This window comes from Notamacropus eugenii, chromosome 2, assembly GCF_028372415.1.
Source record: "Notamacropus eugenii isolate mMacEug1 chromosome 2, mMacEug1.pri_v2, whole genome shotgun sequence".
Lineage (NCBI taxonomy): Eukaryota > Metazoa > Chordata > Mammalia > Diprotodontia > Macropodidae > Notamacropus > Notamacropus eugenii.
This window is the reverse complement of record NC_092873.1, coordinates 184,985,998-185,130,176: the sequence shown is the minus strand read 5'-3', so window position 1 is coordinate 185,130,176 and position 144,179 is coordinate 184,985,998. Positions and strand designations below refer to the sequence as shown.

At 39.0% G+C, this 144,179-nt stretch overlaps 1 long non-coding RNA gene across 1 annotated transcript; it reads left to right on the top strand.

The window, feature by feature from the left end:
* Positions 1–43,021: 43,021 nt before the first annotated feature.
* Positions 43,022–73,781, top strand: LOC140526597 (uncharacterized). The gene is made up of 3 exons (XR_011974439.1): positions 43,022–43,242; positions 55,854–56,040; positions 72,434–73,781. It is a non-coding gene; the product is annotated as an uncharacterized lncRNA (long non-coding RNA).
* The last annotated feature ends 70,398 nt before the right edge of the window (positions 73,782–144,179 follow it).

Below are 144,179 nucleotides of genomic sequence, written 5' to 3'. Positions count from 1 at the left end.
TTCCTCATCAGAAATGAGAGAGTTGGCCTCCGCGGTCCCTTCAACCCCTCAATTCATGATCTATGATCTTTTCTCTATGGCTGCCTTCCCTCTGTACTGTTCATTTTGTATGTACTTAATTATGTAAAAGTTGTCTCCTCTATGTAAATTACTTGAGAGCAATAAGTAGTTTTGCTTTTTGTTTGAATCTCCATCACTCGGACCAGTGCCGGCACATAGGAAAACTTTAAATGCTTATTAATTGGTTTTGATGTCTCCCTAGATGTCTCTTAAGAATAGATATGAACGTATGAGATAATGGATGTAAAGTGATTTGCAGGCTTTAAACCATGAGTATTAAATGTGGTATTATTGTTGTGTTGTTAGGAGAAAAACAGTGGATTGGTTCCCTTTTTTTCAACCCTAACTATGTCCCCATTCTACTTGCTACTTCTGGCTTTGGTAAAGTTGGGAAAATGGGGAGAAAAAAGAGGAAGGAAAGAGAAGGAGGGAGACAGGGAGTAAAGAAGGAGGAGGGATGGGGGGAAAGAGAAGGTATATTCTCACTGTAACTTAAAGACCATTGGTATTCTTCGAACAAGGAGTCCAACAATGGCTAGATTAATGGAGTAATAGATTCAAATATTAATCTTAAAATGTGATTCATGCCTTTTCTCCATGCCTTTTTGGTTCTGAATATTAGACATTTCTGTGTTTTTCTTTCCTATTAGCCCCACAAATATCAGAGCAACACAAGGATTATACTTCAGTTTTAATGCCTCAGTAGGATAATGGCTAACGAAGTACTGCTTCCTTTAAAACCCTTTATTTTCATGGAACAAAAAAATTCTGAAAAATTTCCTTTTAATTGGACCTTTGCCTAATATGTTCTTGCTAGACACAGAAGCGAATTTCCTAGAAAGGTGTGAAAATACTTTATTAAAATCAGTTTTCTATTTTACCACAATTCATAGGAGACAGTGGTTGTGGTAAGGGATATTGTCAATGTTTTATTGTAACTTAAGGCAATGATATAATTATCTTAAGTTAAAGACTGGATGCTGTGTCATACTTTTTAACCCATCTCCTTCTGTTTCTGCACTATCTCTTCGAAAAAGATTCACATAAACTCACTCCTGAGTCTTTTTTTTTTTTTTAATAAGGAAATCAGGAATAAGTGACATGCCCAGGGTCACACAGCTAGTAAGTATTAACTGTCTGAGGTTAGATTTGAACTCAGGTCTTCCCAACTCCAAGGCTCTTGCTCTATCCACTGCACCCCTCCCTTCTGGGTCTTAGTCACATATAATCCCATAGCCTCCAGTGTTCAGGTCACAGTGTATGTGTATATTCATAATTCATTCACTGATCTTTCTTTTCCTCATGAGTCTTGTTAGATCTAATTATGTTGGAAATGTTGTTGTCTGCTATGGCACAAGGTATGCCAGGACAGAGGACATATAATAAGAGCAATGGCTAGCATTTATATAGCACTTTGAGATTTGCAAAGCAATTTGTAAATAACATTTCATTTGATGTTGAGATGTCCAGAGTTCCTTCACTCAGTGACCATGTAGCTTGGTGTAGAGACTATAATATTCTACTTGGACTTGAAATCCTACTCCTGGTATTATGATCATAGGAAATCATGTAACCTCTCAGAACCTCAGGTATCCTATCTGCAAAATGGGAATAATACTGTCTGCAGTACTTACCTTAGAAGGTTGTTTGTTAGTTGGATGAGAACCGTGATTTCCTTAGTGTAGGGATCTCCCATTGAGGGAACTCCTACCCATGCAGATAAATACTTGCTATGTCATTTATAGTCTTAGTTCCCTGGGAGCTCCTGCAAAGTTAGGGGACTTGCTTAGAGTTGTGCAACACTTATCAGGTCTTTCTGACTCTCAGACCTGCTCACTATCTATTGACCTTTCTACAGAACTGTTGTGAAGCTCAAATGAAATGTAAGTGCTTTGCAAGCCTTTAAATTCATGCTATATAAATGTTGGTGATGATGATGATGATGTATGGTTGCCTGGCATGCTGACTAGATTATACTCCTCAAGTTCAATTTGACTCTTCTAAAAAGGGTACTCTTCACAATAAATTTAAATTAGAAAGACTGTGAAGAATATATTTTCTTAAAGAAAGGATCTGAAGACAAGATGGCTTCACGGAACTTGGAGAAGGAGGTGATTAATTTAATGATGCAGGGACCAATTTAAAGGGGAAGTAAAGGAAAAAGGGAGGCAGGATGAGTCAGTGACAGAAGCAGGATGACAATACAGAGGTTTTCTGACTCCTAGTCCTGTGCTCAGGCCACTTACATCTCATGTGTTCCACTCAGTGTCTCTTCCTCAAAGCAGTACCTGAGGACTGTCTAGGTTTTTGTTTTATACATTATAAAATCACAGAGTTTCAAGTTGGGAAGGATTTTGGTAAAGTATGTAGTCTAAGTCCTTGTTTTACAGATGCTGACACTCAATTTCAGGATGCTTGAATCAGGCAACGTGATTAACAATTTAGAGATGAAAAGGATCCTTTGAGGTCATCTAGTCTTAATCCCTCATTTCACAGATGAGAAAACTGAGGTCCAGAGAATTAAAGTCACTTGTTCAAGTTTACTTTAATGGAAAATTTGAAATATAGAATGGTTTTCAATAAAAATGTAGCTTTCTTACATGTTGAGTAATAGACTAATTAACATATTGCCAAGTAGAATTCCTTAGTGTACTCATTTTAACAAATAGATGAGTAAAATCTAATTATTTGTAAGTCAGTATTTCTAGAGTACTTGAACATTTAATCATGTGTTTTAAACATTATTATACAATCTTACTTACTCAATTAATACCTCAAGAGAGATCATAAACACCTTTAGGGTATGAATCCTATTTTATACTTCTCAGTATGTTCTAGACACATAAGCAAATGATTTCCACCAGTGCCTTTCATGACACATAACACATCCTCAGTAAGTAAATACTCTTGGTGCATTAAGTGATTAGACTTTGAATTGTTAATGAAGTTATACTGTATGACAGAAATGACCTTAATTTTTTTGCCCTACACATGGAAATATTTCGCATCTTTAAGTTAAATATTTAATAAATTAAATAGACATATGTATGGAATAATTTTACATGCATACATATTTGTGTCTAAGAGTCATTTTGAGGGCAGGAGAAAGGGAAGAAAAAATTGCATGATAATTTTGTTGTATGTTTGAGAGGAATAGCAAGTGTGCAATAGATTTTCAGTTTCATATACAATCACCTTTTTTATTGTGCTTTCTTATGGAAATGTTTGTTTTACCCCATAAATCAAAAATAAAAAAAATTTAGATAATCATTTAAAAAATAAGTTACATATCTGACACTGAAACACTCCTGCTAACACAATGTTTTCTGAAATCAAAAGGTATTCTGAGTTAATTAGAAAAAGCGTTGTCTTATAAAGATGTCTTACATTTGCATTATTGAAGGTATGTTAAAATGTTGCCTGTGTAGTCCTTTCTGGAAAGGGGTGAGGGGAGAGATACATTTGGAGAAGAGGAAGGAGCAAAACTGACTCTGATGGGTGAATTCCTAAACTACCTTTAGAAAACAGGAGAGCAAACACAGAAAGAACTACAACGCTGTCTCTCTCTCTCTCTCTCTCTCTCTCTCTCTGAATCTCTGTGTCTTCCTCTCTGTCTCTGTGTTTCTCCGTATCACATAGTCTGGTGTTCTTAGAAGTAAGGCCAGCAAAATCTCAGACTTGGCTTTTCTGTCTCTGTCTTGTGTTGGAAACATTTTGTGTCAGCACTCTTAGTTTTCATTAATTGTAAAAGTTCCTCTTTTTGCAGATGGACATCTATGTTCCTTGCCTTGTAAAAATGATCCCAGGTTTGAGCTGAAGCTACATATACAGACCCATTTATATATGAAATCAAGAAACAGGCCTTATCATCTGTATTATGGGAATATACATTTAATGATCTGTTTAAAGAAAGGACAGTCTCCTTTTGAGAGAAGAACCCTGATAAACTATTAGCGGTAGAAACAATGATGTGGTAAAGATCTGATTTCATAAGAAGAGACAGCCAGGAAGTCAATCCATTTATAAACGAAATGATCACTTTCTGTTTTTATTAAGGTGAAAACAAACTTTTCTTTGGAAATTAAGTCCTTTATGAGGTGCATACTTCATTTTGAATTTTTGTGGAAATGGAAGAAGAAAGATGCCCCTTCCTTAACTCTAAACCACTGGGTTACTAAACCTTGAGAACCTGATATTTGCAGCCAGTTGGCAGAAGTACATTTTAGGATCTCAGCTGGAGATCCTGTATGTAAGGATTTCAGCTGGACTTCTCAAGGGGTAGATTTCAGGCCTAGATCAGCTCTCTCTTCATTTGTCAATTCTGGATTTCACCATAAGTCCATGAACATCATCATCCTGCAAGATTATATCAATGCTGGAACTCATGACTTGTCAATACCCTCTTTCCCTCAAGCTCCTCTCTCTCTCTTGTCTGGAAGAAGACAGAGATCCACTTAAGGAAGGTGTTCAGGTCAGCCACCTCCTCATTTCCTACCCAGCTGCACTCCTCAGGACTTCACAATGCCCCTCTTTCTTTAAGAATTTAAAAAATGTGTCATCTCCCCCCATTAGATTGTGGGTTCTTTGAGGGCAGGGACTACATTTTGCCTTTTTTTTTTTTGTATTCCTAGAGCTTAGCATAGTGCCTGGAATCTAGTAGACATTTAATATGGAGAAAGATATGACAAACCACTCCAGTATCTTTGCCAAGAAAACCCCAAATGGGGTTATGAAGAGCTGTACATAATTGAAACAACTGAACAACAAGGCATTAATAAATTAATTATAAAATATATAAATATTTTATAAATATAAAATAAATTAATAAATGTTTATTGATTCATTTCTTACTTTCTGCTCTTCCTTACAAGATTTGGGAGATGCTCCCCTTTGCTCTTCCTCTCCTGGATATAGCTCCCTAAGATGGTGCTGAAAGACAGCTGAGGTTTATATGCGTCCAGCTTAACCCTATAGTGATGGACATTGTTGGCTTCTACAAGAAACTGGCATGGGCCATGCAGAAGCCAGGATCAACTTTTGGGTTAAATTAATACACGTGTTTCCTCTTTGGCCTGTAAAGATGATGATTCTGACCTTTGGGCAGTAGTAGTTTAACACACTTAGAATAGTTTTTCTAGTAGTGGTAATGGAATTATTCTCATCCATCTTCTATTTCTCATTTTTTCCCATTTATGAGTGAGTAATGGTTGCATTGTTTTTATCTTTAGTTTTCAAAGACGGCCATGGCACCAAGATGGCAACATGACTTGCAGTTGACTTTGATTTGAATGACGGAGGGCTGTGCAAGGTCACCAACTATGCCATCTGAGTCTAGTGCCTTGATATTCATCAGGATGACTGGAGATGGCCCAGGATGCAAAGTGTGACTCTGGCCACTTTAGGCTAAGGTTTTACCATATTCTCACATTGAGTGAGATACACCCATTCAGTGAATAGGCCTCTTCAAGTAGTTACTCAAGGGATGGTTCCTTTTAATAATAAAAAAATCAAACTGGGAGGGGAAGACCTTAAGGGTTCCTGGGTAAAAGAGAAACAGTTACTATTTAGTATTTACAGTTATGATTAATGACTTTGGGAAGTGGCCGGAACTAAGATTCCTATCTGTGTCTATATCAGTGCAGTCCCTATGGAATCAACAGTAGAATCCAGCTTGGGACCTTGGCCCAGTCAGTACCAATTTAATTCATGGAGTTAACTTTGCTAGCAAGAGATACTTTGTACTAAATGTAGAAATAGCAATAATTCCAATGGACTTATCAATGCCTTCCTAAGAGAATTTTTTTTTTATTCAGAATGTTTCAAGAACTCTCACTGAAATCTTAGACAGTTTATGGGTGGAAGTTACTTCTGACCACCTCAAGTGCTGAGGTTAATTCTTTTTTTAAAAAGTCTATTTTAACCAAAGGAAATCCTGTTACAGCCCCAGTAAAGCTGGCAACAACCCTGGACATGCAGTCCTCTCAGGACTGCTATGAGGATACAGGCTCTCTTTAATCTCAGAATAAAAATATTTGATGTTTACAAGGTGTATTAGTGTAATTGGAATGTGTCTGCCTGTCTGCCTGCCTTCCTTCCATAGTGGGACATCCTAATTAAAGAGCATCTTGTTCATGTGGCTGCCTGTTTGGGCCTCCACAACCTCCCACAAAGCAGTTGTTGTGGGACCCTTCCCCTGCTCTTCTGAGAAGCCTGAGTAGAGCCAAAACAAAGGGGTTTCCAGCCTAGGTTTTTCTAAGGGTTTGAGAGGACTGATGGGGGAGAGAGGAAAAATGGGAACAGAGAAAATAAAATCTATGGAGTGCACAGAAGTTCTGTGGGAGTGCAGGTAGGTGCTACGAACTTGTACTCCCTTAAATATTTTGTTTCTGGGACAATGAGGAGGAATAGGAAAATAGCCTAGTCACCGAGGTTTGGGGAATCATCTCCACCTCCCCACTCTCCCCTACCTTACATATCCAATCAGTTCCCAAGTTGTGTTAAGTCTAACTCTGTGTTGAAACTCACTTCTGTCTCCTCTCCACTCACAAAAGCTACCAACAAGGTTCAGGCTCTTATTACTGCTTTCCTGAACTGATGTAATGGCTTCCTAATTGGTATTACTGCCTCAATAATCAACCTTCTCCAAAATATCCTCCATTCATCTGCCAAAATGATTTTCTTAAAGCAGAAGTTGGACTATGTCACCTGTCTCCTCAAAAAATTCCAGTGATTCCCCATTACTTCTAGGATCAAATACAAAATCCTCCTTTAGGCTTTTAAGGTCCTTGACAACCTGCTCCAACTTCCCTTTCCAGTCATTACAAATGACCTTCCTTGGTCTATTTTTGCAACTGATCTTGCTTTTCCTCACACAAAACCCTCAATTTCCCATCTCTGAGCCTTTGTGCAGATTGATACCCAGCCCTGGCAGGTGCTCCCACCTCACCTTTACTTCTTAGAATCTCTTGTTTCCTTCAAAACTCTGCTGGAGTGCCATCTATTATATGTAAGCTTTCCTGATCCCCCCAGCTGCTACTACCTTCCCTATCCAAATTACTTTTTATTTGCTTTATTTAAATATGTTGTCTCTCCCCATAGAATATAGGATCTATGAGTGTAGTGACTGTTGCTTGGTTTTGTATCTCTGATGCCTAGCAGTGACTGCCACATAACTGGTGCTTAATAAATGTTTGTTGATTGATACCAGATCAAATTTATTTTAAAAATAGTCAATAATCAAAAACATAGTGGAATCTTGTACTCTTTTTATCATTTAATCAATTATGGTCCCTATTCTTAGTGCCAACTTCCTATAGTCAAAAGGTTTTTAAGGTTAATACCAGATCTATTTAAATTATAGATTGTTGGTAGGGGAACATCCAAGGTCAAGTCTAAAATTAAGCTATTAGGCTTAGGACTTCAGACCAACAGCAATAAGTTAGGGTCCTTTAATTCTTAGTAATAGTGTGGAGACAATTACATCAAGGGCTTATGAAATTAGCAAACATAGTTATTATTTGTGTCTCAGTTGATTAATGTTAAAAAAAAAATCCATTTGTGGCCTATATTGTAAATGCTTTAAAAGAAATATTACCTGACCAAAAGTTGGAATTGTGTTATATGATATGAACTGTGTTAAAAATGAAAAATAAAAAAAATCAATTATGAAACTGCAAAGATATAATCTATTGCAGAATAGTATTTGTGAAAACCTGCCCATTCACTTCTTAATAATATCTTCTTCTTCACTTCTTCACTTCACTTCTTCTAATATCAAGAATGTCTTAAATAAGTGTGTAGATTATTACAATAAAAATCTTGTAGAGATGGAAAAGTCAATATATCCACTGGTAGTTGCTGATATTTTCTTATTCAGCTTTTAATAATAGGGTAATTATGCCTGAAATTTTTTTTTACAAGCCTTTGATAGCCTCCCCTCTTTTAGATACTTTGGAAACCTGTCATTGAAAGATAAAAGAGTTTATTATGGAAAGCTTTATAGAGCCTTTACATTTTTTTTCTTGTATCTTCATTAAATGCCCTTACAATTTATCTGGGTCTATAAATTTTTCTTGACCTCTGCTGCTTCTTGCTGTTTTATGAAGTCAAATGATTTATGATCTTTTACCGTCCTTCTCTATTTTCTAAACTAGCTTGTTTTCTAAACTGGCGCTGTCCTTAGATGTCATTTCTTTCCCTTTAGAAAGGAGATCAAGCGTTTGCTGGATGATGATAGTGATGATGTGTGTGTGTGTGTGTGTGTGTGTGTGTGTGTGTGTGTGCATGCACGTGCATGTGCATATGTATAACCACTATGAAGATGACTAAATTAAAATTGACTAAACTTCCTTAGAAAATGCCTACGTCTATTTCTATTCTTTAATCATTTTCCCATTTTGGGAGGATCAGCAGTTTGTTTAAATAGAGTAAGCTGGAATTTCTTCAGTTTCATGCCACATCTTTTATTTATTTATCTGCTTATCTGTCTATTTATTTATTTGTGAGGCAAAGGGTCACATAACTAGTGTCAAGTGTCTGAGGCCAGATTTGAACTCAGGTCCTCCTGACTCCTGGGTTGTTGCTCTATCCACTTTGCTACTTATCTTCCCTCCATATCTTCTTTTAATTTATATTTTTCTCCTAATATGGTATTCATTTTGATTTTTGCTCCAGGAAAGCATCCTCTGTGGTCACCTATAGCTCCAAGGTTCTAACTTGCCCCTGCCCAGAAGCTCTTCTTAGTTGTCCCCAACTCCTAGTCACACACAACTGCCAAATAACCATGGGACAGCTCCATCTAAGGATAAATCCTTGTGGAAAAGCCCACTTGAACTCATTCCTCGATGCTTAACATACTTCCGCTCCCTTGTACTTACCCCATCCTAGTGTTCTGAAGCCCTAGCTACCATCGTTCAAACTCATTCTTCATTCCCTACTGACTACTCCCTTAATTTTATCCTCCTCAACCCAATTCCACCAACCTTTCACTTTAAAGCCACCCAATCCTTCCACTGTGCTCTCTGAAATGCCTACTCTATAGGTAACAAACTGGATTTAATTTTAAACCTTTACCTTTCTTGCTTTCTCTATATTCTTACACTCACTGAGAGTTCTGATGACACAACTTCTCTAGCTCTCCTTTCCAGGACTGGTTGCATTTTAATTCACCCCCTTATTCATTTATTGTGATTGGTGAGGTGGATTATTTGTTGTTCCCTTTTGCTACTTGTAGCCTCTCCCTCTGGCACCATTGCTTTGTATAATTACTACATCTTTGAAATTCATTTAATCCATTTTTATTACCCTCAAGATTCTGGTAGCTGTTGTCTGCAGAACTCTAGTATATTCTTCTTCCTTCCTCAAAGATTTCAGCAATTTGATCATAGTCTGTTTCCATTTCCTAGCTCCTGCCCTCCTACTATGGGACTTCAACATATATATATTGATACTCCCAGAAATGTCTTAACCTTTCATTTCCTCAACTTTCTTATTTCCCTTGACCTTCTCCTCTACTCTACCATAGCTACACACAGAGATGGTCAGACACTTGATCTTGACATCACCCACAAATGCACCACTTCCACGTTCATGAACTCTGAAATTCCTTTGTTTACTCATAATCTATTGTCATTGTACCTCTTCCCAAGTCTTGCAACTTTAAACCGCACTCTTTGTCCTTATGAAGATTCACAATCCTTTTATGTCTCAGTTCTTTTTCAGGACAACACCTCTGTACCAGCTACAACCTCTTCCCTTTCTGGACTTGACCCCTTGATAAATGAGTTCAACTCTACACTCTTTTCCCTTGAGTACCTTTCCCCTTTATCCTAAGGAAGATCTTGTCCTTCCAAAGCCTCATCCTGGATCTGTCCATCTGCTGTCTTTATCTCTTGCTCACATGCTGCTGAAAGAAGCTGTAGAAAATCACAAAACTGTGCTGACTGGGTCCACTACAAGTTTGTTACATAAATTCAACTGGTCCCTCACTGTGGAAAGACAATCTGTTTACAGCTCTTTAATTGATTTTCTATTCCACTTACCACAGTGGCTTTTCCAAGCCTTTTCATTCCTCTTCAAAACTCCCATTGCTACCCTCTTCCCTTCACCTGAGATCCTTGCTTCATAATTCAGAAGAGAGTAAGAGAAAAAGAAGTGAAGGTGCTTATTGCAGAAGGGCTTCTCAAGTTTAGCTACAAAAGGGAAAAGAGATATGGGATGATAACTAATGATAATGGTCGGATCAAGTGAAGATTTTTTGAGGAAAGAGAAAACCTGGACATGTTTGTAGGCAGAAGGGAAGCAGCCAGTAGCAACTATATCTTCCATCCATATTTCATGTGAAAAAATTGGCCCTTTTCCTTGCCGAGGCAAATCCTTCTACCTGCACAATTTATCCCTTTCCATCCTGTCTTTCTCCAGCAGATTGCCACCTCTATCACCTCCTTGCACTTACCTTTAATCTCTCCCTAACTGTATTCCTACTGCCAACAAATATGTCCATGTCTCCCACTTCCTTAAAAATCTCTCACTTGATCAGTCCATTCCCACTAGGATCAGTCTATACTTCTTCTCCCTTTTGTGGCTAAACTCTTTGAGAAGCCCTTCTCCAATAGGCACCTCTGCTTCCTTTACTCTTATTCTCATCTTAACTCTTCAGAATCTGCCTTGTGATCTCATCCTTCAACTAAAGCTATTCTCTCCAAAGTTAACAATGATCTCTTAACTGCCAAATGGACTTTTTTCAGTCCTCATCTTTCTTGACCTCCCTTTAGCCTTTTCCATTCTTACCCACCTTCTTCTCCTTGGCAGTCTCTCTCCTCTAAGTTTTCATGACATTACTCTTCCCTGGTCTTTTCTGATCCTTCCCTTTTAGTCTTCTTGCTGGAACTTCACCTGGGACATACCCACTAACTATCTCCAGAGACTTTGTCCTAGGCGCTCTTCTGTCTCTTTCTATACTACTTCACATGTTCTCATCAGATACCATGGCTCCAATGATTATTTCTGTATAGATATTTCTCATATCTGTCCTAACTGCTCTCCTGACCTCCAGTCTCATGTCTCCAATTACCTAATCTCAAACTGAATGTCCCATAGACATCTTAAACTCAACATGTTCAAACTGAAATCATTATCTTTCTCCCCAACCTTTCCTCTTCTTTTTTCAAAAATTTTATGTAAAATGCCATTTTCATTAGGAATCTTCACTAGTAATATTTATCTATAATTTTTCTCTTTGCTTTGTCCTTTCCTGGTAGTGTTATGATCACATTTGTCTCTTTTTTAAAAAAATATTTTTTCCTAATTACATGTAAAAACAATTTTTGACATTAATTTTTTTAAAATTTTGAGTTCCAAATTTTTTCACTTCTTCCTTCCTCTCCATATTCCCTGAGATGGCAAGCAATCTGATATAGGTTATCCACATGCAATCATATAAAACATTTCCCTATTAGTCATTTTGTGTAAGCAAACTCAAACAAAAGGATCTGTCCCCTTCTTAACTTCCCTCTTACAGCAGAAGACATCACCACCCTCCCAGTCATCAGGTTCCAAGCAAGATGTCTTCCTCAACCCCTCACTCTTTCTCATGCCCAATATCCAATCAGTTGTCAAATTCTGCCATTTTGATTCTTTTTTTAAACATTTCTTGCATAGTTCTTTCTGACACTGGAATCACCTTGGTACAGACCTTCATCACCTCACACTTGGACTACTTCAGTAGCCTATTGGTTGCTTTCCCTGCCTCAAGTCTCTTCTCATTTCAATCCATCCTTCACTCAACTGTCAAATTGAACTTCTTAAATTCCAGATCTGATCATATCATCCCACCTATTCATTAAACTTCCTATTTCCGATAGGATTAAGAATAAAATCCCCTGACTTTCAAAGTATTTCCTAAAATGTCAGTCTTTTTGTACCCTACTTCCTTCACATACTTGGTGACCCAGTGATACTGGCCTTCTTGCTCTTCCTTGCACTAGACACTGCATCTCCAGACTCTGAATGTTTTCACTGGTTGTCCTCAAGGTTGGTAATGCTCTCCTTTCCCATCTCTGCCTCTTAACTTCCCTGGCTTTCCTCAACTCTCAACTAAAATCTCATCTTCTACAAGAAACCTTTTTCAGCCTTAATCTTAGTGCCTTCCCCTAGAAACCACCTCCAAGTTAACCTGTATATATTTTATTACTGCTACATGTTATCTCCCTCATTACACTGTGAGCTTCTTAAGAGCAGGAGCTGTTTCTTGCCTTTTTTTGTATATCCAGCACTTATAGTTCCTAGCAGGTGCTAGTTGACTGAGTGAGATAGGTAGCATAATGGATAAAGTACTAGACTTACAGTCAGGGATATCTGAGTCTGAATTCAATATGGTGCTTATTAGTTTGTGACTCTGGGAAAGTAATTTAATTATTCTGGGCTTCAATTTCATTTGTAAAAGGAGGGGATTGGATTTGATGACCTCTAGGGTCCCTTTGAGTTCTAAATGTATGATCCTGTAAGTTGAGTCTGTCTATACACATATGGTTGATTCAGAAGTAATTACCATGTCATTAACAAGTGATATTTTCTGAAATGTAATTAATCTAATTTTTTGTTATATTATCCAGTGCTTGCCCTGTCTAGTGACTTCCATTCTCTTCCAGATGAGAGTATTAACAGTATATTTGTTAGAAGTTGTTTGCTCAGATCCATCAGAAGTTCTACCTTCCAGTAGATCAGAGGGGACTTCCCTACGCATCAACTATCTACATAGGCATGTTATATTCAAAGCCCCACAGGGCAAGTGCTCACATGGTGGTCAGACGAAGTGATACAAGGACATGCTCAAGATCCCTCTTAAGAACTCTGGAATTGATTTTGTGGTATAGGAGACACTGGACCCCTTAGCATGGCATGCCCACATCAAAGAAGGTGTTGTGTTCTATGAGCAAAGCAGAATTGAAAGTAGCTCAAAAGAAATTCCAGATGCAAAAACTTAAGAGAATCCACCCCAAATATTCACACGGAGTATTTGTGTCCAAGATGTGGTAGGGCATTCCAAGTTTGTAAATGGTCTGATCAGCCACAGTCAGACACACTGAAATTTGACTCTAGCATAGTGATGTCATTTTGGCCCTCTTTGAGAATGAAGGACAACAACCAATCAATTCATAGTCTAATTATCTTTGGTTTCTCTTCTTTCGTAGTGTTTAACTGTGTTTTCCAATATCTTCTTCACAGTCCTATCCTATGTCCAAATTTGCAGTGATTTAATTTGAAGAATCTTATCCAATTCTTCATAAAATGTTTTTTACCTCCTCACTTTCTATAAGAGATATTGGTACATGAACTGCATTACTTTTATGGTGGTCTCTGTACAAATGCATATCATGATCACTTCAAGACAGAATGAATATGTATCCTATGAAGTGGTACCTATTGTTGCATTTGAATATGTGATAAAGTCAACCTGTTCATTTATTTGTCTCTCTAAGGATAATCTATGGCACATTTTTTGAATTAACTGCAATTTTCTTTGGTCATTTGCTTTCATTTATAGGAAGAATGTCAGTACTATGCATTTTCCTTCAGTAGTATGTCTACTGGTTGGCCACTGGACAATCATCTCACCTTTACATTTCCCAGATTTCTAGGTGGTCCCAAAACTTTGTGATTAATGGTATCTTTTTTTTATTTTTATTTTTTAACATTCACTTCCATAAGATTTTGAGTTCCAAATCTTCTCCCTATCTCTCCTGTCCCCCTACCCCAACACAGCATGTAATTTGATATAAGCTCTACATATTCATATTAAACCTGCTTTCATATTAGTCATATTGTGAAGAAGAATTAGAACCAATGGAAGAAATCATGAGAAAGCAGAAACAAGCAAAAGAGAGGAGAGAGAGAGCAAATAATACACTTTGATCTGCATTCAGACTACATAATTCTTTTTCTGGATGTGGATAGAGTTTTCCATCATGAGTCTTTTGGAGTTGTCTTAGATCTTTGCATTGCTGAGAAGAGGTAAGTCTATCAAAGGTAGTCATTGCACAGTGTGGTTGTTACTGTTACAGCGTTCTCCTGGTTTTGTTCATTTCACTCAGCATCAGTTCATATTAGTTTTCCCAGGTTTTTCTGAACTATGCCTGCTCATCATTCTTTTAGCACAATAGTATTCCATTACATTCATACACTACAACTTGTTTAGCCATTCCCCAAATGATAGGCATCCCCTCAATTTCCAATTCTTTGCTATCACAACAAGAGTTGCTATAAATATGTTTGTACATGTGAGTCCTTTTCCCATTTTTATACTCTCTTTGGCATACAGTCCTAGAAGTGGTATTGCTGGGTCAAAGGGTATGTACATTTTTATAGTTCTTTCGGCATAGTTCATGCTCTACAGAATGACTGGTTCAGTTCACAACTCAACTGACAATGCATTAGTGATCCAATTTCCCCACATCTTCTCCAGAATTTATCATTTTCCTGTTTTGTCATGTTAGCCGATCTGGTAGTTATGATGTGGTAACGCAGAGTTGTTTTGATTTGCATTTCTCTAATCAATAGTGATTTAGAATATTTTTTCATATGACTGTAGATAACTTTAATTTCTTCCTATGAAAATTGACTATTCATATCTTTTGATCATATATTAGTAGGGGAGTGACTTGCATTCTTATAAATTTGACTCAGTTCTTTATGTATTTTAGAAACGAGGCTTTTATCAGAGACACTGGTTATAAAAATTCTTTCCCAACGTTTTGCTTCCCTTCTAATCTTGGTGGCCTTGGCTTTGTTTGTGCAAAAACTTTTCAATTTGATATAGTCAGAATTATCCATTTTGCATTTCATAATGTTCTCTATCTCTTGTTTGGTCATGAATCCTTCCATTCTCCATAAATCTGTCAGATACACTATTCCTTGCTCTCCTAGTTTGCTTATGATATCAGCCTTTATATCTAAATCATGTACCCATTTTGACTTTATTTTGGTAGATGGTATAAAATGTTGGTCTATGCCTAGTTTCTGTTATGCTATTTTCCACTTTTCCCAGCATTTTTTGTCAAATAATGAGTTCTTATCCTAGAAGCTGGAGTCTTTGAGTTTATCAAACAGTACATTATTCTAGTCATTGACTACTGTGTCTTGTATACCTTCTTTTGATTTTTACTAACTTAAAATCTATGAAGATAATGTCAGGGGGAAAAAAGCATATTACTTCTCAGTACTAAAACATTTCTTTTCATATGGAAATTAAAGAGGAGAATGTCTGTATTTTTAACTTATAATTAATATAGCCTAGGAAATAAGAGCAACTTTCAAGTATCCAGAAATTTTACCAGGATGCCATCCCTTTTTCTTTCTGTGTGTGTGCTATTGCTGCCATCTCCTCTATTTTGTTCCCTCTTCAAATCATACCAAGTGAAGTATAATGCATGATATGTTTTAGTTTTCAAAAAATATTGTTCATCAAAATGATGTGGCAAGAAGCTGTTGGTAATACTAAACTATGGGGTGTCTCAGTGCCTAGGTTTATTACCAGCAGAAAATTCAGGGATAATGTGTCTTCACTGTTAAAAATTCCCCATAAGTAAAAAAAGTCAAAAATCATTAACCAGACAGAATCAAATCATGCAATTGATTGCCCAATACTTAAGTATGCTTATGGCTTTTGTGGCCATAGACATGTGATCTCCTTTTTTAATTTAGTATTGGTTTCTATTCCTTAAAAAATATATATTTCTTGAGGTGTTACTGTTTTGATGTTTGGGACATGATCAGGGAAAAACTAAACTTTCCATGAAAGAAATTAGATTAAAATAAATCTTTAAATATACTATGTACTTAAACATACCCAAATAAAGATTTATTCACTTGACTTTTCTCCCCCTACAAAATAACTCTGAATTTTCTGATACTTCCCTTTAGAAGCTGCTTAACTTGAGCCTTTAAAAATGTTACAACACCATCATCCTTGTTCCCTCCACAAAATTGTGCTTTGCACGCAAATATCCTTTGATGTCAACAGGAGCTTGGGAACTCTGGGTATGCTATTGATAGACAATGGTGGGTGGCAGCTAAGAATAAACAGAGCTGAGTGAAATTTGGACTATTCTAATTTTCTAATAAAGTTTGCATCTTGTGTTTTGTGACAAGCTGACTTGTTTTCCTTTGTGGCCAGAAAAAAGGATAGACACAGATCTCAGGAGAATATAAAATTCTTCCCTCATGTTTGATTGACCAAGGACTTCCTAAAGTTTAAAGAAAGGTAAAAATATTAGGCAATTAAAATTAAAAAGGCATTGCTTGCTGATCTAGATTTAGTGGTACTGCCATATTCTATTAGCTGAGCCAACTAGGTGTTACAGTGGATGAAAAACAGGCCAAATATCTCCTCTAACACTTGCTTAGTTGTGTGACTTTGGGCAAGTCTCTTAACCTCTTTCAACCTGTTTCCTCATCTGTAAAATGGGGATAATGATAGAACCTACCTCCCTAGATTATTGTGGATCAAAAGATAATGTTTGTTAAACACTTTGCAAACATTAGATGCCGTGATGATGATGATGATGATAAAGGAAAGATCTCATTTAGCCCCTTTTCTCATGTTTTTAAAAATACATTTATTTTTCTCCAATTACATGTAGAAACAATTTTAAACATTTATTGTTTTTTAAGTTTAGATTTTCAAATTTTATCCTCTTTTTCCCCTCCCCCCACCTGAGATAGTAAGCAATTGGGTATATGTTATACATGTACAATTATATAAAACGTTTCCATATTAGTTCTTTTATGCAAGAAAACTTAGAAAGAAAGGAAGGAAAGAATTAAAAAAGAAAGAAAGAGAGAGAAAGAAGAAAAAGTGAAGAATAGTGTGCTTCAGTCTGTATTCAGATGCCATTTTTAATCATGAGTCCTGGAATTGTCCTGGATCATTGGATTGCTGAGAATAGCTAAGTCGTAGCTGTTCATCATACAAGATTTCTGCTTTCCTGGTTCTGCTCACTTCCCTCTGTATCAGTTCATGTAAGTTCTTTCCAGGTTTTTCTAAAATTATCCTGCTTGTCATTTCTTATAGCACAATAATATTCCATTACAATCATATACCATAATTTGTTTGGCCATTCCCCACCCTTTTCTCATGTTATTTCATCAGTCCTTCATAAGATCACAGGTTCAAATCTGGAATGACCTCAGAAGCCATAGATTCCAATTCCCTTGTCTTACAGATGAGAAACATAAGGCCCAAAGAAATTAAATGACTTGCCTAATGTCCCATGGGTAGTAAGTGTCAAGGAATGGATTTGAATCCAGTTCCTCTGACTCCAGAACCACTGCTAGAAGAAAGCATATTCCTTCATAATTAGGTGCATCTTTATCCTCAGACCTATTTAGTAGAATTTCAGTACTTCAAAAGATCTGTGATTTCCTCCTTTTAGAAGATCCCTCTACTGATGCTGATGGAAATATGCCCATACCTTCTTATTGGGCACTCTTCCTGTTTTCCTAAAACAGAACAAAACAAAAACAAACCAAAAAAAAAATAAAAGAAAAAAAGGAAGAAAGAAAATAAAAACAAAATGTTGCAATCTGGAGCTTAATTTCCTGGTAATAATCTTAATGAACTTTGTTGGGGGTGTAAGCTCAGTTCCATGTGGACAGTCTCGGGCGGGTAAAGGTGAGGACTTCTAAACCTTAGAGTTCTCATGAGGCCCCCCAGGGAACAGCAGGGAATTGAGGTGTGAGACCGGGCTATCTCGTGCATTTCCGCCTCTTCCCGTGAGAAAAGTGCTGGGAGAGAGCATCCCCGCCCTCGAGATTGGCCCAGATCTGAGCACACCTATTGTTATCTAACAGGCACAGTATTCAGGTGCAAACTATGCGGCAGGAGAGCTTAAGTAGGGTCAGGAAAGCCTGAAGGCTCTTAGCACTGAGGGACCCTTACAGGACAGAAGGCCCCTCTTCCCTCTCTCCCCACTTCCACTTCTGCTTTCATTCTCTTACTGTAAGATCTTTGCCTCCTTGGGAGATTTCTCTCTCTCCTAAGGAAGAGTTCCCCCTGCACATGTAACCAAGACCCTGAATAAAGTCTAACCCTTGTTCGACTCTGGAAAGTCTCTTCTCTCATACGTTTATCCGGTTTGGCCAGCCTAAGACCTGCGATAGGTAAGGTAAGACTTGGGTAGCCCTCAGGCCTCTAGGCCTGGCAGTTGGCGCATCCAAACAGGGACAGGCGCAGATATCCTGGGTGGTTGGGACACCCGGAAGGGGCTGTGAAAGACGCAAGTCCCAAATCCTAGATTCGGAAGGAGAGAAAGAGTGAGTAGCTTCCCACACCCATGGGAAAAGGGCAGGGATGGGGAATCAATTGCCAGTAATAAAGCCAGAGGAACAGGAGGTCTGGGCTAAGATACTTTACAGGGAATGCAGGGAGGCGGGGGTCACTATAGAGTTAAACGACCCCCGAGAATTTTGTAAAAGGATTTGGAAGGTCTCTCCCTAGCTAGAGCAGACCGGAATATCAAGAGAAAGCTGGGGAGCGGTCGGAGAACAAATGACCGCTTATGAACAACAATGCCCCGGGGAGCTGGAGGATTTAGATTTCCTGATATTCGGTGTGATTAAAAGCCTTTTGGAAGGCCCGGAGAGACCAGGGCGGGATTGGAATGAGAGTGGAAGCGGAGAGAGGGGAGGGGAGAACCCTGGCAAGCAGAAAATTAAGGAATGTAGAGAAAAAATAGGTTTGGAGCTCCATCTAGCAGATGGGAAAGGCGAGGCAGGAGAGCATCCCCGCCCTCGAGATTCGCCCAGATCTGAGCACACCTATTGTTATCTAACAGGCACCGTATTCAGGTGCAAACTATGTGGCAGGAGAGCTTAAGTCGGGTCAGGAAAGCCTGAAGGCTCTTAGCGCTGAGAGGCCCTTAGAGGACAGAAGGCCCTTCTTCCTTCTCTCCTCTCTTCTTTCTTCCCTCTCCCCTCTCTCCCCACTTCCACTTCTGCTTTCATTCTCTTACTGTAAGATCTTTGCATCCTTGGGAGATTTCTCTCTCTCCTAAGGAAGAGTTCCCCCTACACATGTAACCAAGACCCTGAATAAAGCCTAACCCTTGTTCGACTCTGGAAAGTCTCTTCTCTCATATGTTTATCCGGTTTGGCCAGCCTAAGACCTGCGATAGGTAAGGTAAGATTCGGGTAGCCCTCAGGCTTCTAGGCCTGGCAGAACTTAACCAGAAATCCATCTACTTCTGGTGATAACATTATGATCAAGAATCAAAAATCACCATGATGTCAGAAGAATCATAATTGTAACAAGTGTTAACAGATAAGTAGCCTCGGTGCTACACTGGTAATTCTCTAAGGAGAAAAAGAGCTAGAAGATGGTTCTTAACATAAAGAGATCTTTTGTGGAAGACTAAGAAAGAAATAAACAAAAACAGTAAAACTAGTAGCTGACATTTATTTAGGGCTTAAAGGTTTGCAAAGTATGAGAAAAGAAGATGAAGAAGTAAAGGAAAAGAAGAAGAACAAGAAGAGGAAAAAAGAAAAAGAAAAAAGGAGAAAGAGGAGAAGAAGAAGAAAGAGGAGAAGGAGAAGAAGAAAAAGTAGAAGAAGAAGAAGAAAGGAGAAGGAGGAGGAGGAAGAAGAAGAGAGAGAGAGAGAGAGAGAGAGTTTTATTTCAGACTCACGCCTGAAGCTCATGTATTTGGCAAGTATTAGATATTAGAGATGGACTTCATACCATTAGGCGATGTAGTAGATAGAGAACTTGGCCTAAAGTCAGGAAGACCTGAGTTCAAATTTGACCTCAGACACTCATTACTGTGTGATTGTCACAAATCACTTAACTGTTGTAAGCCTCGGTTTCCTCATTTGCAAAATGATAGTGCCTACCTCCCAGGGTTGTTATGAAGATAAAATGAGATAATATTTATAAAACATTTTGAAAACCCTAAAGTGCTAACTGCTAGCTATTAAAAAGTGAAATGTTCCCATGAAAACTATCAGAACAGTAAGTGAGTAACAAATGTGTGTGTTTAGTTGTTTCAGTCATGTCCAACTCTTCGTGACCCCGCCTGGGATTTTCTTGACTGATGTACCATGGAAAAAGTGGTTGGCCATTTCCTTCTCTAGCTCATTTTACAGGTGAAGAAACTGAGGTAAACAGATTGCCCAGAGTCACACAGCTAGTAAGTGTCTGAGACCAAATTTGAACTCAGGTGTTCCTGAATAAATTAATTTTGGACTTCATGGCTTATTTCTCTTAGGATTACATTATAAACTGTATATTCCATGTGCATCTTTTATACTTAAAATGTATTTTTCTTGAGGACACATATCTTTACAGGAAATTTGAGGAGGGAGAGAGAGTTAATAGAAAAGAAGGGGCAGAGTAGGAAATAGGGAAGACTTCAGAAAGGAGGTTGCATAGGAGACTGAACCTTAGAGAGAGATGGAAGATTCTAGGGAGATAAGAAGAAAGTATATTAGAGGCATGGCAGAAGGCTTTTGGTCTGATTGTAGGGGGTGGAACGTTAAATTAAGAAGCAGCTGTGGGTCCAGATTGGTTGGAATATGGAGTGCATGAAAGTCAGTAAGGTGAAAGAAGGTTGGGAAGGGAGGTTGGAATAAACTTGTTGCGAGTCAACATCCTTGAGACAATAGGGAACCTTCATTACAGCAAAACGCAATAAACAATAGAAGGTAAAAGGACAGCTGCAGGAGGAGTTCAGAAAAGTAACTGATCAACAGGAGTGAAATAGTCAGGGATTTTGAAAGATGAAGGGAAGGAGGAAAGTCATTTGAGACAATGTCAGACAACCACATAAGCCAAGGCCTAGAAGTAGGAAGAAGTAGGGTATATTTATACTTGTAGAACAAGGAGGAGACTGACTTGAATCTAGAGAAATCGTATCTTCCAACCAAATTCAAATTTGCATGAGTTATTCATTTGTGGAAGAATAAACAACGTCTGACTTTAGAAATAGTTTTACAAATATGATTTCATGACTTCTCATTCATCTGCCCATAGCATCTTCATTTCATCATTTATGCATGGACTTTATGTCCATCCCTGAACGTAAATGACGGGAATCTTTCTTGAAAGAAATATTCTTAAATTTTATAAATTGATCATCTTGTTGGTGGTGAATGATCAAATTTAGTGTAATTTATCATGCAATTTAATAACATAATCATTACCAAAGTAGTATTATAAAAATATAATGTTTCAGGTTTAAAAAATTTCATTGTTGTACCAAGAAAAGTCAGAGTGACCAGAAACTTGTTGCCTCCTTCAAGTAAGCCATTTGGTAGTAAAAGTACCAAAAAAAAAGTATGAGAAATGCAGAAGTTGTAAAGGGAACTGGACAATTTATTTTTGGACTATCAACCAGACACACTTTTCTTCACTGGCAAAGCCCCAGCTAAACATTACTTTTCTAAAGAAACTATTATCATAAGAAAATCATCATTTCCAAATGTTCTCAGATGCATCTCTCAGGTATTTAGGAAATAACATAAAATCAACCCTTCTTTATTTTGGAACAGGAGATTATCAGAGAGAATCAGGGTAGCCTAAGGAGCTACCGGCCTACTAGTTCAATTGGCATTTTATCCCTCCTATATCAAAGAAACTGTAATACCAGAACTAGGCTGCAATCCTGTCTCTCTCTCTGTCTCTGTCTCTGTCTCTCTGTCTGTCTCTCTGTCTGTCTGTCTGTCTATCTGTCTCTCTCAGCATTAGAGTGATAATAATAGTAACATCCATCTCAATGGATAATTCTCTCTAACTCCTCATCTGCTAATTGATGACTTCTGGGAATGCTTTAATAGAAGACAAGAACCTGAAGTAATATAAAACCTTTCTGGTAAGAACTCCCTACTCCCACTCCTCACTTACTTTGATGTCAAAGGTCTAACTTAGATTTTGGAGTGCATCTTCCGTAAAGATCAAAAACTAATTAAAGATGTTAAGATGAAAGATACTGAGAGAACAGCAGGGTGGCACAATGTTAAAAGTTCAGAATTTGGAGTCAGAAGCCATGGGTTCCAATCCTGGCTCTACTCCTTACTGACATAGATTAATTTTCCTACCATCTCAGCTCAATAGCTCATTCAGCTCTAGTCACCTTGTGTTTCCCTCCTTCCTTCCCTACTCTTGTTTTATTACAATCCTAAAAATGCTAATATTGCCCTAGGGAGTTAGGGGGGATTATCCCTGGAATCTAACTTTCATTCAGGCTCTGGCTCTCCCAGCATGGGTTACTAGTCTTTGCCTAGTACCCCAGATGTATTCTGATTTTAGACCCTCCTGGAATATGTACTCTAAGATCTCAAACATACCCTCAAATTTCTCCAAGGCTCTATGTCAGAATTTATGCCCACTTTCATACACATACTTATACACATACATGCACACCCCCATCGCACTCCAAAGAACATTTTGCCCAGTCATGATAACCAACCACTTGTCAACCCTTGGTTCTTCCCTAACTCCAGTCTTGTTTCTGCAAGGATGACTGATTTGACAAATTGCTTAGCCTAAGCATTGGCTCTCTGTCTTCCTGAGTTTCATCCTGAATATACTCTGTCACAGACATTAGGAACGAACTCCCAACCACCTTTCTTCTATTGATTATCAGCATCAGAAGAATATCCTGAGGTTCTCTTTATCTCTTATATTGCAGAGGTAATCAAGGTCTTTTCAGTTTGGGCATCAGCCCCGACTTTACCTGTGTGACCCTGATAGGGTAGGTTCCTCTTCCTTTCTTGGTCTTAGTTTTCTAACCTGTAAAGATAGAAGATTAGATTTTTTTGATCACTGAAGTCTTTGAAGTTCTAAATATTATGATTCTAGGACAGGGAAGCTGACCTCAGCAAAGAGGTCTTATCCTCTTAGGGTCTCAGTTTCCTCTTTCTGTTTCTGTAATCCTATATAAAGACTCTATCCTGGCCTCCTGATGGACTGATTCTAAGAAGGAAATTTAACCTACGTATATAAGACCCTTTGTTACTGTTTGTGAGAGATAGAGTCTTCTAGCCACAAAATCCTAGATATATTTCTCCTACCCTTCTTGACCTCTGTTTAACAAACATGGCTGTCCTGTATTTCTGATCCCACTTCCTGTTTGCTATGTCTACTTCCCCCATATCCTCATCTTTGTGTTTCTTAACCTGAACCTGCCTCCTAGTAATTATCCTGCCTTGATAAATGACATCTTTTGGCTGCCTTCTGACAATAACTTATGGGACAGTGAAGAGAACTGGTTAAAAAGGATGCTTTCAGAGACATGCGTGAGTGCCAAAGGCATTTAAAAGCAGGTTTCTTGTGGGTATGGGAATGGGGTCGAGGTACTGCTTGGGTCCTCCTTTCAATTGTACATTGACCTTGGTTCTTCATTTTTGTACTTTGCTTGGATATTTAAAGAGGGCTGTTTATGACTGCAATATCTCATTCCCAGGTACTCTACTCTGTCTCTGAAAAATGGAGCATTAGCTCCATAACTTGTTCTGAGGGATAAGCTGGGTACATGAACACCTACCAGTTTTAGCCCATTTCAGCCTACAAATCAGGTTTTTGCTAAAAACCAAGCAGTTTTGAATCTAAAAAGGTAAAAACTAAGAATCATTAAGTTACTAGAATTCTTTCTTGAGGGTCTTCCTGTGGAAGTAGGATAATAAATTTTTTCTCTTTTAGGACTGTCTAATTCTCCTCTCATGAAAGTAAAGGAGAAGTTGGTTGGTATTGCGATAATTTCCAATTGGCTCACCAGGATGGAACTTGATTAAATCCTGTTTGGCTGACCCCTCCAGTTGACAGAGTAAAAACCTATCTGTTGTTCCAACAAAGATCTCATGCCTCTCTGGGACTCCAACAAGATTAAGAAACAGGAAGCAGCACATCCAGTCCAACTAAATGACCACGTGGTAGGTTTGTGTTTTTTTCTGATAGAGTTTTTAAGTATTCAGAGCTAGTTAAAAAGAATCTTCTTTAATTAATTCATTCAGCAAACACTGAAAAGGTAGATAGAGTTCATTGCATGATACTGGGCATGAATACATGATATGTGAGTGTATCATGATTTGGTCTCTGCCCTCAAGGAGCTCCCAGTACAAAATGGGAAGAAAAGATGTATACATAGAACATTATAAATGTAACAAATGAGGAGTACAAAGAACTAAAAGAGATCTTGGTGTGTGCAAAGACCTTTGGATTTGGAATTTGAGTCCTTGGGTTCCAAATCTGGCTCTATGACTTGTCTCTTGTGTGACTTCTGACCAGGCATAATTTCCTTATCTGGATATAAAGCAGCTTATTATTAGCCATATATAGAGATGGCAGAAATATGGTGAGGCAAGGGAAAAATGATTTCACCCCTTTGCCTTAGTTTTGTTCCTATGTTTGCCTGTTTTCCATTCATTTGCATGGGAGACAGAAAGTATCTTAGGGCTAAGAAAATAGGGACCTCCAAACCCAGAGAGCCCTTGGCAGTTTTCTGGTAAGATAGCCTCCAAACTGATTCCAGTTGGGTGTAGTTTGGCAATCAGAAAGTAAGCAAAGACCTACAAGAAAGTAAAGAGTAAGTAACTAAAGAGTTGCTTAAGAGTAACTTACTTTAGTAACTTAAGAGTAAGTTACTAAAGAGTAAGTAAAGAGTAAAACTTCCAACCAGTATGCTATCCTTATTGATCAAAAAGTTGCAGTTAAAAAGACAAGTCATAAAGTACTAGTTAGCTGGGAGTGTCATTGTGTTTTAAGGAACTTGTCACCTGAAATGAAGGATCTCTTTCCGTAGAGGATGGCCCCATTGAATCAAGATTTGGAGAAAAAGACAAAGCTTTCTCTCTCTTCTAAACCATCTTTTTTCTTTTAAATAATAGTAATTTCCTGATGTTCTTTCCTCTTCTAATTTCCCAATGAACCTTCCTTTGTAATGAAGAAATACAATTAAGTAAAACCAACAAACAGCATGCTCATGTCTAACAAGATACATCCCTACTTCTCCATTACCAGGAACGAGTTATGTTTCATCACCTGTTCTCCAGGATCAATATTGGTGATTGTAACTAACATGCCTCTTAATATTTTTTTTTTTATTATTCTGTAGTCATTATGTGATGCATGAAATGGATAAAAAACTAGACTTGGAGTCAGGAAGACCTGAGTTCAAGCCTTGTCCATCATACTTACTGACCATATATGATCCTGAGCAAGCCATATAACATTTCTGTGCCCCAGACAACTTGATAGTTGTTTGATCTCCATTGGTAGAGGGGATATTCTTACCTAGAATTCCCTGTATTCCTGAAAATCACAGGTCTGTACAAAACAGCAACAAACTAAATCAAACCACCACTACTGACCAAAACTTACTGTGTACATTTTTCTCCTTTGTGTGAATCAGCTCATACAAGCCTTACCTTTTTTTAAAAATTAAACGTCTATATATTTGTTCTTGCTTATAGTGACCAAGGATTCATTATTTTGTAGAGGTGAATACATGTAGCCAACAGGACATTTGCTGTTGGAATTGCCCATAAGAGCCACCAAAAAGAATGACAGAGTGGATTAATTGTTTCCAACCAGTATGGAGGGCAAAGGGAATTTTTCAGTGACCTCTCAAAAGTGAACTATGTCTCTGTTTCTACCAGTGCTAAATAACAGCTCAACATGCACAGATTACAGGTTGGTTTGTCTCCTAGAGAAGAAAGTGAAAGATGAAAATGCAACCCTTGTGTCAGGATGTACTTTCTGACTTGAGTACCTGACTTTTCTTAAAATCCCATCTAGGGATACTTGAGGAACATAAGTTTCTGGCTCATTTTACTACTCCCAAAAGTGTTATCAGCACCCCTGCAATCATTCACAAGATATGAAGCATAGAAAAGTTTTCTTTACTCAGGAAAAAGAAAGGATGTATAACTTAGTCCCTAGTCAAAACATGGAATGAGGGGATTAGAACAGCAAGTGGTAGTGGGAATGGGGTGAACCACACTGACTCCATCATGTGACTCAACGCTGGAGCTGGCTCAGTTCCCTTTCTTTTCAATTATTGGTCTAGTCCAATTTCTGTCTTGGGAGAAAATCTTATTGCATTGTTCCTGCACATCTAAGAAGCTGTTCCACCTCTACCTACTGCTTAGAGATCCTTAACTAAGGACCCAGGTTATGCTGAATAGAGACCTGATCAGATCTGAAGACTGATGCAAGGGAATTTTCGTACATTGGTACATTTCAAGCAACCTATACATTTTATCTGAAAACTGGCATCATATTGGCCAATCAATTATTGTTTCCATGTTCCTTTGAATGAATATAGACACTTAGGGGAGTGGGGCACCTCTCTTTCTGATTTCAGGGAATTTCACCAATTTGCTCTCCCCCTCCCAAATTGGAATGTTCCTAATCTTTCCTCTAATTGGAAGTCAGATTACCTGATTTGTTATCCTGGCTAATTGCTTTCTTTTAAGTAACTGCTCTTTATTTGTTCAATTGTTTTTAATGTACAAAATTCTGTCTCCTCTTGTTTTTGGGGTCCAATGCCAATCTGAGGAAGGCTGATTATTTACAAAAGAAAATAATTTCAGTAAGAGAATTCATGGCCTTTCACGTCTATATACCAATTTACTAAGAATGGGCAACAAATATGATAAACCAGAAAGCCTAATGCAAACATTTAAATTCATCTTTTATAAACAACACTGACACTTGGTAGGATGAAACTCATGACTGGAATGTGGCTCCAGAAGGATACATTTCATATGTAAATGGAACAGAATAGATAAAAGGAGATGGAATGGGTGAATTAGTACTGTATATTGAGAAGACACACTGGTAAGAAAATCTAGGAACTCTAGTGGGGATCCATAGTCAAGAGCATTTGTATGAAGATAAACTGAGAAAGAAATGGAAGTATTATTGTCATGGAAAAGTAGGCTATAATGACTAGGTAGTACAGTAGACAGAGCACTGGACCTGGAGTCAGGAATCCAGGCCTCCAACATTTACTAGCTGTGTGACCCTGTGCAAGTCATTGAAATGTCTTTTTGTCCCAGTTTCCTCACCTGCGAAATGGGAATAAAAATAACACCTTCCTTTCAGGATTGTTGTGAGGATCAAATGAAATATTGGTAAAGTGCCTTACAAAATGTTAAGTAAATACTTGTTTTTACTACTACTACTACTACTACTACTACTACTACTACTACTACTACTACTACTACTACTACTACTACTACCACCAGTACTACTATTACTGCTACTACTACTGCTACTACAATTTCAGTAGGAGGAAATGTGTTAAGAGAGAACTCATTAAAGAGACCAATGTGGGTCTGATGTGAATATATCAACCATTTAGATTTTTTAATGACATATATAGTAGATTGAAGAAAGGGCAGGTGATGGAGGATAAATGCAAATCCTGTAGAAATGATGTCAATTCAGTCAATTAACTTATCCTGACAAGTCATGAAGGTGCCATTCTTAAAGTTAAATGTTTCATAGGGATGATATAAGGGAATATCTACACTCCTCTGAAGAAATAGCTAAAGCTGACAATGAATTCAAAGGATAAAAATGTGGGAGCAAGAGGAAGACCACAGAAGTGACTGTTCTTTTCCTTAAGGTAGGATTATAATAATGGATGATGGAGAGAATGTCTATTCAATTATTTTTTCCTATGTTTTCTCTGTTAAGGAGAATAATTTTTGAACTGGGACACATAGAACAAAAATAGTTAAGAGAGTGTTGAAATTCAAGAGGAGCTATTAAGTAAGAACCTAGCTGCCATTAACGAGTTTACATCACCAGGTCTGAACAATCTATATTCCAGAGTACTGAAAGAATGGACAGATATGGTTACTTGGCCACCAACCCTGTTCATTGAAAAGCTGTAGAAAATGGGAGAGGCGCCACAGACCTGGAGAAGGCTAACTTCCTGATTTAAAAAAAAAAAAAAAAGAGAATAGAGGGTGAATTACACAAATTATAGACTGGTGAGGTTGACTTCAATCCCGGGACAAAAGTGGTGATCTCTTAGCATTTAGAAGGGAAAGAATGCCCACTTTCGGTTCCTCAACAGTAGGACATTCTGCACTAACTTCTTTCCTTTTCATGATAGGATTATTTAGTTCAGAATGCTATAAACACAACATAACTTGAATTCAGCAAAGTCATCGACAAAAGGTCTCATCCTATTCTTAGGTAAAAGGGGGAGGAGGGATGAGAATTCAGAAATGGTTCAATGACTGGATCATCTAATGGGTTCCATTGGAGAGAGATCTCTATTCAAGTGATTCAGGGAGATGTCTTTGCCCCTATGATGAATCATAGCAAAACTGAAGTCATTACATTTCATGTGCTGTTTCTCTCTCTCTCTCTCTCTCTCTCTCTCTCTCTCTCTCTCTCTCTCTCTCTCTCTCTCTCTCTCTCCAACCATCTAGCTCAATGCCTTGCACATTGTAGGTGCTTATTAGATGTTGATTTGATTGAATTGAATTGCCATCACTCTTTATGTGGTTGATACCTGATTGATCAATTAAGATAGATGTAACAAAGAAAGGAAAGAACCAAGCATTTATTAAGCACCTACTATTTGTCTAATGACTAAATAGTAATTGTTTCTCTTTTTACCCAGGAACCCTGAGGGTCTTCTCCTCCCAGTTTTTGATTAAAGGGCCCACCCCTTCAGTAACTACTTAAAGAAGCCTATTCATTGAATGGGTGTGTCTCACTCAAAGTGGGAATGTTTCTCAGCCTGAAAAGGCCAGGGTCTCACACTGCATCCTGGGTCATCTCCAGTCATCCTGATGAATGTCAGGCCACTGGACCCCAATAGCTCAGGAGAAGAAAGTAAGGCTGATGACCTTGCACAGCCCTCCCTCACTCACATCAAAGTTAGCTGCAAATCATGTCATCATCTTGATGTCATGGTCCTCTTCGAGAATGAAGGACGAACACAATAACAACAACTGTATGTCAGGCACTGTGCGAAGCACTTTGCAAATATTAGCTCATCTGATCCTCACAACAACCTGGGAAGTAGGTGCAATTATTAGCTCCATTTTACAAGTTAAGAAAACGGAGGCAGGCAGGAGTTTTGCAATGTGCCAAATGTTATACGGCTGGTAAATGTCTGAGGTCAGATTTGAACCCAGGTTTTTTTTTTTACTCCACTCCACTGTGCCACCTGATGGACCTGGGGTTTGGATCAGATGATGTCTAACGCTTCTTCTTACACTGAGCATCTGACTTTGGATTCCTGTTTACGGGGCTTGAAGGAGCACACAGGAGAACATTACCAGTCAGGCTACTCCCTCATGTGCGGTGAATGAAGTTTTCCCTGGCTTTGCACTTCAGTCTGATGCCATAGTTCCTCTCACTGAGGTCTTTGGGCCCCAAACCAAACCAGGGCATTTTCAGGCTTATTGGTTGAAATGCCTGACAAAAATAAAGAAGGAGCCTATATCAGATTGCATGCCATCTTGGGGAGGGAGGAAGGAAGGCAGAGGGAAAAATCTCACAATCTTATAAAAGTGAATGTTGAAAACTAAAAATTAATAAATAAAATAAAGATGGAAGTTCACATAGAATAGTACTTTAAGGCATAATTTCTTTCCTCGTGATAACCCCATGAAAATTTTTTCCCACAGATATTATCACCCCCATTTTACAGATGAGGAAATAGAAGCTGAGAGAGATTAAGAAATTTGTTCAAGGTCACACGACCAGCTAGTGTCAGAGCTGGGACTGAACTCAGAAAAACAGAGCCTTTGGGAAAGTTCCCCTTGGACTCTATTACTTCAACAAGGGTAGATGGGCATAGAGATGCCAAAATCACTTTCAAACCAGAGCTAAGATACCCTAAGGTCATCTACTTGATTGGGTGGGAACTGTGGTGTGTGTGGGTAGGATCTCCCTCAGGTGAGTCTTGTTGGTATTTCATCTTTGATTTCTTTTTTTAGGAAGAAACTAGATATTGGCTAATGCCAGAGCCCTGAGAGATCCAGCTAAAACACATAGGGAATACATGCATGGGATATAGAAATTTCCATAAAAGGGCAGAATGAGTTGGTATTCCTAAGCAGTCTGTCACAAATGAGCCTTCTGGGTCCCAGAGAGGTCCATAGGGTCTACGTGCATTTTGCTTTGTTTGTTTTTTGGACTGACACCAATTCTCCCATGGCTGGTAAATGACTATGAGACAGTACCAAGAGAGGAGTTCCTCAAATGGTTTTGAACACAGTGCTGATTTTGAATTATAAATTTCATTTGAGGCATAAATCCTGGTACATTTGTAAAAGGAAAACGGCATCAGTCAGATTCGTTACTTTACAGTTAAGGATCATATTAAATCCTTTAAAATATCTGATAAAAAGAAAAACAGTTTTCTAATGAGGGCTGCAATTCACGTGCAGGACTTGTGTCTCAATTGGAAAGAATTTTGATTTTGTTGATTCAGGATCAAACTCATCACTGTGTGCCTTTGAGTTTGGCCCTCATTCAAACTAAAGCTCTGAGGCTTTTTGACATTAAGAAACAATGTGATGATGGCTCCAAGGATGGAAAATTCTGTACAAGCAAGAGTTGGTTCATGTAATTTTTTTCAAGGAAGGCATGCCTTGTATAACATCAAGATATAAGGTGAAGCCACTAGTACTGATGAGACAGCAGCTCAAGAAAGCAGAAAAACTTTCTGCTTTCAGACACAGAAAGACCCAAAATTTGACTTTTAATGCTTATGCTGACTGTAGAGAAATGTCATTTAAATTTGTATGAGAAAAAGAAAGAAGCAAAATATATTCTTGACTTTTTCTCTAAAAAGTCATAGAATAAGCTCTGTCTCCTAAAAAAATCTCAGAATCACAGAATCTTAGAAATGAAAGGCATCCCAATCTAACCTATCCTTGAAGAGGAATCCTTTCTACAGTAAGTATCCCTGATTAGTGATTAGCTAGCCTTTTTAGGAAGAACTCCAGCAATGGTGAATCCATTCCCTTCTGATGTAGTGAATTTGAATCTGAATCCCAAAGATGTATGTAAAAAATGCCACTCATGACTTATGAACTTTCTAGTTTGTTGCATAAACTGTTGCCCAGCACTCTCAAATTCTGGTTTAAAACAAACTAGTTTTGATTCTGCAGAGATTATTTCCTCCAAATCATATATCTGATTCATTTTGCCCTTATCAAACATTTCCTTTGGGGATCTCAGATTATATCTCATGCCTAGGTCTACCCAGATATTTGTAAAAAGATTCCCATTTCCCATGAAAGCACTCAAGGTAACAAGATAACCTTTAGTTCAGCTCACATGAAATGTAAATTAACATGAAGCACTCCTAGTTGCCCATAAACAGTTGATGCCCCTCTCACTCTCTGGTTTTGTTTTCAGTCAGTTGATAAACATTTAGTAAGCAGCTATGTGCCAGGCACCATTCTAAATATTGGGGATACAAAAAGAGACAAAAATCAGTTCCTGTTCTCAAGATGCTCACAGTCTAAGGGGGGAGGTGTCATGCAAACAGCTATGTACAAGCAAACTGTATTTAGGACAAATTGGAAATAATTGCCCCAAGAATGTACTGTATAAAGACCTCTGTCCTTGCAGTATTGTGATATGGAATTGAACTCCACTGAAAAGAACTGAATTCTGGGTTTCTAGAGTCCCACACCTTCCTAATAACCCCTGGTAGCAGTAGAGGGTAAATTCCAGATCTGGGATCCTTTGTATTATGCTTTCTTTTCCTACACTTGCAAGGCCCGGTGCTGGATTTTTCACTTAAGATCTTCTTGACACTCATTCAGAAGGGTTGGCTTTTGGGAGCCCTCAACACTTGGTCACATTATTCCCTTCTCCATCCATTGTTGCCATCTCTCAGCAGAAGAAGTTATGCCACTGCTTCCCCACGTTTGGGGCCCAGGAACTCTTTCTGGGGTTGTCCTGCTACTTCCTTCTCCAGCCACATGGATTGGGCCATGCGTAATTACAAAGTGCTTCTCCCTGCCCCTCTAGATAGTCGTTCACATTTCCAGAGTTAAGGGAGATGCACAGGCTTCTTTTGCTTCCCCCTCTGTTTCCCTTCCAATCCTCAACCACCTAGGTCTGCTTTTAGCTCTTCTGTAGTTGTGTGCGTGTGTGCATGTGTGTGTGTATGTGTGTGTGTGGGGAAGTAGGGGAAGAAAGGGCTGACTCTTCAATAAAGAGTTCCTCTTATAGGCATAGCACAAAGGATTCTACAATAGGATCTGAGGCCAACCAAGGCTATTCTATGGAGCGTATGTATACCTCTACAAGTTTTATCTTAAATACTCAGCATCATCTACTGTCAATACTTCCTTTAAATGGTCTCTCTTCTATTTTTAAAGTTTCCAATTGTCTTATCTTTTGTTACGTTTAATACATTTTCTGTTATGTTTACACTTCAAGCCACTCCTAATCCTTTTGGAAGAAATTGGGTTTTAAACCTTAAAGAATGATTGGAAGGCATTTAGACCTCTGATTCCATTTATATCTCAGGGTAATTTCCTCTACTGATACAGATCAGCAACTTGCCTGGAATGGTCTTAGAAAGATTCTACAGTATGGAGCATAGAAAGAGTGTTGTTGCATAGGGCCGGGTTTTGGTTCCTGATTCTGCTAACTTAATTCTTTTGTGACCTTTGACGAGGGATTTGGCATCTCAATATCTCAGTTTATTCATCTGTAATATGGCAATGGGAGACCAGACAATCTTTATGTTCTCTCCAGATTCTATATCTATTTAGTGTAGATATCCTGTACTAGTAGGATATCTATCTGTATAGGTTAAGTCACTTGCCAGTCTTTGCACAACATTAGGTAGGGGTAGGACTTGGCCCAGCAGGGCTTTTTGACTCCAAAGACTAGCCCTCTACTACACCATACTGCCTAATGAAATTTTTCAAAAAATAAATTTTTAAATAATATTTTATTTTCCCCCAATCACACAAAAACCAGTTTTTATCATTCTTTTAAAAAAAGTTTTGATTTTCAAATTGTATCCTCCCCTCCTTCCTCTCCCCTTTCCCTGAAATGGTAAGCCATCTGATATAAGTTGTATATGTGCAATTATGTAAAACATTCCTATATGAGTAATTTTGCAGAAGAAAACTTGAACCAAGAAAGAAAGAAATAAAAGAAGGAAGAAAGGAAGGAAGGAATAGAAAAAAAAAGAAATACTGTGCTTTGTCTGTATTCAGATGCCATCAATTCTTTCACTGGAGGCAGATAGCATTTTTCATTGTGAGTCCTTTGTAATATCTTGGATCACATTCACAGTTGATCATCTTACAATAGTGCTACTACTGTGTACAGTGTTCTCCTGGCTCTGCTCACTACACTCTGCATCAGCTCATGTGAGACTGTCCAGATTTTTCTGAAATCATCCTAGTCATCATTTCTTATAGCACAATAATATTCCACTATAATCATATATCACAATTTGTTCAACTGTTCCCCAACTGATGGGCATCTCCTTAATTTCCAATTCTTACTCCCCAGAAAGAGATGCTATAAATAGTTTTGTGCAAATGGGTCCTTTTTCCTTTTTAAAAAATCTCTTTGGGATCTAGACCTAGCCAGGCTGTTGCTGGATCAAAGGGTATGCACAGTTTTATAGTCCTTTGGGTCTAGTTCCAAATGGTTCTCCGGAATGGCTGGATCAGTTCACAACTACACCAACAGTGCAAACTGATGAAAAATTTAAAGAATTTTAAATAACTAAAGGGAGCTTGTCTCTGGAGGAAGGCACACAAGGAAGTAGCAGACAAAAAGCTACAATGCTCTGATTACATTGAAGAAGCCAGAGAAAGTAGGACAAACCCAAATGAGGAAAGAGAAGCTGGCACAGAAATCAGGGGTAGAAGAGAAGTCTTCTAGTTCCTTGAAGTCAGGGACTGTTTCATTTTTTTTTCTTTATATCTCATGTCCTAGCACAATGCTTAGTCCATAAAAGACACTTAATAGATACTTGTTGCTTGATTATATCACCTACAGAAGATCAAGATAGGTTCAAATGAGATAATACATGAGGTTTGCCAACCTCAAAATGGCGTATAAATGTAGGCATTATTAAGACAGAGAAAATAAATTCGTAGATGTAATTTAGTACAAGCTCCTTCTTATACAGATGAGGAAACAGGATCAGAGAGGGAAAACAGTTTGCCCCAGGTACACAGGTAGCAAGCTGGCAGATTTGAACTGAAGTCTGGACTCCCAAGGTCCAGTTCTTTCCACTGTACTAACCTGCCACCCTCAGGGATGCTAGTTCCAAATATTTCAAAGGGCTTAAATTCAGAAGTTTTTTTCTTTTTCTTTTGGCTTATCCCATCTCTTCTTGGTTTAGTTTGTGTTGCAAAGTTCAGTTACCAAAGATCACAAGAGACTTTCTTCTTGTCATTAGACTGTTTTCACTTAAAATTTGGGATAACTTTCAGATGAAAGTGATTTAGAACAACCAGAGGAGGTGATGTGAATAGGTCTTTTTAATCTCTTAAGGTTTCCCAGTGTGCACTTTTAAGTCTCTTAAAGATAAGAAAATGAACAAACCCATCTCCATAATCACCCTGGTATGACTGGCATCTCTTTAAGTTCCACAGACACCCCTGGATAGATTGTGAACTTGGCCACAGCAACATAAATCAGACCATTCCAGACTTTGTCAGGTGCAGAGTAATTGCCAGTTTGTGGGGCCAGATTTGCATGTGAGTATTCAATAGCACCCACAGTGTGCATCCCAACTGATTAAAAAAAAAATTAAACTCAATATGCAGTTATCCCTTCCACACTGCAACTTTCCCCATTGTGGTTTTAACTTATCATGGGTTGGTATAAGATATTAACTCAGAATCTTGGGGGAGTTTTATGGAAGCCATGGATGACATGTGAAGTTTAGTAGATAACACAGGAAAAGTTTAGGAACCCAGGAATGCATTAAATATATGTGTAGTGTTATATAATATCAGCATATTTCATCTCTTAACACTTTAATAATTCAGACTTTTGTGGTACAAAGGAAGGGCCAAAGTTTTCTGTGGATTTTCCAGATGGTTGGGTGCCATGCCCCTAACCCCTGCTATGTGGAAAGGATAACTGTGGTAATATTAAGAATACGTAGGTCTTTCAGGAGGAGAGCTTTTTGTACGTAAAATCCTGATGGGCAATGTGTGTGGTTCAGAGAGAGGCAACAGTATCATGGAAAGAAGTGAGGAAGAGGCAGAGTGGTGCTGGGGGTAGAAAGCCAGCCTGAGAGTGACGGAGACTTGTTGCATCTCTAACCACATGTTGACTATGTAGCCCTCTGCACGTCCTTCAAGTTTTCAATTATCCCAGACATCTCTCTCTAACTGTATAAGTTGCAGAGTAGGTGCTCATTTGCATCAATAGAACAAGTCTCCCCCTCCCTCAATTTCTTATACAATGAAATCATAGGTCCGACAAGACCAGGAGTTAGAAGATCTGATGCAGTGTGATGTTGGGTGAGTTTCTTAATCTTTTAAATTTTTTTAATTTAAATTTTATTTAAATCATTTTTTTCTCTCCTTCTTACCTCCTCTTCCCCATTGCACAAAAAAGAAAAATGAAGCCCTTGAAACAAATGTTCACAGTATTGCTTCATCTCTTTGAGACTCAGTTTCCTCATCTGTAAAACCTGAATTATTAGAAGATCAAAGCTCTGATAAGCATAGTGACAACTATTTTACATAGTTGGGAAAAAATGTTTCTAAATGATTGATATGCCCTGCAAAGGTCACAAAGCCAGCCAGTGACAGAGAATGGATTAGAATTTGGTCCTTGTAACTTCGGTCCTGACATTTAAATATGAAAAGGGAGTTTTCCAGATTTTATTTAAAATTTGGTGCCATGTCGCCTAATAATTATAGCTTGGAAAACAATACTTAGGTGGACATAATGGAGGAAACCAATGGGTCTAACTCAGGGTGGCATGGTAAGATCTGTAGACTCAAGGGAAAGATCTCACCATCAGATCTAGAGTGCCTTAAAGACTATTTTCTACAGCTCCTTTCCTTTCCCTTATTTTACTAATGAGGAACTGGAACCTAAAGAGTTTGAGTGACTTCTTCAAGGTCACACCTGTTACATATAACAAAGCTGAGATTTCAATCCAGTTCCTCTTGATTCCAAATGATTTTGGAATCCATATGTTTTTCACTGTACATACTTTCTCTTTATTATTTTCCCTGGTTGGCTTGCCAGAGAAACATCTCCAAATATACTCAATACTCATGCCAGAGGTGCTAGTACTGCTTATTATCCCATCCTTTTTAGAGGTCTAGGACAAATACTGCTTCCTTCTGGCTCTCCGCCAGCCAATTATCTAGTATGGTTGCCATTTCCCATCAATCTTTTCCCTCTTCGGTCTCTAATACTCTCCTCCATCTTCTTTTTAATATCCCAACCTTGATCTGCTAAGTAAAATAGGTGCACTGCAAGGAATCCCATGTTCATTAATTTTCCTGAAAAGGGCAACGTCCAGGGGCTGAGTTAACAGCGTCCTCCTCTCTGATAACCAGGGACCACACACAGACCCAGGGACTGGGAGACTGTCACACATAATTCAAGCAACTAAGAAAGCCCGGGGCAAAGAACAAGTGGGGGAAGGTAGAGAAGGAAACTCGCTGTGTCAGGTATTCTCAGTTCTAGTATAGGTAGGAAAGTTTCTTTATTCTTTGTGTGTGTGTGTGTGTGTGTGTGTGTGTGTGTGTGTGTGTGTGTGTGTGTGTGTGTGATTCCTCATTTGACCCTCCTGTATTCAGTCAAGCTCCATATACATCTGTGCCAGCCATTTCCCCATATCTCCCTGCTTCTTATATTGCTCACCCACAATTCAGATCTTGGAGCCAGCATCACTTCCCTTCCCCAATGTGGAACCAAGTCAGCTTTAAATGATCATAGAATCATAGAATTGGCTGCTAGAAGGAAACTCAGAGATTTTTAAGTCCAAGCCTTTCATTTTATAGATGAGGGAATGGAAGCTGGGAAAAGTTAAGTAATTTGTCCATTAATGTCTAAGGCAGGATTCAAACTCAGGTCTTCCTGCTTCCAGATTGATTCAGCACTGTCCATTGAGCCACTTAGCTACCCTTAGTTGTACCCTTTTGTGGTACAACTGATAATGAAAAAACAATCCATCTTAAAATGGAGGTTGTTGCTTACCAAGACCTGACACCTGCAATGCAGAGAGATAAGGGCTTAGGAAGTGGGGGTGAGAAGGGGAGAAAACCTCAAATAGACTTCTTATCTGTATCATCGGACACAAGGAAGTTCATCTGTTTTGGCCAAACTGGAAGATTGATGATGTTGGTATCTGAAGAAGGAATGATAAGAACTAAAGCAGAGGACTTACGGGTCTAGAGAGTCTTGAGATGGACATCAGGCTTTTCCCCATCTCCCTTTCATGTGTTTGGCTCTTGGCCATTCAGGGTTGCCTGTGAAGACGCTAGCACATCACATAGACATACGACTCTCCCAGTTTTTATTTGTGGAGCAAGAACTGCCCATGGAAATGTCTGCTTCAAATTTGGGTGGTAGCATGCTCTGATTATTGCAAAAGGAGGTCTCCGCTTATTGTTTGTAAGAGTGGCGACTCACTAGGCTGGTTGGCCATGCCAGAACTCGTAATAACTTGCCTGAGATGGAGAATGAAATGGATCAAAATATATACTCTTTGTCTCTTTCCTTCTCTCTGTCTCTCCTTTCTCTCTCTCCCCTCTCCCTTTCTCCCTCAATCTCTCCTTTCTCTTTGTTGTTCTCTCTGTCTCTCTCTCCCCTACCCCCCCTTTCTGAATCTCTCTGTTTTTGTCTTTTGGCTTACTTTCTCTCTTTTTTCTCTCTTCCCTCCCTTCCTCCCTCCCTCCCACTCTCTGTCTCTGTCTGTCTCCCCCCCCCCTCTCTTATTTTATTTTTGTGTTTGTTATGGCTCAGAAGGACAGACCTCCTGCTAACCAATTCAGAAAGGTCTAAAGGAGTTTTCTCTGGGAGTGTCAGTCAGCCTGGTCTTTTCTATAGTGTTATATCTGCCGAAAGGCTGTTTCTGATTTGGGGGTGTTGCTCTTTGCCATCTGTCCCAGCCTACAGCTGCTGGAGTTTTATTTTGTGCTGCAAAACCTATTACTATTGTTGGTTCATCATTACATAATGTTTTATTTATATTCACAAAAACTTAATACCAACTAGAGCTTTTTCTTTTTCTTTTTTGGTTTTGAATAGAGTACAGATTTTCCTAGTGATCAACAGACAAATGGAAACTGGGAGGCTTCCCAGCTGGGAGACTCCACCAGTGGGAATGCCATTTTACCTTCAAAGAAGATGACACATACCATATACATCAATTGAATTAAAACTCCATTAAGCTCCTCTGCCTTAAGATATAGAGCCACTCAAAGATAAGTGATGTTGAAAGCTTCAAGAAGGACTGGGAAGTAGATCTTAGAGAAATGAGAGAAACATTGTTTTTCTGAGTTGTCATGTGTACTTAGGAGGTGTTGCAGGGGGTAAAGCCCCAGTGAGTTGTAAACTTTTCCTTGTGTAATCTCTCCTACTGAGCCCCAGAGCCTCTTAGAAATTGTTGTGTATCAGCCATTTGGAGTTAGTGAAACCTGTTCCTAATGCACTCACTCCCTTGTAAGCAGTAAATCATGAATAAATACAGTGATTTCAGGGGGATGGCTTCTGAAATGCAGGTTGCTAGGGTTATTCACCTCATGTCCTCCTGTCAAACTGAGGACTGTGGACAGGCAGGGGAAACTTTTTTTTTCTAAAAATAGTCTTTTTTAAAAAATTAACATCTTCTGTTTTAACCTATCCTAACCCAAATTTCCCTCTGTAGCTCTCCCTTTTCCCAGGGGACTAGGCTTTATAACAAAGATTTATTTTTTACAGAAAGGAGAAAGAAGAGCAACAATAGAGAATTCAGCAGAATATCCATATTTGAAAAAAAAAAAACCTGATGTGTCCAATGTTTCACACCTGTGGAACCTCTACCCCTTGCAAAGGAGTTGGGGGAGACATCTATTATCTCTTCTTTTGGATCTAAGTTGTTTCTTGGTAATTTTGCAACATTCATTTTGGATTATTCTATGGTGGTCATTTTTTATTTTTCTATTTACATTATTGTGGTCCTTGAGTATATTATTTTCCTGGCTATACTTGCTTTTCTTTGTATCAGTTCATATCATCCCTTCAATATGCCTACATTTTTTCATCATTTTCATTATTTCTTATAGCACAGTAATATTCCAATACATTCCTATAAAATGATTTAAAAAAAAGAAAGACATTCAGGAAGGGGGAACTTCCTGTCATTTGTAAGAGCTTCAAAACTGATATTGTAGTCAGAGTACCTGAGTTCAAATTCTGCCTCTGATGCTTACTACCTGTATGACTTTGGGCAAGTTACTTCACCTCCCTTTCTCAGTTTCCTCATATGAAAAATGAGGGAGTTTGTTGGGATTGGAAGCTCAATTCTGTGTGGACGGTCTCGGGCGGGTAAAAGTGGGACTTCTAAATCTTAGAGTCTTACGAGGCCCTCCATGACGTGATGGGTGGAGTCTCCCTGCCCTCGAGATTGTCCCGGATTGGAGCACACCTAGTTACCTAACAGCACGGTATTGAGATGCAAACTGTGCGGCTGAAGGTTAAGTAGGATTGAGGAAGCCTGAAAGCTCTCTTAGCACGTGTGGAGCCAAGAGGACAGTAGGCTCCGCTTCTCTTCTCTTCTCTCTCCCCTCCCCCTCTCTCCCCGCTTGTACTTCTACTTCCAATCCTTAAAATCCTAGCCTCCTTAGGAAATCTCCCCCTCTTCCTCCTAAGGAAGACCCCCCTGCACTTGTAACTAGACCCTGAAATAAAGCTCAACCCTTGTTCAACTCTGGAACATCCTTTCTCTCATATGAGCATCCGGTTTTGGCCAACCGAAGACCTCGGAGGTGAGGTAAGAAGACTCGGGTAGCCCACACAGGCCTCTAGGCCTGGCAGGAGTTGAAGTGGGTGGCTCCTTCAGTCATTTCCAGTTCTAGATCTATGATCTATACTTTATTCCACATCTGAATGCTTTATTTAGTATCTAAGTAAGTGGAAGTGCTCAGTTGGGTGCAGTGATGTGGGCCTCATCCTTTAGTAGTAAATCGCGGATTTTCCCAGTTGTGAAGTCTCCCTCACCTATGGAACTATTCATTCATTCAATAAACATTTTTAAGCACCAACTATATATCAGGTACTGTACTAAGCACTGGGGATACAAAAACAGGCAAAAGTCAGTCCCTGCCCTCAAAATCTAAGCTGAGAGCTGTCTTTAAGTGTTTGAAGGACAGTTATGTGGAAGATAGATTAGATTTTTTTCTTCCAGATAACCAGAAGACAGAACCAGAAACAATGAATGAGAAAGATAGATAAATAAGGAGAGAGAGAGGAAGAGAGAGAGAGAGAGAGAGAGAGAGAGAGAAGAAAATAGAGAGAAGCAGAGAGAGAGCTATTTCTCCAAGGTACAGAGATAAACTTCCTAAAAATTAGAACTATCCAAAAGTGGAATGGACTTCCTGAGGAGAATATTTCTTTCATTAGAAGTCTTCAAGTGAAGGTTAATTTACCAATTTTCAAGTCTATTTTAAGTCTAGAGAGGGGATTGATTCTCAGATACAGGTTGGGTCCATGGGCCCACCCTACTCGGAGATTTCTGTTATAACTGTCTTGAAGCATTTTAAGAGTTGTCAAGTGCTCTACTTGGCTCCAGAAGACAGAACTTGAAACAATGGGCAGAAGATGCTGAAAGGCAAATTTAGGCTCCACTTAAGGAAATGTTTCCTAATCATTAAAATCATCCAAGAGCATAGTGGGCTGCCCTGGAAGGTAGCAAATTCAATTCTAGAAGTCTTCTTGATAATACAGAATGGAGTCTTTTATGACCCAGGGATAGAACAAGATGGCCTCTGAAATCTTTTTGACTGTGAAATTGTGTGGTTCTATTGTTCAGCAAATACTTATTACAGTGGACTGAATTGAAAATGAAGTCAGTGGGCCTGTTACATTACAGAATAATCCAAAGAGGGTAGGGAAGATCACAGAGTGTTCTCAATAGGCAAGGATTAGTATATTCACTTGGAAGCTATGGTTAAAATTCATTCTTTAGATCAAGAGTTCTTAACTTTGTTTATGTGTATGTTATGGAATCCTTTGGCAGTTTGGTGAAGCCCATAGACCCTTTCTCAGCATAATGTTTTTTAATACATAAAATAAAAAACCTGTAGGGTTACAAATAAAACAAATTATATTAAAAACAGTTATTAAAATATTAGAAGTTCCAAATTAATGGACCCCCTGAAATCTATTCATTAACTAGTTGGGGGTGGGGTTTGCAAGTCCCTGCCTGAGATCTACTACCATTGCTTCTTAACTCTGCCCAGCCGTAGGTAACTATGTAACTTTACTTATACCAGTAACAATTTGTGTTGGCATCAACACTTTATGCTCAGCCAAGGAGCATCATTTCCCCTCATTTCCCAAGGAGCAACCAATACATTCTCTCTTCAACCAGGTTCCCTTGGTAGACTGACTAGCATGTGAAGAAAATTTGTCATTAGCCTTGAACTTGTGACCTTGACCTACTGAGCATCATGCAAATTAGTTGAACTAAGGGCCCCAAATACACTTTCCAATGATATTGTCTGAAAAAATTTCTTCAGTAGGCAATGTGTTTTCACATTTGGTGAATTGGACTTGGAGTTAGGAAAACCTGGGTTCATATTCTGTCTTACATACTTACTATCTGTGTGATCCTGGCTAACTCACTAAATCAATCTTAGCCTCAGTTTCCTCATCTATAAAATGGTATAGTAATGGCCTCTTCTTCACAGAGTTATCGTAAGACTCAAATGAGATAAGGCACATTGCTATAGAAAAGAATTGCTATTATTGGGAAAAACACAATCTGGACCAGAAGAAACTAAATATCCAAGTGAATTCTTGATTCCTGACTAAATACAATGTGCCTGCTAGCCACGTGGTATCAGGAATAGGAATATCAGGAATATCAGCAAGAATGGCAACACAACATCTTATTTGACCACTAAAATAGTCCAGTCATGTGTAACCCTGAGCCTAGGACACTCATAGGTGGTCTACAAAAAAAGTTATTCAGTTGAATTGAGAAGCATCATGCAAAAGTGATTTCAAAAGGCCTAATTGTGTATGACCCATCCCTGGCCTAGTGGCAATGAAAATAGGATTCTTATAGACCTGCTTCCAGATCTCTCAATAGGGCTTAAAGTCTTAGTTAGATACGTGTACAGGAAATAGAAAAAGCAGAAGAGAAACATGAAACTAATACGTGAATTGGAAGAAAGATACTTATGTCATATACAGGTTGTGTTTAAGGGCTGAGGGACCAAGACAAGTGCATACAAATGAGGGAGAGAAAAGGGGAGAGTTCTCATTTCATATACTAGGAATTAATCCCTCCTTTTTTGCTCTAAGAAGCTGAGGTTGAACTAAATCCGTAGACTTGTCTATCCGTCAAGAATTATCAAGTGAACTAGTAAATAGAGATACTCTAAATCCTCCAGGGTACGTAGAATGTGGATGGTGTGTGGTCCATGTTTTATGCACATTCAAGGGCAAGTTATTCAATGTTCCACAAGCTTGCTATATACACTGACATTTGCATCTGGTCAAATTAAACAATACTGAAAATGACTCTACCATCCTCTTGAAGATTTTGGGCAGAGCACCTGAACTCTTTGTTGTGTCCCCAGTGGAGGATCCCTGACATTCTGGGGAAAAATCCAGCTTGAATACTCCCTGCCCCCCTTCTAAGAGATAGAGGCATGTATACAGCCTGGCAGAGAGAGGTTAAGGAACTAGGGAGCTAGTACAGCTGGGGATCATTAAGAATAATCAAGCAAGAGCATTAAAAGCCTGCAGGATTGAGTGTCTTGGTTCTTTTTACTTTGGCCTGGCTGAGGAAGCCATCTGGACAGAGGAAATTTGGCTTCAACCTTGGCAAGGGAACTTTGTTCTGTTTGAACTGTGTTTAAAGCACCAGAGTGGGTGATCACTTTGTTTAAACTTTTCCTTAAAACAAAGAGTGGGAGATCCCCTGTCATAAACATCGGGAACCTTCTTCCCTTCTTAGCAGATTGGATTGGAAAAATGCAGTGAGTATTTCTGACATTCTTCTAGAGCATTCAGAAAGAGGGAAAGAGACTAGGAAGGAGCCTTTGATTGCTTTGAGAGAGTGAATATAATATAATAAATGGATCATCACATTACATTTCTTCCTCACTTGGATCTTCTCCCACTTTTGGGCTATTCTGAGTTGAATTGCCTGAGGACTTTAGCCTGGAGATTCTGTAGACCAAGGATTTCAGCTCCTTTTCAACATGATTTCCCCTATCTCAACATTTGTGCTTCTAGATGAATTTACACAGTCCTTGAATATAATGGGATTTGCTATTCAGAGTAGAAGAGTCTCAGTTTAAGCAAAAGTGTGACAGTAGATGCAAGAGTTACCCTCAGAGCTGTGGCCCCAGCTGTCAACCCAAACACAGATTATAAATTTAATTCAGTTCATATGTTGGATTGTAGCCAGATCCACAAGGAGGGAATAATGCTGTTAGCTGCTGTGTCTCTGAACCAAAAGATTTAAGAATCCAATTTGTGTATACTGTATGGAGATCAAGAATAAGAATTGTGGCTTACTCAAAGAGATAAAGAAAGAGGTGATAACATGTTAAAATGATGAACTATATGCAAGAAATGGATTTAGAGAGATCAGCAAAGACATCTATGGTCAGGATGAGAGGTAGACTGGTTATGGAAAGAGAATAAGGTAATCAATGACCAGCCCAAGTGCTGCATTGGCATTTGCATAATATTAAGAGATATAAAGGAAATCTGCTATCATGTTGGGGATTTATAGGAGGGCATGGATGAGAATCACTAAGACAAGAATGGATAGAAATGTATAAATATGAGATCTGGAAGGAATGTGCATGTTGATACCCTTATTGCTTGATTAAGCTATTAAAATATGTAAATATGGATTAGAGCTATCTCTATAAGCATATAACTAGGGAAACACTTTCAAATCAATTCACAGGATCATAAGTTTAGAGCTGGAAGGGAAGTTAGAGGCCATCTTGTTCAACCTCCTCAGTTTACAAATGAGGAAACTGAGGCCCAGAGAGAATGTGCCCAAGGGTAATTCAATTCAATTTAATAAACTTTCATTACGTGCCTGTATACCAGGCAACACGCTAGCTGCTGAAAGCACAAAGGCAAAAATTAGATCAGTCCCTGTCCTCTGGGGACTTACATGGGATTGGGAGGGGAAGGGGAGCAGAGATGTGGACCTTGGAAGAAGGGTGCCAGGCAGATGGTGGAGTTGGGCATAGGGTCCCATGTCTCACTCTGGGACATAAGTTAGGCACACCTTTAGGGAGACTTGAATGTGGATCACATTTTTTTAATAGATGAGTTTAATAAACTCTTTTTGTTTAGTTTGTTTAGTTGTGCCTGACTCTTTGTGGCCCCATTTGGGGTTTTCTTGGCTAAACTACTGTAATAGTTTGACATTTCCTTCTCCAGCTCATTTTACAGATGAGGAAACAGAGTAAACCCTACAATACTCTTCAAATAATTCTACATCTAATCAGATATTAAAAACATAACCAGCTGGCTGTCAAAGTTCTTGAGGAGTAGGATATCCAATAATGGTGTGTGTGCATGTGTGTGTTTGTGTGTATGTGTGAATGTATATGTATGTGTGTGCGCATACATGTGTCTGTGCACCCATTCCAACTACTACTAGGTAAAATTTGTACAGTATGTGATTTATAAAGCCTGGATTTCCTCTTTCTCAGTCCAGTTGGGCTGATGTTCCTCTTTCTACTCTCTAATCAATCAGTTAATCCATCAATAAGTATTTAATAAACACCAAATGCAGGGCTCTGCACTAAGCCCCGGTGATCCAAAGGAACACAAAAAAATTCCTTGCCCTCAAGGAGCTTATATTCTAATGAGCAAGATAGCATGTAAATAAATAGATAAATACAGGATTCAAATAGACCTCCAAAAAGATAGTAGTATTAAAAACCATGAAGGCCCATGGGACAAACACAAATCTTCTCTGCTCTGTTTCTTTAGTGTATCATTTGGAAGGATTGGGAAAGAAAAGATTTCTTTCTTCTTGCCCTATTTTATCTGTGGGCCCTATTTGTTGGAGAGGGAAGGAGAGAATATTTGAGAAGTTGCTTCTGTTCATTGTCTGCTATAGCTTGGGTCTTATAGATGATGAGAAGACTATAGGCATAGGTTAACTCTTTGCTCTTTTAAACCATACCTGCTCACACCTATAAATCCTATCTACCTTCCCAACGACCATTGTGGTTTAGGTGCAGGCAGGTGGGTCCCTAATTACAAGCCAGATCAGTCAAATGGATAAGTAATTGTTCTATGTCACTGAAAAAAGTGCTGAATGCAGAATCAAAGCAATTCATTAGATTTTATCTTGAAGGTTGTTCTTTGTGTACTTTATATTTCATATTGGCTAATTATTTTTCAATGTATTATTTTATTTTGACGTGGCTTTTTCTTTATAATTTGTGAGTGTAAGTTAGACTCTAGCTCATGAAACATCCTAAACTATTGCTATCCAAGTTCTGCGTATGTTTAACCCTCAGTCTGAATTACGGTGCTTTATCCTTTAGGAAGTGACCGATGGTATTCACCTTTGAAAATCAGATTTTGAAAGTTGGAAACAGTGTGACCAATATTCCAACAAACCAATGTCATTCAATTCAATTAAAAAAAAATGCCTACTATATTTAAGGCTCTGTGTTAATCACTGGAGAGACAAAGACACAATCCCTGTCTTTAAGGAGCTCACATTCTACATAGTAAATGTCTGGTCCATACCAGCTGCTTCATGAAACCTTTATGGATCCTCTAGTCAGTAGTGAACTACATTTGATTTCATGGCACTTTGAACTCTTCATCTGCACACTGATTTATTAGTGAATTGATTAAATATTCATCAGCTATCTACTATTCATTCTGCTAGACAATGGGAGGGAAACAAAAATAAATGAGTTATGGTCCTTGCCCTCAAAAGGTTTAAAATCTAGTGAGAGAAGATACATAGCTTCATTGTCATCCTTCTGCCATGCCACCCTTCTATTCCTGCCAGTTATTCTCCCAATTAAACTTCCACCTGCTTTGGGACCAAGCTTTTCTGAGAGGTGAGAGCTCCTTATATCTAGCTTGGTCCAATTAGCCAACTAGGCTTCAACCATCTTCTGATTGGTGAGAGTTCTTTAGATCTAGCTTGGCTCAGCCACTCAAGTAACCTTCAGCCATCTTCTGATTGGTGAGAACTCCTTAGATCTAGCTTGGTTCAGTCACTCAACTAGTGTTCACCACTATGTTCCTTCCTGTGATGACACTGCACCTGCCCTTTGTCCTTCTACTTGCTCTGTGAACAGTAATCAAATGAACATTACATGAGGCATACCCAATGACATAATAGGCACCTGACATGCCTATTCTTTGACATAATGTCCTTTGGACTTCTCAGACTAAAATGCTTTTCCCTTGGCATCTATTCCCCAATATTTGCCATGCCCTTCTATTAGGAAGCAAGTTTCTTGAGAACTTGTTGGATTTGCAGTGCCAGTGACTACTACATAGAAAGCATTTAATACTTTTTCATCCATTCATTCACTCATTTCTTCGTATCTGCAGATAAAAATTAGAATGTTATGTTTAAGGTAAGTATAAAATACTATGTGATAAGATGAGAGGAGTAAGCTGGACCATGAAGGAGAGGTAGACTGTCACCAAGAAGAGAAAGAGAAGGAAAAATGCTCTATGTTGAAGGAATAGTTTGAAACAAAGTTATGGCATAGGACAAGTTGTCTAGAGCATAGAATACATGACTGGGGGTAACTTGAGGTAAAGAAGGAAAAGAAAGTAGGATCCTGATTATAGTGGTGGTGGTAGAACCAGAATCAGAGTTATAACTAGGGTGAGGTAACAGAGATTCATCCCAGGGCACTGAATTTTAGAAGGAACTAGCAATATTTAAATTTCTTTAGGCAGCATAGAAATAATTTAACTAATAATCTAGTTAGCAAGAATAATTAGTTCAAATCGTAAGTTACCACTTGTCATACTTTTTCATCCCACTTCCTACCTTATAGCCTCATCCCAGCTGAATTATCCCCTGGCTTAGCCCTGCCCTACTCCGTTTATCTGAAAAAGGTGGAATTTGCAGCAGCAGCAGGGTCTTTGTTTCCACATCATATGGAAGTGTATTTTCTGTGCCTCCACTAAATCTGTCTTAAAAGGATGATTCAAGGGCCTATCCTTGTGCAGGCCGCCATGCCTGTAATACAATCCCTTCTCACCTCTTCCTCTTTGAATCCTTTTTTCTTCCAGGCTTAGCTCAAGACCTACCTCAGGCACAAGGCCTATCCTGATCCCTCAGCTTTCCTTGTTTACTTCATTCATTCATTTATTATTTATTTATTGTTGTTTCCCAGTACCTTCCCCCACACAATATAAGCTCCAAGAGGGCAACAACTTTCTCTTCAGCCTTTTAATTTTCCTAGCACAGTGCCTGACCTACAGCAGATGCTTAATAAATGTTTGTTGGATTGAACTTTGGGAATTTTGCTTCTGAGGTCAAAATTTCTCTCTCTAAAATGCTAGGCTAGGGAATTTGGTCTTTATTTGGTACACCATGGGGAGCCATTGTAGGCTTTTGGGCAATGGAGTAAAGCAGTATCCTTGGGCACCAAGAAGCAGCTCTACATAGGTTAGATTGGATTGGAATATAAATTTTAATATATTTATTTATTTTAAAATTCCTTCTAACATACAAGTTTCTTAAGAGCATGGACCGTGCTATAATTTTTTTTCTCCCTTAGAACCTTGAACAGTATATTGTACCTACCACAGTACCTGTGTAATAAGTATTTGTTAGGTGACTAAGTGGATTATCAAGAGATTTTTGTTTTGTTAGGAGCACAAATTATGCTCTCTTCTGGTATTCTTAACTTGGGGTCTGGGACCTTGTTTTTTAAAAATATTTTGATAGCTTTATTTCAGTATAATAATTCAGTGTAATTTCAATGTAAGTGGTTTCCTTTGTAATCCTATATATCTTATTTTATGTACTTAAAAACATTATTCTGAGGAGTTCCATAGATTTCACCAAACTACCTGAACCACTAAACCACCAAAAGGGGTCTATGACACAAAGTGAGGTTAAGAACCTCTGTTCTAGATAACGCTCAATGACAATAGATATTCAATATTTTTTGAAATCTGTCACAAGGAAAGTGACAAGGGAGGGTAGGTGACTGACAGATGATAAGACATTTCTCATAACCAGAAAGTTTACTAACAGGTGATAGGTTTGTTCTTATTTTAAATATATCAGTGGGTAGAATGGAAGAATTACAGTCCCCCTCCACGAAAGAGACAACCACATTTACAAAATCCTCACAGATTAAGTAAGGCTAAATGTCTCATAGAGTCTAAAATCTACACACCAGACCATATTCCTAGAATGTGACAGCAGCATAAATCCTTCTAATCAAACTTAGGACTTTTGGTTTTGCAAAGAGGCATTCCTACCCTCAAATGGCCTAGGCCATGTTGGCAACGTGGGCCATGTAGGCCACGGCTGTGGTTGCACTATTTCTTTAAAGGCTTTGCCAAATATTTAGGCTGCTCTGGACTCCTGTAAACATCTCTTTGGCAGACAATGGCCAGACAATTTTAAATGAGTGGCGGCATCCCTTAGGATTGTGGAACTGGTATAATTAAAGGTCTAGGTAGGGGCTCACAAGGTTAATGCAATATCCTTCTTACCTCTGAAGATTTTGGGTCAAGCGGAGGCTGCAGTCATGTGCAAACATGATATGTCTCCTCCTGATTTTATTTCATCTCTGTTACAAAACTGCCCATCATTTGGAATAATCAGTTGCCACTTTGTAAGGGAGGCCTAAACCTGTAAGTACAGGAAGAAGAACTTCCCTTTAGGGTTAAATAATAATATCTCTGACTCTACCTGCTAAGTTGGGTCCTTTCTTTTCTAACTACATAGTATAATGAAAAAGAACCTTGGATAGGGATCAGCAGATCTGAGTTCTAGTCCTAGCATGACTTTTGAGCTGGGTGACTGGATAAATCTTTTACTCTAAATCTTATGCTCTTCATTTCTAAAGTGTCTGTTTTAGAGGGTTATGATGCAAATTAAATGAAATAATGCACATGAAATCATCTTGTCAACCTTACACTATAAAGTGATTTGGTAAGAAGGGGAAGATAAGGTTGGGAAAGAGATGGGTAGAATTGACTGGAGAGGTAACTTTTTTTCATGACTCTTAGCCTGGATTTTGTAGCGTGGAGGGAAGATTTAGGAACCCTTCTTGCCTCAAATATTTTCTTTTCTTTTTTTTTATTTAACTTTTAACATTTATTTTCACACAATTTTGGGTTACAAATTTTCTCCCCTTTTATCCCCCCCCCCAGACCCAAGCTTTCTAATTGCCCCTGTGACCTATCTGCTCTCTCCTCTATCCTCCCTCCCTGCCCTTGTCTCCTTCTTCTCTTTTGTCCTGTAGGGCCAGATAGCTTTCTTGACCCCTTAACCTGTATTTCTTGTTACCCAGTGGTAAGAACATTACATTTGGTCCTAACACTTTGAGTTCCAACTTCTTTAGCTCCCTCCCTCTCTACCCCTTCCCCTTGGAAGACAAGCAATTCAATATAGGTCAAATCTGTGTAGTTTTGCAAATGATTTCCAGACTAGTTGTGTTGTATAGGACTAACTATATTTCCCTCCATCCTATCCTGTCCCCCATTACTTCTATTTTCTTATGGTCCTTTCCCTCCCCACGAGTGTCGACCTTGTATTGCATTCTCCTCCCCATGCCCTCCCCTCTATCCTCCCCCCCACCCTGCTTGTGCCCCTGTCTCCCACTCTCCTGTATTATGAGATAGGTTTTCCTATCAAAATGAGTGTGCATTATATTCTTTCCTTTAGTGGATTGTGATGAGAGTAGACCTCATGTTTTTCTCTTGCCTCCCCTCTTTATCCCACCACTAATAAGTCTTTTGCTTGCCTCTTTTATGAGAGATACTTTGCCCCATATAACTTCTGCCTTTCTCCTTCCAATATTTCTCTCTCACTGCTTGATTTCATTTTATTTTTAAGATATGATCCCATCCTCTTCAATTCACTCTGTGCACTCTGTCTCTATGTATGTGTGCGTGTGTGCATGTGTGTGTGTGTGTGCTCCCACCCAGTACCCAGATACTGAAATGTTTCAAGAGTTACAAATATTGTCTTTCCATGTAGGAATGTAAACAGTTCAACTTTAGTAAGTCCCTTATGACTTCTCTTTGCTGTTCACCTTTTCATGGTTCTCTTCATTCTTGTGTTAGAAAGTCAGATTTTCTTTCCAGCTCTGGTCTTTTCATCAGGAAAATTTGAAAGTCCTCTATTTCATTGAAAGACCATTTTTTCTCCTGAAGTATTATACTCAGTTTTGCTGGGTAGGTGATTCTTGGCTTCAGTCCTAGTTCCTTTGACTTCTGGAATATCCTATTCCATTCCCTTCTATCTCTCAATGTAGAGGGTGCCAGATCTTGTGCTATCCTGATTGTATTTCCACAATACTTGAATTGTTTCTTTCTAGCTGCTTGCAATATTTTCTCTTTCACCTGGGAATTCTGGAATTTGGCCACAATGTTCCTAGGAGTTTCTCTTTTTGGATCTCTTTCATGCGGTGTTCTGCGGATTCCTTGAATATTTATTTTGCCTTCTGGTTCTAGAATCTCAGGGCAGTTTTCCTTGATAATTTCATGGAAGATGATGTCTAGGCTCTTCTTTTGATCATGGTTTTCAGGTAGTCCCAGAATTTTTACGTTGTCTCTCCTGATTCTATTTTCCAGGTCAGTTGTTTTTCCAATAAGATATTTCACATTATCTTCCATTTTTCGAATCTGCGCGGTATGTTCTGAGATATCTGTCTTTCTCGAAAAGTCCTTAGCGTCCATCCGTACCATTCCAGTTTTGAAAGATCTATTTTCTTCAGTGAGCTTTTGAATCTCCTTTTCCATTTGGTTAATTCTGCTTTTGAAAGCATTCTTCTCCTCATTGGCCCCTTGCACCTCCCTTGCCAACTGAGTTAGGCTAGTTCTCAGGGTGCCAATTTCTTCAAGATTTTTTTGGTTCTCCTTTAGCAGGGAGCTGATCTGCTTTTCATGCTTCTCCCTCATCCCTCTCATTTCCCTTCCCAGTCTTTCCTCCACCTCTCTAACTTGATTTTCAAAATTCTTCTTGAGCTCTTCCATGGCCCGAGCCCATTGGGTGGGCTGGGACACAGAATCCTTGATTTCTGTGTCTTTGCCTGATGGCAAGCATTGTTCCTCCCCATCAGAAAGGAAGGGAGGAAGTGTCTTTTCTCCGAGAAAATACCCTTCAATGGTTTTATTTCTTTTCCCTTTTCTTGGCATCCTCCCCAACCAGTGACCTGACCTCTGAATGTTCTCCTCACACCCACCTCACCTCCTGGTCCTCCCAGCCAGCATTTGGGGACTGAGATTCAAATGCTGCGTCCCGCCTTAGGGTTTTTGGCGGGGGCAGGGCTGCTATTCAGTGCGAGAATTAAGTCCAGGTGGTCAGGGGCAGGGCCGCCTCTCTGGCTCAGTTCCCTCAGGGGGTTTATGCACAGACCATCCACAATGGATCCAGGCTCCTGCCCATTTGGGGAGCCCCTGTCTGTAGCCGCCTCTCAGCTTCTATCTCCTTGGGGGGGCCCGAGCCATGGGGGCACCCCACTCCCCTCTCGACCCGCCAAAGACACTCTCTCACCTATCCCCGTCAGTCACCTGTTGGTGGGGGGGCTAGTGCTGCCGCTGGAGATCCCGTATCTGGAGCCTTCTCGGATCTGTACCTCTCGGAGCCGCGGCCGCTGCCGCAGGTCCGGGCTGGGCTCTGCACCTGCAGCGCGATGGACCTTTTGCGAGAGGTTTGCAGGTCCCTCTGTGGGTGGGGGGACCCGCGTGGCCGCTGGATATCCCGTCCCCGTAGCCCTCTCAGATCTTTTCCTCACGGTGTCGTGGCCATGGCAGGGCTGCACTCTGCTCCCCGTCCTGGCGCCCAGTCCACGTCGCGAAGGACCCCCCGCAAGAGGTTTGCAGGTCTCTCCGGAACAGAAATCTCCCTCGCTCCAATATTCCGTGGTCTCTGGGTGCAGAATTCGCCCTGGGTTAGTCCCCTCTAGCCGTTCTGTGGTTTGTGGGTTCGGAGCTATGTGTATGTGCGTCTTTCTACTTCGCCATCTTGGCTCCGCCCCCACCTCAAATATTTTCTTGAGGCCAAGTGATTAAGCTGGAGAGGCTGCCTTTTCCAGGGATTAGGAGTCTAAATAATAGATGACTTTTAAGGTTTGGGAATTACTTATGAATTAGCCCATTGCCAGGTTAATTCTGCTATTTTAGTTCCCAATGTCTCCATCTCCCTGATGAGATGCTTTGGCCTCAGAATGGAGTATGTCTGCTCTTTTTCTTGGCATTCTTGCTTACCTGGTACAGGTCATCTGAGGCCAGGACCAATCTGGGAAAATTGTGTGATCTGGTCACCTTCAGCTATAAATCCTTTGCTATCCCTGATCTTTCCCTGAGGTTTACATCATGCCAAAGGATTACAGAGACACAATTTTTGATGCTGAAAGGTTATTCCCTTTGGAATAAGGTTTGTACCAAATTTCCCAAGAAACAGACTCCAGTAGAAAAAGCAACAAGGCTGTTTTCTATTGTCAACATGCAAGGCTTCATAATTGTCTTTTCCCACTTGTGGGTGGGCTCCGATTCTTCAAGCTCTCCCCTCCTCTCCCATATTTAAAGATTTAGACCTCCCACCTAGGACTAAACATACAATTGTAAGGCATCAACCTTTATGGATCCCAGAGGCTTTAGGTCCAGATTAATGTGTAGTAAGTGAACACAGGGGATCCTTGGGGACAAAAAACATCAGTTACTGAAAGGTGACTTTGGGGTTATAGAAAGGAAGTATCAAGACCCAAATAATAATGATGTCGTGGGTTGTCACTCATCAATATAGCTGGGTCTAATCTGATCTCAGGCAAAGCTTTCAGCAAGTTCTTTTGAAAGGAAATAGTTTTGTTGCTTCAAGTCTCCCCTCCCGCCCCCTTTCCCCTTTATTCTTGATACAAGATGGCTTTGCTGTATAATTGTTGTTGCTGACTTGCACACCCGGCACCTGTCCAGGTGTGCAGACTTGCTGCAGCTCATTGAGATGGAGAACCTGGTCACCCGCACAAGTGTTGGGGGGAAAGAAAATGGTTGGGAGAGTAACGTAGAAAGTATACTGATAGCAAGGTAATTTTCTCTCTTTATTCTCCCTAAAATCCACAGTTTCCTTATATGGTCCCTTATCTGGCTCACCCTTTAAACTTCCGCCTGTACTGGCTATCAGTGGACATTTCCCCCTAGTCTGCTATCACCTTCCCTGAGAATATTTCTGCCTTTGTCATTTTTGCTGTTTCTTCCTGGAATGTAGCTTCTTGAGATAGTGTCTGTTATGTACTAGGTACTTAATAAATGGTTTTTTGGTTGATTTGTTGAAACACTGTCCAAAAATAAGGGTTCTTAGACCATCAAGATCAATCTCTCTGGTTCTATTTAAGACTGCCACCCATTTGCATTTTTCCTGAATGATCATGTCACCTACACGGTCTAAGCCATTTAGAGGTAGAAATGGCCCTTTGCAAAACCAACTGTGAATACAGTGTTTTTTTAAACACCCAAATATCACAGAATCTTGAGACCATCTAGTCAAATTCATTGTTGTTCTTTGTCCTTCATTCTCAAAGAAGACCAATGACATCAAAAGGGTGGTATCTTGATTTTCAAGTGACTTGGATTTAAGTGAGGCAGGGCTGTACAGAGTCATCAACCTCCTCTGAATCCAGCAGCAAGACATAGATCAGGACAACTGCAGATGACCCCAGACTCAGTGGGAGACCTTGGCCATTGTAAGGCAAAGTCTTTCCAACCCATAGCTTAAAGAGAACCCTCTTTATAATATTCTTGACAAATATTCAGCCTTAGCCTGGATTCTTCCTGGAAGAAGCTGACTTCTTCCAGGAGCATGTCATTCTGCTTTTATTTTATGTACTTAAAAACATGACTCTGAGAAGGAGTTTCATAGGTTTCACCAAACTACCAAAGGGGTCTATGACACAAAATGAGATTAAGAACCTCTGTCCTAGATAATCCTCGATGGCAATAGATATTCAATACTTTGTGAAATCTATCACAAGGAAAGTGACAAGGGAGGGTGGGCCATTGTTGGGATCCCTGATTGGTGAGAAGTTTTTCTTTTTAAATATCTCAGATTGTTGGGAAGTTTTTCTTTTAAAATATCAACTGTAAGTTGGTCTCTTCATTTCTAACCACTATTTCTGGTTTTGATCTCTTGGAACAGGCAAGAAAAGAAATCTAACCCTTCTTCCTTATGACAGCTGTTCAAGTACTCAAAAGAAGATAACTATTGTTCCCCGCATCCCCCCCTCCCTCCTCCCGCCAAGGTTTCGCTTCTTCAGGCTAAACATCCCTATTTCCTCCAATTGATCTTCTTGTGGTTTGGACATTCTCTGCTTTTTCCAATATCTTTCCTAAAATGTGGTGCCTAGAATCTTGGCCCTGGAGGTTATGCTCTTCCCCATAGCAGATGAAAGAACTAGCATTCTTTGGTTGTCTCCATGGAGACCATCCAGATTTCAATAATGACTCCCACAATATGCAGCAAAGGAGAGAGTCAAATCTATCTCCTGGTGAATCTGAATAGTTAAAGATGTGGATAGTTTTTTCTCTTGACTTCCTTTGTTCTCATGTCTTTTTCCCCTTGATTATTAACTCCTATCTCATATGTTTTGAGGCAAATGATGTTGAAGGAAAAGCTAAGTTATGGTTTGCATAAGATCTGAATTGAATCCCCCCATCTCAGCTCAATATTAAAAAAAAAGGGAAAAGAAAAAAGCTTGTATAGTGGGAAATGCATATGTGTGTATATTTTGTTTGACTGATCTTTAGGAGCGTAAGAATTTAACAGCCTTAACCATTTAAGAAAAGCTTTTGGGAACTAAAAGCATTCTTGACACTGTCTGTGTTCAGTATGCTCTTTTACTGACAAGTTCAACAGAAAATGATCAGACAGTGCAGATTCATGGTGTGGTTTTTCCAAAGGGAGAGGAGTTCTGATTTCCTGCTCACTTGTATCTAATTCCTTTTGGCACTAAAAATTCCAGTTTATTTATCTGCAGTTGTGATGATAGAGTGGCTGTCATAAGTCATTGCTGAAACCAATGAAAAATCAACTTGGAAAGCTGGATAGCAGCTCACTTTTACCCCTTAGCTTGCCCATTTCTTCCAAATTGAGAACAAAATACCAACAGGGAGTCAAAGAACTGAAATTTCACAGCAAAGGGGAATAGCTTTTCTTCCTCCTCCCCCTATCTTAGGACGTTGGCCAACATGTCTGCTTATATTCGATACAAGAAGAAATAAAATCAACAAGCTGTCACTTTGGTGGCTTTTCCTAATTCTCTGACATCTGCGTGAAAGTGTGAACCAAAGTGGATCATTCTTCCTTGTGTTTCTCCTCTTTTCAGCTCAGACTGCTCCTGGCGCTTCTGCTACTTCCTGGTTGTCTTTACTTTTCTTCCAGGGCAGGAGGGCTTGCCTAGCTGAAGTAGTAAGGCACCTCTAAGGACAGACATGAGGAGGAGAGCACCAGGTAGGTCAAACCACCAACAATCCTTTGACCACTGCCTCTCCTCAGACTCGGAGGGAGACAACCCAGGACTGAACTCAAGAGCAATACTTCCAGTCCAGCGCTCTCAGCTGTCATCCTGGTAAGTAATAGTTATAGAAATGCAGCCTGGCAATGGTTCCTCCAGGTGCTATAGATACAGCTAATGAAGATCCAGAGAAGAAATCACTAAAGTCTGTGGCACTGCCAAAGAGTTCACCATTGAAACTTATCAGTGGAAATGACAATACCTTCTTTGCCACTGAACTCCAAGGATCATGGGACCTTTCCATTTGACTGTAGTCTTTCTTATGTGTTGTCTCCTCCATTAGCAGGTGAGCTCCTTGAGAGCAGGGACTGTTTGAATTTTCTATTCATATCCTCAGAGATTAGCAAATAGCGAGCATGTAATGCATACTTGTTTTATTTATTCATCCATTTCCTTGGTAAATGGAGTATTTTTTTCTAGTGACTGTCCTTATGGCCATGATTCAAGAAGTAATATATCTGCCACATATACTTCTTTATATATATGTGGATTTATATATATGTATACACACATGCATGCATATATACATACATGTATGTATATATGTTCACATATATGTATATATTTTTAAAAATATCATAAAGTCATATCTCAAGAGATTAAATGCTTTTGGTTTTACACAAAATTTTTTTTAAGCTCCTATATCATCAAATGGTTCTTGTGGTTTCAGAGGGCATGGCAGGAAAGGAGCATCCTCAGAGATAAAGCAGAGGTTCTCTATAAATATTGATTCTAGAGCTATGGAGCAGGTTTTTTCAGTTGCAGTGTCACCTAAGGGCCATGGTGCTCCTGGCTGGAGCTATGGTAAGAGTCATTGAATGGTTGGAGAATGAGAAGTTAAAGGAGTTAAATCTCTAGACTAGGAGTAGAGAGCCTTGAATTTAAGACTTAGCCCTGTCATTGTGTGATCATGGGCATGTCACGGTATTGCTTTTGGTCTCAATACTGCTTTTGGTCTCAGTTTCCTCCTCTGTAAAATGAGAGGGTTGAATGATCCTAGAGTTCTAGGAAGAAGATAGAATCCCCAAGACAGAATTTCAGAGTTGAAATGAATCTATTATATAGTCTACTCCAACCCATGCATGAATAACAATCCTTTTCAACATTCCTGGCAAGTGACCATTCATCCTTTTCTTGAAGACCACTGGATAGAGGGAATCCACTACTTTCTGAGGCTCCCCAATCCAACTGCTTTGGTTATTAGGAAGTTTTTTTCTCTAACACTAATCCTAAAATTTGCCTTCCTGCAACTTTTACATTTTACTTCTAGTTCTACCCTCCAAGGCCAAAGAGAACAAATCTATTGCCTCTTTCACATGACAACCTTTCAGATACTTGAAGATGGCCATCTTAGCCCCTCCAAGTCTCCTCTTCTCCACAAGGATCAGCATCCCTAGTTCCTTGAATCTGTGTGAATATGGTGTGAATTTGAGGCTCTCCCCTACCCAAGTTGTTCTTCTCTGGACACTCCTTCTTAAACTGTGCCTAGAACCATGAACAAGACTCCAGATGTGCCCTGACAGGGCATAAACCTGAATGACTCATTTTTCTATCTGTTTCTTCCCCAAGTTTCTTTTTCTCCAACCCTCATATTCCACTTCATTTTTATAATTGCATTTTTCCATATTTGCATCCCTGTATCTTTTTTTATACTTTACATCACCTATTTTGTTAATTATCTCCCTCAAATCTTTATCCTTTTCCAAGCATTTACCACTCTATTCTTACACTGTGTCCAATGAAACCTTTTGATCAATAAGATATCATCACAATAAGTACTTATTATTAAATAAGAATTGATCATGCTTTACTCCTCTGTCTCTTACAGTACTTGTTGACCCTCTCAATTTATCCATTCTACCATCCTGACTTTCCTGTCCTGGTTTTCTCTTTTCTCCCATATATTCTTGGCAATGTGCCTGCTCCATTTAGGACAGACTGGAGTTGGGCAAGGCCAAGGGGAGGATCTAGTAAACATTCACTCCTCTTTTTGTCTTTGGTTCACCTTTGCACAAGCCTCTGCAAGCGCATTCATGATATTGCTAGTATCCTCATCAACAGTAAAGGCCAACCTCTGTTATTACCCACCATCTATTTTATTTAATAAACTCAAATTCATTCTGAAAAACATCTACTGTCATTTCTGTTCTTGTCTATTATGGTGTTATTAGGCCCTTCCTCCCCATTCTGTTCCCCCCAACCCCCCCCAAAACGCAACCAAACAACCATAGAAATTTAGTGTTACACTTGTCTCTTAAATTCAAATTTATTCTTCTTTGATGCAGACGTTTTTTTGTTTTTTACTAGATGGTTTTCTTGATATTCACGCTTTTTGTTCTTTATCTCTCTACTTGGCCATCATTTCTCCTTACCACCAAATGTTCCTGTCTTTACATCCTATCTCAAAACATTCTTCCAGACGTCATACTACATTTGAAATAGCATTCTTCTTTTTGTCTACCAAGCCAAATTCCTATCTTCTTTTAAATTCTTCTTCAAGTCCCATGGTGAAACCTCCTATTGGCTTTGTACAGATGAGAAAGTTGTGAACATCCCCATGGATGTCTGCTAATGAACCCTGGATCTAAAGTGGAAACTCCTCATTTTTCTTCCCTAGGCTAAAATCCCAGTTACTAACCATGCAGCTGTTTCCCTAGGCATTCAAGATGGGACTAAGCCTTAGATGAGAATGCCAACTTGGCTCCTAAGACTAAAGATCTTAGGGCAGGTCTCCAGGAATACAGGCAGTCTTTGACAGATTCATATTTGCAGCCCTCTGCTAATTACACCCACATCATTGCTTAATAATAATAGCTGACATTTATATGGCATTTCAAGGTTTGCAAAGCACTTGACATATATAATTGAGGGATCCTAGCCTTGTTAGTAATCTGGCTTTCTGACATAGCTGTATCTATACTACACATATACAGACGTAGGGAGGTGCCACAGTGGTGAGAGTGCTGGACTTGGAGTCAGGAAGATCTGAGTTCAAATCCAGCTTTGGACACTTACTAGCTGGTAATACTGGGTGAAACACTTAACCACTGTCTGCCTCAGTTTCGTCAACTGTAAAATTGATGCCAAGAAATATCCCCTATATCTCATGGTTATTGTGAGGTACACTGAGACAATATTTGTAAATCGCCTTTCCCTTCTCTTTCCTTTCATTATCTTCCTTTCCAAAGGGAAATGTTTCAAAGCCTTCCCAGAAATGTAATCCTTGAGAAAAGTGTGCCAGTAAATTTCATTGTCCCAGATATATCCTAAAATGGCTGCATATTCCTGGGTTGCCTCCTGAGATGTCATTCAGCTGTTTAGCCACGTCCAACTCTTTGTGATCCCATTTGAGGTTTTCTTGGCCAAGATACTGGAGTGGTTTGCGATTTCCTTCTCCAGCTCATTTTATAGACGAGGAAATTGAGGCAAATAGGGTTAAGTAACTTGCCCAGGGTCACACAGTTAAGAAGTATCTGAGGCCAGGTTTTAACTCAGGCCTTCCTGACTCTAAGACTGGTGCTCATCTACTGTGTCACCTGCTTACCTCCTCCTGAGATGTCAAACAGCTCAAATGAAGACTGATGCTTAGGGAAAGTTAGGGAACCTAAGTAGAATGCTGGGGTAGGGTAGACTTTAGAAAGTAAGAGCAGAGAAAATGGTGGCTGGAATGATTTAATTATATTGATCTCCCCAGAATTCTCCCCATATTTTGAATGCCTTCAGAAAACTTGACTGCTACCCCCACTGACTCTTATTAATGAGCTTAGTTCGCCCATGCAGACAGGATTTTAGCTCACACAAGCCAACTCATGCCAGCTCTATGCCATAGGAGGGGAGGGGACCACTCATTTCCCTTCTCTGGCTCTGAGGAAAGATTGACCCAGGGCAGGGGATCCTCCCCCTAATCTGATTCTCTTTCTTCAGCCTCCATTGCCTTGTCCCATTTGGGCAACTTTCTGACCTTTGCTCTGTTGCAAAGCCTGCTGGGAGATTTAATCCATGAGAAAAGCATACAAGTAAATTCTATTACATGTACATTTGATCTTTACAGCAGCCCTGGGAGGTGAGTGCTACAGATACTTTTACAGATGAGGAAACTGAGACTTAAGAGAGCTTTCATGATTTGCTTAATTAGTGTCAGAGGTGATAGTGGAGCTTAGATCTCTCCTGACTCCGATTCCAAAGCAACACTCTCCATTACCATTACCTTACAGAGGGCAGCCTTCAGACTATATCACCTAGGCAGACTGCATGGTAATGTGCTTTGGTGCATAAAGCCTCTCCTCTCTCCCTCAACAATGGACCTCAGATGACCTCTCCCAACCCTGCACAGTCCCCTCTGCTGAGATCTTTTTATCTCCTGGCCTAAGACAGAGTCCCTCTCTTAAGAGGGTTTGTCTCCATATGTTTCCTGGATAACTCATAGTTTATTCATCTGCCCTTTAGAGCCATCCCCCCAGGAGACTCTTCACATGTAAGTATCTTTGGGGTATTGTCTCTTGATCTACAGCATCCTCTCTGCACATCTTCTCTCTCGAAATTTCTGAAATAAATCTAATTGAATACAGTTTTATATGGTTGGTTAGTGTTTTGTCCCAGTTGAATTGAAATCAATTTCTGAAAGCTTTGTATACTGCATAATGCAGGTTTATAATTTATAATTGATTCAAAATCACAGGTGACAATTTCTCTAAAAAGCTAGGCATCATGACATTGGTCAAGAATATAGCTCTCTCGTTATCAGCAGGTCAAATTTAATTTACATTTTTTGTGATCTCTGGGGCCTTTTCTTTTTTCATTTAAGAATTATGTTTTATATATATGCCTTTTGATTTTACAACATGCTCATCGTCCTCTTCTAACCTTACCCCTGGAATCTAAACTCTCAGTTCTAACAAAGAAAAAGATGTTAGCAAAAATAAACCAATAAAGATTACATCTGGCAATGTACATGACATTCTGCCTAGGTAATCTTACCCCTTCTTGCCAAGAAGAATTAGAATTGTTTCCTTATCTGTTCTCTAAGGCCAGTATTGGTTTTTCGAGTTATTCAGAGTTTGACTTTCTTTTAGAGATCTTTTCATTTAAGTTGTTGTGCATGCTGCTCTTTCTGGCTTTCTTAGTTCATTTCATATCAATTCACATTAATCTTCTCAAGCTTCTCTGACACAGTTATTCTTCCTTCCTTTTTTCTTTCCTTTGTTCCTTCGTTCCTTCATTCCTTCCTTCCTTCCTTCCTCCCTTCCTCCCTTCCTCCCTTCCTCCCTTCCTTCCTTCCTTCCTTCCTTCCTTCCTCCCTTCCTTCCTTCCTTCCTTCCTTCCTTCCTTCCTTCTTTTCCCTCTGTCTCTTCCTTCCTTTCCTTGTTTCTTTCTTCCTCTCTTTCATTCTTCTTTTTGGTAAGTTCAATTTAATTTTATTTTCAGTTTTGACTTCTCTCCTTCCTCCCCTTTCCCACACCAAAAAATCAAGAAAAACAAAACTCATTGAAAATATATAATGTCAAGCAATACAAATTCCCATGTTAGCCAAGTACTCCCTCTCCCCTCAAAAAAAGCCTCAGCCTATCTTTTGAGTCCATTCCTTCTCTGTTAGGAGGTGGGCAAGATGTTTCATCATGAGACTTTGGGGATTACTATTTGTCATTGTGTTGATCAGAATCTCTGAGTCTTTCAAAGTTGTCTGTCTTTACAGTATTGATGTTGTGACTTTTCCTACACTATAACTTGCTGCGTGGTGGAGGGCTTCTTGAAGTTATATATAATATGTCTTTATTTCTCCAGTGAGGTTTTTTTCTCCCTTCAGGTTTTAGGGATAATCACAGAAATTATCACCCATGACTCTGACTCCATTCTGCTAGTTTGTAGATGAAGCAAAATGTTAGCAAAAGGACAGGAAGATTTTCTTCAGGGGGGAGTCTATCATGGTGTTGTTAACGTTATTTAAGAAGGAGAATTGAACATTAAGTTCCATTTTCCCCTCCTGTAGCCATTGCCTGACAGCTTTTACTCTCTAAAGAATGCCTTACACCATTCAAGGATGAGTGGCCAACGTTGAGTTGAGAACAACGATGTGCTTTCATGCTTACAGTGGTTTTAGTAATAGGACATGAATTCCAGAATGTGGAAAGTCCTATGATCTGTGGGGCCATGCAGACACAGTTACACATACTCTCCCTGTGTAGGCACAGGCAAATCCCTTTTGGTCCACTGAAAGTGTTGAATTATTTTCCTTTAAACACTGTTTGGCAAGCTACCAAAAGTGTTGTGTTGAAAACATTTTTCTAAATTCATTTTTAAATCCATGTGCTCTTTCAGGGAAATGTGAGCCATAAGTTTCTGATTCATTTACACTTAACTCATCAAACTGTGGTTTTGTGAGAACTCTTTGATATCTAAGAAGCCATAGGATCCTTTTTTACTCTGGTGTTCCAGCCTTCCCCTCTCCCCCCATAGAAACAGGAAGTTACATTTGGCCATCAGTAAATACATTCAGGCAGCAGAATGCTTGAGCTGGACCCAAACTCCAATATCTGAAGAGATCTTCAAGTTAGGAAAATGTTACACTAGTGCAAAAAACCAAGAACCACCTACCTGTGTAGCGGACTTTTCTAGAGAAGCTTTCTGAATTTTCCATTGAAATGTTTTCTAGAAACTTCCTCTATGGCAAGATGTGGCTGTACTAATATAATTGCCAATAAGGGGTGTGAGTCCTGTGCAGTCCAGTGAAATAAAAATCAGCTCTTTCCCTGTGCAATGAATTTTCTACTCCTTGCTGGGGAGACAGATATGTGTAACAGTGTTGGTTTAGCATTTGCTAAGTTTGAGAATCTGAAGAGTTTGGCATGACCACAGTAACCAAGAGATGTCTTCTTTAAGTTATATTCTCTGGTTTTCTTTTCCACTCTGTGGGTAGAGGTTTCCATTCCTGAAAAGAATACAATCCAAAAGCTATAGAACAAAGTAATGTCCAATACATTGGCAAGATTTGTTAAACTCTATGAAATTCTGCAAGATATACACTCTTAGAATATGAGAAGAAAAGTCTTTGGAGTTTGTGCCCATGTAACCCACAGATAGGAAAGCTATATTACATTCTAGCATGTGTTTTGGAAAACAAAAACAAAAACACAAACTCCTTAGCAGATTTTTAAAAATATAAAATGATAAGCAAATGCAAGAAACTGAGCCATTTTAAGTAAGCAGACATGGGGCTTCTTAAATCTCTAGCTTTTACAGTTCATGTGACAGATGGAAATGCAGGATACCTTGTCTTGTTGCATAAAATGTGTATTTATGTCTTACGTTAATCTTTCAGACCTGGGTAAACACACGTTAACCCCATTTGCTGTTACAAATTAGTCTGAATGCTGAGCTGGCAAACAGCTGCCAAGGGTTGCATGAGAAAAATAACTTGAGAAATGAAAAAAAGAGTTATTGGTTCCTTAAATACTGGAGGTCAGGACTTTGAGAAGACAGGAAACCAAGTGTTTTGGGTTGTTGCCAAATATCCTCATCAGTTTCAGCTGTGGATATAGGCCTTTTCTAACCTCAGGGTATTCTCTGCCTTTGTACAAGTGATTATGGACAGATTTCTTCTAAGGAAACCACTGGAAACACATCAGCAAATGACATCAGCCATCGGCAAAACTTCTACCTCATGCCATTGTGAGGGCATTTTCCTTTTGGCTACTTGCAGTTAATTCGCCTTCCTTGCAATCTCCCATTAGTAAGACGTGTGTCAGTGTGTCTGGCCATGACACAAGAGGACAACAAAGGGGGAGAGGAGAGGACAGGACAGGATAGCACAGTTTCTCAGCCTCACTCAGGACTTCTATGATGCTGAACCTTACCATTTTTGAGCTCAGCCTACTCTGAGATGTCTAGAGCATCTGTAAGGTACTCTGGTCTGCTTTAGTCCAGAGCATTTCTAATCCCCTAATACTTTTTACTCAAGTGCTTTCAACATTTTTGAAGCTGATTGATACAATCTGATTAGTTCAACATGTCCATACTTACTGTCTTTGGTCCCTTGGCATGGTGTCAGGGCTATGTTGGTAAATGTTTAACTACCAGCTCTCTAGAGAAAAAAACATATACATGACACACTTTGAAGTTTAATCTGCATCAATAACATTTTCTCCATCCCTTTTTTTTCTTATTGTTCAGTTGCGTCCTACTATTTGTGACTCACATGGACCATACTGAGTCTAGACAATCACCAAAACAGTAAGTCCAACCCTGATTTGGACTGTTTTCTGACTTCTGAGGTGTAAATACACTAAAATTTTCAACTCTCAGGGACTCCAGCACACCTCTGCATGGCAAGGTCCAGCTCTTTCTCAAAGGACCTTCCTCACAGAGAACCAGTTTGAGGGTTATGGATGGACGTACATAAGCATTTTGATTAAGCAGTAGAGCAAATATACAGCCAGAATGAAAGTTCTCCTATCTATGTACAACTCGCTCTGTATCTCCTGGGTTATTGTTGTTATTTGAGAATAGATCTGTAATTTCATTGTTATGGGAAACTCCCAAGGAGAAAACTTCTTTTATCAATGTAGATTGACACCTGTTCTTCTTGTCTTAGAGAGTTATTAGGGGACACTGAGAATTTAAGGGACTTTCCATGGGTGATACAGGCATTATGGGTCAGAGACAGTGCCTGTTGGGTACATGTTTAACAGCTCTGCAGGAGAAAATATGTGCCTATGATAAACCTTTAACTTTATTAATATTTTCCCCATTCCTTTCTTAAGTCTAGACAATCAACAAAACAAAAAACTAGGCCGTGATTTATAGTGTTTGAGGATTTCCAAGGTGTAAATGCCCATAATGGACATTTAATGATCAGTTCTTAAGCCAGTACAAACTAGTTCTAGAATAATCCTGGCCTGGGTTGTGGGAGAGGGGAAGGACTTGAACTTAGATCTTCCTGACTTTGAGGCTGACTCTCTATCCATTACACTTTGCTGTCTCTCTGTTTTATTATTTGCAAGATTAGGTTTACATGCTTCAAGGATGTGATGATTCCTGGGAAGCTAGGAGAATTATTTAGCCCTCTGAAGCTGTAATAGATTTGTGATATGTCTGTTTGGGGCATTTAATACAGGGAGAGCAAGGAATCAGGTAGGCTATCTCTGCCAGTGGATGCAATTCAGATACACAGTGCCTAAATGCTTAATGGACTGAAATAATGGAAAGGTGAATGTCAATCATCAGTCTGAAGTTAAGGCTCTGTAACTGTTCTAAGGAGGTGGGTGTTACAGAGGATGGAATTTCCCTAAAGTTGTGAAATGGTCTCTATGTAGAGTCAACAGTACAGAGACCCAGAGACAGAGCATGGAAAAAATAATCTGTTGAAGTCAGTACTGAGCTTCCTCAGTTTTGTGTGTGGAGGCAGTGATTCATTAGTGCCCTTATATGCAGTCACACTGGATTCAGAGCCCCGTGATCTCAGTACTTGTCCCCATCAACAGTAAGGAATAGCTGAGTACCCTCTTGGCCATGAAAACCGCTTCTTTTGGAATGCATTCTCCTCTGCAGCATGGTGACATGTGCATGAAATCACAACTTCCCTCAAAGCACTTGGACTTGTCAGGGAGCTCTGTCCTCTCACTTGCTTCAGCCTGTGACATTTTGACTTGCTGTGCCCTCTTCCTTTAGAAGAGGAGGGCTTTTTGGCTTCTCTTCTGTTATGCAGTCGCTCAGTCACGTCTGATTTTTTGTGATCCAATGGACCATGGCGCACCAGGCCCTTACTACCCAAGGGACTCATTTTCCGACGTTGTACCTTTTTTACATTTTAATACTGTCCATTGGGTTTTCTTGGCAAGGATAGGGGAGTGGTTTGCCATTTCTTCCTCCGTAGATCACTTTTGGTCAGAACTCTGCACCATGCGTTTGAACAGAATGGCTCATAGTTTCATTGAACTATGCAAGCCCCTTTGCCACAGCAAGACAGTGATATAGGAGGGGTTGGCTTCTCTAGTGGAGACCAAAAGACATGTATATATTTATATACACAATGTGTACATAGATGTGTATACATGCACACATGTGTGTGTCTCTGTGTATAACTTGGGTTTCAAGTCAGAAACATTTTGCCTACGACTCTCCTAATTGATGGAGAGGATAATGACCAGATCCTACATACCTATGTAAGTGAATGTAAATACAAGAACTCTGGCAAGCAGAAACATTATTCTTGATTCCTTCTTCGAGACAGAGATTATACATGGTTTCAGACTTTCTTGGATTCTTTGGGGAGAGATTTTTGGAGAAAGAAAATAAATAAGAGACTTTGGGAAGTGGTGGCCATGTAGAGGATCTGGAGCCTCAACATGTCCCTTATTTCCAGAGTTCATTACCATAGACTTTAGGGAATTTCCCCATGGCTGAGATTTTAGGCCTCTTCTTTCCACCAATTAGGAGAGTCTTATGCAAAAGGCTCCAGGCTTGAAACCCACGTTACAAATACGAAAGTAAACAGATAATAATTTGGGTGAAGGGGGAAGAGGGGACATCTTAAGTGGGGAGAAAAGGGAAGGCTATACAAAGTAAGTAATATATGAGTTTTGGATTCCAGATTTTGGCCCCAGTTAGCCCAATTATTAGGAAATTGGTGTCAAGGCTTTACTGAAATAAGAATAAAGACGTGAAATTTACCATCTTCTAACTGAAACCTGAAACCCCTGGATGGAAAGTAAGGGTAAGAAAGTAATCCATTGATGATGGATTTCTGATTAATGCTGTGCAGCACATAAAAGAGTATGATTACTCAGTCCTATGTCTTGCCTGAATCCATTACAGGTATTAGAAAATTAGTAGCTTATACCTTGTAACAGAAAAAAACTTGAGATTCCAAAAGAAACAAGCATTTATTAAGTCTAGGCTTAATGTGCCCGGCAAACTTTATCTCATTTGATATTTACAACAACCCTGTGAGGAAAGTGCTATTATGATCTCCATTTTACCTTTGGGGAAACCAAGGCAGACAGATGTTTAGTGACTTGCCTAGGGTCACTCAACTGGTAGTGTCTGAGGCCAGATTTGAACTCAGGTTTTCCTGACTACAGTCCCAATGCTCTATCCACTGCACCACCTACCTATATGGGAAGTTGTGGGAAGCCAAGATTTGAAGCCCATCTCTGAGACTTGTGAGCTTAGGTCAGTTGCTTATGGTTTCTGGGCCTCAGTTTCCTTCTCTGTAGAATGATGGAGTTGGACTAGAAAACTTCTTACATCTCTTCCAACTCATAAGTCCATAATACTCCTGTTTCTCTTAATGATCTGATCTAACTATTCCCATTAAGGACTTTTAGCAAATTAAGTGTGCTAAGAGGATTGGGTGATGAAATTGGAGATGTTTAACCCGAAGAAGAAAAGTCTTAAGGCAAACATGATAACTGTCTCTAAGTATCTGATTGGCTGTCTGTCATTTAGAAGACAGATTAGATTTATTCTACTTGGCTCTAGAGACCAAACTAGGATGCTCAAAATATAAGGAAAACTCTTAACAATTTTTTTGTTGTTAAGTCACTTTTCAATCATATCTGACTCTCCATAACTCCCTTTGGAGTTTTCTTGGCAAAGATCCTGGAGTAGTTTGCTATTTCTTTCTCCAGATCGTTTTGTAGATGATGAACTGAGGTAAACAGGGTTAAGTGACCTGCCCAGGGTCACACAGCTTATAAATGTCTGAGGTCAGATCTGAACCCATGAAGATGAGTCTGTCTTATTCCAAACCCAGTTCTCTGGCCACTGTACCCCCTAGTTGCTCCTCCTAACAATCAGAATTATTCAAAAAGAAAATGGATTGCCTCAGGAAGTAATGAGTTCCCTTTAACTGTAGGTATGCAAGCAGGGGTTGGTTGATTGCCTGTGGAGGGTGCTGTGGAGGAGATTCTTGTTCAGATATGATATGGACTTAGTGGTCTCTTGAGTGCCTTCTCCCAATTCTGCCACTGTTTAGAGTTTTAAAGAAATTTTTAATCTGAGAGTCAGCATATTAGATGCATTATGTCTACCACACCAAATGCTGATGTGAAATGAACCTCACCTATGTAGAATATATTGGGATGACCTTTCAACTTTAAGGTTGAAAACTATACTACAGAGATCTCAGAGGTCTCTATGAATGGTGATTTGAAGGAATACAAGAGAATGGAGGGAAAAAACTGAAGAGCTTTTCAAAGACTGGTGAGTAAGGACTCCTCAATTCACCATTTACCCTGAAGTAAATGGAAGGCAGCAAGAAGGTGTGGTAGATAAAATAGCAGGCCTGGGATCAAGAAGATCTGAGTTCAAATCCACCCTCAGACCCTTATTAGCTGGGTGACCTTGGGCAAGTCACTTCTCTCTGTTTGCTCCTTGAGCTGAGGAGAGGGAAAATGATTCCAGTATCTCTGCCAAAAAAAACTTCAAATAGTTCATGAAGAATCTGACACAACTGAATCACGGCAAAATGACTTTAAGACCAGTAATCGTGTGTGTAATAATGATTAAATTTTTTGTGTACAGTCTCATGATTCCACTGGTACAGAGATAGCTCCCATTTTTATGAAAGACCTTCAGTGAAAGAGGTAGCTGCGGTATAGCTGTGGTATGGCCTTGTAGTCAAGAAGAGATAGGCTCATGTCCAGCTTCTGATACATACTGAGTGTGTGTCCATGGGATAAGTCATTTAACCTTTTACATGTTCTAAGTAACTCTAGGAAGGTGCCAGCTTGCACCGGTATCTAGGTACTCCCTGCACCAATGAAATCACAAATTCAGTCCCTATTCATAAAGCACTTTTGTTGTTCAGTCGTGTCTGACTCTTCGTGCCCCATGAAACATAGCTTGCCAATACTGTCCATGGTGCTTTGTTGGCAGAGATACTGGAATGGTTTGTTATTTCCTTAATCCAGTGATTAAGTGACTTGCTTAGGGTCCCATGGTTAATAAGTGTCTGAGGTCGGATTTGAACTTCAGTCTTCCTGATTCTAGGTTCAGTGTTTTATCCATCAAGTCCTCTAGCTGCCTGTATATACATTGCCCCATTTAATCTTTAAAATTATTCTGAGGTCTGCAGTGCCATGCTTCAGCTGCAGTCTCATCCTGGAACTTCCCTCAGTTATGGGGCCTCCTCACCCTGAAGCATCCCTCTGCCACATTGACTCCTTTTTCTCAGGTCCTCTGTTTTGAGGAGGAGCCCAGACTGGCTGCCCTTTATTCTCCTCCTGGCTTTAATTCTGACGTTCATGCTCCCTCACAGATGCCTTCATTCCTCCCCCGCCCCATCCTTATCTCCCTACACTTTTCAGCTCCCCTTTATGTGTTGTCTTCTCCCATATAAGTTCCCTGAGAATAGACAATGTCTTTGTTTTTACTCATATTTGTATCTCCAGTACTTAGCACAGTGCCTGGCAAACAGTAAGTGTGTAATATATGCTTATTGACTGGAAGTTAAGTGACAAGTCCAGGATCACACAGCTAATAAATATCGGAGGCAGAATTCAAACCCAGGTCTTCTTGACTTCACTTTTAAAATGGTAGTCACAAAACCTTGGAGGCTCTTTTACCAAAGTCCTTTTACTGAACAAGAAGATGGCTTCTTAAAGGTCAAATTTAACATACGCAATACCATACAACTTAGTTCCTGTTTTGTTTTCTTTTGGAAGAGAGAAGGAATAAGAATCACAAGACTTTGGATTACATAAGTAAAATGGTTGTAAGTAAATATATAAAGATTTGCATATAAAATCGCTTGGAGATAGGAGGCATATGTAGAAATCCTTGCCAAGAGTCTGTAAAATAGGTGACTGCGTTAATCCTTCTCAGAGGCTCTAAGCTCCTTAAATAATTATCAGGTTACTGTTGTCTGTAGACTTCTTGAATCTCTGATTTTCTTTTGCCTAAAAGGACTGTTTAAAATCAAATCCAGCCTTGGAATCTCTAACTGCTCAAAGCTTTTGAGGGAAAATTTGAGGAAAAAATGGGCAAAAAACCCCAAACCAAACCAAACCCCAACCCTACAAACCCTGATGCCATATGTTTAAAAGAGTTCCAAACACCTTCCAAAGTAGATTATCATTTAGACCTTTTTACATTCTTCCAAGCACTTCATCTCCTGTGGGATTTCTGTAATCCAGTAATAGCTACACGGTTAGATACACAGATAGTGACTGTTAGGGCAGAGAGATTTTACAGAAGTGCATAATGCTACGTCCATTTGGATGATACAGATGTGTCTTGCTATATAAAACTATGTGCAAGCTACTCAGAAAAGTTGTGCTCATTGAATTTCTTAAGTGGAATTTTCTTTTGAAGGCCCCTTGATGGGCTGGCTTAGGGCATCGTGGTGCAGACCGTCTGTATATTAAATATTTATTCCATCTTGAGCTTTGACTATCAACCACTTGACCAACATTCATAGGCAATGCTGAAATTATTTTATTTGGAGAGAACTTTACCTTTAGAGTCATATAGTTTTCCACAGAAAGTACCTTTTTTTTCTTCTTAAAGAACAACCTCTGGGAACTGTTATCTAAAAGTGAATTTTTTGGAGGGTTGTTTGTTTCTTTAAAGAAAATTCCCTTTAAAAAAGAAGGAGGTGTTGTGATACCATGACAGCTGGCTGAGGACAGTGACTCATTCTCCTTCATATATTACAGCTCTTCAGGCAGCCTAAACGGGTTCTCACATTTTCAAAAAGCATTTATGAGGGCACCTACAGCTGTAGAAATATCCACTGAAGCAATTCGCTTTAGGAAATAGGAGAATGCAGTAGCTGAGTTCTAAGAAACATAAATGCATTCTTGCAAATGCACTTAAAAAAAGTTGCTAAGAGGCCTGGTGTATATACGCAAGAAACATCAGGTTTTCCATTGTGGATGGTGGAAGTTTTAGATTCCAGTATTGGATGAAAGCAAGTGGCATGCTTATTTATGCTTGCTGGCCGGGGTTGGGAGTTAGGAGAAATGGAAAGAAGCCCCAAGTTGTGAGTTATCAGTCTTAGTTCAGTTGGCTTGAGCAGTGGTCTCATGCATGTTTTAAGTTGATAGTATTAATCTATTTACACTACTTCTACCCAAATATTTGTTTCTCTTTATAAAGACTTGTTAGTATAAAGGAAAAGAGAAGTATACTGGGAAACATCCAAGTATAGATTCCTAGAATCATTGAATGATGGAGCTAAGTTCTTGTAGTGATAGAAAAGCAGAATCATAGATTTAGAATTCAAAGGTATCTTAAAGGTCAGATAGTCCAATCCCCTGATTTTATAAGATGGGGAAATTGAGAAGTGGCAGAGGTTGCATTTGATCTCATGTTCTCTACCAGCATTGATCCCACTCCTTCATTTAATTAATTAGGAAATAAATAACTTCACTTAGCATCAAGAACTTTAAATATTAGTGGCATAGTTGTGTGACTCTCTATTTTTTTTTTTACAAAGCTTTACAAATGCGTTTTGTTAGGAAGTCATAATCATTTAAAGACATAATTCCATCCCCCTCATTTCCTTTCTTCCAGACTTCCATTATAGCAAAACCAACTAACATGGCTAACTCATCTGACAGTGTATACAACATTCTGCACCTGTAGTCTCCCAATTCCCTAACAAAAGGAAGATGATGGGTTTCCGTATTTCCTTTTTCATTTCATAGATATGAGGAAAGTGAGAGATGGAGAAATAAAGTGAGTTTCCCAAGGTCACACAGCTAGTCAGAGGCAATTCAGGTTGTTTGACTTCCAATCCATTGGTTTGAGATTTCTAGGCTAGAATGTGGTGCTACTAGAACAAAACTGAGTCATATCCCTCTATACATTAATTAGTTTTGCTTTCTTTCCATAGTTTCTAGCCAACCCTGTGAGTAACTGGTACAAAAGTGTATTCTGGATAAGAAGGTAGAACAGGAAAGAGAGTGTGTGGATGAATCACTGAAAATTCATGACTATTGGTTTTAATGTATCTTTCCAAACTTATTTCACAGAACTTCCCCATATACATTCTATTCTCTAATGAAATTGGATGGTTCCCTGTCTTCCAAAGTACACAATGGATTTTCCCTTTAGTTTTTAAACTACTCCATATGCCTTGGAAAGTACAAAAGTATATTCCCTTCCCCGCAAAAAGTCCCATCTATTGTTGATAACCTTCAAGGCCCAGTTCAACTAGCTTCTTTTCTATGAAGACTTCCTTGATTTTTCAATTGTGATTCTTCCCCCTTCTCATTATTTTGTATATTCTAACTTTAGTACTTAGTATATGTATGTGTGTATATGTGTATATACAGATATGTGCATGTATATGTGTATATATGTGCATATTCATAAATAAACATCAGTACTTAGCATATATTAATTTGTATCCTATTTGCTTTTCTATCTCTCATGTCCCTACTGAATTGAAAGCTCGATGAGGCAATGATTATGTTTTATTTGCCTTTATGTCTCTCTCCAAAAGGATTTGAAGAAGGATTCTAGTGCTGGATGGAGAATTATAGGAAGATGTGGTCCATAATCTCACAGAATGAGAAGGCGCACAAGGATTTTGAGCTGCAGAGTTGAAAGAAGTGTCCCCATGAAAGAGAGCATGACACAGATGAAGAACTGAAGTAGGATATGTTTCCCTCAGTTTTTTGCACAATATCCTGTATATAATGTGTGTGTTTGTCCTTTGTTGCCAAAGAAGACCACCTGTAAATAATAGATGGATGATGACTGATTGAAATGAAAGTTTCCTTGGGCGCACTGGTAGTATCATCTTCTGCTGATTGCACATTCTTATGAATCAAGATGAGTTCCACTTTGATGCCTATCAGGCAATTTCCTTCTTCCTTTTGCCACTCTGATTCTCATAAGTTCCCTCTTTCTTACTGAGGTTAGATGAGCTCAAACATTTCTTTAGAAGCACTTGCTTAACTTTTCTGGCAAGTTTTCAGAGAAGTCTTTTCACTTTCAGGTTCTCCCAGTTTCTGGGATCCTTCCTCTAGATAAGTCATGGTGTCCAGAAACTCAGGTTGCATTTACCCCCCCCCCCCCCACTTCCTCTAATAAGTTGCAGGAATATTCAGCCTCTCTAGAAAGTGCAAGTTTTCTGAGGTATATGGAGTAATGTGAATTGGGCTCAGTCAAGGAATGAGAGACCCCAAGCTCTGCCCCATCAGTGGTTTTATTGGCAGAGGAAGAGAGCAGCAAAGACGCTGATGTTATTCATTTATGTCAGAAATGCTGTCAGTTACCCTCTTAGCCAAATCCATTGATCCTTTCACTTTACCATCCTATAAGGAAGGAAGAACACACTAATAAATACTGAATTTTGAGTCATAGGACATGAGTTCAAATCCCAGTTCTGTTTCTTACTGTCTTTTCTCACCCTTAAAATGCAGAGTCTCTAAAATTCCTTCCAGTACTCTACTCCTGAGGCTCCTCCCTTCCTCTGATTGGAGGATGGAGATCTTTTCTCCCAGAACCTGCATTTCAGGAGGTCAACCATTTCTTTATTTCCCACTAGACTGTACTCTTCTGGACTCTTCTATCATACTCTCTACCCACCTTCCCACTTCCCACCACACACACACACACACACACACACACACATACACATACACACACACATATACACACACACACATATCTGGTTCTTTCTCTCCTTATCCCCACTCCTTTTCTGCTTTGTTCTGCATGTTGTCTTCTCCCATTAGACTGTATACTCCTTGAAGACAGGGGCTATTTCTTTGCCTCTCTTTGTAACCATAGCACTTTGCTTAGTGCCTGTCATATAGTAGGTGGTTAATAAATGTTTGTTGACTATGATCCAATTTGTCTAGGCTATTATAAAAATCATTAAAATATCTTTATAAAGCCAAGGGACAGCTCCTTGGAGCATTCTACTAGACAGCTCCTTTCAGGTTGACGTTGAACCATTATTGACTTCTTTTGGGGTCCAGTCATTTAACCAATCCATATACCTGTACCATTGTCTAGCTCCCATTTCTCCATAAGAATACATAACAATTTTTGTCAGATGCTTTGGAGGAATCTTGCCCAACTGTTTTGCAGTCATTGCTCTGATCTGATCTAGGCAGCCTATCAATAAAAGGAAATGAGGTTAGTCTGACTTGACTTGTTCGGATGCTTTGTGATCACTGATTCATCTTTTTGATGTTTCCTAACTAACTCTTTAATAATATATTCTAGAATTTGACTGGAATGGAAGTCAAGCTCACCAGCCAAAAATCTGTGGATTCCACTCTCTTGCCTTTTATGAACAGGGGCACAACATTCACTTTTCTGCAGTTCTGCACTGTCTTCCACAATCTTTCAAGAATCAAAGATATTACCTCAGCAATATACCTATTAGAAAACTATGGGAGCATATTTATTTAGGACTTGAGCTTTGAGTTTGTCAAGAACAACTAGGGAGTCTCTCCTTACTTCTCTATCTTATGTATTATTTACTCTCCATTAGCCTTTTTTTGGTTTTATCCCTTTTAGTTCCAAAATCATACTTCTTGATAAAGAAAACTGAAGCAAAGTCGGAGCTAAGTTGAGGTCTTCTCTTCACTGGCCATTATCATTAAACCTACTGTCTTATACAGCAGTCTAATTGGTTATTTTATCCTCTTTTTTCTCCCAATACTGCTTTTAAAAAATAATTTTTAAAATTGTTTTTATATTTCTTTCCAGTCTCAATGCACTCTGAACTTGAACTCTACTGGTTTGAGTATTACAGTACTAAATTAAGCTTTGTATTCATTTTCTATTGCTTTCCTTTTTTCCTTTCTTATATATCATTAAATATATAAATTGGTTAGTAATGTTGAGAGAAATGGTTATTTATCTTATATTCATAAGCAATTATTGAATTAGGACTAAAGTTTTACGCCCCCCCCAATTCCTCCTTCAGAAATCAGTCCCTATGGGCTATTAAGGTAGCCTTCCCAACCCATAAAACTTAGATCTGATCAAAAGGTAAAGAAATTCTATTTGAGGTGAATTTGGTGGGTTCTTGGTCCTTTGTGTTTCAGTCAGATAGGTCTGAATGGAAATGATTTTCACCTTTTGTCTCTTTGGGCTACACTGGAGTGGTCTGGGAAGAGGTAAGTCTCTTTGTCTAAAACAGTGATCAGAGTCACTGTTCAGGTCAGCTAGGGATAGGGCACTAGTCCTAGAGTTAGGAAGACCCAAGTTCAAATCTAGCCTCAGACACTAGTTCTGTGACCCTGGGCAAGTCACTTAACCCTGTTTGCCTCAGTTTCCTCATCTTTTAAATGAGCTGAAGAAGGAGTTGATAAACTAGTATCTTTGCCCCCCCCAAAAAAAACCAACAAAAAACAAAACCCAACCCAAATAGAGTCATGAAGAATCAGACACAGCCACAAACAACTGAATAAATAAATGAATAAGTAAACAATAGGACCTTGGAACCACAAGAGAATTTAGAGAGCACTTCATCCCAGTGTCTAACTTTTCACATGAGAAACCTGAGACTCAGAAGCCCTTTAGTGACTAATACTCATCTCAAAGCTTGCTGCAAAGGAATGGTTACGGAGGATGGAGTGGTATAGGTGAGGAATAGGAAGTAGGCATTCCTGAACTGTGAAGTACATGGAGGGGAGTAATGCGTTAAAAGACTGGAAAGATAGGATGGAGCAAGTTGTAAAGGACTTTAAATGCTCCTCCAAGTGATAGGAAACCATAGGAATTTATTGAGTGATGAGGAGATGAAATGGTCACAATGACTTTAAGAAAATCACTTTGACAATTATACGTAGGGTGGTTTGGACTGAGGAGAGACTTAAGGAAAGGAGCTCAAGTGGAAGCTATTGCAATAACCCAGGTGAAACGTAATAAGAGTATGAACTAGGGTAGTGCCTGTGTGAGTGGAGAGAAGGGCACATATCAGAAAGATGTCATAGCGAAAGAACTGAGAGTTGGCAACCAACTGGATATGTGAGATAAGCAAATGTAATCTGGCAGAAATGTTCAGGAAACTCGACAAATTGATCAATGTACTAATGCTGATTCAACTCAAGTCAAACTTTGTGCCAACTTTGTTGTTACTCAATAATCTGTAATTTTCTCTCAATTTGTCTTTGATATTTGCCTTTCAAGACATTGCATTTATTTCCCCTACCATAAAGACGAAAAAGGAATGAGAAGTATGTCCCCACTGAAATTTCCTATTTCTGTTTTGCCTTTTTCTTGTTTAACTAATTATCATAGTGATATTTTCAGGAATTTTATGTGCAGTTATTCATTGAATGAGCACCTTGGGTTGAAAACCATTTGTAGGTCGAGTGTGGGTTCTTTCCACTCTAATTGTTCCTAATGTTCTAAAATAAAGAATATAAATGACTGAACTTCTTTGTGACGATTGATTACTTGGCAGAATGAAACATAATTGGTCAAATACTCTAGACAAAATCCTATTCAAATGAGCCCCACAGGACATGGATAACTTTTTTGGGGGGTAGTGGATTTGGGGTCTGCTAACCATGTTGCAGGAGCTGAAGATGAAATAGATAATGCCGAGACTTTGTACTCTGCATTACCAAGTCAAATCAACGAATATTTATTAAGCACTTACTGTATGCTAGATATTGTACTTAGCACTGTGAAAAACAATACTCCGAATCCAAGAAGCAAAAGAGAGAAATATTATTTACATCTTCATCTTACTCCTTTTCCAAGCTTTATTAAGGACAAGGTTGGCTATTCTTAGCTATTTCTCCAAATGGGCATCCCCTTGTTATCCAGTTCTTTTCTGTCACCACAAGGGCTGCTATAAGTCTCTTTTTAGTCTAATGAATAACTTTCAAAGGTCCGGGATCACTGAATCATAAAATGTTGATGTTGTACAAAATTTAAGAGATTATCTTAAATCTGTGTTAAAGAACATAGTCTTTATAGACTGTCCAGAGCTGGAAATGACTTCAGGCCAGCTAGTCCAGGCTACCTCACTTTACAAGTGAAGGAAAGGAAACCTGAAGAAAGAGTAAGGCTTGTATGAAATAGCAGCTAGTTAGTGGCAAAGCCTGGTTTAGAAGTCAGTCCTTTTAACTTCACAAACAAGACCTCACTCTAGTGTCATGATAACTGCAAGGTAGGCATTATTATTTTTTAATTTACAAAAGAGAATGACTAACACACAGGTTAAGTCAAATGCTTTGCCTGATACGTCACAATATATCAGAAACACGACCAAGACTAGGACCTGGGTTTCTTGATTCCTAATTCAGTGTTTGTTTTCCTTATTTGAATTTTGTCTTTGGTTTTTGGTGCTCACAATTAGGGCAGGGAGGTTGTCATGGAATAGGGAATAGTCAAGAAAAACCATGGACTTGTTGTTTATCCTAAGTAAATGCTGGTTTCCCTACCATCATACTACTGCAGGAGGAATGTCATTCCATTTAATGAAGGGACCACATTTCTGGCAAGGAAAAAACCCATGTTTTTTGATGGGAAAAATTCAGAATACCTTTTTCATGAAAATTGCCAAAAATTACTAGATCATGGAAAAGCATTTAAGCTAATTCCATTTGTACAAAAAAAATCTGCAAATATGATGCATTACTTTCACAAATAAAAGACAATATGTTAATGATCATATCCACCAGCATTTTACAACCAGGCATTTATTAAGCTCTCATTATGTGCCAGATACTCTGCTAAAAAAAGTAAAAATTGTCCTTGTCCTCAAAAAGCTTATATTCTTATAGAGGAGACACATGAACACAAAATAGCACATAAAAGATAAATACAGATAGATGGGAAAAAAACCTTAGAGGGGAAAGTAGTAGAAACTGGGAGCCCTGGGAAAGACCTCCTGCTACAGGTAGGATTTCATCAGTCTTAAAGTTAGCCAGGGATTCTAGGAGGCTGAGCTCAGGACTTGGAGTTGCATACAATTTATTTCAGTGAAATGTTAACTTTTGAAATCCTTTTTAAATAATAATATAATTACTGGAGACTGTATTTTGGATTATATGACTTAAAATTTCCCGACTGGGGCAATTTGACTGCATAAAAGTAAAAGTGGCTCTCCAAAGCAGAAATATTGGCTAATGAGGAGTCAAGATTTGTGTTCAGTTTTGCCACCTACTTCTCAGAGATTTTTTAAAAAGTTGATTATCTTCCTGGAAAACTCAGTTTTCTTCAAAATGTCTACTGAGCAGTAGTCCTTAAGATATCTATATCCATGTATATATATATATACATATGTATATATATATATATACATACATACATATACACACATATACATATATATGTACACACATGCATACAAATACATACACATAAATATGTGTGCATATACATACCGACACACATACACACACATATAGCAATATATATTATATATTTGTTGTATATATTATGTCATATATATATATTATACATATATAATGGCTTTTCCAATCCTTTTCTCCTTTTCTCAACTGATGAAGTCAAGACCGGGCCAGTATTCTAAATAAATTTGAATTGAATTCTCTGGAATGTGAATTATTAGTACCATCTTCTGATGTAACATTGCCCTTTGACAATATTATTTTTTCAGACAATATTACAAATATTAGAAGATAGTTACTACTTGACCATATCTGATTCACCCTTGACATAGATTTCTCTAGAAACTTCAGAATAGCTAATGATCAGATTCTTATAAAGTTTAGCCTAAGATTACAGTTGAATTAGTACAGCCCGGGATTTCAGGCCAAATTCTAGGGATAACTTGTGAGAAGAAAGAAGCTACTACCAGGATCCAACATGGGTAGAAAGTGAACAACGCTAAACTTAATTCATTTTTCTTTTACTGACAAATTTACTTGACAATACAGCAGGGGAATTCCATTGGCTAGATTTCAGCAAGGTATTTGACAAAGTATCCTATGAGGTCTTCATTTCTAAGATGGAGAGAAAGATTCTGGATGATAGTGTAATAAGGTGAATTCAGATTTTATTGAATAGTTGTACCCAGTGGGTGGTGATTTATTGGTTTAGTGCCAACCAAGGCATCTGGGTGATACAGCAGATAGAGCACTGGGCCTGGAGTCAGGAAGCTCAAGTCTTTCCTCATATACTTTCTAGCTGTGTCTGGACAAGTTACTTAATTGTGGGCTGCCTCAGTTTCCTCTGCTGTATCATTAGGATAATAATAGCACCTACCGCCCAGGATTTTTGTGAAGATAAAATAAAATAACAATTGTAAAATGCTTAGTTATCAAATGACATGATATTTGTAAAGTGCTTAGCACAGTGCTTGGTACTTCATAAAATGGTTGTTTTTCCTATTCTGGAAGGAAATCTATATCAAAATACCAGAAGCATTCTGTCTTTTATCTTGTTCTGTTCAAAATATATATCTATATATTCTCTCTCTGTCTCTGTCTATCTGTCCGTCTGTCTGTCTGTCTGTCTCTCTCTCTCTCTCTCTCTCACACACACACACACCCCCTTTATATATCCTACATCCCTTAGATAAAAGCATAGATTATGTGCTTATTTTCAGATTCAAAGTTTTCAGTGACATGAATCTGTAATGGGTCACATTTGCCTAGCACTTTAAGATTTGTAAAGTATTTTACATACATAATCTCATTTAAATCCTCACAAGAACTCTAGGAAGTAGGTGCTATCATCATCCCTATTTAACAGAGGGGGAAACTGAGGCAGACATAGGTTAAATGATTTGGGTCGCATAGTTAATAAGTGTCTGAGGTGGAATTTGAACGTGGGTCTTCCTACTTAGCCTAGTACTGTCTGCGACATCATGAACAATGAGTTGAATATAATGAGGCAAAACTTAAAAGAAAAAAATGTGAAATCTTACAATTGGGTTACAAAAACAAAAATGAAAACAAAACCAAATTCTAAGCAGAAACGGGGAGCTTGTAACTCACTAATATTTTTGTAGAGTTAGGGGCTAGCTTTGTACATTCATAGAGAACCCTTGGGTGAGGAAACTCCTATCAATTCAGTCATCTTCTTTGCAATTCATAGAGTTAGAGAGGTGCCTAGGGCAAACTCAAATAGAAACCAGACCACTAAACCATATATAAGGATCCCTGGAGATCACATATTGACTTAGAAAATCACGTGTTCACATTATATGTGTTCTATGGGGTTTTTAATTATTTCATTAAATATTTTTCTATGTCATTTCAATCTGGTTTGGGCTGCACTCAGGGGTGCCATGATACAGCAAGTAGGCCTTGTGTTTGACATGTCTGGTCTAGAGTACTTAGAAGCTGTGACTCACCAAGGGTCACAGTCAGGATGTCACAGAGGTACGATCTGAACCTGCATCTCCAGGGCCCTGAGACCAGCTATCTATCCACTGTGCCATAGCTGCCTCTCAGCATCTATATTGTGTCTTAATGTTCTTCAAAGTGCTTTGCATAATGATCTCATCTGAGATTCATAAAAATTTCACGAGGTTAGAACTATTTTTATTCCCATTTTACATATGAGGAAACTGAGGCTATGATTAAATATCGGTTTATGTGGAAAGAACTTGGGGACTCTAATGGACTGAAAGCTCAATGTAAGAGTGATGTGGTAAGCCAAAAAACTTCTAACATAGTTTCAGATTGCACTGATAGAAATATGATCTCCAAAACAAAGGAAGAGAAGGGATATGGAAGGGTGATAGGATAGATGTATTCAGATGGAGGTAGAACCTATTTGAAGTATTGTATTCAGTGCTGGGTGAGTCATTTTAGGAAGGACATTAAACAAGGTGGGACAATGGGACAATTCGAGAGGAGAGTGACTGGGATGGTGAGGGGACTGAAATCCTTCCACAAGAAACAAACCAACCAACCAATCTTAGAATGTTCGATGTAGGGAAGAGGGTGTGTGTGTGTGTGTGTGTGTGTGTGTGTGTGTGTGTGTGTGTGTGTATGTAGACTGCAGCAGGGTATTAAGATATCTCAAGGGCTATCATGAACAAGAGGGATTAGACTCATTTATCTTGGCCCTAGAGGTCAAAATTAGAAACAATGGGAAAAAATTAAAGATAAGCAAGTTTTGGTTCAATATTAGAGAACAATAAAATGGAATTGACCAACTCTTGGGGCAGGGGAATGGAAAAGATTCCTCCTTTCACTGGAAATTTTCAGGTGCAGTTCAGTGGAAAGAATGCTGGATCTGAGGTCAGAGTCCTACATTCAAAAACTGCTTCTCATACTTGGACAAGTCAGGCAACCTTCTTAGGCCTCAGTTTCCTCATTTGTAAAATGACAGATGTTTCATTAAATAACCTCAGAGGTCCCTTACAACTCTAGATCTAGATTCCTAAGTCCCTTCAATTCTCTGAGCCTCAGTTTCCTCATTTGTAAAATGTGGGTGTTGGACAAGGTGGACTCTGAAGTTCTTTTGCATACCTGGTAAATGGTCACAAACTAGAACTAGAAAGGACCTCAGAGTCCATCCTGTCCAACACCCAAATTAGTGACTTTGCAAAGAGGTGGTTGATGCTTCAGTGATGGATTATACTAAACCATATCTGAGATATCTTCCAGCTTTGAGAGTTTATTGAGCTTATATTGAAGTTTTCAGGTAAATCAGCTAAGTGGAGCTGCAAAGAGGGAACCTTTTCTAAGTGCAAATGCTTCTTATATGTCTCTCCAGATAACAGCAAATGTTTGAAGGTTAGGACTCTGTGAAAGTCCTTTTATGTGGGGCCTCCCAAAACCTTTAGGTCATCTAGAGAAATTCTAAATTGTTTAGGAATTCTCATACACATCAATGGAATATTTTGAACATATTAACAAAGGACACACATAACTGATGTCAAAATGTTTCATTTCAGTTCCAGTTTTAAGTATATCAAAAGACTCTCTCCAAGAGAATGTAGATTCTCCAACAAGGTGAGACATTTTTGCAAGTGTCCATATTAAGTCAAAGGAGATACGGAAGAGGAAGGAAGCCAGATGCTTAAGAAGCGATTAATTGCTTATTGCTTCTGCTCAGTAGAACGCTGCTGGTTTTTCAAATCCTTTAATAGGCAGTTAATGCTAATACTGTGGGGTGGTAGTCACTTAACGTTAGTGATCTATGCAAAGAAAAACAAGATAGAAAGTAGGACCCTTAATTCCTAAAGACTTTAAAGTGTAATTTCACCCCAGCTCTCCTTGACTATCTGATCAACCTGACCATCTGAGGCTCCATTTCTTTGCTAATTCGTCCCCACAGAGTAGAAAGGCTTGTATGAGTCATCATCATAATGGCTGACATTTCTATGCCTCTTTAAGGTTTGTGCAGTATCCTTAGCTGACCCTCAGAGCATCCCTGTGAAGCCACCCTCATTTTTTATTTTATTTATCACTCCTATTTTACAGGTTGTAGGGATTATTGTGATTCTTGTAATAATAATAATAATAATAATAGAATAACTAGCATTTATAGGGTGCTTAAAGACTTACATAATGCTTTATGTACTCTATTTCATTTGATCTTCATGACAACCTTGTGAGTTAGGTGCTGTTATTATTTTTGTTTTACAGATGAGCATACTGAGGCACAGAGGAGTTAAATGATTCACGTTGGGTCACATAGCTACAAAGTACCTGAGGTGGAATTTGAATCCCAAGGCCAGAGTTGTATCCATTCTACACCATTGCTGGAAAATTGTTGGTCCCTGTACATGTGATTTGCAAATGAGGTGCCACAGGTGGCAACAGTTCCGGCAAACAGTCAAAGTAGTCTTATGGACTCAGTTTTAGAAGTGTATACAGCCTCCTACTTATGCCTTCCTCCTATGTGTGTGTGTGTGTGTGTGTGTGTGTGTGTGTGTGTATACATTTCAGTTGTCTAGTTGTCTTTCAGTTGTGTCCAACTCTTTGTGACCTGATTTGGGGTTTCTCTGGCAAAGATACTGGAGTGATTTGCCATTTCCTTCTCCAGCTTATTTTTACAGATGAGGAAACTGAGGCAAGCAGAGTTAAGTGACTTGCTCACACAGCCAGCAAGTGTCTGAGGCTGGATTTAAATTCATGAAGATGAGTTGTCCTGATTCCAAGCCCAGTGCTCTAATCACTCAGCCACCTAGCTGCCCCATATGTGTGCACACATATGTAATGTGCACACACTCATGTACATATATCTACATGAACATAGCACAAGGTACATGTGGTTACACACATGGTTATACACACATATGTTTACACATGCATATGTATATGTACTATACATGTACATGTACATGTGTGGGCATATACACAGTAAGTCCCTAGTTTTCAAAACTATTTCTTCAAATTTCTTGATCCACAAAAAGGTTTCGCTGTTTTTCAAACAGTTGTGCCAGTCTTGTAACCACCAGAAGCAAGTTCTACCCATCTAACATGCTATACCTTTGGCCAGTCACTCTACTATTCTGACTTTGGAATGTCATCTATGTGAACAAATTCTCCATCTTCCAATGATTTCACTAGTGTGGGCAGTCCCTCCACTAATGCAGATTGCCTCAGTAGATGGTTTCATGAATCATTATGGACAAAAAAAAGATCATGAACTAGTTGCCTGTCTTCAGGTGAGCTTCCTTTTTAGTGAGGTAATAGAAAGGCTGCTAGGCTTGGGGTCAGGAGAGCTGGGTTTGAATCCTGTTTTTGACACTAAGAACCATAGCATTTAGAGCTGGAAAGGACCTTGGACAAACTAGTACAAACTCCTCAATGGTTTATCAATTTGAAGCGGGAAGGGACTTTAGAGATAATCTATTCCCACCTCCCTCATTTTACAAATGACAAAACTGAAGCTCAAAGAGACCATCATCATAAGACCATAGATTCAGAGCTGGAAGGGACATTAGAAGTCCCTGAGTCTAGCCTCCAGATTTTACAGATGAGCAGATGGAAGGTGAGAAAGGTTAAGTGATTTACCCAAGTCAATCAATAAACATTTATTAAACACTTACTATTTGCCAGGCACTATGCCAAGAGATGGAGGTACAAAGAAAGAAAACAAATTACCTGCTTTCAAGGGGATTGCATTTTACTAAGGGAGATAATATGCAAAAAGTGGATGTTCAAGACATGTATGGTATACATGGAGGATATTTTCTAAGGGAAGGTACCAGCAGTAGAAAGGACTAGGAAAACATGTCTTCGTACAGGAGGTGGGATCTAGTCTATCTTAAAGGATGTCATATAAACTAAGAGACAGAATTAAAGAAGGAGAGCTTTCTAACCATAGGGGACAGCCAGCCAATGAGAAGGCACTAACGTGGAGGGAAGGAGAGTAGCACCTGTAGGTGGCACAACAGATAGGACCTGGAGTCAGGAAGGCCTGCATTCAAAATCAGCCTCAGACACTTATTAGCTATATGACCCTGGGCAAGTCACTTAACTCTGTTTGCCTCAGTTTTCTCATCTGCAAAATGAGCTAGAGAAGGAGATGCCAACCCATTCCAGTATCTTTGACAAGAAAATCCCAAATGTGATCGTGGAGAATTGAACACAATTGAAAAACAGTAATAAATGTAAGGAACAGCTAGAAGGTCAGTATTGTAGAGTATGAGGAGGGGCACAAAGTATAAAAAGACTGGAAAAGGAAGAAGAGCCCAAATTGTGAAGGGTCTTAAATGCTAAATTGACGATTTTATATGTGGTCTTGGAGGTGTTAGGGAGCCATTTTGAGTTTATTGAATAGGGTCAGGGAAGAGAGGAAGGGTAGCAAAATCAGAACTGCCCTTTAAGAAAATCACAGGTCAAGTAACTTTCTAAAATTCCCAGGGCAGTATTCACCCTTCCTTCCTCAGGGTAGCTGTGAAGAAAGCACCTTATAAGCCTTACCATCCTATAGAAATAGGTTTCATTCTGAGGTTATTCGTCAGATGACAACCAACTTTGTTGGGTCTAATCTAGAAGCCTGTTCCTCTGAGTACATTTGGGGTTCTTAATCTGGGATTCATGAATTTGGTTAAAAGATATTTTAACTACTGTATTTCTTCTGTAATCTTATGTATTTTATTTTATGAAATTACAATTATACTTTTGGAAATTTTTACCCAACTGCCAGAAGCGTCCATGACACAAGGAAGGTCAAGAAGAGATGCTTTAGAAGGTTCAAGGTCACACTCGGAAGAGGGAAGAGGTCTTTACTAGATGTAAAGAATTCTGTGGATATCAAATCAAGTGAGTGAGTTGGGGGACAGGTTAGAGGTGGAAGAGGGGTGCTGGGGAGTTGGTAAGAAGCTGAGAGAATAAAGGGAAATGACTCTAAAGAGATCACATAACATGGATGCCCTTCTCTGGAAGTGTTCTGGCTTGTCAATGTTATTCCTAAAATGTAGCACAGTACTCCAGGCATAGTCTGATCAGAATTGTTGTTATTTGTCCTTAGAAGAGGACTGTGGCATCATGAGGTGATGTCTTGACTCATTTATGAATGGACTTTAAATGAGGCAGAATTGCACCAAGTTGTCAGTCTCAGTCTCTTTTCTAGAGCATTCAAAGTCCAAGGCAAGACAAAAATCGAGATAACTGCTGATGACCCAGGATGCAGTGGGTGACCTTGGTGTCTTCAATGTCGGACCAAGTTTTGAGTGCTCCATAGCACCTGCTTCAGCTACCTTCATGGTCATTGGAATAAATTGTTTTTGTCCTCCCATTTCACCAGGGAAAGTCTTCACATTCCTGAGGTAGACATCTGCCTTAACTTACCTACTGATTTGAGACCTGCTGGTTACCCTCACCCTGGTTTAGTTCGTCTGGGGAGATGGTTTAGTGGGGTATGACTGCTATGTATACTGCAGCTTTTTGGAGCCATAGATGAGAGTTGAGTCTTGGATAGACACCAAAGGTGGATCCGGGGCCCTGAAAACGGCTCAGCAACCCTCCTACCACAGGTGTTTGTCCTTGAACACTCCATACACCCCAAGCATGGTAGGATTATCACCTCCCTAGTATTGGTACTAAACCTCTCAATCATCAGTCTGATATAGGCTCAATATCGGTCTGAGATAGGCTTCTGCCCTGCAGTCTCTATCCTTCTTCTCTCTTTTGTGTGACTCAGCTCCATGTCCCTCAGATAGATTCAGGCCCAGTCTCAGGTTCAGAGTAGATGGTAGGTAGTTCTTCAGTAGGAGATTGCATCAAGGCTGAGTTCTCTTAGTACAGGAAACTCTTTGTCCCTGTCCTAAAGTTTTAAAAGTCATTTGACATTTATTAATTACACGCCTTCTGGGAGCAGTGCACACAAAAGGGTGGGGAGAATGCAAAGTTTAGAGATGCCATGCTCCCTGCCCTCATGGAGCTCATGGTCTAAGAAGTAGATCCTGGGGTCTACACAGCCTAGCACTGAATCTGAGGGGGGAATGGTATCTCCTACCAGGTTCTGCCACTCCTGCTTGTACCCTGTCCTAGTAGCTTTTCTGCCCTTTCTACATCTTTTATAGGTTGGAGTTCTTAACCTGGGGTCCATGGATCCCTAAGAAGCAAGTCAATAGATTTCAAGAGGTGATATTTAGGTGGGAAAAATGCATCTTTATATTTACTAAACTTTGAGTTAATTTCTAGTCATATGTATTTTATTTTATTCATTTAAAAACATTATTCTGAGAAGAGTCCATAGGCTTTACCAGACTGCCAAGGGGGTTCATGACACAAGAAAGTTTAAGGATTCCTGATTTAGATGATCTTGGCCAAAAGATGTTGGGAGTGGAGTGTTGAGGATAAAGGGAGGGCTCTGAGTGCCAAATTCTCTCAGTATGACTGCTCGCCTGGCCCACAGTCTGTACAACTCCTCTTTGTTCCCATACAGAATGAAAATGTTGCCAGTTTCAGGTCCAACTGAGCAGCTCCTAGTGCCTCTTTGCGTCAGTTATTTGTGGAAAAGGAAATACATAATTTAGGAGAATGGTAGTGGTGGTTCATTAGGCAAGTCAGGAAAACAAAATATTTTTTAAATGGGAGGTGAATATAATGGGGGGTGGGGAGGAGGACCTGCACATGCACCAAACCACCCTTACATATATTACACAAACTTTTTTTAAAAAACCATCTCAACATATATTTTCACTTGTGCAAGCAAATTCTTTAAGCACTCGTAGTGAGGGTGAAACTTTTATGAGAGGTTAGTTGATACATGGTTGGGGAAGGGAAGGCAAAGAAGCATAATTTCATCTGTAATAGGCACAAAATGTTCTTCGGTGATGACTAATTATTTGTTATCTAGTTCTGAATAAATAATGAGTATCTTTCAGCACTACCTACTGGAACCAGCTCCAGACTGGGAAAAGGACTAGACTCTTGGCTTCACTCCTCACCTGTTGTGTTGCCTGAAGCAAATAATTTTATCCTTCAGTGCCTACACTTCGTATGTAAAATAGAGATGAGGTTTGCAATAAGATCAAGTTTTCCAGGTCAGATTGGAAATTTGAGGATCTGGGGGAAAGAGAATTTGGAAACACTGGGTCAGAGGGTACATATCTAGGCCCATAGCTGGGTGCTATTTTATATGAACCAATCCAGCGCAGTGCAGATAGAAGCAAAGCTTCTTTGTATTCCTTTTCAGATATTCTTAGGCTGATTGGGCATTGAATTCATTTAGTTTTCATTCCTTTATTCAAAAGGCAATTTGTTGAATGTCAACTTGTTCCCAATTTTTATCAAGGCCTTAGAGATTTTTTTAAAGGTTCTTAGAAGGTACATGCAAATGGATTAGGGGTGGAGGCTGCCTGCACAGTTTCAGATCAAAGAAGTTAATATTATTTCTTTGATATTATCAAGGCATCAACCAGAAAGCTTGCTTTCCATTTGCTATTTAAGTATTTGAGCTGTTTTATGTAATTTCTAAATAAGAGAATTTAGGACAGACATCTATAAATGGTGTTCATAAGGAATGGCAAAGACAGTCTCTAGAGAAATGAATTTTCTAAAACAAAAGTTATTCCTGGTTGGGTTTTAGGGGTGTATCAGCCTCTTACAAAAGTCCCACCAGAGTCCAAGGTCTCCAATATTAAGAAGTCATCTAGAAATATGCCAACAGCTCAGTAGGCCAGAATCAACATCTAAATAAAACCTGGATATTTTCATGCCTCAGCGAAATCTACGCCAAGTTGCTCTGTGGACAATCTTATCCCATAGAGAATGCTGGAATTTTAAGAAGTGGTGTACCTCACTTGTTAGTACCACACTGAAGAAGAGTTCAAGGTGAGACAGAAAAAGAGACATACATACACATGTGTATGTATGTGTATGTATACATGCTTACATGTATGCATATATATGTCAGAAATCTTTAATTCTGTTCTAACTAACTGTCTTCCCCAACCTCAGTCTTGTCCTCTTTTGTAATTACTGTTATATAGAAGAAAGGTCAGAAAATAATATCTTCCTTTGGTGGGCCTAAGAATGAGCTCCATGTTGGTAGGATTCTGATGCTAATTTTTGTAAGAATTTCACTTTCCCAAAATCCTATTTGGATTTCCATTCATGATGTGGCTAGCTTCCTCTCTAACATGTGATTTGACTCGTGGAGTTCTTTCTGGGAATTCTAAGGAGACAGAGAGATGCTCAGGGAGGCAGAGACTGGGAGCTGTAACAAGTTAGGAAAACAAGGGCCTTAGTGGTGGTAGTGAGGAGGGTGTAGAGTTTGAATTGAATGATCCTACAGTTGGGGATTTTTGTTTGCTTATTAGTAATTATACCAGTGATAACCCCTCCAGTAAATATCCCATTGAGGTAAACACATTATTGTACCATTATATCTCCAGGTGTTTCAGCAAAGACAGTTGAATAATTACAGTGGCTGTGTCAGGAAAAGAGAAAACAGGCAAGACTTCAGATTAGAGTGAATAGCAAGTAAGTGCTGTGACAGCATCTTTTGGCAGGGAGACAGTTAGTGAAGGTGCAAATTGCAGAGGCCACCCACGTTGGGCCTGGAAGAGCTGGTACAATATGGCCCAGGAGCCTGGGAGAGGAAGGAGTGGAAGGGTGAAAGTGTATGGCAGCAACCTACAGTTGTGATTTAAAGAAAGCCATTGGAATGACAGGAAAATCTCACTAATTCATTCTCCATTGATTTATCATTTGGGTAATCCAGACAATCACTGGGCTCTGCTTTATCTTTGTTCTCCTATAAAGAAAAGACTTGCTAAGCCAATGAATAGTGCGAACAATATTACGCAGAGAATCTTCAGAATTATGGAAGACATTTTAAAAGATACCTTAGTTCAAGTTCAATTTCATTCAATTCAACAAATATCTGTGAAGTAGAAATTATGAGCCAGGCAAAAGAAGGTGAAAATGTGTAAACAGAATTGCATTGAAATGGAAATGTTAGAAGGAAAAGAAAAAGGAGACAGCCTTTTAACACCGAGGACATGGTCACAAGTATATAATTTAGCATTTGGAGTTTAATTTTAATGAGCGGATATGTAAATGAATTTCCTTGATGTTGGTATTTGTGGGGTGTAGCATTATTTCTTCTAAGCTCTGACGATACACAGACAAAAAAGAAATAGCTCCTGCATTCAAACAGTTTATAGTCTCCTGGTTCTAAGTACTTAGGATCAAAGATTTAAGACTGGCAGGGATCTCAAAGATTAAGAAGTCTGTGACTTATAAAAAGAGACATAATTTCTGGGTAATTAATCATTTCACTAATCATGCTAGCAGATAATTAATAAAAGGGGTCAGTGACACTCTCAAATGCCAAAAGACCCCTCATGGAACCCACTCAGTGCTTATATACCCTTGGAAGAGTGATTGTTTCTGAGGGTTGCCATCAACTTTGATTGGTTAACAATTAATGAGAAGATGAATGTTGTAATGAGAGATGGACCTATTCAAATGACTTGACTCCCAGACCACCCCCAGTCTCAGGCAATTTAGACAAAGAATCTGTCTCTTTCTTGGATCCTGCTAAGTAGAACACAATGGACTGGACTTCCTCGCAGATTAAATTCTTTGTAAAGTTCTCTAGTTGGATGGGGTAATAATTCCAAGATTTCACCTCATCATCCACCTTGCCCTTTAGAGAACTAAGCTTTGACCTAATCTCCAAATGAGTAAGGGAAAAAATCCTGGACCTCCTCAATATTAATAGTTGGTTACTTAATGATCATTTCTCTTAAGTCCATTTTACACAAAAGAAAGTTGAGATTCAGAAGAATGATTAGCCCAAGGTCACACATCTAGTAGCAGGATTTGAATCAAGTTCTCCAACTCTACAATCAGTATTCTTTCTATGGCTCCATGCTACCTCTCTTCTTTAGAAGCGCTCTATGACTAAAATGACAAAATTTTGTACAGCTCCGTTGCAAATCACTGCTGTTTGTTCATTGCAGAAATCCAATAAAGGCCTTTACTGGGCAACACTTTGATAGCTTGGTACTCATTACTCTTATGTACTTGAAAATAATAGAACCACATTCCTTTAAAAAGATGGTTGTTGGTTGTCCTTGGTTCTCTGAAGAGGACCACAATGACATCATTGTGTTAGAGTCAAGTTGTAGTGATGTGTCCACCCATGCCTTATCAGACCCATATGAGCTCAGAATGCTCTACTACAAGTGGGGCACAAGTAGTCCATGTGAACATTTAGGGTGGATTCTCTCAATTTGTGAATCTTGCATTTCTTTTGAGCTACTTAAATTCTGCTTTGGTTCTTCTTTGATAAGGGCACACCATACTGGGCAGTCCTGTGCTAGCATCTCCCATGTCATACAATCAGTTCCAAAGTTCTTAAGAGAGACCTTGAGAGTGTCCTTGTATCACTTCTTCTGATCACCATGTGAGTACTTGCCTTATGTCAGTTCTCCATAAAATAGTCTTTTATGCAAGCCTATGTTTGACCTTCAATCAACATGGCCAGCCCATCGGACTTAGACTCTCTGCAGTAGAGTTTGAATGCTTGGCAGTTTCGATCGAGAATGAACCTCAGAGTCTGGTGCCTTATCCTCCCTGATGGTCTTCAGAATCTTTCTGAGACAATTCAAATGTAAATGATTCAGTTTCCCATCTCCCTTCCAATTTTTCTGAGTGAGTGAAGTTCGGCTGTATTGGACACCCTAGCCAGTAATGCCTCAGGCACAAGTATGAAATAGAATTCCAGTCTCAGAACATCTTAGAAGAAGCAAAGTTCTGTTATAAGGAAGTTTAATGGAGCTTGTCATTGAAATATCAGCGCAGTATGTCCTAGAAGGAGCATTTGCTTGTAAGTCTGGACATTTGAATTCCTAGAGTCTTCACGAAGGGAGCAATATGCTTTCTTGTAGTCTGGAAAAACCTTTGATATCTTATGAACTTCACCTTCTCTGTCTTATAGGCTCTTTCCTGTGCCCTTTCCTTCTGCCTGATCTTTTTCTCCCTTTTGCTATGAAACTTCTTTCGAATTTATACTTGGAGCCTTCTAGACCAGAAGCTCCAGCTGTCATGACTGATTAATATATTCTTAACTAATCCCTTTAGCCAACAAAACCAATGAGACCCTCCTGAGCAGGACCCATGGGTGAACTATAGCCAAGTTGAACAGGCTATCAAAGATTTGACTGTTAAATTTTCAAGGTGAAAATTTCATTTTCATATTCATTCATACCTCGGAAAGCAAAATAAACAAATGTTACAAATCAGCGCTTCATTTATTGTATTGTTGCTTATTTAGACTTGAGAAAGTGATGGAGAAAATGTTAACACAAATTGAACCTAAATCTAAAAGTATATCACATATACATTCCCTTTTCTCAGAGAGTCAGTTGTTAAACATTTACCAGCCTATCCTCAGTAGGGCCCCTTCTCATCCTGTAAGACACCAGAGCCTGCTTAGAGCCTGTAGTGATGATGATCTGAAGCCAACAAACTGCCTTGAAGTATGGATTCAGAAATCCTAGACCATCATGAATTTTTGACTGTCATGGCTTATGGACCATCATGTCTTTGGCTTTCCTTTTCCTACTCTATCCTTGTCTTGTTTTGGAGATCTTAGTCCCTGCCCTATGATGAGGAGTTGTGGGCTTCCTTAATTCAGAGGTGGCAGTCAGTTATGATCAAACATTTATTACAGGCCAGTATTGCCCTTTAGTACTATCTCCTCCCACTGGTTGTCTTCCTCCTTCAGTGTATCCAGTTAAATTTAATGGTGTTCTCTTTTGATAAAATACTCCAAATATAAGGGTCTATTACTTGCAGTATATACTGATCTCTCTCTTTTTCTTTCTTTCTCTTCTCTCTCTTCTCTTAGTTTTCTGATTTCTATAATGGAGGTGAACTACAATGATAAATTTATTAGTTTTAGATGCTCAGTTGGTACCCGGTAAGCAGGACCAATCAGTTTGTCTTTCAGCTTCCAAAATTCTAAGATTTGGTGACGCATCATTCATGGATGTTGTTATTTATTATTTAAGCAGTGACATTTTTAAAAAAAAATTTATATTTATTTAAAAAATATTTTGCAATAGCATGTAAAATTTTTAAAAATTCATTTTTTAATATTTTAAATTTCATATTCTCTCCCTACCCATTGAGAAGGTGAGCAATATGATAGCAATTATACATGTGAAGTCATGCAAAATATATTTCCATGTTAGTCATGTTGCAAAAGAGAACACATGCAAAAAAAAACAAGAAAAAAGAAAGAAATTTAAAAAAAATATGCTTTAATCTGCACTCAGAGTTCATCAGTTTTCTCTCTGGAAATGGATAGAATTTTTTATAAGTCCTTCAGAATTGTCTTGGATCATTGCATTGATCAGAATAAGTAAGTCACAGTTACTCTTACAAAATTGTTCATGTACTATGTTCTCCTGGTACTGCTGTCTACACTCTGCATAAGTTCAAATAAGTCTTCTTGGGTTTTTATGAAACCATCCTGTCCATCATTTCTGCTTTTAAAATAACAATAATAATAATAACTAACATTTATGTGGAGACCCTATGTGCCACATACCATTCCAGGATCTCCACAATTACTCATTCACTTGATCCTCATAGTAACTCCAGGAGGCAAGTGCTGTCACTATCCTAATCTTAAAGATGGGGAAACTGAGGCAAACAGGGTTAAATGACTTGTCCAGTTTCTCACTGCTGGTAAGTGTCTAAGGTTAGATTTGAACTCTGGGCCACCTGACTCCATGGAGTCCCTGCTCCCTATCCACTACACTTCTCAGAATGAAGGCTAACACATCTCCCCTTCTTCCAAAATACACAGTTCAGCCACTCCAAGGTAACAGTCATTCACATACTAGTCTGGAAGTTCTTTCTCCCTATCTACATCTGCTTGGCAGAGAGAGGGGGGAAGGAGACGGTGCCCTCAGGAGATCCTTGCCCCATGCTGATCATACTGGAATGTCTGATGTGGGTGCTTCTGACTGTTCCATAGAAAACGATGAGGACATTTGGAGGCTCAGTATAAAGCTACCAGTGCGAGTGGCCTCCTGTCATCCCTCAAACCCTTGTGTTGGAGGGGGCTGGGACTCAGAAGGAAAGGCCTGTCTTAGAAGGCCAAATGCCTGGTCTCCCTCAGATGCCTTTAGCAGTCACTCTCAGTTGGAAGCACACAGACCCTGAGCTCAGGATGAGAGTGTCTAGCATGCCTAAGGCTGCTTATCATTTCTTATATAGCACAACAGTATTCCATCACAATCATATACCAACATGTTCAACCATTGTCCAACTGATGGGCTTCCTTCCATCTCCAATTCTTTGCCACAACAAAAGAACTACTGTAAATATTTTTGTACTGATAGATCCAGATCCCTTTTCTTTAATCTCTTTGGGTTACAGACCTAGTAGCAGTATTGCTGAGTTAAAGGGCAATCAGAGTTTTATAGCCCTTTGGGCATAGTCCTAAATTATTCTCCAGAATGACTGGACTAGTTCACAACTCCACCAACAGTGCATTAGTGTAATAATTTTTCTACAACCCCACCAGCATTTGCCATTTTTCTTTTCCATCATGTTAGTCAATCTGATAGATGTGAGGTAGTCTCTCAGAGTTGTTTTGATTTGTATATCTCTAATCATTAGTGATTTAGAGCATTTTTATGTAACCACTGGTAGCTTTTTTTCTTCTGAAAACTTCCTGATCATATCCTTTGACCGTTTACCAATTTAAGAATGGCTCATATTTTTATTAATTTGGCTCAATTTTCTATATATCTGAGAATTAAAAATTCTATATGTAGAATTCTCTATATATTTATCAGAGAAATCTGATGTCAAACTTCCCCCCTCAGTTTCTTGTTTTCCTTCAAATTTTTGGCTGCATTAGTTATGTTTGTATGAAAACTTTTTAATTTCATATAGCTAAAATTATTCAGTTTACTTCCTGTGATCTTCTCTGTCTCTTGTTTGGTCATAAACTCTTCCTATATCAGTGGCATTTCTTACCCAGATTTACTTGCAACAGCCAGCTCTTGATATTTGCACTAATGGAGGGACAAAGTATTGAAACAAACATTAAGAAAGACACACTTTGATATCTGTGGGCTCATTTCTGACTCATCCCTACTCTCTTCCAGGGGCTAGGATATAAAATAAGCTGCAGAAGAAAGAAGTTTTGTCTCTATTTTCTGTTTGAAAATGGATAGCACCAGGAAAAAATGGATAGAATTCTAATTTTGCGTCAGAAGGAAACTGAGACTCAGAGAATCATATGTTTTGAGCTGAAAGGAACTTCAGAGGTAATCTAATTCAATTTCTTCATTTTACATGGGAATATTCTGAGTCTCAGAGAAGTTAAGTGATTTACTGGAGGCCATGCAGGTAGCAATTTGCTCAGTCACATAGCTACAAAGTGTCTGAAGTGGGAATTGAATTCAGGAACTTCCTGACCATTTAGCACAATTGAGGACTTTAATATCTAGTTGAACTCTTTCATTTTAATATTGATAGTTAATACATAGAACTGGAAGAGACTCAGAGGCCATAGCATCTTAAAAAATATTCTGAATTTGTCAAATACTAAAATGGGCATTCATGTAACAGAAAATAGGATTGTATATGAACTTGTAAGTCTTCTATTATGAATAATTTGTTTTTCTTTTAAAGTAATAAATTGAATCTATAGATTTCAAAATTGTCCTGCTTGTTCGTATTTTTTTTTCTACTCCTCCTTCTGGTCCTCTAGATGCAAATCAGAACTTTTTATGCTTGACCAACCTTGGATAGCACAAAAGAAAAGTTTAGGATAGTTGATTCTGAAGCAAGAATGCCTCCAAACTTAGTGAATGAGCCTGACTTCATTGAGTCCCATGATGGAGAGTCCATGGAAGAATAGGTGTTATGGAAGTAGCTTTGCTATTCCTGAAAGTGCCCACCTCGCTGGACATTGTATAATAATAGAGACTACAGAATTGTTGCAATGAATCAGGGAGGAGAAGGACAGACCTCCATCAGAGATGACAGAATCTAAGCTAGTAGGTTTCGGAGACTGGATGCCTCTAAAGTTTAGTTTAGAGTTTAAATCCAGTTCTGAGTGGGTGGAGCACTGGAATCCATCCTCTTCAGACTCACTCCCAGTCCTATAGTGGCAGGGTCATGTCAAATGTCTGGCTCCCTTTTTGTAAACTTAGATTTTAGTATCTTTGTCTCTTAGATATTTATTTCAATTATTGATACTTTAAAAAGTAGTTTTTTTCAAAACTTTTTGCTTATATATCTTACTCATTCAGGCCATTGACTGTTTTTAGCTTTATAACTCTTAAATTTTCATTTTAGAGCACACTGTCTTTCTGTTATTTTTTTCTTTTGGCTCAAAGAATCATGGGATTTTTCCGTCCCATACATGGAAAGAGTGGAGTAGTATTATTGCTAGACAGCCGGACTTAGAGTCATAAAGACCTGCATTCAAGTCCCACCACTTGATTACTTGTGTAACCCTGGGCAAATCACTTAATCCTTCAGGATTCCAGGAAATTCTAAACTACAGGGCAGTTGTACATCTGCTTTGGTGGAGGCAAGTGTGTCCTTAGATGTTCCCTGTGCTTAAGAAATCACAGCTCTGAATTCCCATCCCACCTCCACCCCCTACCCCTTATGTCCTATTCATGGTAGGCAGCACGGGTACGGTGGAAAGACGGCTTGAGGAGAAGTCAGGAGTCTTGGGTTTTGGTGCTGGATTATCTAATCATTTGCTGGGCGGTCTTGGGCAAAACACAGACTCTCTGCTTCAGTTTCATCACCTGTGAAAAGAATATTTTGGACTACGCGATCCCCCAGGTGCCTCGGAGCTCTGATTATGATGCCTTATACGTATTCTTCATTCATTCGTGGTGTATTGCAAGGTAGCATCATTTGGTAGATAGAGGATTGGACCTGGAAGAGGTGGATCAAGGTTAAGTTTATTCTGTCCCCTGGAAACCACTTTGTATTAGCATGCGTAACAACAACTACTCTGGCCTCCATTGCCTGAAGGTCAGGTATGTAGCTTTGCGCCTTATCCCCCAAGCTTCTCCCTTAAGGAGGCTCATAGTGGTTTATTTTCTACCATTGGTTTAAGCCCCCACTTAAGCCCCCAATTTTAAGGGGACCTGGCACCCCAGTTCCATTGAACCACTTAGCAGTCAGTGTAGCCTTTTACTGAGGAATATTTATTTCAAAGGCAGAGTAAGAACTTAACAAGTATCACTCCCCTCCTCCCCAAGTGCCTGGGTGAAGGAAGGGGCATAATCCCCCTTTTCATCAGCTCAGTCTTTGAGGTGGGGAAAGGGATTAGGTTCACACCTTCACTCAGTTCCTGTATAGCATTAGTCCCACCAAGTTCCAAGTCCCCAATACCCTTGGTTTTCGATCTTGGCACACTGGCTCCTCAGCTTCCCTGTGGGCTGGCGGTAACATCTGGCCTAGAATCCTGCTACCAGAATTGTCAGGGTTTGAGCTCCAAGATTTGGGGATTCCACTGCTTGTACCTTGAACAGGATAAATGAAACAGACTAAATCTCCAAGCCCATTTCTTAGGGCCACAGCCTAAAAGGGGAAGGGGGCTGTATTCTTTCCCCCCTACTCAACTTTCCCCCCTTATGCTCACCTGGTGGTTAAATGGGCCCTTTACTCCCTTGCATTCTGATGGAAAAGAGACTGTCCTGGTCTAGTATGGCCTGTTCTGGCTACATAGCCAATGGAAAGAGGCTTCCCATGTACCTGGTAGGGGATAGGTAGAAACAGTCCAAAAAATGCCCTTGCTAGAAGCTGATTCCTGGCAGCTGCCACATGGGTATTTCTATCTTAGGTTATTTGGGGATATATAAGGCCTTGTTGCATTTTTCTGTGTTCATGTTATTTCCCTCAATATAAAGTTAATACAGTGACTTTTGGAGATTTGCTTTCACATCTTTGATGTGTAGCAAGGATCTGGACACTGAGAAGACATTTAAATGTTTGTCAAATGAATTAATGAATGGGTAAGTCCCAGTTCTACCACCTATTAACAGAATAGGCATGATTTTGAGCGAAGGCCCTTAACATCACAGATCCTCGGTTTCCTCATCTGTTAAATAGGGCTAATAATAACTCACAGGATTGTTGGCAGGGGCAATTGAGATAATATATGAAAACACTTTATAAATCTTTAAGCTATTACATTTCATTAATTCTGTAAGACAGTTATTCTACGTGCAGACACTGTGGAACTAGGCCCAAATGCTGAGTTTCTCTAGTTAAACAAAATATGATTTTTAAATAAATATGAAAAAGAATAGAGGACAAGAATATGAAAAGTACAACCAGAAAATGTTTTATTAAAGACACATCCAGTTAGAGATAACCCTGTCTTTACTTGCCTTCTAGATGATGAAAAAATTTACATGTATTCAAGTTCTTTTCATTCATTATCCTTTTAATGCCAAGACTAAATTTCCCTATCCCTTTAATTGTATATAGGAATTCTGATGTAGTAAAATCCTAATTATTAGATTGTCTGAAATATGAATGAGGCCTGGTTCTTTGCTATTTTTGAGATGGAGCTGTGTAAAAAAAATCATACTGCAATGAATCTGGGAACTTGTCAGCGTAGATATTGCTATTCAGTGATGTCCAACTTTTCATGGCTTCATTTGGGGTTTTCTTGGCAGAGACACTGGAGAGGTTTGCCATTTCTTTCTCCAGCTCATTTTACAGATGAGGAAACCGAGGCAAACAGAGTGAAGTGACCCACAGGTAATAAGGGTCTGAGGTTGGAATTCAGCTCAGGTCTTTCTGACTCCAGGCCCAATGTTCTAGCCACTGTGCCACCTAGCTGCCAGTCAATGTGGATGCTCCTTCCAATTAGGCAGGCCTTAACCTATCTATAAGCCAGCCCAATCTGTGCAATCCTTGCCCATGTCATGGGATCATAGATTTAGACCTGGTAGGGATGTCGTAGGTCATCTGGTCCAATCTTCTTCTTTTCAGATGAAGAAATGAAAACCGAGAGAGATGAACCAACTTTCCTAAAGTTACATAGGTAAGTGAGTGTTCACATTGGGATTTGAACCCAGGACCTCAGAATCAAAACCCAGCACTTTTTCACTGTGGTATGATGTTTACCCATAAGTTTATAATAGGAAATCCATTCAAAATATAAGCTAGGAAATGGGGGAGGGGAGGGGAGGAGGAGGTCAGGTCAGTGGGTAAAGAGAACCTTCTTTGGTTTCTCTTGACATCTCAGGAATACTGTTGGAATACACGAGCTGTCTAAAAAAAGAATTAAAGAAATAAGATATCTTTAAGCCTTTTACCTAGACTAACTTTGCTTTCATTTGTCCTTACTGGTGACTGCTTAGTGGGACCTGAACACTGAAACTCTGCTATGCAGCCTAACTACCAAGTGGACCATGGTTAGAGGCTTGCTAAGGTGGATGGAATTTTCTAAAAAGTGTTGAATGCAGAGCTGATAGTGTTTTTAAGGGCGGAAAGGTAATAGGGGTTTTGTGCTTTGTCTTTGTATATTTAACTGGTAAAAGCCTCAAACACAAAAACAGAAATGTTGCATTTGTGGCTCCCGTGAAAGGCCTCATGTTATCTAACTCCTCAGAAAAAACAACAAACCCAACGAGGAGTAAACACGGCCCTCAATGGACCCTTCCAATGCTTCACTGCACACCTGAGTTGGGCCTGAGCTTCCTCTGGGTGTTGGAGGGGCATTGTCCCCATTCTCAGGATGTGACCTAAGACCCTGGACAAATTCTTATTAACACAGGGCCTAATCAGGAGATTAGACCCTGCTCCTGGATGGAAGTCTTCCTGTCCTTGGATGTCACCCAGAAACTAATCATGGGTGATGTATGGGGGCAGCATTCTTTCTAAATACATCCTCCTTTTAAAAATAGTGTTTGCACCTTTTGAGGGAAAAGAATTCCCCCTGAGGCTATGCTGGCCCTTTCAAAGTAGTACTTGCTTTGTCTCTTCAAACCCCCCACCCGGCTGCACTATGGCTGTCACTTTTCTGCTGGGGCCAGGGGAAGTTTTAAAGCTTTATTCAAGGACCTCAGGTGTGACTGGATGTCTGTCACAACAGAGGTGTAATTTGGGCCATTTAAAAATCCTTGCCCACAATTTCATGGAGAGAGGAGGGTGAAGCTGTGACCCCAGGTGTATATTTCTGTAAGGTCACTATGTAAAGAACTAGTCTATTTCTTTAAGGTCACTACCTATTTTTAGTTTTCTGTGAATTCTCATAACATTGTGAATATCTCCATAAATTCTAAGTTCCTTGAGGGTAGGTACTTTATCTTTGTATGTTTCTCTTTATTTCTTTCAGTATTAATATAGAGATACACAATAGGTTCTCAATAAAAGTGCTGGGCCTGGAGTCAGGAAGACCTGAGTTCAAATCTAGCCTCAGACACTTACTAACTGTGTGACCCTGGGCAAAGTCACTTAATTCTTTGTGCTTTTTTCCTTTCCAGTTAGGCTGTTAGAGGCCTGATAGTAGTAATTTAGGTAGCAGACAGATGTTACTTATCGAAAGCTACAACTAGACAGATATTCCACAGTAGAGGGGGTGTTGACAAGAGAAGGTAGAAGATGAGATCATTGAGTTGAGCAGTAATGAAATATTCCCTTTAAGACAGTTTGCTGTCTTTCTTAATTTTCAACCCATTCACCAATTTTTTTGGACTATCATAGGGTTAGCAACCTTTTATAGGTCAAACAACATTTATTAAGCATTTACTATGTGCCAAGCACCATGCTCAGTGCTGGAGATACAAAGAAAGTGGAAAATGACACATTCAAATGGGGGCGATGATATGTAAAATAGGCAGAGTATATGGAAGGTAGTCTGAGAGGGGAAGGCACTAGCAACTGGGGGACTTGGGAAGGTCTGCTGCAGAAAGGGGGATTTGAGATGAATTTTGAAGGAAGCCAGAGAAACTGAGGTAGAAGTGAAAAGGGTGGCCATTTCAGGCACGAAGGCCAGGCAATACAAAGGTACAGAGATGGAAGATAGGGTCTGCTGTGTGAGAACATCAAGTTGGCCAGGGTGGCTAGATCATAATTCATGGAGGGGAATTAAAAGTTAGAAGACTGGAAAGGTAGAATGGTGCCAGTTTATGAAGAACTTTAAATTCCAAAAAGATATTTGATCCTAGAGGTAATAGGGAGCCACTGGAGTCTATTGAGTAGTGGGGTAAAATGTTTAGAACTATGCTGTAGAAAAATCACTTTTGTAGATAAATGGAGAATGTATTGGAGTGCGGAAAAACTTGAGGCAGGGGAGGCCAATTAGAAGGCAATTGTAATAGTATAAACAAGAGGGGATAAAGGCCTGAACTAGAGTGAAAGCTATGTGAATGGAGAGAAGGGGATGTATCTGAGAGATCCTGTGAATTTAAAACATTAGACAATGGTTGTTGGGTTGGTGGGAGAAGTGAGAGTTACGAGTCAAACATAACAATATGGTTGTGAGTCTGGGTGACTGGGAAGGTGGTGATGCCCTGGACAATAATAGGGAAGTTGATAAGGTGAGGAGAATTCTTAGGAGAAAGATAATGAGTTATGTCTTGGAAATTTAAGTTTGAGATACCTATGAAACATATAGTTGGAAATGACCAAAAGGCAGGTGGCGAATTCCCTCTCAGGCTGTGCTGGTTTTTTCAAAGTGGTACTTGCTTTGTCTCTTAAAGGTCCCACCATACTTGAATGTGGCTGTCACTTTTTTGCAGGTCATAAAAAGTTTTAAAGTTTTCTTTAAGGACTTTCGTGAGAGAAACTAGGGCTGGCCATATACATATATACATGTACATATATATATATATATACACACACACATACATACATAATATGTGTGTATGTCTTTGTGTGCATGTGTCCACACATACATAGATATGATTATCTACATGGAGATGATTGAATAATTGAATTCATGGAAATTTATGAGATCAATAAGCAAGATAGGAGAGAAAAAAAGATGAAGATCCAGGACAGAGCATCCATAGTTAATGGGCATGACATAGAGGAAGAACCGGCAAAGGAGATTAAGAAAGGGTGGTTAGAGATATAGTAGAACCAGAAGAAAGCAGTGTAAGAAAACTGAGAGAAGAGAGAGAATCCAAGAAGTGATCAATGGTGTCAAATGTTGCCAAGTTAAAGAGGATTAGAATTGAGAAAAGGCTATTTGATTTGGTAATTAATAATAACTATGGAGAGATTACTTTTAGTTGAATGACATGCTGGAAGTCAGCTCATAGAGGGTTTAGGAGAGAGAGAGAAGAGAGGAAGGGGAAGCACTTAGTGCAGATGACTTTTTCTACAAGATTAGCTGAGAAAAGGAAGAGTGATATAGGATGATAGGAAAGACGTTAGGATCAAGCGGAGAATTTTTTAAGGATTCATTTAAGCGTGTTTGTAAATACCAGGGAAAGAACTGGTAGATAGAAAGAGATTGAAGATAAGAAAGAAAATGGAGATGATAATGGGGCAATCTGCTGGAAAAGACATGGAGAGTTGGAATAAGGGTTGCTTGTAGAGGTATTGGCGTTAGGAAGGGCAAGAGCCACCAAAATGGATTGAATATGACAAATTAGACATATTAGTGTCTAAGTAATGAGAGATAAGGAGAAAAGAGGGAATTCTTGGTGAATGTCCTCAGTTTTTTCCCCATGAAGTATGAGTCAAGGTTCTCAGCAGGGAGTGTAGAGGGAAAGTCTATGAGAAGTTTGATGAGACATAAGAATGTATGAAACAGCTGTTATGGGGAGTGGTATAGTAAATTGATTAGGGAGTGATTATCTTGCTGAAGTGAGGGCTCAATTGAGACTAGATAGCATAAATTTGTAGTGGAACCAGTCAGTTAGTTTCCATGATTTCCTACAACTCTGTTCAGGACCACATGAATATGAGTGAAAAATGTTAATGATTGAAATAACCTGGGGTAGGGGGAAAGGCAAGGTATAAATTGATGATTGGGAAAGGGGGCAAGGGATTTGAGAACAGAGGATTGTGGATAATTGAATTGGTTCTTTGACTGGTCAAGATTGATAAGAGAGGAGAGTATAGCCAGACCAGAGGTAACTGCTCTGGGAAAGAACTGAAGGGATAAAGAGGGAATGGAAATCATAGCGAGGAGGTTAGGCATTGCAAGGCATTAGGAAAGATGGAGCAAGAAAAGATGATTAGAATTCATGAACTTGGAAGTGGAACACTTGTGGGTGATGGCAAAAAGAAGGGTATGATCATTTCTGTGTGTAGCTGACGTGGAATGTGGGAGTAGGTCATGGGAACTGGTTAGATTGAGGAACTGGAAAGGTAGTAAGGGATTTGAGGGAGTATCAGTCTTTACAATGAAGTCCTTTAGTGAGAGAAAAGGAACTGAGTGGAGAAGGATTATATGCCAGGTACCAGACTTCTCAAGGAAAGATGGAAAATGTCCTTTTCCCACCCTAGTCCTGAGGATAACTAGCAGAAGGCTGTTGGTAGTAAGCCAAAGCATGGAGAAAAGAGAAGGGAAATAGAAGAACATTAAGGGGAGAATAAACAAAAAAGGAAGAAAGGAAGAGAGAAGAAAGGAGAAAGACAGGGAAAAAGAAATAAAAGGAGATGAAAGAAAATGAAGAAAAAGAATAAAAATATATACATATGCAAATGGTTAAAAGCCATCAATTACCTTAGGCTCTTTGACACAAGTTGATGATCCTTATCTCTACCAGTTACTTGCCTGGTACATAGAATGTTTAGACTGTTTTATATCAAATAACTAGTAAGTGAATAGAAAGTCTCATAGGACAGCATGAAGTATGAGTTAGTTAATGGCAGCGATAGTAAAAATTTGGTTCTGGCTATTAACTTCATTAAAAAGAGACTAAGCTGGATGAATCATCTTGTACATATGATTCCATATTTGTCTGATTTCTATCTGCTTTGTTAAAGTGGAAGGGTGATGTGGAGGAGGGAGAGGAGTGCAGGGGAGGGGAGAACATTAATGTTTCTCTCTAAAATTGTTAACAATTAAAGACCTTGTTATCACAGATGGAAGTAGTGTTTTGAGTAATAACTGGGCAATAGCTGAGATTTATTAAAAAGGGTTTTTTTTAACCAAAAAAAGTTGAGTTAAGCAATAATTGATAATGGCTTACATTACTGATCAAAATAAGGGTTCAATAAAGCCCTTTCTCTGTCTCTCCTTCCCTAGACACCCCCCCCCCCCCCTTTCTCTCTATCAGTAGGAAGTGTATATGTGGTAGCTGGAGAGGCTGAGAGATGTGAACAGAAACCATGGCACTGAGTGAAACTGACCCATGGAAGGATCAGATCCATTCTAATAGCCCCATGAACACTTCCTTTTAACTACTTGAGACAATCAGGAATTTCTAATGTCTAATCACACATTTGTCTTTTGAATTCAAGCCATCACTCAATCTAGCATTCCTTGTTGAATGACTGCTATATACAAGGTGCCATGCTAGGTGTTGTTGGGGGTAGAAAAATGAGTAAGATATAATCTCTGACCACAAGAAAATTGCAGTCTAAATTGTATTTATGGGTTCCAGGAACAGTAGCATAGGAATTATTATTTTTAGGGTCTCAGAACCAGATCTCAGGATATATTCGATTCTAGTTTCAAATCCAGAAAATTCTTGATTTACCCATGCTCACTCTATATATGCCCCTTACACTTGAGTAGTTATAGGGGAAGGGAAACTCCAGCTAGGTGGTCTGGTGCCCACATGAAATTTCCTTCTTTTCTTCTGCCATGATTTATTTTTCTGCCCCGCAAACCCCACCCAGTCCCTACCCCATTCCTACTTATCATCTCTTTCTAGGGCCAGTCCAGTAGAAGGATGGGCTATGGTATGATAAAAGATGGCAAAGAAAGAAATAATAATTTGTTTTGTAGGAATCCTATTTGTAACCAGACACTCTCACCTCCTCCACCAATCAACTTCTAGGTCCTCAAGGCTATCAGACTCTTCCCTTAGGACCACTGTTCCACTATTAAATTATATAGAGTATACTCCCCATCATGTTGCTGGCCTGAGTATCTGCACCAAGGAAATCACCTGGGATCTGGAAGCCATCCTAATTAAAACCTTGGAGCACACTTAGAATCTTTTGGTGCCCCCTATATTCCATGGCTAGCACCTCCCGATCCTTTATATGATTTCCTGTTGTAAATATCTTCCTGATGCTACCTAGATTTATACTCTCCTTCCTCTCTGGATCAGCCCTACCCTTTCTAATGCCTTTCCTCCTCTGTCTTCCCTTTCTATAGTTTCTTCTGGAACCTTCCTCTAATTCATTTTAAATTTTGTCTTCTTATATTCCTTCTATCTTTTGGTGATCAATGAAAGCTAACTTTCTCCTGAGCACAGCACATTTCTTGGCACCCTCTCAAAGTATTTGCTCCTTTTCTCATACTTCCTGACACATAGGACCAGGAGGAGAAATCGGGAATACTCCCGGCTCTCCACTGTAACTTTCAAATCTCCCAGGTTGACCACCATCACTTAGCAGCTGCCTATCTTTCTTTAACATTCACTCCACATTGTCTAGATCCTAGCTGTTATCTAGAGACCTTCAGATTACTCTCCTTTCTTCTCATACCTGTCTTTTCCATCCTAAGTGTTACCCACTTCCTGTACCTTGGCTTCCCAGTTCCTCATAGGAGTGGTCATACCACAGAAAATATTTCCTGTTCCTTCTTCACCCAACTGAATTTGTCTAATTACAGTGGTACCTCAGGAAGTCTCTTATGTGATGCCTCCAGTCATGCAGATAGTTACATTATATTACTTAGATTAAGTAATTTAAGAGTTTAGGGATTCTTTTCAGCCAGGCACTCATATGTCTGGATGCTTGAAATTAAAAAAAAAAAAATCTAAGACCGCTGAAAACACTGGGGAAAATGACTTTTTCAAATCTCAGCATGGTTTCCCTTCTATGTTATGGGGGATTTTTCTCTTTCTTCAGTTCACTTGACTCATTTCACTCATCCCTAAAAAATAACCAGAAATAGTCTCTGATACATTTTCCACCCCCTCTCAGGGACTGCGTGGGCTTCATAGGAAAATCATGAAAGAAATGGACAGTGGAAATGGGAAATAGCTGTCTCGTGGACTTTGCGTGAGTTCATGTATGGTTCATGGGTCCTCAAGGAAATGAAGAATTTGGCAGGGATCTGTATATTGGATCAATGGAGTCTCACTGATGTCAATTAAAGACTATTTTCCCTTCCCCTCTTCTCTCTCCTTCCAGCCAGCCCCTACCCCCCTCCCTACCCCCAAATCTTCCAGCTCCACCCTTCCTTTCCGGCACCCTGAAGGGGAGGACATGAGTCAGCATTCTGACTTGAAAGTGTGAGCTGCATCTGAGTCCTCAGAACTTAATCATTTCAGAAAATCTAGGACTCACAACAGAGAAAGTCGTTCTCCCTGCCCCCTCTCTGTCACCCAGACTGTTTACTTCCACTGTGTTGTATGTGTGTGTGTGTGTGTGTGTGTGTGTGTGTGTATGTGTGTGTGCTTTAATCTTTAAGAGAAACAACAAATAAGAAGAAAGTTTTAGAAACAGCAACCCCAAACACAAGCACCGCTCTCCAAGCCTGGGCAGCAGAGGACTCCAAACAGTTCACCACTTTGAACATCTGGCTCTTGGCAACATTCAAAACGTGCATTAAAGAGAGAAGAGACAGGGGGAGAGAGAGAGAGAGAGAGAGAGAGAGAGAGAGAGAGAGACAGAGAGACAGAGAGACAGAGAGACAGAGAGACACAGACAGAGACAGAGAGACAGAGAGATAGACAGAGACAGAGAGACAGAGAGAGACAGAGACAGAGACAGAGAGAGACAGAGAGAGACAGAGAGACAGAGAGAGACAGAGACAGAGACAGAGACAGAGACAGAGAGAGAAAAATGTGAATCTGAATATTATTGGGAGCCAGAATAAATTTTCTCCTTTATTCTTTCAAAAATACAAAGGAAGAGGATTGAAATGTTGTTCAGGTATTTTGTTAAAACTCTCCAGCAGCCATGGCTTTCTAGAAGTTGAAACTGGTTACATTGGACCATCTGTAAAGACATCTGGGGTTTAGAGTCATCTTGTACTTTCCACATTACATCAGATGCTATATGTATTTCTCTGGCTCCATGTTGTTACTTTGCACTATAAAAATAGTTAAGCAAAACTCTCTTCAATGCCATGACCAATCAGGACCTCAGGGGACTGACAGTGAATGGATCTATAGTTTCTCAGCTGAGAGGTGGTGGGCAATGGGTACAGAAAGAGGCATACACTGTCAAGCCTGGCCAATTTGTTGATTTCTTTATGCTGAACTGTGCTTCTTTGTTACAGAGAATACAGGGATGATAGTGAGTTATTAGGAACTAAGTGATTTTTCTTTTAAAGGGCATCAACAAAACATTTTTGGAAAAAGAAAAAAATTGGTGAGTGGAAGTATCCATTTCCCTCCCTGAATCTTAGGGATCACTTTCCCCTTAGTTATTAAAGCAAATGGAAGGGTAAAAATGTTAGGGCAAAGCTGTTGGTCAAATGGATCCAAGGAGAAAATTCATTACCATTTAAAATTATCAGGAAATAATCGAGTCAAAAATTAAGGCAAGAGCATTCCTGATCTCCCTTAATGCTAGTGTCTTCTGTCTCATTTATTTCCCACTTATCCTGTACGAATAGTCTGTACGGAGTTGTTTTTAGTGTTGTCTCACCCATTAGACTAAGTGCTTCTTGAGGGCAGGACTATCTTTTGCATTTCTTTGCACTGTTAGGCCTTAGCACAGAGACTCACACATAGTAGGCTCTTAATAAATGTTTACTGACTGACTGATCACTTGCTGCAGTTCATAACAGCAAAAGGTCAATATTTGGAAACTGATAGTTCATATATACAACAGGCTGGTATTATTATATAAAAACCTGAAGACAGGATAGGAGGGAGACCTTGGATCTCTTCTGGATCTGCCAGTGTCTTGATGTGTTACTTTAGAAAATAATAGCTAGGGTAGTTAGGTGGCATAGTGGATAGAGCACCGGCTCTAGAGTCAGGAGGACCTGAGTTCATATGTGATCTCAGATACTTGACACTTACTAGCTGTGTAACCCAGGGCAAGTCATTTAATCTTGATTGCCTCCAAAAAAGAAAAGAACTGATGCTTATTTAGGGTAGTAAAGTTTGCAAAGTGCACAACATACATTGTCTAGTTTTAGCCCTAAAATAACCCACTGAAGTAGGTGATACTATTTTATCCCTACTATAGATGAGGAAACCAACAGTGAGAGATATTAAAAAGACTTTGTGGGTGCAGGGTCCCAGAAAAAATTAGCGCCTGAGCCATAATTTGAATTCAAGTCTTCCTGAGTCTAACTCTAGTGCTATCTGCTAAATCAAGCTGCTTCCTAAAGACAAGTTACTTTATCTTTCTAGGTCTCAGTTTGGAAGTCATCTTCTGGTAGAGGATTTCACTCCTTATCAATCCCAAGACTACTTTTCATTTAAACTGTGTCTGTCTTATATGTACATAGTCATTTGCATGCTTTCTCCTCCATTAGAACGTGGAGAAGAAGAGGAACTGTGTTTTTGCTTTCCTGTGTGCTTCGCACAATGCCTGACACATATGAAAAACAATAAATGCTTATTGGCTCACTGACTTCATTTTCTCTCGTTTGTAAAATGGAAGAGATTGATCTCTAAAGCCTACCTTTAACATTCTATGGTTACCTCTCTGATAGATTTCTGGTGGACCTGCTGAATTAGTATGTAGATGTGGGATTACTGCCAATCTTTTTGGTGAGGTAGCTAGGTACTATTTCTTCCTTCTATAACCCAACCCAGTATTTCTTGTGTAACATGGACTTCTCTGGGTATGCTCAGTTTTAACATGGAGATGCTCTCAAGGGACTCTCTGAGCACACCCAGTTTGCCTAACATGGAGCCCTCTATATGTCCCCTCCTCTTTTGACTGACTTCCTGAGGCTTTAAAACTGGCAAGGCTGAGTTGTTCCCCTTCCTCCTCCACTTGAAGCTTTGTTCTTCTCTGCCATCCTTTTCAGCATGCTCTTTGAGTCAGGACTGCAGGGCATATTGGTGCCAGACTGGCATGGAAGCTTTGAGGAGTTAGGGTACCAAAAGTCAAGCTTAAGGAAGGTTTTGGACTTAGAAATGTGCTCTATGGCAAGTGAGCTAAACTGTGAACCTAGTCCTCTTCCACTCCCCAGGGACTGAGGAGGAGGGAGATTATACCTCTCACATGTTGGGGGAATAATTTTTTTATTATACCTTCTGAAGTAAATATTTCTGGATAAAAGCTAATGCTGCTCTCAGTAGCTAATGGACCTGGAGTGCATTTGAGAAAACACTATTGGTAGGCACTGGAGTCATTTGCAGAGCCTAGATCTTTAACCCCCTTGAAGGCATTGGACAACTCTGGTGGGTAGAGTGGAAGCAACATATCTGACCTTCTAGGAAATAAGGACTGTCATGGTTAGTGTTACATGGAGAGTCTTGTCTGGACCCTTTGCTTTTGTGGGGACCCCTTGAGAGATTTTCAGCCTGGGACTTTTGATTTTTATAGCATTCTTTATCTATAAAGGGGGGCATATTTTCAAAGGGCTGAAAATGCCATTGCTGATTCCATCATCACTGGGCAAATGTCTCCTTTACCTGTGAATAATTAGCTATGGTGAATAGGTGGCATGGTGGATAGAGCACTGGCTCTGGAGTCAGGAAGACCTGAGTTCAGTTCCATACTTGAACACATGCTACCTATTAAGATCTTGGGCCAGTCACTTAATATTTGTCTGCCTCAGTTTTCTCAGTTGTAAAATGGGGTATCTCACAGAGTTGTTGCATGGATCCAACAATATCATTTTTATGGAATGCTGCAACCTTAAAGTGCTTTATAAATGCCATTTATTATTATTGTACGAACCAATCGAACCTTCTGGGTCACTGGAAACAAAGTAATCTATCAGCAAATACTTACTGAGTGCTTTCAGACATTATCCAGTAGCTTGTAGATAGATCTAAACTTTTTACATTTTTATACTGAGTGGATAGAGTGACTTTGAAGCCAGGAAGATATGAGTTCAAATCCCATCTCTGACACACACTGGCTATGTGACCTTGGCCAAGTAAGTCACTTAGCCTCTCAGTACTCTAAGCAATTTTCTAAGGTTTAGGTTTCTGAGAAGGTGCCAACCTGTAATGAGAGAGGAAGTTTACTTACCCAAGATGTCCAAGTGAAGACACAGGGATGGTGAGGGGTGGTGATGGCAAGGCTCTGTAGTACAGTTAGGAGTTTTTCTTCTAGTTTCTAGTGTTGTGTACATCAATACATTTTTAGAGCAGAATTAATCTAAAGAAGTTTGAAATAATAAAATGTTGTCAGATGAATGTTCTTACTTGATGTGTTTGCTGTCACTGTGGGATTTGGCTCTGTGAACATTGTTTAACCCTGAGTGTTGATAGGTGCTAGGAGACTTTTCCTGTTCTTTTTTTCATTTCTATTTCTATCACATTTTGCATAGCGACAAGCTGTTTGTCTTTGCACCTCCAAGTACTTACATTTAGTGAATTTGTATCCTGGCTACCAGGGTCCTGAAGGCAGAACATTTCTGAGGCATTGCTTGTAATCAACTTCTAGTTTGAATAATTTTTAGCATTTTGGGGAGCATCATAGCTTGTGAGTTCTTAACCCATATTTTGAGCATGTTTTTCCTTTTGGAATCCCAGACATGGAAGAGAATTCTCTTGATCAAAGGCATTTCCTGTAGGTCTTTTTTCTTTCATAGAAAAGAGGATAGTAGTCATGAAACTAGTTCATCTTATCAAGGTCAAATCATGTCTATTTTCACTTCTTCAAAGCAGAGGAGCATGGGACAGGATCATAATCCCCTTTGCTTCTGCAAAATTTTCTCACCTTGTAGTTTCCCCAGAGAAAAGTCTACTTGATTCAGTGTCAATATGCTCCAAAGCATCCTTTTCAAGGATATCCATCGTTATCTTTATTAGAGGGTCTCTGTTTTTTCTACATCCAGAAGGTAACTATCAACAGTTCCTTAGGACTTGGAGAACCCTAAGAGTTTGCATACCAGTTGTGAAGAAATTACTATATAACTGTTCAAGATTTTGGATATGGCTGTTGATGTAGAGAACAATGGGTGGAAGGGAGTGAAGAAATGGGACTGTGGTATGTGGCTGGGCATTAAAAAAAGGGCATCTGTGTAGGACAAATTGAGATGACTGTCTAGTGTGACAACTTTATGTACTCACTTGGTACTTAACTGTTTTAGCCTGAACCCTTAAACTGGTCCCTTGCTAATCCCACTTGAAACCAAATGATGTTTGGTTTTGACCTAATTTCCACTTCTGACATGACCTCTCTCCTCTGACTCACAATTTGTTTATTTGTGTCTCTTGTCTTGTTCTGATGCCTATCTGCATAGGTCATGGACACCACTTGCTGGTGAGACTGTGTTGGGCTCTACCATATAGTACTGTCACTTTGTTAAAATACAATCTTGATTAGTTCATTTGGGTTTTTAAGAGTTCAATGGAAAAAAATCACATCGTGTTCACCCTAATCAGAGTTGGTTCACTCAATGGAAATGACAGTGATGGGTAAATAGAAGGCATTGAGAAAAATGAAGAAAAGAAAAAGACAGAAAGTTTCAAAAAAACTACTGGGAATTACTGGCTAGTTCAAGTATACTCCTTAGTTATCTGTAAAATCACTTTTTCTATAGTACGATCTTCAAGGAAGGTTAAGAGTGACTCATGTAACAAGTCTGGTTGTTAAGATAACAGATTATAAAGAAAAGGAAGTCTATTTTGAATGGATGGGACTGGGCTTGACATTTCATGGATACATGAACTTGACTTGCAGAAAAGCTCTGTATTAATGCATAGTCTTACTTTATAGCCTTAGAGAGTTGCCTGGTTAGCTGAGAGTTTAAATAATGTGCCCAGGATCACATAGCCAGTATGTATCAGAGGTGGGAAATTAACCTGACTCTTCTTGACTTCCAAGGCTGGTTCTCCATGCACTATACCATGCTTCCTTTTATCATTATTTTAGTCAATGAGAAATGAAATTTGCAACTGTAGTATCTGCAATGATTTTTATTTTCTCTCCTTTCTGTTTGCCATGCAGGAAAGGAGAATTGAGTTGGGAGCTTAGAAGTTAGAAGAGAAGGAGAAGAGAAAGGGAATACTCATTTATAGAGCACCTACTATGTGCCTGGCAATGTGCTAAGTGCTTTACAATTATTATCACACAACAGCTCTGTGAGATAGGTGCTGCTATTTTACCCATTTTACAGTTGAGGAAGCTGAGGCACACAGGGTCACAGAACTAGTAAGTGCCCATGACTGTAGTCGAATTCAGATCTTCATGGCTAAAGGCCCATCACTTTATCTATTATACCACCGAACTGTCTCAGATATAAAAAGAACAAATGTAAACTACGTAAGCGGAAGGAGATCTAAGTGTGAGTACGAAGGAATCATTTCTCATGTTGACAATAAGAAGTTACATTAGCTTAACACAATTGATAAAATGACATATGAATAAGATAATAGAAAATTAGTTTCCTCAAAGTTGAAAGAAAAGTCAAGATTGGTTGATAATAATTGAGTTTAGTTTCTTGCTTTACAAATTACTTTTTTTCTTTTTGGTCTAGACTTGTTAGTTCATTTTTTCTTATGGTGATGCATAGTAATTTTGCTTAAGTGAAAATAGTATATTTGAATCATATGCTAATAACTCTGATTATCTATGTGTGAGGAAGGCTTAAAGACTTGCCTTATGGACCTATTTCTCAGATCATCACTAATTGCCTGTTGCTAGCTACCCAAAATGAAAGAGAAAGAATGAAGCAGTCTTTATACAAATCTCCTCTTCCAAGGCACTGTGTTAGGCACTGGGGATACAAAGACATGTACATCATAGCTCTTGTTCTCAAGGAACATTTAGATAAACTGAGTGGGAGACATACCCAAACAGCTTTATTATGAGGAGGAGTGGGTTAAGAACAAAGAAGATGTCTAAACAAAGTGCTATGAGAAATCTGCAGCTATTGAAAGAGGTCTAGATGGTAATGGCTTTGAGGGAAGTGGTGAAAATGGGAATAGAAATGAGGGAAAGTATGTGGGAGATGTTGTGGCGGTGGGTTTGACAGATCTTGGTAGCTGGATATGAATGGTGAGGAAGGAAGAAGAGTTAAAATGATTAATTATTAATTAATTATTTTAATACACATAATATTGTAAATATATTCTTAATACATTATATATAACAAATGTATAAATATTAATAAAATAATATAAAAATATGATGATGCTAATTATATAATAATAAAATTATTAATATTAATTATTTAATGATAGTGCCACAGGAAGAAACAATGCCATCAGGAGGTGGTTTAAGAGGATACCTGAGCTCAGTTTTGGACACCTTGAGCCTGAGGTGCTGGTGGGACATCCAGGTCCAACATGTTTTCTACACAACTGGAGATAAAAGCATACAGTTCTGAAGTGAAGCAGTCTAGAAATGTTGAATTGAGAGTCTTCTGTGGAGAGCTAGCTGTTGAAGCCATGGAAGTGAGTGAGATTGTCAAGGAATAGAGCCCTGAGAGAGAAGAAATTATTCTGGGAACCACTCTTCTCTCCAGGGTTTATCCCATTTTTAGTGATATTACACTAATCTAGACTCTTATTATATCATAGTGATATTACAGCAAAATATTTTTTGATGGTCTCCATGATTCCTTGTCTTCCTCATTCATCATCTGCATTCATATTGCCACCAGGCACATTTTCCTTAAAAGGTGCTTTTATCATGTTACTTACTCTTGTTTAAAAAGTTTGAAATCTCTTTGTTACGAAGTTAATCTTCTTTCTCCAGCTATTTTGTGAGCTCCTTTGGGGTAATGGCTTCTGCTGCTTTCTCCTTCTTCTCTTTCTTCCCCTTCTTCCTCCCTATTTGTTTTTTCTCTTTTTCTTTCTTCTCTACCTTCTCATTTCTCCTTCTCTTTCCTTTTCTTCTCCTTCCCCCTTTTGTCCTCCTTAGTTTTCCTTTATTCTCCTCATTCTTCTCCTTTCTGCCTCTGTTCTCTTCCTTTCCTCCTTTCTTCTCTTTTTAAAATTATCCTATTCCCCCTCCTCCTTTCTCCTTGTTTTCTTCTCCCTTTTTACTTCCTCCTATGTCAGGTCCATCTCTTCTTTTTCCTATTCCTTCTTTTCTTTTGTCCTTCCTCTTCCTTTTTTTTCTCCTCATTTTTTGTTTTCGTTCACCATCTTCTTTCCCCCTTCTGTCCTCTTTTCCCCAGAGTTCCTTCTTGGTGAATCTCCTTTGGCAACAAAGAAAAAAAAGTTAGCGAACAAACTGAAACAAAGACCATGTCTAACAGTACCCCTCATTTCGTCTCTCTCTCTCTCTCTCTCTCTCTCTCTCTCTCTCTCTCTCTCTCTCCCTCTCTCTCTCTGTCTCTCTCTCTTTCACACACACACGCACACACACACACACACACAATTGTTTACTCTTCTCTCTCCCATACATTGTTGATCTCAGTACTGAGCACACATTAGGCATCAAGAAATAGTTGTGGCTTGATGGATTGATGCACAACCCACGTTGTTATTCTCTCTGTGGTCTCCAATCACTCAAAAGTCACAGACACTACAGTTGTACTAAAGCCTGAGAGAAGTATCATGGCATAAAGGAGAGAGGTCTGTCCTAGGAATTATGAATACTTGTGTTCATATTCTGACTTGGGCACATATTTTCATAGCTCTAGGTAACTCTTTAAGACTTTAAGTTGTAGAGAAGGTAATGATTTCCATTGGTAGGTGGCATTTCCTTATGTAGGGCATTTCCTATGCCAATGACATCACAGTCTTGTCTCCATTCCTGTTACAACCTGAAAGTACCAAGATTTTCATGATTTTAGACCACTTAGTACATATTAGGACACATGGATCCTTCTTTTCACAAATATAGAAACCAGGAAAGATGCTTCTAACTTGACTGTCTTCAGGATATCAAAGAAATAAACTTACCCAGGACCACTTCAAGGGACAAACTGACTAAATTAATTAAAGAGGAGAGGAAAAGAACTTTAGAAAATCATAAAACAATAAAAAACCCAAACAAACTCAACCATAAAAACCAAACACCCTACCTTTCTTTCATACAAAGTGGGATGAGTGTGTAATCTGATTTTATCTTGATTTTACCTTTTTCTTTCCAAAACTAAGATACACAGAATCTCTAAATGAATCTTTGGCTAGAGAAAACATTCTGGTAGTTTTGTCTAATGTTGGTTGTTGAGAGGGAAGCCATCCATCTTGACCTCCTCCACAGAATACAGCAAATCAAAGGCACAAGTCAGAAATGAGAACAGTAGAGTCATTTCAATTCTGTTCCCCTCTGAAAACTACCACTTTTGGTCCACCTACTCATCTCATAGAAAACCACTGTTTTCTTGCTCTAATAGGCGTGTGGGTGTCACTACCAACAGACAGATCCAAACAGTGCAATATTTTGCATCTGTGTTTATGAATTTTTGCAGGAAGACAAATGTGAGTGTTATATGAAAATGATACAGTCTGGAGGATTAGAACAGTTCTATAAAAATCCAAGTGTTGAAATTGATCCATTTTTCTAAAGGGTAGTAGCACTAAACAAGGACAAGGAACAATAGTTATTATCTGAGAATTTTAGGAATATATCCAATCCCATAAAATAGGGAGACAAAGAAAACTGAGACTGGTGTATTATCCCCATGGGTAATTTTAGCCAGTAACTTGAACTTCCTCTCCCATCAAACGTCTTAATTAGAGTTGCAAACTTGTACCCAAATTGACTTAAACCTCATCTTAATTTCCTTACCTACTTTTTGGTTGAGACACCTGCTACCAAAGAGACTAGAAGATAGGTAGTGAGAGGGAGAAGCTATAAATAACTATCACAAATGATGGAAAATCCTCCTTATTTGAGAAGAGGGATATTGAAAAAAGTCACTTAAAGTTAATCTGCTTAAAATCATGACCAGCATTTTATAAAAGATAGTAAAGAAATGGTTTGAGTGATTTTTGCTTTGGAAAATGAAACTAAAATTATAAATGTGTTCATTTTATTATAAATTGAACAAACTTAAGTTGTTCACAACTATTTTCTAATTATTAGAATGAACCAAACAGGAATAAAGTGATGATATTGGGAAGGGGTATAATTTCCCCCACAAATATGTATGATAGCACAATATGACACATTTTTGATCATGTTAGACATTTGCAGCACCATCATTAGAAGAGGTGTAAAAATATTTGGAGACTTCATCAATTTCCCAAGGATTTCTCTTTATTTTTTGATTCAAATCAATCCTTTTTGAAGCAGCTGTCTACATTCCACAAGAGACTGGCCATCAAAAACAATAGCTAGGTATGAGTAGTGACAGGGCTACTATTGAGTGGAGAGATATACTTGAGTGGATACTAATTTCTTTTTTTTAAAATTTATTTTTAACATTTTTTCCGCTTAAAATTTGAGTTCCAGATTCTCTCCCTCCTATCCTCCTCCACCCACTGAAAAGGCAAGCAATGTGATATCAATTACACGTGTGAAATCATGCAAAACATGTACTGTGTTAATCATAGTATGAAAAGAAATCAAGAAAATTATACTTCATTATACTTCAAGTTACACTTAGAGTTCATCATTTCTCTCTCTGGAGGTAGACAGCTTGTTTTTCATTATGAGTTTTTTTGGAATTGTCTTGGATCATTGTAATGATCAGAGTAGCCAAGTCTTTCATAATTGATCATTGCAAACTTGTTGTTACTGTGCATAGTGATCTCCTGGTTCTTTTCACTTTATTCTGCATCAGTTCATAGAGGTCTTGCCATATTTTTCTCAAACTACCCCCCTCATCATTTGTTACTGCATAATATTCCATCACAATCATATGTCCCAGCCTGTTCAGCTGTGCCCCAATTGATGAGCATTCCCTCAATTTCCATTTCTTTTGATCATGGCATTCAGGTAACCTAGTAATTCTTAAATTATCTCTCCTTGATCTATTTTCCAGATCAGTTGTTTTTTTTTCCAATGAGATATTTCACATCTTCTATATTTTTCATTCCTTCTCTTGCAGTCTCATGAAGTCATTAGCTTCCACTTGTCCAATTCTAATTTTTAGTAAGTTATTTTCTTCAGTGAGCTTTTATACCTTCTTTTTAATTTGGCTTCTTCCACTTTTAAAGGAGTTCTTTTCTTTAGTGAATTTTTTTACCTCTCTTACCAGTAGACCAATTCTGTTTTTAAAGGTGTTATTTTCTTCAGTATTTTTTATGCCCCTTAATTCTCTTTTCATAATTTTCTTGCATCATTCACATTTTCCTTCCAATTTTTCTTTTACTGTGCATATTTTTCTTTAACTCTTACAGAAATTGTTGCTGGTGTTGTGTCCAGTTAGCATTTTGAGGCTTTGCTTGTAGCTGTTTTCATATTGTCATCTTCTTCTAAGTTTATATCTTGGCCTTCTTTGGCACAATAGTATCTTTTTAGGGTCAAATTCTTTCCATTGTTCTTGCCGAGCAGCTCGGTGGCACAGTGGATAGAGTGTTGTGTCTAGACCTCATTTAAATCCAACCTCAGACTAGCTATGTAACCCTTGTTTTCTCTGCAGCTCCAAAATTTGATTTGAGGCACTATTTTAAAATTTCTTGCATGGGAATATTGGAGAGTTCAGCTGGGTTCTGGCTTATACGCTGCCATTTCTGCACCATTCCTCTTTTTCTAATGATAAGTCAGCTTTTAAAGTTGAGAGAACTAATTTTCTAAGTGGTCAGTTCATTAGTGAATACTTTCATGTAAAACCCACTTTTGCTTCCTTAGGCGATCTCTCGTTAGGGAGGTGTCACAGTACCATGCTAGTCTTAGAATCAGGAATCAAGTTCTGCTTTGAAGAAATACCAGTAAGTCAAACCTCTCCATGTCTCAGAGGACCCTCTAAAGACTATGAGTAGCAGAACAATTGGTGATACCTATTTGTAGAAGGGGTTTCCTCACCAGTTCTTGGTACCAATAAAATCACATGTCTGGATCAAAACAAAATGAACCTAATAACTACTGGAACTTGGATGATGAATACTCATATAATGAACATCCTCTATAAATAGCTTGATTTATTTTAACAAATGATGAAGCATTTAGGATTAGCAGCCTTACTTTAGTTTTTCAATGATCTATAATTTCATTGCTATTGGCATTTATTCTTGTCCACTGACACACATTGCAACCCTTCCATGAATTCCCATGCTTGTAGATTTAGACCTGGAAGGGACCTCGGAGGTTATATAGTCCAACCTCCCTCCTCATTTTATGTATTTATTTAAATTTTAAAATCAATTAAAATATTTAATATTTTATTTATTCATTATGTTGTTTATTAATTCATTATTTCTTTATATTATTTATTTTATTTTAAAATACTTAATATTTTTTAAAAATTAAAAAAATAAATTTAAATATCAGATTTTAAAATCTGATAAATTTTGTTTTTTACATCACCTTCATTTCCAAAGATATTACTCCCCCTTTTTGCCCAGTGAGTCATACCTTGTTAACAAAGAATAGAAAAGAAATTGTTTAGTAGAACTAACATATCAGCTGAGTCTAACAGAATATGAAGTGTCCTATAGTCATCACCTATGATATATGCTGTGTTCCACACCAGGAAAGGAAGGAGCTACATTTTCTCCTCTCTTCTTCAGGGAGAGACCTCCTCATTGTAATTACACTTGGTTGGCCTTGTTGGGTTGTTATGTCTATTTACTTTTTTATAGTCATTGTCTCTCTCTCTCTCTCTCTCTCTCTCTCTCTCTCTCTCTCTCTCTCTCTCTCTCTCTCTCTCTCTCTCTCTCTCTGTCTTCTGGTTCAATTTCTCTTTGAATCAATTGGTTTGTATAAATCTGCCTATCTATCACTAAGAATGAAAAGGCCTTTGAACTGAAATGAAGTTATATAAGAATCATTTTCAGATAGGCCGAATAAACTTAACCATGCCCTAAGGATTATATACTGTATAAACAGTCAAGCAAGTTAAGAGGGAATTATTTCCAGAAATTGGAGCAAGTATGGATTTCTAGTACATACTTGAGAAATAACCACTTTGGAAGAGGGAACCATCTTAGGCAGGTATCCTAGCTCCCTCTCTCTTGGCTTGAGAAATAACTTGGGAACTTTGAAGGGTCCAGTGCATCTGGATTTCCCATCTTTAATATTCTCAAATTGGCAGGTATCAATGTCTGCATTGAGACTCCAAGAGAGAATGGATACGGATTCCAAGCTCCACAAAAGAGACCTGTAATGAAAATGTATTATACCCAAGGGGAACTTTATCTAACCACCAAGAACTGTGAATTACTGCTTTGTTACATGTGCTCTCTAATCTTGAGCCTACTTTCTTCTGAACTTTATATGTACTTGTGGGGGAGTGTCATCAATTTTTGTGGATGTGTTTTGTATTAACTACTGCTATACTACCTCAGTAAATACCTCCTTCTAAAATCATCTTAATGTACAATGACTAAATTGATTCTCATCCTGTAATCTTGGAGGAATATCCTTGTGGGGGCTTGAGCCAATGGCATTAGAGAATAAGTTTCAACTCTCTCAATGGTACCTAGAGTACCTCTAGAATTTTTGGAAAGAAATGTCTATGATCTCTGGGGCCTTGATTCATCATTGTGTGCAGGAGTTGGGATAAGGATCTCTAGGGCTTATATAGGCTATGTTTATAATATATAAAAAGTAAAAAAATACGTATTTATTTTAATAATGATTACACATGGGAGATATTGAGAAAATGTCCAGAATACACAAGGTTATTTTGTTTGCTAATTAAACAATTTAAATGTCTGATTTTTGTTATGGTTGTTTTCCTTAAACACAAGATGACAAAATATGTTCACCAATTTTACGTGATTGACTGTTGTCAGTGATGGTTTACTTGATGACTTCCTAAGTATCTGTTTTCAGTTTGCTTTGGTAAACTAAAATGACTGAATTCTCACATGCTTTTCTGATGTAGTTGTATAATTAATCTGAGAGAGTACCAGAGGAAAACAATGATGACCAATGCAAAGACAATATTGTCTAAAACTGAAACCCTAAAGTGAAGAGATATAGCATGAAGCGATGAGAACAGTTCTGAATTTGGGTTTAGGTGGTTTCAGTTCTGATCCTGTCTCTGCAACTTAATACTTATATGACCTTGAACAGCTCACTTCACTCTTAAATAAGTCACAGTTTTCTCATTTGTAAAATGAGAGAATTGTTCTAGAATATGTCTAAATCCTGTAACCTTAAGATGTTGTATAAATGTGAATCCTTATTATTGTGAGAAATATGCAGTAAGATTACTTCTCACAAAAAGAATATGTTTTGTCCTTTGTGGACAAACTATGCTAAACTTAATTTTCTTAATTAGTGATCTAAATAATTTGGTTAAAACTAGTTCCACCCTGTGTATGTGTATTCTAGTCATGGTGAATCCTGACCTCCATGTTGGCATCTGACCAACTGGTTTCAGTGTTTCTAAAACCCCTGGGGCTACCAGGGTAAGAAGAAGAAGGAGTAGTAATTATACCTGTAAGTGTCTCCTGGGTTGATGATCTCCAACATGATAGGCTAGCTTTGTGCTCCCTCCCCATATCCCTTATTCTTTCCTTTTCAAGTGATAAATATCTGCAGGATACTCTGAAACTGATCTTTCATTTGGCCTGGGATGAAAATATTATCTGGATCCTGTACACTGAAGTATAGGGTCAGGGATCTGAAAGTAGAATGGCTAAAATGGAGAAAATAGCAACGTCAATTCTGTTGACTAATGGGAAAAAAAAGTGAAATTTCTACCTTTCCTTAAGTATGGAAAGTAGAAACATTTCTATGGTCTGTTACCATCTATTGGTAGATACCAACATACTGTATAAAAATCACTGAATATACAGCTTTTTCTGTCTGTCTCTCTATCTGTGTCTCTGCCTGTCTGTAGAAAGACATATCTATCTACTTACTATCTGGAAGGTTGAGGTTAAATGTACCTCACCCCATTTTAACCTTGATATATTTATAAATTGAAAATACATCTCTTATGGAACAGTCAAATCAGAAGTGTAACCAAGGCCTAAACATTTTTATTCACCAGCATTGAATGAATGAATAAAAAGTTTATTAAGCATTTACTATGTGCAAAGCACTGTGCTTCATGCTTGAAATATGTATAGAAGAGCAAGTCAGACTCTGCCATCCAGGAGCTCACATTCTAAGGTAAAAAAATATGTCACCTGAAATAAGAGCATTTATGTAGCCCTTTAGGGTTGGCAGGGCACTTTCCAAACATTTCATTTGATCCTAACCACATCCCTGAGAGGCAGGTGCTATTATTATTCTCATTTTACAGGCAAGAAAACTGAAGCTGAGGTTATGTGACTTGCCCAGAGTCACATGGCTATTATTAAGTGTCCGATGCTGGATTTGAACTCAGGTCTCTAGGTCCGTCATTATATCCACTGTGCACTCAATTGTCTCTGCAAGGTGGAAAGGTCCTGTGGTCTTTAGAGTATACCAGCAAAGCAGAATGTATTAAATTTTCTTTAATGACATTTCTACTGCTAAAATTCTGTCAGATCCTGATGTTGAACCATCTGATAATGCCAAAGACTTTGGTAGCAAGAATTTGCAAGAAAATTTCCTTTTCTTCTGTTGCTGTGCCCCTACCTTATTGTAGCACTTGGTTTCAGATGGGTGTTGTTAGTAGTGGCAAGGCTGGCAGAAGTCCTATCTCCACTGGGGCTGCTCCCCCTGAGGAAGTCTGCAGGGCTAGGCTGGAAGCAAGGTAGTTGGTCTGTGGGCACTGCTATTCCCAAGGCTCTTGGGTTCAGCATTCTGGGCTCCCCATCAGGGTCTGAAGATAGGTGGAGACTGAGGTGGTTGTGATGGTGGTTTACCTGGAACACGAAGCTCCTTGTGTGTCCCTCAGTGTGCTTTGCTACTTCCTTTAGGTTGCTTTGCCTACTGTGCTGGGACATTCAGTCATCACTTAGTGGGAAGGGCTGGTCACCAGGGACAATACCATGAATATTGCTCTGTACTTTGGGAACGAGCAGGACCCAAGCAATATGGGAAACAGAATTCTAGGGACTTCTCTTGGCTATGCTTATTCCCTAATGAATTACCAATTTTTCTCCATCTCCTTTGGGCAGAAGGCTACACAAGACTGAAAAATAAGTTGATATTGAAGTATGAGAAGAGAATGAAATTCCTGTGTCTCAAACTTTAGGTTTCTTTTCCTAGCCAGTTATGTAGTTGTATGCAGAGATCCCCCATTCTGAGGCTGAGGATCATGGAGTCATGTTCTTCCTGAATAGCAGCAGGTTTGTTTTCTGTGCACACTCCTCGTCCGTGACTGTCAGTCCAGCTGTCAACAGGCTATTCATTGTGTCATCATATCTTCACTGGCAGGTGATGTTTCAAGTTAGCATCACACACTGAACTGTCAATGTGGAATACTTCATCCTCACGAGACCTGAGTTGAGTGGGGACTATGTAGGCAGCAGAACAAAGAAAATCTCAGGGAGGGCAGGATATGGAACAATCGGCCCAACTGGAAAGCCTTGAATCACCAAGAAAGGAATAAAAACAAGAGCATTTTCACATGAGGTGAAACCACAACACAAATAAGAAATGTTCATCTGTGTGCTAGGACTTAGGATACACAGTGGCATCCAACTTTTGAAAACAATTGGTATGGGTTTAATGTATTAAAAATCTTGTAATAATCAATGGATGTACGCAAGACCATTCTGAGAGTGGCTTTTTTTTCCTTTTGAACCAGATTTTTCTTTGGATATTTTTCAAAATCCCAAATACACATAGTTTCTAGAATTCCTTTCTATAAAAGTACAAAATAATAATACCTAACACTTAAACAGCATTTAAAAAGCATAGAAAGCAATTCACATGCTTATCTCTTCATAGCAACCCCTTGAGTTAAGTACCAAAGCTCTTATCCCATTTTATAATTGGAGAGATAGAGCCCTAGAGAGGAAGTGACTTACCCAAGGTCTCATAGTTAGTAAGTGCCTGAGACATGATTTGGACCCAGATTTCTCTGACTCCAGGCTCAGGACTCTTTCCCCTACACTATATTGTCTCTTACTCCATTTAGCCTCTTGTAAAAAATAAAAACAAAACCACTCTAATTTGTAGAATAGGTAGTTAATTCCAATTATAACCTGGCTAACCTGTTATAATACCCCAAGAGTTAGACAATGACTTGCAGAGTAGGACTAGAAGGACCCTTGGTGAGCCATTTTATTGATTAGGATAATGAGGCCCAGAGAGATGAAATAATTTACCCCAGATCATATAATTTTATTGATTAGGATAATGAGGCCCAGAGAGATGAAATAATTTACCCCAGATCATATAATTTTATTGATTAGGATAATGAGGCCCAGAGAGATGAAATAATTTACCCCAGATCATATAATTCATGTTCTCTATGTAAAGCTCACTTCCCTGTGTGGCTTGCTATTTTTGTGAGTGTGGTGTCCATGCTTATCAGAGGACACACTTATTTTAATTAACTTTGATATTTAGATATAAAAAAGAGTACTTTAAAATTTTGGATTAGTAATGGGCCACAAGATCATCAATCTAAGGATGGAAAAAATTGCTGAGGTCATCTATTCAAAATTCCTTATTTAACAGCTTAGGAAACTGAGGCCCAGAGAGATGAAGTAACTTGTTGAAGATCACATAATTCACTATCTGTGTAACCTAGGCTCTGTTGTTCTCTGTAGTTCCCTGTTTTGGGGAGGGTAGTGTCCATTCCTGTGGAAGGCATAATCATTCTAACTGATCTTGATACCTAGATCTAAGAGTATCTTTTTATTCATAGGCTAATTATGAAGAAAAAGAGGGGAAGGAGATTATGCATCTATCTGATGATTGGGAACTCATCAAATATTTCATTTTAAGATGGAAATGCTTCAATTTCTGTCACCAAACACTTAAAATTGTTAAGGGTTATCATTTGGTTGAAAAATCCCTAGTGATTGTCAAGAGTAGAAGTTTCTTTTTTTTATTGTTAGGATTTTGTAGTTCAGCCTGTACCCTATCATCTTCCTCTTGAGCTTGCAATTAGGTGAGTAATGATCTTGGAAGGTTAAGTAGATAATAAGATTGTGAAAACCTATTAAAACCAATTATTTTTTTTTTTTGCGACCATGAAACATAATCTCCAAGAGCTGCTATTGTGCAACCACCTTGAAGGCTCCCAACTAAGTATTGCCTCTAATGAAAACAAAAACAACCTCATTGGCCAAGTGATCCATGAGGCCTGCTCTGCTGCCTCTAATTGTCAACATGTGCACTGCTGGGTTTTCAGGAAGGGTTCAGAGGTGCCACTGGCTTAGAAATGAAGAGCACAGATTTGGCCCAGGTATCATTGTAGGTCACCCAGCAACCCTCCATCACGTTGTGGTGATTGTTTCATCCTAGTGAAGTAGTGACTGAGGGATTCATTCTAACTTGTATAGAAAGACGCTTCCCAGTCCCTAAAGCCCAGGTTTTTAAGCCTCTTGCCCTTGGCCCCACATCATCTTGACAAGAGTAGAAGGTGATCCCAATCTTTTGATCGATATATAAAAAAAGGTTTGCTTACTGGACTCATTATTGGTGCAAATGCAATGGTTTCAGAAGGGTGTGAGATGCTGCTAGCCCTTGCATTGCTATCACTTGGGTGTGCCCGTCTTTCTCTAGTGTTTGCACTAAGCTTAGGAAAGAGTGAGCTGGGCCACTATCATGAGGGTTGCTTCAGAACTAGGATGGGCCCAGATTTCCTGTTTGACAGTGTTGTTGCATGGTTGAAGGGTTTGTGGAGGGTGGAGTGGCTTCTGGAGAGTTTTCTCCACAGTGTTGCCCTGCATCAAACTCCACCTGTTTCTCCCAATAAACACATTTCCAAATTAGTTTATTGAATGGCAACAATTTAGCTACCCATAAAAATTATACCTGTATACTATAGAGGATTGTTACTGTACCTATAAATTTTTCTTCCTCTAGATTAAGGATTCTTAACTTGGACTCCATGACTTTTTATTTTAAAAAAAACATTTTGATAATTGTATTGCTTTATTTCTTTTGTGATTCTGTGTTTCATTTTATACATTTAAAAATATCATCGTGAGAAGGAGTTTCTATAGGTTTCACCAGATTGTCAAAGGGATCCATAACACAAAAAAAGTTAAGAATTTCTATTCTAGTGTTAAAGTAAGAAGTTCAAAATTTTAATTGAAAGATTTTTTTGTTGTTTGTTTTTTTGGGATAGAACAACCAGGTAAAATTTCTTTTTGTTTTCTTTTCTATTTTTTGAGGCATTTGTAGTTAAGTGACTTGCCCAGGGTCACGTAGGCCAGGTAAAATTTCAAAAAGAATTTCCTCCTATCCCAGCACTGGCTTCTCAAAAAAAAAATTAAAAGAAAGAAAAGAAAAACAACTATCTGGAAGTATCATTTCTACCTTCTTAGACATTTGATTTTCTAAGAACAAAACTTTATACAAATATTTAATATAGTATATATTATTTACCTCCATCTCTGTCTCTCTCTTTTCCTCTCTCTCTTTATCTATCTAATGTAGTGAGAGGGAAAAGGAACTATATTTGGAGTCTGAAGAACTTGGCTAAAATCATTAGGCAAGTCACTTCCCATTTTTGGAGCTCAGTTTACTTATCTGTAAAATTAAGGGGGGGTGTCATTTAGACTTCTCTAAATTCTACACCAGTTCAAACTCTATGATTCTATGCTATGTTCCTTGAGAGAACAGGCTGTGGGTCAAAAGAAGTTCCTTTGGGATGTTAGTTAGTCCAGCAGAAAGTAAACTCTTATTGAATTCAAATATTTTTGCTCTGGTAAGAAGTGGCATTTTGATTTCAGAGTAAATAGTCATGGAGCACAGGAGTACAGATTTAGAGCAAGAAGGAGCTCAATGACTCATGTAGTCTACTCTTTCATTTTACAGATTAGGAAACTGATGCTCAAAAAAGATGAAGTTACATTCTCATGATCACATAGTAAATATCAGAGGGAGGATCAGAACCCAAGTCTTCCCAATTTCAGGTTCAAACCTCTATCTGCTATACCACAATAACTCTTTGGAAGCCTGCTGAATGGAAATGTATGTAGTAATTTAGATTAGAATTCCAATCTTACCCTCTAACATAGTAGCAAACATTACAACTAGAAATAATGATAAATGGATGGAGCCAGGATGTTGAAGTAGAAAGACACATATATTCTAGCGCTTCCCTGACAGTCCACAAAACACCTGTAAACAAATTCTAGAGCAGAAGAAGCCATAGAACAACAGAGTGAAAGAGGTTTCCAGCCAAAGGTAACCTGGAAAGCCTACAGGAACGCTGAGTGGAGTGGAGACTAGCCCTGGCCATGTGGCACTGGGAGGAACAGGACCTGAACAGACCTCCAGGGCAGAATTCCCAGCAGGGAGGGTCCCAGATCCTTCAATCCACAAGTGACAAAGAAAGCTCCAATGGTCAGTTTGGGAGTGCTTTCCCAGCTGGGAGAGAAGGGAATGGGGTTCCCCCAGCACTGGCCCTAGGCAGCAGCAACAGTGGGCGGCTCTGTGAAAGCAGCCTGGCTCCATTGTCCAGGCAGCTCAGGGTTAAAGCCTCTGACAGGATTGAGCAGCTGATCTGAACCTCAGCCCTCAGTGGCAGCCTTGCCCCCACCCAAAGGCTCTGGGGGAGTTGAGCAACTGATCTGAATCTCAGCCTTGAGCATGGTACTGGGAAGGGGAGGAGCACTAGGACCCTCCTCTTGAGAAAGGATTGAGAAGTCAAGTAACTGACTGGGAAAATGTCCCAAAAAGGAAAAAAAAATAAGACCATAGAAGGTTACTTTCTTGATGAACAGGTGTCTCCTTCCATCCTTTTGGATGAGGAAGAACAAGGTATACTGTCAGAGGAAGTCAAGGCCTCTGCCTCCAGTTCCTCCAAAATGAATGTGAAATGGGCTCAGGCCATAGTAGAACTTGAAAGGTGTGTCAGGAGCCTGCTAAAGGAGAACCAAAAAATGCTGAGGAAAATAATACCTTTAAAAATAGGCTAACTCAACTGGAAAAAGAGGTCCAAAAAGCCAACGAAGAGAAGAAGGTTTTAAAAATCAGAATTAGCCAAATGGAAAAGAAGATTCAAAGCTCACTGAATAAAATAGTTCTTTAAAAGAGAGAATCGAGTTCAGGGAAGCTAATGACTATCAGATAAACCAAGAAATTAGGAAACAAAGCCAAGTGTTTGAAAAAATAGAAGATAATGTGAAACATCTCATTGGAAAAACAACTGACCTGGAAAATAGATCCAGGACAGACAATTTAAAAATTATGGGACTACCTGAAAACCATGATCAAAACAAGAGTCTAGACATCATCTTTCATGAAATTATCAAGGAAAACTGCCCTGAGATTCTAGAACCAGAGGGCAAAATATTGAAAGAATCCATGAATCACCTCCTGAAAGAGATCCAAAATGAGAAACTCCTAGGAATACTGTGGCCAAATTTCAGAGTTCCCAGGTCAAGAAGAAAATATTGCAAGCAGCTAGAAAGAAACAATTTGAGTATTGTGGAAATACAGTCAGGATAACCCAGGATCTGGCAGCTTCTACATTAAGGGATCAAAGGGCTTGGAAAAGGATATTCCAGAAGGCAAAAGAACTGGGATTAAAACCAAGAATCAGCTACCCAGCAAAACTGAGTATAATACTTCAAGAGAATAAATGGTCATTCAATGATATAGAGGACTTTCAAGCATTCATGATGAAAAGACCAGAACTGTATAGAAAATTTGACTTTCAAACACAAGAATCAAGAGAAACAATGTAAGCAGGAAAGAGAAATCATAAAAGACTTTCTAAAGCTGAACTGTTTACATTCCACATGGAAAGATAATATTTATAACTCTTGAGACTTCTCAGTATTTGGATAGGTGGAGGGATTATGCACACACACACACACATACACACATATAGACAGAGAGTACAAGTTGAGAGTACAGTACATCTAATCTATAGATTAGATGATATCACTAAAAAATAAAAATTAAGGGGTAAGGGAGGAAAATACAGGGTGGAGAAAGGGAGAAATGGAATGGGGCAGGCTATCACTCATAAAAGAGATAAGAAAAATCTTGTTCAATGGAGGAGAAAAGGGAGAAGGTGAGAGGGGAAAAGTGAAGCTTTCCCTCTTCACATATGGCTTAAGGAGGGAATAACATGCTCACTAAATTTGGTATAAAAATCTATCTTACACTACAGGAAAGTAGGGGAGAAGGGGACAAGTGGGGTGAAGATGATGATAGAAGGGAGGGCAAATGGGAGAAGGGAGTAACTAGAAGTAAACACTTTTGGGAAGGGACAAGGTCAAACGAGAGAATAAAAAAAGGGGGGGGACAGGGTGGGATAGAGGGCAATATAGTTAGTATTACACAACATGATTATTATGGAAGTCTTTTGCAAAACGACACATATATAGCATGTATTAAATTGCTTGCCTTCTCAGTGGGGATGGGTAGGGAGAGAGGGAGGGAGAGAAGTTGGAATTCAAAGTATTAGAAATGAATGTTGACAATTATTATTGCATATAACTGGGAAATAAGAAACACAGGTAATGGTATAGAAATTTATCTTGCCCTACAAGAAAAGAGAGAAGATGGGGATAAGGGAAGGATGGGGGTGTGATAGAAGGGAGGGTACATTGAGGGAAGAGGTAATCAGAATGCAAGTTGTGGGTGGGGGGAGGGAAGAGATGGGGAGAACAACTGGAACTCAAAATTCTGTGCAAATGAATGTAGAAATCTAAAAATAAATAAGTACAATAAAAAAGAAATAATGATAGACAAATTTGCTCTAAGTTTTTAGGCATGTTACATTAAGCTTTCTCATGAGTGACATACTTTTTGGATTCATGTTGGATGCTCTTATATGAGTAAAACAATTGGTGAATAGTAGGTGTACAAAGCAAAGGTCAGGTGGATGCTGCTGAGGGTTCATTGGAAGTAAATAGGGCATGATGCCATCAATATGAGAGTCTTGAGGTTCTGCTATACCTTGCTTGCTTGTTATCTTTATGCTTGTCTAAATTACTCATCAGACGCATGACAGAAAAGAACTTTTCTGACTGACAAATAATATAGACATTCTAGCAGTGACTCATGCATGGAGCCACCACAGGCCAATAGCTAGAGTTCTTTCAGCATCCTCAGCCTGTGCATCTGCAGATAGGAAATAATAATATGGTGAATTCACATGTAAAATACCCAGAAGGAGGGGGCAGCCAAATGGTACAGTGGATAGACATTTTCTCTGGAGAACCTAAGTTCAAATATGGCTTCAGACACTTACTAGCTGTGTCACTCTAGGCAAATCACTTAACCCTTATTCCCTCAAAAAATACCCTTTCTTGTCCTCTGTCAGTTCAAATTTTATCTACCTTCAAAGTCTGTCTCAAGTGCTACCTCTCCCTTCAATCTTTCCCGCATAGCTCTGATACCCAATAGATTCTTCTTTCTTTGAATTTCTGTAGTACTCACTACCATTTGGTGCTCATTTGATGACTGTCCTAAATGGTTCTGTCATTTTTTCCATTTATATTAATCTAATTTCCCTAGCATGGTTATAAGCTCTTGGAGGACAAGAACCATGATTTAGCTTCTTTTCCCGAGTACATAGCAGAGTGCTAGGTACATGGTAAGTTCTCAGTAATACTTGTGGCAGGATGATAGCTTTAAATAAAGAAAGATTCCCTTAAAACTTCCAATAACACCAAAGAAGAGATATTTTTGCTTTTGCTTATTTGCAAAAGTTTGTTGTCCACTGGTGTTAGCAATAGAAGCTGCAGTTCACCAGGTAGGAAGGGGCATGTGTGTGTGTGTGAGCGTGATTGTGTGTGTGACTGTGTGTGTGTGTGTGTGTGTGTGTGTGTGTGTGTGTGTGTGTGTGTATGGAGGGCAGTGAAAAAAGTATCTCCTATCAGGTCAGTATTGACATAATGAGGTCTAACACTGGAGACTCCTGGAACTGATCACTTCCCATCTTTTACTCCTTTACTATGTGTTTTTCCATGCTATGAATGTTGCTAATCAGCTCCTTTGAATTTGGACCCTATTTTAGTATAAACCCTTCTCTGGAAGTGCTTGCTGTTCAGAGGTTTAACTCTTTACGTATGGACAATCTACCTCTCTCTTCTTTTAGGATATTGGTTGAGTTCTGGCTATTTTGTCTTGTGGTTCTTTGTACTGAAATTTTTTTTATTTCTGGCTTCTCTTTCTTACATTACACCTTCTGAGACTGTCCTCCAACTTGGATTTAACTTGGCAGATCTTCTCTGGTAGTCCCTGCCCTGGGCTCAGCTGAGTGGGACATTTCTTGTTTACATTTTTGGAAGTGAAGTGAGTTATTACATTGTAAGTGATTAGAAAAAAATTACCTCTGAAAGGAATATGTCACCTCCCTGCCCCCCTCCCCTTGGGGTCCAATTTGATAAAATCCCCTGACCCAAAAGGGGAAAAAAGTACCCAACAGATTTGGTTCAAGATGGGACCAATGACCACAATCAGTACAGATGTTAATTTAACGGACATAGTATGATGCAGGGGAAAGAACCCTTGACTCAGAGTCAGGAGATCTGTATTCTACTTCCTACCTTTTTGACCTTGAGCAAGACATTTGACTTCTCTGAAGCACAGTTTCTTCATCTGTGAAATGGGTGGGTTGGCCTAGATGAAAGGTTCTGTCCAGCTCTAACATTCCATGGTTCTATAAATCATGAACAATAGCTTTCATTTCATAGGTGGCATTCAGAAAACCTTTTTGTATGCTCCAGTAGAGCCAGGAAGTTGTTGTTGAGTTCTTTCACTCATGTTTGACTCTTCCTGATCCCACCTGGGGTTTTCTTGGCAAAGATACTGGAATGATTTGCCATTTGCTTCTCTAGCTCATTTTGCTGAAGAGAAAACTGAGACAGAGTCAAGTGACTTGCCCAAGGTCACACAGCTAGGAATTGTCTGAGACCACATTTGAACCTAGATCTTCCTGACTCCAGGTCTGATGCTCTATCCATTGCGTCACCTAGTTGCCCCAAGAGTGAGATTCATCATACAAGAATAATATTTTATTGCCTAGGGAAGGGGATAATTGAAGAAGTATTGTCCAGTATTTCCAGAATATAAGCTCCTTGAGGGCTGTGATTGTCTCATTTTCTTTTTATCCCATAGTACCTAGACAGCCTGAAATGTTGAAGATGCATAATAAATGTTTGTTGGACAATTGACTGAAGTAGTTGGAGAGATTCATTGGCAGGAAAAGTCTAACTGGCTTTGTGTTTCCTATATCAGGGCACTTTTTTCTTTTTTTTTTTTTAACATTCATGTTTAAATTTTGAGTTCTAAATTCTCTCCTTTTCTTAAGTCCCTCTCCCACCCTTTGAGAAGGCAAACAATATAATACCCATTATACAAGTTAGCTAGATTGAAAAAAAAAACTCAAGAAAAATAAAGATATTGAAAAAAATATGCTTCAATCTGCACTCAGAGTTCATCAGTTCCCTCTCTGGAGGTAGGTCTCATTTTCCATCATGAGTTCTTTGGAGTTGTCATGGATCATTGCATTGATCAGAGTCCATAAGTCTTTCACAGTCAATCATCTTTATAGTATTGCTGTTATAACATACTATAGTCTCCTGGTTCTGCTCATTTTATTTTGCATCCATTCACGTCTTCCCAGGTTTTTCTGAAACCATCCTGCTTGTCATTTTTTTATAGTACAATAGTATTATTCCCTAGCTGATGGGCATCTCAAGGCACTTTTTCACTTCTCATTTCTTCTGCAAACAATGGTCTGTACCAGTTGCATCTATACCTTACAGGAATCCCAGAAGGGTTATTGGGCCAGGTCCCTGTGTGTGTAATTAAATACACAGGTGTTCATTCACAATCATGCAGACTTGAAAGCTACTTGACCTGATGCATTAGAATTGGTTGTTGTTTAGTTGATTAGTCGTGTCTGATTCTTCATGACCCCATTTGGTTTTCGTGGCAAACACACTGGAGTGGTTTGCCATTTCCTTCTCCAACTCATTTTACAAATGATGAAAATGAGGGTTAAGTGACTTGCCCAGAGTCACACAGTTAGTATCTGAGGCTGGATTTGAACTCAGGTCCTCCTGTCTCCAGGCCCTGCACTCTATCCTCTGCTCCATCTAGCTGCCCTGGTGCATTTGAATACCTATTGCTAAATGTTGAATTGGTCTGAAAAGATGAATGCAACTTTCAACTGAAGACAACATGGAAGGGATCTTTCTAACACACACACACACACACAAAATCAGCTTCCAAGAATGGAAAAACAAAATAAGACAAAACCATTTGAGGTCCTGAGAGGAAAGGCAGAATTTAAGACCAAAGCCTGCATTTTCATAAAGTGATAGACATTTTCCATCCACTAGTAAGAATCTATTTATGAATTCCACAGATTTTTATTAAGTGTATAACTTAAGAGTGGTGTTATGAGAGATACAAAAGGGAAGTACACTCTCTGCCTTTGGAGGACTTGCAGTCCAGTAGGACAGATAAAATGTACTTAAATGTGGTAGTTTGGTACAGTCGTGTAATTATCAACTCTGGACACAGAAGACCCAAGTTCAAATGCTGCCTCTGACATTTGTTACCTGCATGACCTTGAGTAAGCCATTCCCCCACTCTTGGCCTCAGTTTCTTTTTCTGTAAAACAAGGAAGAGTTGAACTAGAAGAATTTGGAGGTCCCTCCCAGATCTAGGCCTATGACCCTATAAACTGTCACACAAGATATAATACCAAGTGCTATATAAGTACAGAAGAGAGAGCAAACTGGTTCAGCTGTGGGGATCCGGGAAGATTACACAGAGGAAGTGGTATGTGAACCCACATTTGAAGGGTAGGTGAAACAAAGCAGGGGAGTGGTGGGAAGGGCACTGCGGGGAAGGGGAAGCAAAGATAGAAAGTCCAAGGAAAGGCAATCTCCTTTGAAATTGTGACAATCTCAAACGATTATTGAATTAACTTAGGGGTACTCAGTACATGGTTGGGAGGAATGCATCAGAGGATATCAGGTCCAGTTCTTGAAAATATCTCACCATGGGATGTGAAAGCTCAGGAGAGGTCAAATTTTCATCCTAGTTTCCCCATCTGTTAATTGGGAACAATAATACTGACTTGATTAACAGCCCCACTCTGGAGAAATTATGAGGGATCCATAGAACCTTTTACAAAGAACAGCAATGCTGTGAAAGCCAAGAAAGGCATAATAGTTAAACCAGCTTCTTGTGGGTGACATAGTAACCCTGAAACACAGGGTGCTTTCACTGAGATCAACTTTGGGTACCCCTGTGTTGTCAACTGATATCATATTACATAAGGAGGATGGAGCTATATTCCCCTGCATATGAGGTACAAGCTGGTGTTCAGTTCCTAAAGGCAGAGTTGTCAGCTGATTCCAGTTTACTAACCATTGAAATCTAATCCTACCTTTCTCCATATTGGTTACCAAGTTCTGATCTTTTGAAGGCAGAGCAGGTGGTCTGCCACCTGGACCACTACTGCCCCCACTTTTGTGGAACACTTTTGTGCTCAACAGTAAGAGATCATGGGCTTTCTGGTGTGGAAGGTGGTTTTTATAAAGTAATCAAACTCAAAACTTAGTCTAGTCATTTGGGGCTTTCAAAAGTTGCAAGCCACAGAGTGAAACACCCCAAAGACGTTGTTGGTGGTGACAAGTATGAAATCGCCACGCCTGACCAATTTCCTGGTTGGGGTGGTGGTTGGGGGTAGGGGTGGTGGGGGGGAGATGTCAATGATTGGAATATTATTCCTCAGCCACTTTGTTTTCAGCCCCAGGGGCTGGTTATCAACCCACTTCATTTCTGAGAAGTGCCTTAGCTTTCCATTTTATGTAGTGTTCAGCAAAGTATAGGTTTACCTGTAGGAGACTAGGCAAAGGGACTATTTATTACATTTGCTTTGGACAGTAAATAAGGCAGGTGCCACTAGTATTGTTGGGATGTTTTCTTAACTTGAAAGAATAAATGATGACCTCTTGATCCTAATGGGAGTTGTGAACTCTTGTTCTAGTCCTGTCCCTGCCGATATCTTGCCAAAGAGCTCATGACTTTCCTCATCTGCAAAATGGAGCTGTGTACTGTACCTTTTGCCCTCTTGTATTCATTCTTGATCTCTATCTCCCATCATCGATAATGTTCCTCCATGATATTAACAACCTTAGGGAGAGGTTATGAGGTAGTGTCATAGATTGTCATATGTACCATCTTAAATACTTATGTGTGTTTTTAAACAGATCAGCCCTATGGTATAAGTGAAACGGCTGGTTACTTACATTGTTTGATTGAAGGGGTGCTATGAAATGTCACCTCTCCAAAATATCTATGTCACTGGTCCCAAATGGAAAATGTACCTTTCCCTTTGAAATTTTTACAAGGGGAGACTAATTAGAAAATTCACTACTTAGGGCCTGTTAACCCTATTTGAAACTCTAACTATTTCTACCTTCACTTAGACATCCCTGTCTATGACCCAATGACAATGTATGTTATGAATTTCCACAAGTACATTACAATTTCATAGTCTTATTTTAGTAATGGGCATCTCAGCTCAGTCAATGTTTTCATACACTAATACCAGTAATCAAAGTACAGGGCTGATCTTTAGCTAATATGTATTTATCATGTAGAGTAGCAATACAAACAGTTCTCTAATTCATGAATTTGCTAATAATTCTCTATTTCATTACGTTTCGCTGTAACTAGAAGAAATATACTTTTAACAATAGAACAGGTCCTGGCCTGAGGTGTGCTCTCTTTCTCACTAGGTGACCCTACCTCTGGGATCTGAGATATGGGGGAGCCACTGTTCTTAAGAGAAGGGACAGGTTGTTCTACTTATACCATTTGACTCTTTGTAGCTCCCATGCTGGAGCTCTAGGGAAAATCACTTAAAGTTTATGTAGGACTCAAATCTAGGAATAGGACAGTTATTTATTTGCACTGCTCAAAAGAATTGCTTAAACACAAAATATTTATAAGTACACATTGTCAAAGATTTAAACTATTAAACCATGAGACATTTAGTGAAACTGATGAATAGACATGTCACCTTCAACTGCACTAAAGGGCCTTCATGGTCAGTGATCTTTTCTGTGAAGGGTATAGATCTAGAAACTTCTTCTTGCCCTAGCCAGATCCAAATAAGGAATCTAGGAGCTTCCAACCCCACAAGTAGAAGTCCAAGGCTAGAAAAATCTTGGGATTGCTGTTCAGTCACCTTTGCTTAGGGAAGAAACACAAAGAAGAGAAAACAGCTAGCACCCAAGACCCACATTCAGGCTTTCCTAAGTACAGCCCATGTTCTTGCTTCCATATTTAAATATCAGCCATCGCTATGGGGGAAGAAGTAAAGCCCCTCTCCTTCCCTCATGGAAAGTCTTGGAGAATTCTGTGCTACATTTTCTGGAATGAAGAAGGAAAAAGCAAGACTGGAAGTTGTCTCTCCCTTTGTAAATCTAGTGAATTAGTGGCTCTTCCTGGCATAGTTGGCCATCCTCTTTGACATAGGTGACCATGGGACCAATGGGGAGGTGAGGAAGGGAGTGTGTGTTTTTAAACAGATCAGCCCTATGGTATAAGTGAAACGGCTGGTTACTTACACCACTATTTAGTCATTTCAAAGTCCTTTAGTAGGGAGCTAGCATGTGAGGCTCTCCAGTATTCCCGGGGGAATTCAGCTCCATTTCTGGTATGCTCTGTTAAACTAACCCCACCACTATAATTTACAAATGTATTTGAGGGACTCCTCCTTATCTGAAAGTGCACTGACTTTGCCTGCTCAATGCTTGTGGCTATTTAAAATCAACTGAAGTGTGAATATACTTGCAAAGGTGAATGGAGTTATCTACCTTGATAAAGATTCCCAAACCAAATCAACCAACCAACCAACTAACCCAAACCCAAAAGCTATTAGAAGGCAGTTTTTGACATTCAGGCTTCCAGAATTTGAACTGAATAAGTTAAAAGGAGGAGAAGACAGAAATCACTCTGACTTAATAATAACTCACATTTTTTATAGGGTTTTAAGGCTTCACTTGGTAATACATGTTCTATTATCTCCATTTCACAGATGAAGAAACAGTCTCAGTGAGATGCTGTGACTTGCCCCAGACTACACTGCAAATAACTGACAAAGTAGAGACACAAACCCAGGTCTTTGGAGTTCACGAGCAGACATTCTTTCTCTTGTGCCAGCCATTTTACTCAGTAATGTTTCTAAAGCCAGAACCAAGAACTCTAACGGCTTTCAATGATAAGTGTTTTTCTACTACATTTGGATGGAGTCTGATTGCCCGTTATTAGACAGTTAAACCTCTAACAATAGATATCTCCTCATGTGTGTATCACACAGACACATTTATGTATATCTCATATAAAGACACACAAAATTTTAGGATTATAGGATCATGTATTTAGAGTTGGAAAAGGACCTTAAAAGTCTTACTCCACCATTTTACAAATGAGAAAACTGAAGCTGAGAAAGGTTTATTGGGTTTGCTGAATGAAGACTACACAGATGGGAAGTGGGAGAACTGAGATTTATCTTTGGGTCCTCTGACTCCAACTATAACATTCTTTACACTGGACCATGCTGTGTATGTGTAGATCCAAAGGTAATAGTGATAGCAGTAGAAATATACTAGATTAAATACCTTCATGACCTTTGACAAGCTATATTGAATTTCCAGGTCTTTACTTTCTCATTTGTAAAATGAAAGGGTTTGATAGATGGCCTCTCCGAGGTTCCTTCTAGCACTAAATCTATGATGTGATGATCCCATAATGTGGTGTGAGGTGAGCGGAAGGACAGTTAGGTGGCACAGTGGATACAGTGCCAAGCCTGGAGTCAGAAAGACTCATTTTCCTTAATTTAAATCCGACCTCAGATACTTACTAGTTGTCTGACCCTGGAGAATTCATTTACCCTTGTTTGCCTCAGTTTCCATCTGTAAAATGAGTTGGAGAAGGAAGTGGCTAACCACTCCAATATCTTTGCCAAGAGAACTCCAAGTGGGATCACAAAGAGTTGGACATCACTGAAAATGACTGAACATCAATGGAGGTGAGGGGAATTTTTAAAGACAACAATGAAGCTGGTGTTTAGATCCTTTTTCTCACCTGGCTGTCTATTCACTCTCAAGCTTTGAGTCACTAAAAAGCTTCTGAGTCTCAGGTTTCTCACGTGTAAAGTTAGAGACTGGGATGAGAAGTTCTCTAAGCTCTCTTGTGGTTGAAAGGTCTTGTTGTTATTCAGTTGTTTACAGTTGTGTCTGACTCTTCGTGACTATTTGGGGTTTTCTTGGCAAAGATACTATTTTAGTATTCAATTTCCTTCTCCAACTCATTTAACAGATGAGGAAACTGAGGTAGATGGGGAAAAAAAGCTTCCCTGACTTCCTCAGGGTCACACAGCTAGTAAGCGTCTAAGGCCATGAAGTGTCTTGAACTTAGATAGATGAATTTTCTTGACTCCAGGCCTGGCATCCTATCCACTGTGCCACTAGGTCTGACAGCTTTATAAAAGATGAACTCAAAATACCTAAATATTTCAATCTCCCAAAATATAGCAAGCCCTTAAAATTTTTGATCAAACCATAGAAGTATGAGTGCTAAATTGTATTAAAACTGTTGATAATTTAAAAGAAAATTCTAAGATATCTTGCCTACCTATCCAAGAGTACCCTAGGGTCATGGTCCCTGTAAATAGATTGAAGAGGAAACTACCGATCATGTGAAGAGCAATACTTTTGGTTTCATTACTCAACTTTTGCTTTCCACATCCCCCCAACAAAAATGGCTGTGGTTGAGGTTGAGCCTTTAGATCATGAGAAATAGGCAAAAAATACTTTATTTAGATATGTACACACACATATGCACATGAACACAAACAGGTGCACCAGCAAAGATTTTTATTTAAGTCTAAGTATTCAAAACTTTTGGGTTACAAAATGGAGTTCTTTAGGGTTTTTACGTATTGCTGACAGCTGCATTGTTCTGTAAAAGGCACTTTTTGAAAGGTTAGCATTTTAAAGGAAAAATTCTATAATGAGAACAAAAGGTTCTGTATAAGCTTATCTCATATATTGCTTGGATGGACACTAGAGAGGGGCACTGAAATGGGACCAGAACTAAATATGATAAGGGTTATAGGATAACCCATCTAGAACTGGAAGAGAACTCAGAAGCCTGCCAAGACCAACCATTTTTTAAAGACATAATATTTTATTTTTTTCCAATTACACTGAAAGATGAATTTTAACATTATTTTTTTAATTTTGGTTTCCAAGTTTTTCTCCTTCTTCCCCCTTTCCACCTCCTCTCAAAATGCCAACTTGCTTATTTTAAAGATAAGGAAATTTGTGAGGTACCAGATCAGTGACTTGTCCAAAGTCAGGCATGTTGTGACACAAGTGGGATTTGAACTCAGGTCCTCTGACTCAGGAGACAATATTCTTTCCTCAAAGAATGGGCTGGATTGCATTTGGGATTTGGGAAATAGCTCAGAACTTTAAGCACTCTAACACCCCCATTTGTCTCCCTGAAATAAACAAACAAAATATTCTTAACACCAATATCCTTCTGATGAGAGGCAGAGTTGTATACTGGTAAGATTAGCTTGTAAGCTCCTTGAAGGCAGGGACTGTCTTTTGTCTCTTTTTGTATCTCTGGAACTTACCACTGTGCCTAGCACATAGCAGGCATTTCATACGTGTTGATTGATTGATTGACTGATTTGATAGCTAGCGCTGGATTTCAAATCAGGGAGACCTGAGTTCAAATCCTTTTGACCCTCACTCGCTTTGTATGTCCACTGGCAAGTCATAGACTCTCTAAGTTTCTAAGATATGTAGTGCTTTAAGAGTGGAAATGATAGTTGGGTTGTGTCATGATCTGTACTATATATACATATTTATACATATACATTTATAAACATCTATAAACAGAAATACATGTTTACATTAAAACACACATACAGGACCAGACTTCTGATTTCATTAGCGTGCGGAGCTCATGGTGAGGAACTTTTTTATATTAATTGATTGATATTGATTGGAATCTTCTTGGTAGTTTATAGTCTTAAAGGATTACCGAGGAGTATTATGAGGTTATGTAACATGTCTAGGATCACACAGCTATTAGGGGTGAAATTGGAAACCAGGTCTATACACTTGCACACACACACACACACACACACATACACGTATCTATATACACATACATATGCTTCCTGGTATAGTGTGTAGCTTTATATATATATGAAGAATGGACAACAATAAGGAGCAGAGGTGGAACTGGAGTTCAGGAGAGAGAGGAGGGTTGACTATGTAGATATGAGAGTCATCTGCCTAGGGATGGTAGACTATTCTGTGGGAACTAGTTAGGTCACAGGGGGAATGAAAGAAGAGAGGGTCCAGGATAGAGCCCTAGAGTACAGCCATACATAGAGTTGAAATTAAGGTTCTTGACAAACCATGGCTGACAATAATGGAATACCGCAATTTCCAAAGAAAATGATGTATCAAATAGAAGACATTTATAATAGGTATAAATAGACTCTATTTATAGTAGGCATAAATGAGCTATAGCATATTGTCATCAATAATGTGGGTGCAGGAAGTAGGAATAAAAAATATCACTAGAGATAGAGATTACCAAAAAGGAGTATATGTAGTGAGCATAACGGATAGCTGGTGGATATGTCATGGGCTTTGCTATACCCCCAAAATGTTAAGAGACTCGGAGGGAGGTCTTGATCCAACTCTCTTGAAATCTTAATAGTACTAAGTTATCATGTAGGTAGTCCTTAAGCAGTATTGATTGTCATTCTAGCTATATGACAGACCTATGCCTCTCTCTGGTTATTTATTTCTTGATGATATCTCTTATTCCACTTTTTTACATGCAAGTAATATCCTAATATCCTTGAATAATATACTGTATGTCATCTACTTGGATCCATAATAGTCCTTTATGTCCCCTGCAATTTTGATTCTTCCAAGATTTTGGTGTTTTATGACTTCCAGTCATGTAGCACCATTGGTGTAAAGAGATGTTGGTAGCAGGAAGCAGTTTGGGATCTGTCTAATTCGCCTAATTTCTCAGATCATGATCTTATCAGTCCAGCTCATTGTCTTATCATTAATAATAAAAATATACCTTAAGAACTACTATGATCAAATCTGATTGCCTTATGGAATTTCTGTTGACTGTTTAGGGCCCATGCTAGATGTTGTAGTGGATAGAGCATTAGGTTTGGAGTCTGTAAGACTAGAATTAAAATCAGGCCTCGGACATATTAGCTGTGTGACTTTTGGGAATGTCACTTAGCCTCTGTCTGGCTCAGTTTTCTCAACTGTAAGACAGCATCTATCTCCCAGGGTTGTTGTAAGGATCAACTGAGACAATATCTGTAAAGCAGTTAGTATGATGGCTGGCCCATAGTTATCATCTGATAAATGCTTGTTTTCTTCCTTCCATGTTAGATTTCTTGCCTCACCCAAATGATTGAAGACACTGTCACTTTACAGTGACATAGCCATTGTCCAAATGTCCAAATATTATGCTGTGTATGGAGCTGGTTTATTTAAATAAGAACCTGTCCCTAGAAAGGAGGAAAAGCAGTTGTGTTGTTTTTTAAAAAAACTTTTTGTCTTTAGAGAATTAACAGGGCATGGCATGAGTATGACGTTCACAATCTCTAATCATAAACCACTGACCACCAAGTGTCATAATGCAAGTGTTTGTGTTTTAACACCTGCCAAATGGGGACAGTGATGCTTACCTATCTTGAATGAGTGTTGGGTAAAATTCTTTGAATTTAGTTTTTTTTTGTCTTGTGCTTTACACTTTTGTGAAAAGAATCTGAGAAGAGAAATTCTATCTTGATTTGTGGGCAGCAAAAGGGATGAGACAGGTTTATGAAAACAAGCAAATTTCTACCTTGGAGGACCACTGATAAGGGCCCTAGCTTACTTTTCTGTGAGTAGCACAAAGTCTAAGAAATAGTTTTCCAATATTTTATTAAGAAAAAAAAGTTTTAGTTATTTTTACTTCACTATTAATTCTGAATGCAGGTCTACCATGTGCCCTATCCAGAAAGCCATTCCTTTAGACAAAGTATGTGTGTGTGTGTGCTCATCCTTCATTGCCAAAGAAGACCATGCCATCAAAGAAATATTGATATGACTTGCATTTGGCTTTGTTTTGAGTGAGGGAGAGCTGTACAGGTCACCAGCCTCACTTCTCCTCCAGAGCCATCTGAATCCAGTGACCAGATATTCATCAGGATGACTGCAGATGACCCAGGATGAGGCAATTGGGGTTTAGTGACTTGCCCAAGGTCACACAGCTAGTGAGTGGCAAGTGTCTGAGGTGAGATTTGAACCCAGGTCCTCCTGACTCCTGCACTGCTGCTCTATCCACTGCACCACCTAGCTGCCCCTTAGACAAAGTATAGAAGAGACAGAAGAACAGTTTAGCAAAACTAACATGTCAAGAGAATCTGACAGCATGAGTAATGTTCCATAGCCAGTCTCCTACTTTGGAGAAGAAGGAAAAAAAAGCACACTTTCTCACTTCTTCTTTGGGACCAGTCTTGGTTATTATAATTATTAATCAATCAATCAATCAATCAACACTTTTAAAGCACCTATTATGCTGCAGGAATTGTAATAAGCTTTGAAGATGCAGTAACAGGCCAAAAGATAGTTCTTTCCAAGAAGTTTATACTCTAATGAGGGAGACAACATACAAACAAAAATATTCAAAGCAAGCTAGAAAAAGGGGCAAATAGGAAATAATGAACAGAGGGAAGGCATTAGTATTCAGAGAGTTTGGAAAATGACACAGGATTGTTTCTTTTCTTCTTTTCTTCTTTTCTCTCCCCATTTATATTGTTGTAGTAATCCTATATATTGTTTCCCCAGTTTTCCCACGCTTCTCTGAAGTCTTCATATTCATTGTTTATTGTGGTACAGTTAACATTCCTTTACATTCAAGTACAATGTCTTATTTCTACCATTCCCTAATCACTGGTTCACTACTCTGTTCCCAATTCTTTGCTATCACTAAATGGGTTTCTATGAATATTTTAGTATATATATGTATATATATATATGTATATATATATACGTATATATATACATACATACATATATATTTCTGTATTATTTTAGTGTATATGTGTTGCCATAAGATGAGAATTGCCTGAGATGGGCAGGCTTTACTAAGCATCAGTCTATACTATTGAAAGCTGCGCCTACATTGATGGAATCACAGATGACATATGGGAAAATTGGAGATGACTCTATATACAAATGACACAATTATTTGTCTTTCTCTATATTTTCTGTCTATCTACCTAAATTGTTAAAATAATGCACTTGGGAATTAAATTTTAAAAGGTTTTAATTTTGTACCACTGGTAATTTCTTCGGAATTTTTTTTTAGCATGGATGACTTGGGCTAGTCCTTTAATCTCTGCTTCTTGCTGTTGGCCTTGGAATTAAAGTCCATTTATGTCCTGATTTTCTTGTTGTAATGAGGGGATTGGCCTATGAACTTGTACAAAGTGACTCTGATACACTCCTCTATGTGAAAGAGGTTGGGGAGCCCTGCTTCCAGGAGAGCCATGATATGTAATGGAAGTGTTCTGGAGAATTTTGGAGCATGCATAGATATTCTGTAACTGGTTCTGGTCTGCTAACTACTTGATGAGAAAGAGCCTTTTGGATTAGTTATGTAGCTGGAACTGGGGGTACATTTAAAGGTACCACCTGCCCAGAGTTTTGCCTATTTTTTCTTTCTGGGGATGGTCCAGTGGGGAGAGACATTGTACTATGGGGGGAGAGGCCTTGGGCTCATTAATAGCGGCCTCAGTTCCTGAGGACAGCATTTGTTCTTTCATCTTAGCTGAAGGCAATTGGAATGATAACGACCTCATGAGCTTTGAGATACCAGGAGAGCAAACCACACAATGTCCAGGAATCAAGTCCATGCTAGGTTTTGTAACCAATCCAGCTTTGAGGCTCCAAGAATCTTTCAGAACTCAACCTGATGGTGTCTGAGAAAGGACTCATCTAGCAAAGATGCTGAGTTTGGGCATAAAATTGGTAGAACCAATGCTATATAGAAACCAAAATAAACCTGAGCCAATTCTCTCAAAAGACCTATGAGTCCTTGAAGTGTTGTAGGGGAGGGGACTGCTTGTACATGCTATAAGTAAATATTTCTTAGTAAAGTAAGTTGATATTAATTGGTTAAATGGAACTCAAGCAGTAATCACCGGAGGCTAACAGTGGGGAGAATATTCTGGAGATGGAGGCTCAAGTCAACATATTAGAGAAGACATTCCAACCCATTAGAAGAGCCATTAAAACCCTTGACGGGGAGACATAGCTAACCTTGCCCTGGGAGAGTATGGCTAGAGAGTGCTTCCTAAACATGCTTTTTGTTAAAAATGCTTGTATGTAGCCTTGGCTACATTTATGGAACTAACTGAAAACCCTAAAAATTAAAGTTAGATGTTCCCAAATTGACTATCTGGGTGGGTACAAAACAAGAAAGTCATAGAGAACATTAATTATTAGTAATTAGTAAGCCTTCAAGATTAAGCCTGAGTTCATGCTGGTTCAGAGCTCTGGTCCTGGAGGATGAATCGTAGAAACAAAAAAGTCAGAAGAAAGTACTAAGGGAAGGTTGATGAGTTCCGTTTTGTGCATGTTAAGTCTAAGATCCTAGTGGAATATCCAGTGTGCCCATGTTGTGCAGGCAGTTAGAGCTGTGGGTCTGGAGCTCAGAAGAGAGGCCAGGATTAGAGATATAAATTCAGGAATCATTTGCATAAAGGTGAAACCACAGAAGTGAATGAGCTTTTCAAGGGAGGGAATTCAGAGTGAGAAAAGAAGTGGGTTCACCTTAAGGGATAACCTCTATCAGTAAGAGAATGAGGAGGAGCCAGGGGAAGGAAACAGAGAAAAAACTGTTAGACATAACGAAGGCAAGAGCGTGAGGTAAATATGTGTATTTAAAATGCTTTTTTTTTTTTTTTTTCACCAGCCTTACTTTACTTGGGAGTAAAAGTTCATTCACTGGGAATGAAAACGTTTGGAGACTGAACTACCTATTAGCTGACTTATTTGCCTGAAGGTAGTAATAGAGGCAAGTGTTACTAATGCAGCTAATTACTCCCTCTACAAAATAAATTAGTCAGAAAAATAAATCCACATGAGCAGACAGGATGGCTAGCTGCCAGTTTCACTTTTGCAAATTTCAAATTCTTGGGGCTTTTGGTACCATTTCATCAGAGTCTTGGGGCATAAGGTATGCATGCTTCTTTGCCTGTTGACAGAGCAAAGGTGTGGCCACAGGCCTAGCCACTTGAGTCAAGAACAACTGGGTGCATAAGTCTGCCAAATGGAAATTGATCTTCTTTAGTGATTACTCAAAAGTAGAATTTAACTTGTTCTTTCAGACATCCATCATGTCCACTGTATTCAGGCCTTTGGCACTGAAACAAGATGCACTGAAGCCCATTTTCCTCCATCATTGGGAAGCATATATCTCAATTCTTAGGATCAAGACCTAGAAGGAACCTTAAAAGTTTTC